At 38.3% G+C, this 130,675-nt stretch overlaps 2 protein-coding genes across 4 annotated transcripts; one reads left to right on the top strand and one right to left on the bottom strand.

Moving 5' to 3' along the window:
• The first annotated feature begins 11,161 nt into the window (after positions 1-11,161).
• LOC100377713 (peroxisomal sarcosine oxidase-like) lies at positions 11,162-34,946 on the top strand. Of its 2 annotated transcripts, none has more exons than XM_085491406.1 (8): positions 11,162-12,217; positions 23,301-23,449; positions 23,814-24,027; positions 24,201-24,383; positions 29,799-29,927; positions 32,726-32,875; positions 33,053-33,128; positions 34,202-34,946. In XM_085491406.1, exons 1-8 carry the CDS (start codon positions 12,161-12,163, stop codon positions 34,330-34,332), a joined length of 1,089 nt encoding a protein of 362 aa, XP_085347532.1. In that variant the 5' UTR covers positions 11,162-12,160; the 3' UTR covers positions 34,333-34,946. The 2 variants fall into 2 exon arrangements, with proteins under 2 accessions (XP_085347532.1, XP_085347531.1); XM_085491405.1 differs by lacking the exon at positions 11,162-12,217 and adding an exon at positions 20,595-20,788.
• Positions 34,947-47,910: 12,964 nt separating this feature from the next.
• LOC146733843 (uncharacterized) lies at positions 47,911-130,384 on the bottom strand. 2 transcript variants are annotated; one of them, XM_085491690.1, is made up of 2 exons: positions 130,299-130,384; positions 47,911-48,475 (listed from the first exon to the last, which is right to left on the bottom strand). In XM_085491690.1, the coding sequence occupies exon 2, from the start codon at positions 48,467-48,469 to the stop codon at positions 48,071-48,073; it is 399 nt and encodes a 132-aa protein (XP_085347816.1). In that variant the 5' UTR covers positions 48,470-48,475; positions 130,299-130,384; the 3' UTR covers positions 47,911-48,070. The 2 variants fall into 2 exon arrangements, with proteins under 2 accessions (XP_085347816.1, XP_085347815.1); XM_085491689.1 differs by lacking the exon at positions 130,299-130,384 and adding an exon at positions 112,497-112,565.
• Between the last annotated feature and the right edge of the window lie 291 nt (positions 130,385-130,675).

The following is a 130,675-nucleotide window of genomic DNA, read 5'->3' as shown; positions in this document are numbered from 1 at the left end:
ACTTATCCAGAGTGTTGTCAAAATTTATGTAATACTTATCTAGAGTGTTATCAGAATTTATGTAATACTTATCCAGAGTGTTATCAGAATTTATGTAATACTTATCTAGAGTGTTATCAAAATTTATGTAATACTTATCCAGAGTGTTATCAGAATTTATGTAATACTTATCTAGAGTGTAATCAAAATGTATGTAATACTTATCCAGAGTGTTGTCAAAATTTATGTAATACTTATCTAGAGTGTTATCAAAATTTATGTAATACTTATCCAGAGTGTTATCAGAATTTATGTAATACTTATCTAGAGTGTTATCAAAATTTATGGAATACTTATCCAGAGTGTTGTCAAAATTTATGGAATACTTATCCAGAGTGTTGTCAAAATTTATGTAATACTTATCTAGAGTGTTATCAAAATTTATGGAATACTTATCCAGAGTGTTGTCAAAATTTATGTAATACTTATCTAGAGTGTTATCAAAATTTATGTAATACTTATCTAGAGTGTTATCAAAATTTATGGAATACTTATCCAGAGTGTTGTCAAAATTTATGTAATACTTATCTAGAGTGTTATCAAAATTTATGTAATACTTATCCAGAGTATTATCAAAATTTATGTGATACTTATCTAGAGTGTTATCAGAATTTATGTAATACATAACCAGAGTGTTGTCAAAATGTATGAAATACTTATCCAGAGTGTTATCAAAATTTATGTAATACTTATCCAGAGTGTTATCAAAATTTATGTAATACTTATCCAGAGTGTTATCATAATTTATGTAATACTTATCTAGAGTGTTATCAAAATTTATGTAATACTTATCCAGAGTGTTGTCAAAATTTACGTAATACTTATCCAGAGTGTTATCAGAATTTATGTAACACTTATCCAGAGTGTTATCAAAATTTATGTAATACTTATCTAGAGTGTTATCAAAATTTATGTAATACTTATCCAGAGTGTTATCAGAATTTATGTAATACTTATCTAGAGTGTTATCAAAATTTATGTAATACTTATCCAGAGTGTTATCAAAATTTATGTAATACTTATCCAGAGTGTTGTCAAAATTTATGTAATACTTATCTAGAGTGTTATCAGAATTTATGTAATACTTATCCAGAGTGTTATCAGAATTTATGTAATACTTATCTAGAGTGTTATCAAAATTTATGTAATACTTATCTAGAGTGTTATCAAAATTTATGTAATACTTATCCAGAGTGTTGTCAAAATTTATGTAATACTTATCTACAGTGTTATCAAAATTTATGTAATACTTATCTAGAGTGTTGTCAAAATTTATGTAATACTTATCTAGAGTGTTATCAAAATGTATGTAATACTTATCCAGAGTGTTGTCAAAATTTATGTAATACGTATCTAGAGTGTTATCAAAATTTATGTAATACTTATATAGAGTGTTGTCAAAATTTAAGTAATACTTATCCAGAGTGTAATCAAAATGTATGTAATACTTATCCAGAGTGTTGTCAAAATTTATGTAATACTTATCGAGAGTGTTATCAAAATTTATGTAATACTTATCCAGAGTGTTATCAGAATTTATGTAATACTTATCTAGAGTGTTATCAAAATTTATGGAATACTTATCCAGAGTGTTGTCAAAATTTATGTAATACTTATCTAGAGTGTTATCAAAATTTATGTAATACTTATCCAGAGTATTATCAAAATGTATGTGATACTTATCTAGAGTGTTATCAGAATTTATGTAATACTTATCTAGAGTGTTATCAAAATTTATGTAATACTTATCCAGAGTGTTGTCAAAATTTACGTAATACTTATCCAGAGTGTTATCAGAATTTATGTAACACTTATCCAGAGTGTTATCAAAATTTATGTAATACTTATCCAGAGTGTTATCAAAATTTATGTAATACTTATCCAGAGTGTTATCATAATTTATGTAATACTTATCTAGAGTGTTATCAAAATTTATGTAATACTTATCCAGAGTGTTGTCAAAATTTACGTAATACTTATCCAGAGTGTTATCAGAATTTATGTAACACTTATCCAGAGTGTTATCAAAATTTATGTAATACTTATCCAGAGTGTTGTCAAAATTTATGTAATACTTATCTAGAGTGTTATCAGAATTTATGTAATACTTATCCAGAGTGTTATCAGAATTTATGTAATACTTATCCAGAGTGTTGTCAAAATTTATGTAATACTTATCCAGAGTGTTATCAGAATTTATGTAATACTTATCCAGAGTGTTATCAAAATTTATGTAATTTTTATCCAGAGTGTTGTCAAAATTTATGTAATACTTATCTAGAGTGTTATCAAAATTTATGTAATACTTATCCAGAGTGTTATCAGAATTTATGTAATACTTATCCAGAGTGTTATCAGAATTTATGTAATACTTATCTAGAGTGTTATCAAAATTTATGTAATACTTATCCAGAGTGTTATCAAAATTTATGTAATACTTATCCAGAGTGTTGTCAAAATTTATGTAATACTTATCTAGAGTGTTATCAGAATTTATGTAATACTTATCCAGAGTGTTATCAGAATTTATGTAATACTTATCTAGAGTGTTATCAAAATTTATGTAATACTTATCTAGAGTGTTATCAAAATTTATGTAATACTTATCCAGAGTGTTGTCAAAATTTATGTAATACTTATCTACAGTGTTATCAAAATTTATGTAATACTTATCTAGAGTGTTGTCAAAATTTATGTAATACTTATCTAGAGTGTTATCAAAATGTATGTAATACTTATCCAGAGTGTTGTCAAAATTTATGTAATACGTATCTAGAGTGTTATCAAAATTTATGTAATACTTATATAGAGTGTTGTCAAAATTTAAGTAATACTTATCCAGAGTGTAATCAAAATGTATGTAATACTTATCCAGAGTGTTGTCAAAATTTATGTAATACTTATCGAGAGTGTTATCAAAATTTATGTAATACTTATCCAGAGTGTTATCAGAATTTATGTAATACTTATCTAGAGTGTTATCAAAATTTATGGAATACTTATCCAGAGTGTTGTCAAAATTTATGTAATACTTATCTAGAGTGTTATCAAAATTTATGTAATACTTATCCAGAGTATTATCAAAATGTATGTGATACTTATCTAGAGTGTTATCAGAATTTATGTAATACTTATCTAGAGTGTTATCAAAATTTATGTAATACTTATCCAGAGTGTTGTCAAAATTTACGTAATACTTATCCAGAGTGTTATCAGAATTTATGTAACACTTATCCAGAGTGTTATCAAAATTTATGTAATACTTATCCAGAGTGTTATCAAAATTTATGTAATACTTATCCAGAGTGTTATCATAATTTATGTAATACTTATCTAGAGTGTTATCAAAATTTATGTAATACTTATCCAGAGTGTTGTCAAAATTTACGTAATACTTATCCAGAGTGTTATCAGAATTTATGTAACACTTATCCAGAGTGTTATCAAAATTTATGTAATACTTATCCAGAGTGTTGTCAAAATTTATGTAATACTTATCTAGAGTGTTATCAGAATTTATGTAATACTTATCCAGAGTGTTATCAGAATTTATGTAATACTTATCCAGAGTGTTGTCAAAATTTATGTAATACTTATCCAGAGTGTTATCAGAATTTATGTAATACTTATCCAGAGTGTTATCAAAATTTATGTAATTTTTATCCAGAGTGTTGTCAAAATTTATGTAATACTTATCTAGAGTGTTATCAAAATTTATGTAATACTTATCCAGAGTGTTATCAGAATTTATGTAATACTTATCCAGAGTATTATCAGAATTTATGTAATACTTATCTAGAGTGTTATCAAAATTTATGTAATACTTATCCAGAGTGTTATCAAAATTTATGTAATACTTATCCAGAGTGTTGTCAAAATTTATGTAATACTTATCTAGAGTGTTATCAGAATTTATGTAATACTTATCCAGAGTGTTATCAGAATTTATGTAATACTTATCTAGAGTGTTATCAAAATTTATGTAATACTTATCCAGAGTGTTATCAGAATTTATGTAATACTTATCTAGAGTGTTGTCAAAATTTATGTAATACTTATCCAGAGTGTTGTCAAAATTTATGTAATACTTATCTAGAGTGTTATCAAAATTTATGTAATACTTATCCAGAGTGTTGTCAAAATTTATGTAATACTTATCTAGAGTGTTATCAAAATTTATGTAATACTTATCTAGAGTGTTGTCAAAATTTATGTAATACTTATCTAGAGTGTTATCAAAATCTATGTAATACTTATCCAGAGTGTTGTCAAAATTTATGTAATACGTATCTAGAGTGTTATCAAAATTTATGTAATACTTATCCAGAGTGTTGTCAAAATTTAAGTAATACTTATCCAGAGTGTAATCAAAATGTATGTAATACTTATCCAGAGTGTTGTCAAAATTTATGTAATACTTATCTAGAGTGTTATCAAAATTTATGTAATACTTATCCAGAGTGTTATCAGAATTTATGTAATACTTATCTAGAGTGTTGTCAAAATTTATATAATACTTATCCAGAGTGTTGTCAAAATTTATGTAATACTTATCTAAAGTGTTGTCAAAATTTATGTAATACTTATCTAGAGTGTTATCAAAATCTATGTAATACTTATCCAGAGTGTTATCAAAATTTATGTAATACTTATCTAGAGTGTTATCAAAATGTATGTAATACTTATCAAAGTGAATTACTAAAACCACTGAAATACACTACAACATCTTGGCAGAAAAGATAGTGATTTATTAGTGAACAGCAAAAATAGCAAAAAAGCACCCGGGCTTAACTAAATACACGTATAAAGGTGTAAGAGAAACACCTTTAAGGGTTGAAGGAAAATAAACTAAAAACAAAAATTGGGTCTGTGGTAGGGCTGGGTGAAAATGTGTAATTTCTGTGGTTACAACGTATAAACAGAAATTAATGTTTTGCTGGCCTGTAGAGGGCGCTAGTACTGTTGCATAGCGATGGGGGAACAGTCTACGCGCTGCTACAGCAAGGGCAACATCAAATTTGTGTCGCTCCTTACTGTTCGCTATTTGTCGTCGTATTTTAGCAGGACGTTCGAAATTATGGCTCAACCCCAAGATTCGGACTTTTAAAAAGCTATGGAGGCCTACAACGCACAGATTTTGGCTTCCATAAACCAGCTTATCACAAGAAAATGAACGTCATGAAGGAGGAGGTGCGGAGCGCGCAGGACAGTGCGAATTCATGGGGGGAATCAAGCGTCTAAAATTCAAAGAGGCCCATTCTCTGAAGAAGAAATCGAAGGAAGACCAGTTCAAGTACAACAAAAGGGTGTTAGACATTTTGGAAGACACAAAAACGGAGCTCGAAGCAATGAAATTCGAGGTGGCAAAGACGACATTGGACGAAGGTATTTCCGAAATTAATCAAAGGAAGAAGTTAATTTTGCTGGTGGATTCCTCCGAGCCCGGATGGGCAACCGCACAAGAGTATCGATCCCACAAGCTGGCGGCAGACAGCGATGACGAAAAACGAATTTGGAAGGCGGAATTGATGGCCGGTCGACCGTGACGCACCAAAGAGCAGGGACTGAAAAAGATCGAAGCTCGCCAGTACCCCGAGGGCGCTGGAAGCAGTTTGGGGGCTCTTCGTGACAGCAAGGATGGTTCTTCTATCCCAAAAAGGCGAAGGAATGGTACTTGATTTGCTTGCGGCTGTCGCATACGACTTGTTTATCACTTCCGTGTGACTGAGAATGTTTTAGAACCGTACTGTGTCTGGGTGGAATTTTTAGAAACTGGTTGAATAGGTAATAGAACACTGTAGGAGGCAATAGAAGGTAATGGAACATTCTAGAAATTTGTAGTAAGTTCCAGACTCATTATGTATGCTGATGTAATGGTCTATTTATAGACAGTGTGGGTATATATATAGGGGAGTTGTTCAGCACTGAGATCAGATCGGAGATCTCGTTGAATTGTATTGGAGTTTAAGTATCTAGTCATTGGAGTAGTGGAGTTTTACCGTGTTATTGTACTTGATATTTGCAGAGTATAATAATACCAGTACCAGTTGAAACCTCATCTGTAGGCTCCGTGTGCGTATTTTATCATCGCCGCCAGGGAAGTCTTCTGTTACTGTTGCCATTTTGGTATTTGAACCATCACACCTGTACTATACCAATTACGGTAATATTACGTTGTGTGTGACATCTGGGGGCTCGTCCGGGAACAGTGAAGACATATAGAAGACAACATGGCCAGCGGGATGAAAGATATGTCGAAACAAGAGTTGATGGAATGGGCGGATGAACTGGGAATGACTGGAGAAGACAAAAGGGAATTTATTTTGGAGCAACTGAGTTCTCAGCGGGCTGACAGACAAGCCGCGAGGGAAAAGAGAAGGGCAAAAATGGAAATAGAAGCAGAGGTGAGGAAAATGGAGATTGAGGAAAGAAAGGAAAAGTTACGGCTGGAAGCGGAATGGGAGATTGAGGAAAGAAAGGAAAAGTTACGACTGGAAGCGGAAGCAGGCGAAAGAGAGAAATTGCGAATGGAAGCAGAACAGCAAGAAAAGGAAAGAGAATTTGGGTTGAGGAAATTAGAGCTGCAAGCAGCAATGCCGGGGGCTCCAACAGGCTGATTTTGGCGGTCAACGAAATGTGGTCAGTGATGCACAGTCACCAAAGTTGCCTGCATTTGTTGATGGTAAGGACGAACTTGATAGTTATTTATTGCGGTTTGAGAGGTTTGCAACGAATGCGAGTTGGCATAGAAATGGATGGGCCACAAAATTGAGTGCGCTGTTGACTGGTAGAGCACTGGAAGTATATTTCAGGATGTCCGACACTGATGCAGTTGACTATGATCGTGTGAAGGTGGCGCTATTGACAAGATACGATTTCACAGAGGATGGGTACAGGAAGTGATTCCGTGAAATTAAACCTGAAAGTTCCGAGAGTCCTGACCAGTTAATTGTGTGGCTTAAGAATTATTTTGCTAAATGGGTTGAGTTGTCAGGCACTGCAGCAACATATGATGGTGGAGTTTATTGGTGCCTGTACAAAAGATCTTGCAGTTTGTCTTAACGAAAGAGCACCCAAAGATTTAGATGAGTTGGCAGTAATAGCAAAGCAGTACCTAGTGGCACATGGTCGACAGTTATCCACAAAGGACCAGGTGAGGCGTAACGATAATAAGACTGCCATTAGAAATACTGATGTGGGACAGGGTAGTAGTATCCGGTGTTATGTATGTCAGGGTGTTGGTCATCGAGCAGCACAATGTCCATCCCGCGTTACTGATGTCAACCATGACAAAGGTGAACAGTGCCTTCAGTGTGGTGCCGTAGGACATGTGGCTAAGTTCTGCCGTAGTGGACAACACAAGGGTCAAGAAAGAAAGAGTGTCAAACCCAGCACTACTACTGGTGCAGCTGCAGTGGTTAAAGAGGAGTCTAATATCAGTGCTAGCTGTGCTGTTCAAATTACCAGTGATGTGCCTAAAATGATTGAGAAGGACCATTTGTTAAGCAGTTAAAGGTTGTGAATGGTGCATGTATGGAACGGAGTGGCGTTGTGGAGGTCAGGACTTTGTCTGTGGGTCAAGGGAAGGTTGGTGACACAGTTGTGACCATGTTGAGAGACACTGGGTGTAATGGTATTATAGTCAAGAAGAGCTTGGTACCAGATGACCAGTATACAAAAAAGATGGGTCATATATTGATGTTTGATCGTACTGTAAGAAGGGTTCCAGTCGCCATTGTGGAAATTGATACGCCATATTTGAGAGGCATGGTTGAAGCATTATGTGTGCAGAACCCAATCTATGAGTTAATTGTTGGGAATGTGCCCGGAGCAAGACCACCAGATGACCCGGATCCAGCGTGGAATGTGAGTGGAGCAGTAACAACCAGAGCGCAAGCGAAGAAATCTGGTAAGGTGAAGCTGCTCAAAGTGTGTGATGTAAAGATTGGAGCACATGTAACAAAAGACAAATTAACCGAGATGCAGCAAGCAGACACATCGTTGAAGATATATTATAATAAGAGAGAACCAGAAGTGAGAGGGCACCATACAACCGAGTTCCAGGTATATGGAGGCTTGCTATATCGTGTGTTTCGGGATCGTTCAGTTCCAGGAGGCAAGACGGTACGTCAAGTGGTTGTGCCGAAACTGTTGAGGACTCGTGTTATGGAGATTGCCCATGATTCAATATTTGGTGGACACATGGGGATAAAAAAGACAGAAGACCAGATTGTGACTAGCTTTTATTGGCCTGGGCTACATCAAGATGTTACCAGTTTTTGTAGATCGTGTGATGTGTGCCAGAAGACTGTTTCAAAGGGATCAGTTGTGAAGGCCCCGTTAGGTAAGATGCCTTTAATTGATATGCCATTCAAGCGTGTAGCTATAGATTTGGTTGGACCAATTAGACCAGCCAGTGACGGGGGTCATCGATACATCTTAACTATGGTGGACTATGCTACACGGTATCCAGAGGCCGTTCCACTTAAAAATATAGATACAGAGACAGTAGCTAAGGCGTTGATTGACTTTTATAGCCGATTGGGGGTTCCAGAAGAAGTACTAAGTGACATGGGGACTCAGTTTGTGTCAGAATGCATGCAAGAAGTATCAAGATTGCTCAGCATTAAAAGACTGACGTCTTCGCCCTATCACCCCATTTGTAATGGACTGGTGGAAAAGTTTAATGGTACTTTGAAGAAGATGTTAAAGCGGTTGTGCCATGAACAACCAAGGCATTGGCATCGGTATATTAGTGCTTTACTCTTCGCATATAGAGAGGTACCACAGGAGTCAACTGGTTTTTCCCCATTTGAGCTGTTATATGGTCGAACGGTTAGAGGCCCAATGAAGATCCTTAAAACATTATGGACCGAAGAGAGTGATACTCCTGAGATAGTTAATAGTTACCAGTATGTGTTTGAGTTGAGAGATCGGTTAGAACAGACTTTAGAGATTGCTCGAGAGGAGAACTGATACAAGTGTTACTGTGATCGTAAAACGAAGAAGTGAGTGCTTAAGGAAGGAGATAAGGTGTTAATTTTGCTGCCAACTGACAACAACAAGCTATTGATGCAGTGGAAGGGTCCTTATGTGGTGGAGCAGGTAATAGGCGAAAACGATTATCGAGTGAGGGTAGGTGACAAAGTGAAGACGTATCATGTAAATATGTAAAAGTTGTATGTTGAGCGGGAGACGTCACCTCAACCAGATGGAAGTGGGACAAGTTACTCACCAAATACGGCCATAGGCTTGATGAATGCTGTGCGCGCAGCTACAGCGTGGTGCAATGAGTCAGATGAAGAGAATGCTGTAGACGAAGATGATCTTCTAGAGTTAGGAACTTGTAAACCTAAGGAGTCAGGTAAAGATGTTCAAATTGGTACAGACCTGACAGAACACCAGAGGAAAGAACTGGTGGGTTTAGTCAATACCTGTGATAAGGTGTTTACTGACTTGCCAGGAAAGACCAAGATAATCAGTCATGAGATTGACTTGACAAATGATTCACCAATACGATCTAAGACATACTCACTACCATATGCAATAAAGGAGAACCTTAGGCAAGATATTGAAGATATGTTAAAAATGGGAGTAATCAGGAAGTCCACATCATCCTATGCATCACCAGTGGTGATTGTAAAGAAGAAGGATGGATCGAATCGCATATGTGTAGACTATAGAAAATTAAATAAGGTCACTGTAACCGACCCTGATTTAAGTAAGGGTTATTGGCAGATACCAGTAGCTGAAGAAGATATACCAAAGACAGCATTTGTTACTCCCGATGGAACTTATGAATTTTTAAGGATGCCATTTGGAATGAAGAATTCGGGAGCTACTCTGGTGCGGGGAATCAGGAAACTATTGTCAGGTATGGAGGGGGTTGGAAGCTATATAGATGACCTGATAGTTTATTCAAGCTGCTGGGATGAGCATGTTCAAGTATTATCTGAGTTGTTACGAAGACTGAGGGCAGCAGACATAACAGCTAGACCATCCAAGTGTGTTCTGGGTGCAATATCAGTAGAATTCCTGGGTCATGAAATTGGACACAATTGGGTGAGTCCGAGTCACGACAACATGGAAAAAATTCGAGAAGCGCAAAGACCAGTGACCAAGAAATGTGTCCGATCATTCTTTGGGCTGGTCAATTACTACAGAGACCACATCCCCTTATTCGCAACTATTGCAGCACCCCTGAGTGATCTACTAAGGAAAGGACAACCCAACAAAGTTGTATGGGGAGAGGTCCAGGAGAAAGCATATAACACTTTGCGGGAATACTTATTGGGCAAACCAATTTTGAAGTTGCCAGATCCACAGAAACCATTTGTGTTGCGGACGGACGGGTCTCAGGTAGGAATTGGGGCAGTACTTATGCAGAATCATGGTGAGAAGCTTCATCCAGTTGTGTATGCAAGTAAGAAGTTATCCGATGCAGAAAAGAAATATTCAACTGTAGAAAGAGAATGTTTAGCCATTGTATGGGGCGTGAATAAATTTCGCCTATATTTAGCCGGTGTGGAGTTCATTTTGCAGACGGATCATAAACCATTGTCTTACCTGGATAAAGCCAAGTTTGCAAATGACCGAGTGATGAGATGGGCGATGACTCTGCAAGGATATAATTATCGTGTTGAAGATATTTCTGGACGGGACAATGTGGTAGCTGACTACCTGAGTAGATTGATGGACTGAGGAACTTTGAACAGTATAGTAGAATGTTATTCGTTTATGACTGTATTTCATATTTTATTATATTCTACTGTATGTGATTTTCGAATTTATGTACTCAGTTCGTTTTGATATATTGTATTGTTGTTTTATTTGAAATTGTTATCGTATTCGTATTATTGACGTCGTTGCTAGTCATGTAATATTATATGTTATAATATTCTTGAGAGGGGAGGCATGTCGCATACGACTTGTTTACCACTTCCGTGTGACTGAGAATGTTCTAGAACCGTACTGTGTCTGGGTGGAATTTTTGGAAACTGGTTGAATAGGTAATAGAACACTGTAGGAGGCAATAGAAGGTAATGGAACATTCTAGAAATTTGTAGTAAGTTCCAGACTCATTATGTATACTGATGTAATGGTCTATTTATAGACAGTGTGGGTATATATAGGGGAGTTGTTCAGCACTGAGATCAGATCGGAGATCTCGTTGAATTGTATTGGAGTTTAAGTATCTAGTCATTGGAGTAGTGGAGTTTTACCGCGTTATTGTACTTGATGTTTGCAGAGTATAATAATACCAGTACCAGTTGAAACCTCATCTGTTGGCTCCGTGTGCGTATTTTATCATCGCCGCCAGGGAAGTCTTCTGTTACTGTTGCCATTTTGGTATTTGAACCATCACACCTGTACTATACCAATTACGGTAATATTACGTTGCGGGTGACAGTGGCAAACCTGGTCACAACAGGCATGAATGTCGATTGGCGGGAGCAGTTCAAAAGTGGATTTGGCGGGCCAAACTTGGCGGGAAACAGTGGTGCTGGCGCTTCCAGTGGAATGTGACTGGAGGCGACAAGAAGCCAACCTGATATGAAAAAAATAAGTAAACTTTTGTGACTGAGATTTGTTGTATTTAAATGTGGGAATACACGGATATTTAACTTGCGGCACTGACTTTGCCGAATCTGGTATTTTTTCTGCCGAAAATGTCCTGTCCCTGGATGGGGTCAATTATTCTGAGCGGGAAGATAACAAAAGTCAGAGGCGGGCTTAACAATTGCTACAACGTTTGGCAACAAATTGGCGCACCAGATTTTACTCTTGACGTCATAAATTACGGCTATAAATTACCGTTGTTTTCTATTCCCCCGCCTTCATTTGCTTGTAATAATCGATCCGATCCATTCTGCATGGGAAATTTGTGGAGTCGGAAATTGACAAGCTATTGTTATCGGTGGCAATCGAGGAGGTCCACAGTGCTCCCTATTTTATTAACCCTCTTTCAGTTGCACTTAATCATGAATCATGAAGATTTTAAATCTTTGTAAAGTAAATTTGCATTTGTTTAAGCAGAGTTTCCATTGTGAATATGTTGCCAAAGAGATGCTTCATATGGGTGATTTTATGTTTAAGTTTGATCTGAAGTCAGGCTACCACCATGTTAAGATTTCTCCAGACCACCACAAATACCTTGGTTTTTCCTGGATTTTCAGAGGTAGCAGTACGTTTTTTATTTTTTTGCGTTTTGCCTTTTGGTCTGTTCTCGGGCCCATACTTATTTACTAAGCTGTTACGCCCTCTAGTAGGTAAATGGAGAAGAGAAGGTAAGTGTGTTGTAGTTTACCCTGACGACGGGTTAGGGACAGGTGGCTCCCAGCATTCTGCCAGGTAGGTGGCAAGGGAGATTAAGCAAAACATAATTAAGGTGTGGCTTTAGAATTAATCATAATAATTTGTATTTGGGAACCTGTTCAAGTTATTACATAGCTAGGAGCTCAGATCGATTTGAATTTAGGGAGGATCTCTATTCCTGAATACAGGTTACAGAGAGTGCGATTCGCGCTGGATAGACTGCTGTCTATGTGTAAACTTTCAACAGTCACTAACGTTCAACAGTCACTACCACCGCGGTCATGGCAAAGCAAATGGCTTATGTCGTGGGTCAGATTATTTCGATGAGAATAGGCATAGGTAATGTTGTATTGCTGATGATAAGACATTTATACTTTGCGTTAAATGCGCATACTTTTTGGGTAAGTAAGGTTTGGTTGACTGCTGAGGCAATTAGTGAGTTACAGTTTTGGCAAGAAAACGTGATAGCATTGAATGGGATTCCCATGTGGTTTACCTCCAAAATAACCAAGGTAATTTATTCTGACGCTTCTTGCAAGGGGTACGGTGGTTATATCATCGACTTTGACAGTGGCATTGCGCAGGGCAATTTTGAGGCGCAGCAGAGTTCAATTTGGCGGGAACTAGAAGCAGTTTACAGAATTTTATTAAGTGTTTCACATGCCATTCAGGGGTGCACCGTGAAATGGTTTACCGATAATCAAAATGTGGCAATAATCATTGGCAAAGGTAGTAGAAAACCGGATTTGCAGGTGATTGCATTAACAATGTTCAGCTTTTGTGCATGCAACTGTTCTTCAAGTGTCCAATTCCCTGGGAATTTGAGTCCCCCCCCCCCTCAGTTCCCCTTCTTTTTTTGGTCTAGTGTTTTGTAATAAATGTGGCAGCATACCACACACAGTATTACAGTGTATTGTAATCTTTTAAGAGGGGCCATTTAGGGGGAGATAAAACGTAGCCAACTAAAAGATGGCGGGCCGCAAATGACGATGGAAAATGCATTACCCAAACTATTAACATAGGAGGCGCTCTCTCTACCCATAAACTGAGTTATCCTAAATTAACCAAGTTTTTCACAATACTGAAAGAAATTTTACTAAATTACTGAAACAAAATACACTACAACATCTTTGCAAAAAAGGTGGTGCTTTATTAGTGAATAGCACAAAAGTACCAAGGCCAAGGCGAAGCAACTGCCAAAAAAGATGTAAAGTAATGTGTTGTATGAATGTGTGTGTATGTTGTACAGAACAAAGAAAAAAATACAATTTAAAAGCTAGGCAACAAGGGATTGAAAATACAAGCTTAAAATTGCTAATCAAAGCTCAAATAGATACAATGCATCTGCCTAAAAGTTGAAAGTACTGGGCATAGCCTAGGTGATTGAAAAACGAAAAGAGGGTGGAAGGGCTATGTAGCCTCTGTAGGCCAAAGACTTCCAGTCACCATGTGCCTTTATAAGGTGATCTGAGACGCCTGCAGCTGCTGCTAAAGTAGCTCCTCCCCTACGCAGGCTATGGACAGTATAGTTTAAAGGGTCAAGCCCAATGTCAATGACCAAAAACCTACATTTTCGGGTGAGTGCATGACTAGTAAGAGTAGTGAGAGATCCTAAATATACAGAGGCAGGTAAGGCCACTGAGGCAGGGATGTGAATTAACATGTTACAATATGCAGTGACCAGGCAAATGACCGAGTTAGATAGTTTAGCTACAGGAATAACATGCCAAAAGTCATATTTCTGACGTGTTTTTTGACCACTAGGTGTGTAACATTAGACTTTGCACTGCAAATGAGATGTCCATGCGACGGAGTTGCTCTTGCAGTAAAAAATTGTGGCGTGACGTAGGTACTATGTTTGACTTTCGAAAAAAATGAAAAAAGGCTAACAAAATACAAGCCCATACATAGCTAATACATAATAATATTGGTAATATTGGAAGTTTCTGATGCGGCATAGATGACATAGTTTTCTCTAGTCCCCGTAGGGTAAGTTTGACGTCGATGCTGTGAAAACTGTCATTACAAAAACCTAAAAGCTTGTGCCAGGTATTGATACCAGATACATAGTTCTGGTTGATTTAGTGCTTTTGAATGAATGCGAAAGCACACATGAATATATACATAATGTTAATTCTGCAGCTGGGAATGGTCCTAGATTGGTGCAGCAAGCAGGGTATGAATTTAAGTTCCTGGGCGGAATGCTGATTTTTGAATAGTTTTAACTTCAGCTTTTATTTCCTCTATTGTACTACCTGAAAAAAAACAAATGTTATGGTTAATTATAAAATCTTGTTCTTGCACATGTTGTTTTACCAGTTTAAATTGATGAAATTGACTGCATGGGATTGGTGCTGGTGTCACCGTGAAAGTAGATCGGCTGCTCTGTTGTCCACCTCAGACAGATGAGTTGGCCTTAGCCGTATATTGTATGTTGCCAGATATTTGAAGTAACTGCTCCTCTCTACCAACCCCAGAGTTAATGGTGTAAACAGAGACTGGGTTATCACAGTATATAATGAGTGATTTTCCTGATAACTGCATTGTCTGTCAGCTCCAGTGTGGCTATTAGCATGTTAAGCATTGTGGTAGGAAATTAAGTATGAAAGTACCCAATGACACTTATGTGTTTTTGAAGCCAGTCACCACAGCCAGTAAGGCACCCGTAGCTAGTCGTATATCTGGTGCTGGGAACAGAATTTCTGGAATTGTGCTGACACCGTTGTAACAACGCATGAATGCGATCCACCATGATACATTCCTACGGAAGTAGGCATTGAGTTTAATATGATGATGTTTCTTGTTGGTCTTACGAGGAAGTGCCAACATGCGACTATAGTCGAGCAGGATGTATACAGTCTGCTATAAATGCTAGCTTGTCAATGAGTGAATGAAGCTCTCGTTTGGTGCATTTTTTCCTGAGTGAAAACTTTGATAATATCTCTTCTCTTCTTTTGCTCTGGGATACTAATTTGCATTTTTATTGTGTCAAAGTCAAATTGTTTTCCCAAAAATGTTAGACAGTTGGTTGGTGGGCAGCATTTTTTATTTGACAGCTCAAACCCGTACTTAGTAATTGTGTCTTTGAGCGAGGCGTAGGCTTTCTGTGCATTCTCTGGAGCCTCCCGCAGAGCCATTAATGTACTTGGTGGACTGGTATCCCAATTTGCGATGAATGTGCATGAGCCCATTTGCTGTTCTTTGACATGCCATCGCGGCTGACCAAAGACCGAATAGAAGTTTGGTATCGAAGAACTGTAATCCCCTCCATGCCAAACCAAACAGATGATAGTCATGAAGATCGACTGGAATCCATCTGTAGCAACGTCGTATGTCGGCTTTGAACAATAAGCAATCTTGACAATATTGATTTATTATTTGAATCAGGTTGTATGTCCAAAAAATCTGCCTGCTGGAAAAGATAGATCCATAACAGTTCGCCTTTCAAAGAACCTTTTTTGGTACAGATGATAGTGGAGAGAATGCCAATGGTAGTGATAGTGATAGTGGATTGCCTGAAAATGGACTGGCGATTGCTCTAAGCATGGTTTCCTTGGCAATATATGAATCAGTATGAGATGCAAAATTGACTGCAGAATTGTGAATATGCTTGACTGTGTGGGGTAGCACGCTATCTGTGTAGTTGATTGGCCAACCAAATCGTAGAATGATAATGTTATCAAAATAATCGTGTAGCGATGTACGCCACAGTTCCACATTGAATGTTGATGGCACGGTAATTTGCTGATTCTGGTAGTTTGGCTTGTCTGATTGCACGATAACTGTGTGTGCTTCGATAGTTGGTGGTTCGATAATGCTGGTGTTGGTCAAATAAAGCTGTTTTTTCTTAATGTTTTGTACAGTGCATAATGGGTTGTTAAAACGATTTGGCGTAACCTTGTTAGACCCTACAACATCATCACCTGTATCCTTGTGGGTATTTTGGTTGTAGTGCGCAATAGATTGGTCTGGTGTTTTACTGCTATGTGAGACAACGGTGTTGGTATCCATCGAGGAGATACATGTTCCATGCGAGGTAACTATGGTTTTCTCTTTGGTGGTGCTGTCCAACACGGAACACGTTTGTGAAGTGATGCATTTGTGTGGTCCTGGGAGACCGAGTCCAACGAGGGGACAAAATGTTCGTGAGGGGTAAAACAATTGAGGTATCAGTGATTGTACTGCTGGGATCGTGATTAATGTAACTGTCACTATTATTTTGTATATTGGTATGTGGTTGTCATTCCTTTGGTTTGTGTGGGCAGTCGTTGGCTGAATGTGTGGCCTTGATTTTGCGCATGAACAAACACGGGCGGCAAATATGGTACTCTGTATCTTATGCTGATAGTTTGCCTAGTAAAGAGACATATTGTCTTAATATGTGAAAAGTCGCCGTTCCATCCTTGTGAACCCCTCTCTATTTCCTTCAGTACTTCGGCATGGTAACTGCAGACTTCGCTCCAAGTATGCAACTCACAAATGTGCAGTAAGTCAGTAAGGTGGATGGTACGTAGCTGCTTGTATTGTTCAGGCTCTTTGTGAAAAATGATGTAAATTTCGCCCCTTGTCAATGCTGCTGGGAGGGTCAGTTGGTTGTATAGCAACTCATCTGTATTTGAACCATGTGTAGCCAGTTAACTTGTAAACTCATGGGGCCATGGAACTATGTACAACACTTGCAGCACCTGATGTTGGCTTATTTTCCTTTATTTTAGGGTGAAATACATCATAAGTTAGTTTCCTACCATTCGTTGGAATCTGAAGATGATGTTGTAGACTGCTCAGATTCAGAATCTGATTCAGGCTGAGCTATGGGTTTCTACTATTTGCAACTTTTTCTTCGCTTTATGCACTTTTTTCACTACTGACTTTTTGATATCAGCGATGTCACTTTGGATTTAGAACTGTGTGTTTTCTTGGCTTTGCTTTTGAGAGCTTCGTGTTTGGCCTTTCTGCCCCTATTTGTATTTCAATTTGCAGTTGTATGTTTTTTTGACGAAGAGCCTCCAGCACATTTTTATTTCCTGAGAAGTTGTAAAACTCCAAATGGATCAGTTTGCGAGTTTCAGTTAACTTAGCTAGTAGTGATGGCGATGTGATGCATGTTACGTCGTCCTGCTGTGTAGGAGTTGAAGTAGCCAGTTGCTGGTGTTATTCCTGCAAAGTCGCCCTGATTGTCCTCAATGATTGCGTAAGGATACTTGACAAGTAGAACAATGTCGATGTGGACGTTGATTCATTAGGATTAGGCGGATTGTGACTGTAAATACATATGAAAAAGTAACCAACTCAAAGATGGCGAGCCACAAATGACGATGGGAAATACATTACTACTAAATAGAAGGCGCTCTCTCTAACCAGAAACAGAGTTATCTTTAATTAATCAAATTTTTCACAATACTGATAAAAATTTCACTAAATGAAATACTTATCCACAATGTTATCAAAGTTCATGTAACACTTACCCAGAGTGATACAGTTATAGACGTGCTTTGCCACATCATTTATAATGTTTTCATCTTTATTGCTTAATATTAATTAATAACTTGAATAATGTTGTGTTTTCTGACCAGACTTTCTCTTGCTACATTATTGTACCTTCTCTTTTCAATCTGTAAGAGATGTGAAAAATCTGTTTTTAATTTTCTGTGAGTTCTCAGTTTGTCGTTATGGCTTGTGCCTTTGTTGTCATTGTGCATAAATTCTTTACATCTTTTCTGGCATTGAGCTTCAAGTTTTTGACAAATTTCCTTTATTAAGGCTAGACACTAGATACTCAATTTTGTGTATCTAAATGTTGCATTTTCAAACCAAGCTTATACGCTTCGCTCATTAATGTATTTTCTGGCATATCCCTTTACAGTATAATTGCATGGCGTTTTGAAGTCGAACGTCAACACTTCCCACAACACCACTGGTCGCTTATTCTGTTCCCATAGTCCATTTTTTATTTTATTTTTGACACAGGAATTATAGAAGTAAGCGGCTTTTCATAAACGATTTCGGGCAGTGGCTGGTAAATGTCACGTGTAAGAAAGGTAAATGATCGCAATGACAATTGTATAAAGACCTAAGAATACCCAGGGGATCTCATATCAATTATATTACAATTAATTATGACTTAAATGATGTACAGATAATATTGTCATTTGTCTCTGAACCCATCGATGAATCTTTCAATTTACATATAACTTTTAAAAAAATAATAGCCATTATTATTATTATTATTCCTAGGCAATTATTCACAACAACACAAAATACGGTTCTTTGTATTGAATAGACAAACACTAAATGGCACCAGTCATTTAGACTAGATGGAATTGTGGTATATAAGTATATAAATGTAATCGAACAGTAAGTTTATTCTCCTAGTAAATGCGATTTCTGTTCAACGGGAACGTTCCGAACAGTGAGCTTAAATAATTCAGGTGAATTTCTAATATTTCCTGGAATCTAATTTTGTTTTTTTAACGCGAGTTCAATTAATGAATTGGCGGTAAGTAAACACAATTTAGAATTCTCAGTCATGCTTTTGGTAGCGACATTTAGTTTTCAACAATTATTTTTTAAAATGAGTGGTAAATCGTATTTTCAATAGCCACGTTAATAGTGTATGTTTTCTGGATGCTTCAAAAAGCCTTTGAGATGGTCTACAAGAGATTTCAATATACCACACAACAATAATCATTCTTTTTTGACTTCATACAGCTTCATGTATCAAAGATTCTACCCACCTTTTAAAAATATGCCACGCCCAATTATTTATCCCACAATCCTTTGCAAAATCCAATATGGTAGAAACACATTTCTGCCCTATAATGTACATTGCACGTCATCCCCGAGGTCATCATGTAAACGAAGCGTGGGAGCATAACTGACTATAACATTGTTCATTCTATTTGTCTTCGGTCTATCATTATTTGCGTTGGGTCCATAGCCGCCTACTCGATGTGCAAATAACTAAAAAATATCCCCTGGCGCGTCAATAAAATGAAAAGACTCTAATTAAAAATAAGATTTTGATTTTTGTTGTTTATTTCAAAAACCTATTATTGAAAGGGGGTGTCTGCATGGAAGCATAACTACGAGAATCACAGCTATTTTTTATTGATATTGCTTATCCCTAAATCATCAACTGAACTCCGTCAAAAATAAAAAAAACATGTTAGCTTGTAGAAAATGTCAGAAATTCACCTTGCCGTCATTAGCGACGGACCAAAATTAACTATTGGTTAGCAATTTTCTAGAAATCAGTTTATCTGAAATCCGCTAGACAAAAAAATCAAATAAACACTTGATGAAAATTACAGTAAAATATCCAAATTGCTTGGATTTAGGCGGAATAAACGTCGATCACGCTGGACGGTAGTGATAAATTGGGAATAATGTAATGTCTAATAAATTGTTAAACGATTTTTATACAGATCACTTGACATCAAAGATGAACCACTTGTCAGCTTTTCTTGTAAAACAAGAAATTAAAATGACTGGATTGGAATTCAGAACCCACACGATGCCCATTGAGATATTCGAAAACCAATAAGTCATTAGCTTTTGAGCTATGTGAATCACTGATTTTTAAATTCATGAATATTTATAAGTTGAATATGATGTAGATCCACCTGCTACAATTTCACTATGCATATTTTTTGAGAACTATGACTACAAATGTAGAAAGGCCAAAGTGCACGTGCACTTGCAACTACCACCAACACAAGAAACGTTAGGAGAGACAGTAGTAACCCATTGTTCATAACATTAACAATAACCAAAGATGCGGCCCAACTAACACCAATAAAATAATCATTCGAAATATACTGTGTGATCGTCCACATTTTCATGCCGGTATAAATACTGATATGACATAATAACATAAAAATTAAATTGAATTATTTCTTATTAAAAAGGCGCTACCTTTCAGCAGCGTAAACTTGGCTCAATAAAATCTCATTAAACTCTTCCATGTTTTTGTTATACATTTGCGAACAAAATAGGCAGAATAATATTTGTCAACCATTAAAGATCCATGTCCGAATTCCACCGGCGCCGTCGTCAACTTGAATTTGAACAAGCGTCCATTCAAGATGTTAACGTATGTTTAAAATATACGTAAACAATCGTCTCAAAGTTGTTAGATCGTTCAAAGTAATGCGCCACCGGTTTGACTGAGGTAATATGAACACGACCAATGGCTGACAGTTTCTTTGTTCACGAAGTGTCATAAATTATCGATAACATCTCGGGTCACATGGTCAATAAAACACCAGATTTCATTCAGCTACGAAGTTTGCTTTTGCCGCCCAGCTTGTAGAATTGTGTCGATATGAACCAAGACTATATTTGGGATGCTGTTGTAGTTGGGGCTGGAGTTGAAGGCTCGTCGACAGCGTACAACCTATCAAAGAACAACCAGAAGACATTGTTGTTGGAACAAGTCAGTATTTCAACCAATTTGTATATTTATTACGCACAATATCAATGACCCATCGTGTGATCTGTAACACCTTGGGTCCAATAAATAATAGATAATATGAACAATCCACGATGAATTCATTGAATGTAATACATGTCCTTGCGATCAAGTGACCTCATTTATTGGGAATTGTGTATTTGGTTCTATCATGGATGTACATGGTTCTATACAATGACACGTTCTATGTGTTATCAACTGTGCTCCTAGACACTGTGACAACAACTTTTGAACCGCTGATATATGTTAAACGGTAGTGGCCAATTCTCTTGAAAATATCCTGATACGACAAAGATTTTCAATTTTCACCAATCGACAACATACATCACCAAACCACACCATATCATATACCACCATACCGTTTTGCTGGTGTGTCAATCATGTTGAGTGACCTTCGAATGCCAGTGCACGGTTGACCTCTACAAAGGTCAGAACCGGATAACAATCTTTACAGAACAAGATTATCTATAAACATAGTTGAACGCTGGTGACCTTGCCCTTTGGTATATAATATTATTCCCTTTATCATAGTTTGTTTCAATATGAATATGCATTTCATAAATAATTTTGAATACAAACAAGTTTTGGGGTTGAAACAACAGTAGGAAAGCAGTTTACCGAATGTCCCCGATAGATGTAAATATCTTATAAAATCATTGCTGCCTAATTTGTTTAATTATTTTAAGGCACATAATTTCAAGCTTTATTCAAAGTAATTTAGACGTGAATAGATTCATAAATCATACAAGATAACAGAAAATCTTAGCTGGCTTTTGTCCAAGTATTTTGTACAGGTATGACTACTGTATTATTTGAAAAGTAAAAGAAAAAAAACCTCTATGAATAGCTATCATGCTGCAAGCTCTGCTTTTTATGCAAATCAACTTAAATAGTTAGTTGGTGTCCAGTAGAAAGAGAAGTAAACAGTACTGTTGCCTCCTGAGAATCTACATCTTCAAACACTGAAATCTTATTGAATTTTTAAATTATTATTATTATAAAAGCTCTATCATTCTGTCCTAATAGATGAAACAAAGTCCTGTGAATTTTCATTTGTCGAATGAACTGTTTGTCAAATACAGAATACCTATTTTTGAGTACAATTTTCTTTTCAAAATGTGGATGCAACGTTTTGCTTTTTATGTATTTTGTATGTATTGTTTTTGGTTTGATAACTTTGGACTAAACAGATTTTCTATTAGCTTCAGATCTTGATCACATTTTGGCACCCAATTCATAAGAGCGCTTATATTGATTTTCTGAAATCTTGTTTTCTGTAAAGATTTTAGGTTTGCAAATGTGTATCAGACTGTGCAAAACTCTCTCCATGAGTTGGTTTTGATACCCAGTCTAGTATTGTCCAATCATAGTCATGTCCCATAGTCCAGTCTATGGGTTTTGGGAGATACATTACCAAGGATATTATTACAAGATAAATGATTTGCTTTATTGAACACGTACAACAATGCATATTTCTACTGAAATCAGTGACCTTTGAATGTGTACCACCAATGATCAGACAAGTAGAAACAGTCAAAATATTTTATCAGATTTTCTCAATTTTTGCATGATATTTTCATACAGGACAACTGTTGTTCAAACTCAGGGATGACTGGAATAGTTTGGAATAGAATTAGTATTTTGCACACAATAACAATTGATAACGACGACAACGACAACACCGGACAAAAATGTTTCCCTTAGTATATATCTTTGATGTTACGAGGATAGAAAATACACATCTAATTAGCATATTAATACTCAACCTTTCTAAAGCAATATACATTTGTATTCGTTGTAAAGACGATGCAGTGTCATGCGACCGATCTCTGTTTTTTATCAGGACTGCCGGGCAGCATTTTTTAAAAGTTACATATTTGTTGTGAACAGAACGTCGAAGTAGGGGAACTCAGAGAGCTTGCAGTTAACCCTTACTCGGATAGGCACCGGTTTCGTACCCAAAAGTATACACACCTTAGTTAGTTACGGATGTTCAGCTTTATTCATTCAAATGGTCAGCTGAGGTAACCCCTCGCAATCATCTGCTCCCTTTCTCTCTTTTACAAAGCATTACAAACTTTACCTTAAAAAGACGGGGCAGAGTAAACTTGCGATCAGCCAATCGCTGCAGTCGTTCGCACGATCACGTGATTACAATGGATGTGTGTCACGGTTAATACCTTGCAAAAGTTGCGACTACTAAATACAATTAGCAACAATCTATTTATCAAATTTCTGTAATATATGATTATAATGTTTACCCCCTAAACATGTAAGTTATTGATTATAAACAACACTACCAAAGCGTGTGAACCAAATGTGCGTAAGTGACGTCATTGATAACACATTTATCCCACATATCATATCATACCATTTCCATACTATAACATTCCCAGAAATATTTGACATTTTCATAATTTATGATCATATTTGAACACATAGCTGTTTGTTATACTTGTTTCCTGGCATTTTACAGTTTGGTCTACCCCACTCTCGAGGCAGCTCCCATGGACAGACGAGAATTATTCGCTATGGGTATTCAGAACCATACTACAGTGCTATGATGCCAGAATGTTTCAGGATATGGCACGATGTTGAGAAGCAGACTGGTGTTACTCTCATAACGTAAGATATAATAAATATTTAAGTGCATATACAAATAACCAATAATCTGACGGTGTTTTCTGGGGGGGGGGGCAATGAAATGTTTCGTATTCATGACATATTCCCCGATCCATATTGTTTTCTATGTTTTCTTTAAATTGAACATGAGATTTGTCTCAAAATGTACTTTGTCATATGAGCCATTTTTTAACATTCTTTTCCAAAGCTGTCACCATGTTTTTGGCAGTTTGATTGTGATTGTATTGGTGTTGTGTGGTTGGGTTTAGAGGACAGGTTTATTTTTATTTTTTGGACTAATATTTTTTCTTGATGAACACAATCAACACGTCAATACAAACAAATAATCAATTTGTCCATTTCACAGAGAGACCAAGCTGTTAACTCTTGATATTCCCCCATACACGGGACTTAAAAATAAAAAGGAAGTTCTAACAAACCTTGGAATTGGCTTAGAGTCATTTAATGGTCGTCAACTTAAAGAGAAATATCCTATGATAGAGTGCGGGCCACAATATAAAGCAATACTTGAAAATGGTGCTGGGGTCATCAGAGCAGACAAGTCACTGAAAGCTTTACAGGTATATTATAAATAAATAAAATATGTTTATCTCTGTTTTATCGTTTATTGCTTTATCTTATATTATCTTCTACTTTTGTCAGGACAAATAATCATTATGAAATATCATAAAATACAATTCGTGTTATGCATTTATTGACATTCAGTCAAAAGCAATATATCTCTATAATACAGGAACTTTTTGTGAGAAATGGTGGAGTAATACATGATGAGGAAAAGTATATTGATGTCTTCCCTGGTGATGTTTTAACAATACGTACAAATAAAGGAAGTTACAAAGCAAAATGTTTAATACTAACAGTAGGACCCTGGGCAGGAAAATTGTTAAACCCCCTTGGAGTTCATGTACCATTAAAGGCAAGTTCTTATTTTTCAATCAGTAATGTCGAAGAAGGGTAAGGTTTATATTACAGTTTTGAGTGGATGGGGTAAATATTCCACAACTTGAAGGATTCAATCCGCTAAGATTGCTGTTATTGGAATTTTAAATTGATCATCGACAACTTTTCGATTACGTTATAATAATATGTTTTACGTGTCATGAGTGTGATAACTTTCAATAAAAGAAACTATTTCGTTAAAGTAAAAGCAGATGCGGTGTCACACACGACCGTACCAAGTAGTAATTTATTAGAATTAATGAGTTTTTGCTACAATGATTTTATTATGATATGAAATGATTTGTACCATACATTTCTATATAGAAGTGCTACATTCCTACATTGACGTGCCATATTCCTACACTGACGTGCCACATTGCTACCTTGACGTGTCACATTCCCACATTGCTACATTGACGTGCCACATTGCTAGTATTGACGTGCCACATTGCTACATCGACGTGCAACATCCCTAAATTGACGTGTCACATTCCAGCATTGACGTACCACATTGATACACTGACGTGCCACATTGTTACATTGACGTGTCGCATTGCTACATTGATGTGCCACATTCCAACATTGACGTGTCACATCCATACATTGACGTGTCGCATTCCTACATTGACGTGCCACATTCCTACATTGCTACCTTAACATGTCACATTCCCAGATTGCTACATTGACGTGCCACATTGCTTATATTGACGTGCCACATTGCTACATCGACGTGCAACATTCCAGCATTGACGTACCACATTGCTACACTGACGTGTCACATTGTTACATTGACGTGCCACATTCCTACATTGACGTGCCACATTGCACCACTGACGTGCCACATTGCTACCTTGACGTGTCACATTCCCACATTGCTACATTGACGTGCCACATTGCTAATATTGACGTGCCACATTGCTAATATTGACGTGTCACATTGCTACATCGACGTGCAACATCCCTACATTGACGTGTCACATTCCAGCATTGACGTACCACATTGATACACTGACGTGCCACATTGTTACATTGACGTGTCGCATTGCTACATTTACGTGCCACATTCCAACATTGACGTGTCACATCCATACATTGACGTGTCGCATTCCTACATTGACGTGCCACATTCCTACATTGCTACCTTAACATGTCACATTTCCAGATTGCTACATTGACGTGCCACATTGCTAATATTGACGTGCCACATTGCTACATCGACGTGCAACATCCCTACATTGACGTGTCGCATTCCAGCATTGACGTACCACATTGATACACTGACGTGCCACATTGATACATTGACGTGTCGCAATGCTACATTGATGTGCCACATTCCAACATTGACGTGCCACATCCATACGTTGAAGTGTCGCATTCCTACATTGACGTGCCACATTCCTACATTGCTACCTTGACATGTCACATTCCTACATTGCTACATTGACGTGCAACACCCCTACATTGACGTATCACATTCCAGCATTGACGTACCACATTGCTACACTGATGTGCCACATTGTTACATTGACGTGTCGCATTGTTACATTGATGTGCCACATTCCTACATTGACGTGCCACATCCGTAGATTCACGTGTCACATTCCTACATTGACGTGTCGCATTGCTACACCGATGTGCAACATCCCTACATTAATGTGTCACATTCCTACATTGACGTGTCGCATTGCTACATTGACGTGCAACATCCCTTCATCGATGTGTCACATTCCAACATTTACGTACCACATTGCTACATTGATGTGTCACATTGCTACACCGACGTGCAACATCCCTACATTGACGTGTCACATTCCAACATTGACATACCACATTGCTACATTGACGTGCCACATTCCTACATTGACGTGTCACATTCCTACATTGACGTGTCGCATTGCTACACCGACGTGTAACTTCCCTACATTGACGTGTCACATTCCAACATTGGCGTACCACATTGCTACACTGACGTGCCACATTCCTATATTGACGTGCCACATCCCTACATTGACGTGCCACATTCCTACATTGACTTTTGGCATTGCTACATTGACATGCCATATTCCAACATTGATTCGCCACATTCCTACATTGACGTGTCACATTCCTACATTGACGTGTCATATTCCTACATTGACGTGCAACATTCTTAAATTGACGTGTCACATTCCAACATTGACGTGTCGCAATCCTACGATGACTCGCCACATTCCTACATTGACGTGCCACATTCCTACATTTATGTGTCGTATTGCTAATATTTACGTGCCACATTCCTACATTGACGTACCACATTGCTACATTGATGTACCACATCCCTACATTGACGTGTCGTATTGCTAAAATTGAAGCGCCACATCCCTACATTGACTCGCCACATTGCTACATTGACCTGCCACATTCCTATATTTACGTGTGGCATTGCTACATTGACATGCCATATTCCTACATTGACGTGTCACATTGCTACATTGACGTGTCATATTCCTACATTGAAGTGCAACATTCTTAAATTGACGTGTCACATTCCAACATTGACGTGTCGCAATCCTACGATGACGTGCCATATTCTTACGATGACATGCCATATTCCTACATTGACTCGCCACATTCCTACATTGACGTGTCGCATTGCTAATATTGACGTGCCACATCCCTACATTTACTCGTCACATTGCTACATTGACGTGTCATATTCCTACATTGAAGTGCAACATTCTTAAATTGACGTGTCACATTCCAACGTTGACGTGTCGCAATCCTACGATGACGTGCCATATTCTTACGATGACATGCCATATTCCTACATTGTCTCGCCACATTCCTACATTGACGTGTCACATTCCTACATTAACTTGTCATATTCCCACATTGACGTGCAACATTCTTAAATTGACGTGTCACATTCCTACAATGACGTGTCATATTCCTACATTAACGTGCCATATTCCTACATTGACGTGTCGCAATCCTACGATGACGTGCTATATTCCTACATTGACTCGCCACATTGTTACATTGACGTACCACATTGCTACATTAACGTACCACATTGCTACATTGACGTACCACCTCCCTACATTGATGTGCCACATTCCTACATTGACGTGCCACATTCCTACATTGACGTGCCACATTTCTACATTGACGTGTCGCATTGCTAATATTGACGTGCCACATCCCTACATTGACTCGCCATATTGCTACATTGACGTACCACATTGTTACATCGACGTAGACCATTGCTACGTAAGCAAATAACACCGAATAAACGGCAAGGTAAATACTACATCTAATTATAGTAAACACGTACTTAATCGGTATGTCACAAAATGTATCCAAAGAATGATGCTTTATTGCTTTAATGTTGTTTTTAAAAATAAGTCCAGTGACTTAGGAAGAATGCAATGCACTGTTAACTTCAGAGAAATATTCATAAAATGATACAAATGCATGATTTGTCAGAACATGGTCGATTACCTTGAAAAAAATTGAATTCAGTTTGTGCATATAATCGTTTCAAAGGAAAACTTAACGAAATGTCACAAACTCCCATATGTGAATAAACATGTGGCGTGTCTTTTAAACCCGAACTTAAAGCGGGGTGTCGTCACCTGTGCATGCATCAGATGGCCATAGCGTGTCATTGTTTAGAAACAAGCGTCTACCCATGACCCTTTGCGTTATTAGCGCGTGTTGTTATCGTCGCTTGTGACTCAATTCCTGCGCGTGCGCAGGTGACGACCCCCTCTTTAAACCAATTTTTTTTCTCATCAACACTAACAAAATGTAGGACATTTAAATATATAAATCGTTTTTTTTCTCTCCCAGAATTAATTGATATATAAAATACTTTGAGGTTCTATATTGATAAATTGGGGTGCTACATTCATATATTGAGGTGTCATATTGTTATCATATGGTGCTACATTGCTACCTTATGGTACTACATTGCTACCTTATGGTGCTACATTGTTACTTTATGGTGCTACATTGCTACTTTATGGTGCTACATTGTTACCTTATGGTGCTACATTGCTACATTATGGTGCTACATTGTTACTTTACGGTGCTACATTGCTACCTTATGGTGCTACATTGTTACTTTATGGTGCTACATTGCAACCTTATGGTGCTACATTGTTACTTTATGGTGCTACATTGCTACCTTATGGTGCTACATTGCTACTTCATGGTGCTACATTGCAATCTCATGGTGCCACATTGCTACCTTATGGTACTACATTGTTACTTTATGGTGCTACATTGTTACTTTATGGTCCTACATTGCTACCTTGTGGTGCTACATTGCTACCTTATGGTGCTACATTGCTACCTTATGTTGCTACATTGCTACCTTATGGTGCTACATTGCTACTTTATGGTGCTACATTGCTACAGTGTGCTACATTGCTTACTACAGGGTGCTACACAGCTACCTTATGGTGCTACATTGCTACCATAGGGAGTTACATTGCTACGTTATGGTGCTACATTGCTACGTTATGGTGCTACATTGCTACCTTATGGTGCTACATTGCTACCTTATGATGCTACATTGCTACCTTATGGTGCTACATTGCTATCTTATGGTGCTACATTGTTACCTTATGGTGATACATTGCTACCTTATGGTGCTACATTGTTACATTATGGTACTACTTTGCTACAGGGTGCTACATTGCTACAGCGTGCTACATTGCTTACCACAGGGTGCTACACAGCTACCTTATGGTGCTACATTGCTACCATATAGGGAGTTACATTGCTACGTTATGGTGCTACATTGCTACCTTATGGTGCTACATTGCTACCTTATGGTGCTACATTGCTACCTTATGGGGCTACATTGCTACCTTATGGTGCTACATTGCTATCTTAAGGTGCTACATTGCTACATTATGGTGCTACACAGCTACCTTATGGTGCTACACTGCTACCATAGGGAGTTACATTGCTACCTTAATGGGCTGCATTGCTACCATAGGGTGCTACATTGCTAGCTTATGGTGCTACACAGCTACCTTATGGTGCCACACTGCTACCATAGGGAGTTACATTGCTACCTTAATGGGCTGCATTGCTACCACAGGGTGCTACTAACATTGCTAGCTTATGGTGCTACATTGCTAGCTTATGGTGCTACATTGCTATCTTAAGGTGCTACACTGCTACCATAATGGGCTACATTGATACTTTGAGGTGTTACACCGCTACTTAGCTACATCTTAATACCAGAGTACCACTTGACTACATTGCTGCATTGAAAAGCTTTATTGAAGTACTATATTGTTACATTGCTACCTCGTCACCATTTACAGCAGATAATGTCATATGTCAAAATATGCAGAAAGTTCCGTTTTAACAATTTCACTTCCGTTTCAATTCATAGGCTCAACGTATTAATGCATGTTACTGGAGAGAAAAAAGTCCTGGTAATTGTGCTGGTTTCCCAAATTTTATTGATAACTCGCACCGTACATATGGGATACAAATCACCGAATACCCTAACACCATGAAGGTAAAGCAGTACATATTTGTTTATATCTTTATTGTTAATAGGTTATAAAGACAAAACTGTGTTATTGGAAAGAGAAATCCAGTGGTTCATTCTCTAATTTCCCGTGTTTTGTGGATTACACGGGTAGTTTGGTGTATGGTGCATGTCCATTGGAATATCCTAATGCCATGAAGGTCTGTTCATATCGGCTCATTGTTTCATTATTCAGACATTCCGACAGTACATTGTTTTTACCTGACACTGGAAACAGTGGAGCTCACTCGTCCGTAAAACGATGTGTTTCAATCGAATGTTTTTGTTATTTGTAATATGTTCGTCATGTTGACATCACAATCGACAATATAGCATGCGACTGTAATAAAATCAAACGATGTCACAGGCACAAATAATTGAGCTATTTGTCTAACTGAAACATCACTAAACACAGGGAAATATGTATAAAAATAAGATTTTCAAAAGAACACCCGCTACGAGACATTCGATAAATTCACCGGGATAACACATTTCACTTTATATGATCACATTTCACGTTCCATGGTCATATTTCACTTTATATGATCACATTTCACGTTCCATGGTCATGTTTTACGTCCTATGGTCATATTTCACCTTATATGATCACATTTCACATTCCATGGTCATATTTTACGTTCTATGGTCATATTTCACCTTCTATGATCACATTTCACATTCCATGGTCATATTTTACGTTCTATGGTCATATTTCACTTTATATGATCACATTTCACATTCCATGGTCATATTTTACGTTCTATGGTCATATTTCACCTTCTATGATCACATTTCACATTCCATGGTCATATTTTACGTTCTATGGTCATATTTCACTTTATATGATCACATTTCACATTCCATGGTCATATTTTACGTTCTATGGGCATATTTCACTTTATATGATCACATTTCACATTCCATGGTCATATTTTACGTTCTATGGCCATATTCACCTTCTATGATCACATTTCACGTTCCATGGTCATGTTTTACGTTCTATGGTCATATTTCACCTTCTATGATCACATTTCACATTCCATGGTCATATTTTACGTTCTATGGTCATATTCACCTTCTATGATCACATTTCACATTCCATGGTCATATTTTACGTTCTATGGTCATATTTCACCTTCTATGATCACATTTCACATTCCATGGTCATATTTTACGTTCTATGGTCATATTTCACTTTATATGATCACATTTCACATTCCATGGTCATATTTTACGTTCTATGGTCATGTTTCACCTTCTATGATCACATTTCACGTTCAATGGTCATGTTTTACGTCCTATGGTCATATTTCACCTTCTATGATCACATTTCACGTTCCATGGTCATGTTTTACGTTCTATGGTCATATTTCACTTTATATGATCACATTTCACATTCCATGGTCATATTTTACGTTCTATGGTCATATTTCACTTTATATGATCACATTTCACATTCCATGGTCATATTTTACGTTCTATGGTTATATTTCACCTTCTATGATCACATTTCACGTTCCATGGTCATATTTTACGTTCTATGGTCATATTTCACCTTCTATGATCACATTTCACATTCCATGGTCATATTTTACGTTCTATGGTCATATTTCATTTTATATGATCACATTTCACATTCCATGGTCATATTTTACGTTCTATGGCCATGTTTCACCTTCTATGATCACATTTCACATTCCATGGTCATGTTTTACGTCCTATGGTCATATTTCACCTTCCATGATCACATTTCACGTTCCATGGTCATATTTTACGTTCTATGGTCATGTTTCACGTTCCATGGTCATGTTTTACGTCCTATGGTCATATTTCACCTTCTATGATCACATTTCACGTTCCATGGTCATGTTTTACGTTCTATGGTCATATTTCACCTTCTATGATCACATTTCACGTTCCATGGTCATGTTTTACGTCCTATGGTCATATTTCACTTTATATGATCACATTTCACATTCCATGGTCATGTTTTACGTTCTATGGTCATGTTTCACCTTCTATGATCACATTTCACGTTCCATGGTCATATTTTACGTTCTATGGTCATATTTCACTTCATATGATCACATTTCACATTCCATGGTCATATTTTACGTTCTATGGTCATATTTCACCTTCTATGATCACATTTCACATTCCATGGTCATATTTTACATTCTATGGTCATATTTCACCTTCTATGATCACATTTCACGTTCCATGGTCATATTTTACGTTCTATGGTCATATTTCACCTTCTATGATCACATTTCACATTCCATGGTCATATTATACGTTCTATGGTCATATTTCACTTTATATGATCACATTTCACGTTCCATGATCATATTTTACGTTCTATGGTCATATTTCACCTTCTATGATCACATTTTACATTTCATGGTCATATTTTACGTTCCATGGTCGTATTCCACATTTCATGTTCCATGGTTATATTTTACGTTCTATGGCCGGATTTTACACCCTATAGTCACAGTAGTATATTATAACATTACACAATAATGTCAGGAAACTGGTTTATGTAATTTGTAAATGAGACGGCATACCTGTGAATTACGTAACCGTTCGTCAACTATGCTACAATCTGTTATAGACGTTAATGTATATTTCTATATGTCTTTGTTCATTTCAGTTAGAACAATTAGAAATAATTTTTGTTTTGATCAACCTATGCAAAAAGGGCACAAAGGTCATAGGGCGTTCAAACAAATATAATGTCACTAACTGCATTATGTGTCACAATGCATTATATTCTCATCACGTAGGTGTGTGCACATGGTGGTCCAGAAATTGATCCAGACCATCGTGACGTCACCAGTAATCGAGATGACATTGATTTTCTGGAAGATTATGTTACCAAACGTTTTCCTACTTTAGAAAACAAGCCATGTGTGGTGGAAACATGCATGTATACGGTGAGTTGAATGAATAGCATTAGCAATTACTTTGACAACTGTAGAAATGTGGAATACACTACTGTACTTAAATAAAAGAAAAAAAACACATTTTATTAGCTGTGGACTGTTTTCTGATTCGGAATTATTATTCATTCTATCATCATAATGGTTCATGACTTAATTTTGTCGTACTAGATGACACCAGATTCTGATTTCATACTGGATACCCATCCACATTTCAAGAATATTGTTATAGGTGCTGGTTTCTCAGGTTAGTATCCGATTGTTACTTCAATAAGTATTCCAAATAGATTCTTTAGATTATAATTCCCAATGTATAATATGCAAAATCGTTATATGAGCTGATTATCCTATAATCTATGGGGTAGTGAATATACTCCACTAAAAGCTATACCAAACATAATTGTATTACAATGAATGGTCTGATGAATCGCTGTGTAATTACGTAGTCGGCACAGAATCTGGGCCTTTATTGTCTCAATGACATTACCAAACTTTCATGTGCAGACTGACCCGTCTGTAAGTTTATTATTCGTAGATTTTTCAAAGTCTTACAATGGTAGACATCATTTAGTCTTTGAATTGACTGATAAGCCGTATATATTACAATGGTAGACATCATTTAGTCTTTGAATTGACTGATAAGCCGTATATATTACAATGGTAGACATCATTTAGTCTTTGAATTGACTGATAAGCCGTATATATTACAATGGTAGACATCATTTAGTCTTTGAATTGACTGATAAGCCGTATATATTACAATGGTAGACATCATTTAGTCTTTGAATTGACTGATAAGCCGTATATATTACAATGGTAGACATCATTTAGTCTTTGAATTGACTGATAAGTCGTATATTACAATGGTAGACATCATTTAGTCTTTGAATTGACTGATAAGTCGTATATATTACAATGGTAGACATCATTTAGTCTTTGAATTGACTGATAAGTCGTATATATTACAATGGTAGACATCATTTAGTCTTTGAATTGACTGATAAGTCGTATATATTACAATGGTAGACATCATTTAGTCTTTGAATTGACTGATAAGCCGTATATATTACAATGGTAGACATCATTTAGTCTTTGAATTGACTGATAAGCCGTATATATTACAATGGTAGACATCATTTAGTCTTTGAATTGACTGATAAGCCGTATATACTGTTTACTAGGAGTTGATTTAGCATTAGTACTAACATGCTAAGCACTATTAATAGGCAATCTGTCAGAAAGGTTCAATAATCTGTTTCTGTGTTCGGCAATCATAACCTTATTTCTAAAATTTTCCAAATGTTATAATCTTCTTCACAGGTCATGGTTTCAAATTGGCACCAGTGGTGGGTAAAGTTTTGTCTGAACTCGCCATGAAAAAGACACCATCATATGATCTTTCGCACTTCACTATTGAGAGATTTTTCAAATCCCAAAAATCAAAGTTATAATGGTATAATCATTAATAACATTATACATGTTAATATTATAAAGTAGTATGTCAAATCGGTAAGATATATATATATGGACGCCATGGTATACATGAAGTCATAATAGAGTCATAAGATACTTTTTGATGCCGATGCTTGGTTAAATGTTTCTGTTTTAAAGTAAAAAAGAAAATATCAATGAAATAATAAAGTTATAAACATTTATGTTGTGAATTGCATTTTCGTTTACGATAATAAGTAATTAAAAATTATTTATGATTAATTTATCCCAGTATTTGCAACAATTCTTCTATTTTGACGCTTGTTTGTCTTCCTTTTGGTCGTGTTTACGAGTCGACACGGTTAACATCGTAAATCAACTAATTAAAGTGATTGCATCATATGTTCCTATTTTTATACCAAATGATACTATTATACAGATGCTAGCTGCTAATGGAGGCGTCATGATTGTGGATCGTTCGATACCACTTTGGTTTAATACAATGCAATACAAATGGTTTATTGCCAGTTCACGAATACACTATCACATCTGATGAAGGTTTTGTCAAGTGAAAAACCCATACATTGTGTCCAATGGAACGTACATACATATAATAAACACTATATAATTACAATTATCAGCTTTTTGAATTATTTATTAATATTTGTGTTTTCCTTTGATGCTTTAGTTTTGTTTTTCATTTTTCACCATTCATCAATGATTCGTTTGATTACACTACTTTTCATTCCCGTCGATTACGCCTAAAGTAGGCATATTGGACTGAATGTAGTCTTTCTCTGCTGCCATTTTCCTAGCTCTGTATTGCTGCAATATAAGTTATTGTAGGTCAGATGTCACCGTATGGCACTGGGGAATGTTCGGTCTTAATGTCATCCCATGGATCTTTCAAAAGTTTGAATCTCTTCTCTCCAAGATACAACATTTGAAAGTAGAAACTAGAGAAACTGTATCTGTAATGATAATTTGGATACACATTTACGAATAATCAAACACCTAACGCATTAGGTAGTCGTCGATATAATTAAGAGATGAAATTGTCCCGAAAAAACTCAGTTGTGAGAGGAATTTACCAAATACATTACTTATTTACACGTGGATAAGCTAACACGTGACTCATTGGACTCTAGTGTGTTTGTGTTTTGCAAACAATGAATAGTGTGATTAAATAAGGTATCCATTTAAACACAAATAGCTCCGAAATCCGTTACTTAGCGGAGAACTATTCAGTGACATACATCAAGTTTAATGTCATGACAACAAATATCTCTATATGTAGATGTACTATTAGACATGCATTTACACTCACATTGTGTTTCTCACCAAAATTGGAAATTGTTAATTTTGAACTATACAGACAACTTTGATGAAAAAGAACATGTAGTGAAAAGACAATGATTCCCTACCTCATTCCAGCTGTCATTGACATGCAGATGAACTCAAAATACCACAGTAGTCTGCTTTTGGTTGATGTAGATACTGTCGCAAATGAGCCTGTCACGTACACAGTGTATATCAGAAATTCCGTAAAATTTGTAATTCCTGCAAGTGCCAAAACGCTTTTATAGAGTTTTGATAAACCTGGAAATATCGTATTTTTGTTGATTGGCGGCGAAGTATCGTCCATCATCCTAAGCTCGTACTGGCGATTACGACTTGTAGAAACGACTGTCAAGGCACCTCGCTCATTTAGCGTCACCATCCAAATGAACCACGCTGTTAGTCCGAATGGAAGTGTTAAATAGCGAAGTGCGCCCTCCCATTTTATATGCACATTCAATGCGAACACCGAAATATGGTAGACGAAGGCAACGAATAGCATGCCAACGTAGATTCCAAGCCAATAGTGTTTGATGACCATTTTAGTTTTACTGAATTGCTGCCTCGAGAAAACCGCACATAGACACCTCCCTAATCTGAGCGACGGGTCGTACATAAAGACTAGGACACAAAACACGATTAGTATAGACATAATAGGTTCGATAGCTTCAACAATACTTCGCAGTTCGTCGGCTTTCGGGAATTCTGTCGACTCAATATCGCAAATGGTGGTGGAGATGCCATATACCTGTAGGCAATACATGGCTACGCCAGTACTAACCGCCAATAAACCAAAAGCCAAGAATGTCAGAATAACGGTCATCACGTACCAACATTTGTAGCGAGTAGTTGCTGTGTTGCTGTTTGAACTATCGACCACTTCCGCTGTAACGAACGTCACGTCATTGTCCATTTCCGCTGTAACGAACGCCACGTCATTGTCCATTTCCGTTGTAACGAACGCCACGTCATTATCCACAAGTGTGGTCTCGTCACCTTTTGTAACAAATATACAGAACAAAACTGTTAACATATTGCAACATGTGCCGATTTGTTTTCATATTCACCCCCCCCCCGCGAACATACATGACGAAAGATATACAAAAAAATACAATTAACAAAACCCATGGACAATGTGAAATGCAAAACACTTCTCAGATTACTTATACCTGAGATATTTATAGTTAGGTGGTACATTTATAATGACCTGACATATTTATAGTTAGGTGGTACATTTATAATGACCTGACATATTTATAGTTAGGTGGTACATTTATAATGACCTGACAAATTTATAGTTAGGTGGTACATTTATAATGACCTGACAAATTTATAGTTAGGTGGTACATTTATAATGACCTGACAAATTTATAGTTAGGTGGTACATTTATAATGACCTGACATATTTATAGTTAGGTGGTACATTTATAATGACCTGACAAATTTATAGTTAGGTGGTACATTTATAATGACCTGGCACATTTATAGTTAGGTGGTACATTTATAATGACCTGAGATATTTATAGTTAGGTGGTACATTTATAATGACCTGACATATTTATAGATAGGTAGTACATTTATAATGACCTGACAAATTTATAGTTAGGTGGTACATTTATAATGACCCGGCACATTTATAGTTAGGTGGTACATTTATAATGACCTGAGATATTTATAGTTAGGTGGTACATTTATAATGACCTGGCACATTTATAGTTAGGTGGTACATTTATAATGACCTGAGATATTTATAGTTAGGTGGTACATTTGTAATGACCTGAGATATTTATAGTTAGGTGGTACATTTATAATGACCTGGCACATTTATAGTTAGGTGGTACATTTATAATGACCTGAGATATTTATAGTTAGGTGGTACATTTATAATGACCTGACAAATTTATAGTTATGTGGTACATTTATAATGACCTGGCACATTTATAGTTAGGTGGTACATTTATAATGACCTGACATATTTATAATGACCTGACAAAGACAAGACTCTTTACGATGAATTTAACAAAATATTTACTAATTTACATGAGATGGACATAACAGAAAAATTCAAGACAATCATCAACACATCAGATATACATTTACTGAAAACACTAATCCAATATATTGATAATGCAAACTTGAAAAGAAGCATTTAGTAACTTTCTTTGTTTTTTTGATACTATAATTAATTTGTGTTCATGTTTATTAATTTAACTTTATTATTAAGAGCCCAAAAAAGATTGTAATTTCTTTATGGTGATAATAAAGTATTATTGTATTTATAGTTAGGTGGTACATTTATAATGACCTGAGGTATTTATAGTTAGGTGGTACATTTATAATGACCTGACACATTTATTGTTAGGTGGTACATTTATAATGACCTGACATATTTATAGTTAGGTGGTACATTTATAATGACCTGACATATTTATAGTTAGGTGATACATTTATAATGACCTGGCATATTTATAATAACATAGTACACTAATACCCGCCATCGATCGATTGATTAATTAATCGCAACTTTTTTAAAGAGCCGAGGTCATCATCTGCGCATGCGCGGGGATGAGTTCTAAGCGACGATAACAACACATAGTCACGCTGTCTGTCGCATGCTCAGGTTATGACTCCCTGCTTTAAATATCTCCAATCAATGCACTATCATGAAGTCAGTTTACAAAATTCTTCTTCACAAATTGAGCAGCTCACAGCAAAATTTGTACATATTATGGCAGTATACAAACATGGCCAGAAGCGTGGGTTTAAACAGCTCCCTGGTTTAAAGTCATAATCGAGTGACCTGCACAGCGTAAGCATAAATATGCAAACACGTACGTATTACTGGTTTCCCTCTCTTGACCTTCTTGCTTTGAAAGCAATAATTTGTGTAGAATGAGACACTTTTTTAGTGAAATAAAACGGCGTGTTTGCAGTTCTGGCCGAGTTTGTGACAGGGCTCTAGAAGGAGTACCTACACTTTATGCATTTTTTTTTTAATTATGCTAATTTATTCATGACGTAGCAGTTTCTGTGCTCATGAATATTCATTATTTTGTGGGTCAATACATTTTAAAAGGGGCGATATATTATTTTGGGGGGAAAAGTTAGAAAGGGGGATTAGTAATCCTTAGGGGGTCAATACAAAAGAAGGGACCCATTTCTTCGACGACTTCGACTGGCTTCCATGAGGGGTAGTATTCTTGTGTTCTGTTTTCCTGACTTGAGTTTTTGAATCCGCTGTTTATGATTTTAACATCTTTTAACGTCATGTCTTTTGTAGGAGTGTCCAATCCGTGATTCGAACTTACGATCTTTGAGTTCCCAGAACACTGTCTTGTCCAGTGTCTTCACACTTTAAGTCCTATTCATAGGAGCACTGTCTACACTAGCATTCAAAAATCTAGCTAAACATATTGGATTCAAACCAGCGATTGCTCACATTGCTGACATAGTACAAATCAACTGAGCTATGTGGGTAGTCATTCAAGTTGAATAATTTGTTGTCATACTAGTATTTAACTTTATTGCCAAATAGTGTTTGCGAGAAAAAGTTGGGCAGGCATGGGAATTGAACCAAGGTACTCCTGATCACTGTGTAGACAACTGAACCACAAGACCACAATTGTTTGACTGGATGTGTTTGCATTTGATGAGACTATATAGTGTGTGTATATATATATATATATAGAAATACAACATATTTCTATTATTGAGTTACAATTGTCCAAAAAATTGCCAATTTTGTGTTTTTACTTGTGTAAACTATATGCATGCCATAACCCGTTAGTGTACATTTTGCCAATTGGGTGTTTGCCATTTGCGTTGCCCATACCTGACCCGACCCTAACCCTAATGCCAAGACACGTTCCTGTTTATAATTGCTCAATAATAATACTCTGTTGTGCACTGTCTGCGGGTAAGTTACATTGATGTCAACTGATTAAACAAGTCGCGTTTAAGTAATTTCCACTATTAACAAGTGGTTAAATTGTGACAATAAATGTGTGGACAAATATTTGAGATTAATTTTAGTGTAGACATCTCTCGTTTAATTAATTCCCACAATTACAAGTTGTTAAATTGAGAGAATAAATGTGCAGACAAATATTTTAGACTTATTTTGGTGTAGACAACTCTCATTTAATTATTTTACGCTATTACAAGTTGTTAAACTGAGAGAATAAATGTGCAGACAAATATTTGAGATTAATTTTGGTGTAGACAACTCTCGTTTAATTAATTCCCACAATTACAAGTTGTTAAATTGAGAGACTAAATGTGCGGACAAATATTTTAGACTTATTTTGGTGTAGACAGCTCTCGTTTAATTATTTTACTCCATTACAAGTTGTTAAATTGAGAGAATAAATGTGCGGACAAATATTTTAGACTTATTTTGGTGTAGACAGCTCTCGTTTAATTATTTTACACCATTACAAGTTGTTAAATTGAGAGAATAAATGTGCGGACAAATATTTTAGATTTATTTTGGTGTAGACAGCTCTCGTTTAATTATTTTACACCATTACAAGTTGTTAAATTGTGAAAATAAATGTGCGGACAAATATTTTAGACTTATTTTGGTGTAGACAGCTCTCATTTAATTATTTTACTCCATTACAAGTTGTTAAATTGAGAGAATAAATGTGCGGACAAATATTTTAGACTTATTTTGGTGAAGACAGCTCTCATTTAATTATTTTACACCATTACAAGTTGTTAAATTGAGAGAATAAATGTGCGAACAAATATTTTAGATTTATTTTGGTGTAGACAGCTCTCGTTTAATTATTTTACACCATTACAAGTTGTTAAATTGTGAAAATAAATGTGCGGACAAATATTTTAGACTTATTTTGGTGTAGACAGCTCTCGTTTAATTATTTTACACCATTACAAGTTGTTAAATTGGGAGAATAAATGTGCGGACAAATATTTTAGACTTATTTTGGTTTAGAAAAGTCGCATTTAATTAATTCTCAAAATTACAAGTTGTTAAATTGAGAGACTAAATGTGTGGACAAATATTTTAGACTTATTTTGGTTTAGAAAAGTCACATTTAATTTACTTCCACAAATTACAAATTGTTAAAGTGAGAGAATAAATGTGTGGACAAGTATTTGAAACTTAATTTGGTGTAGACAACTCTCATTTGATTAATTCCAACAATTACAAGTTCTTAAATTGGACAAATATTGACCATTATATTTGTGAGTAAATACCTGTTTCATTAATTTCCACCTCTACAAGGTTGTTAAATTGAGAGCATAAATGTGTGGACAAATATTTGATACTTATTTAGGTGTAAGAACTCGTGTTTGACCAACTTCCACTATTGCAAGATGTTAAAATAATGAAATAAATATACTGGTATCATTGGATATTTGATTTAATTGTGAAACTTTCTAACAAATTGTTAACTGCTGGCTTCGAACCCTCAATCAACAATTCCGCAGACACAGTATAAATTCCACCAAACCACAGAAGATATCCGTCTGTTGCCTGAATTGTTTTCGTAATATAGGGAACGCGGCCATCGACACTTTAACAAAACTTACCTTGACTTGGGACTTGTTTATATCTTGTCACAATCTGGAAACTGTTGAACAAATTGCGCGTCGTCCAGTTTAAGACGTTAGTTATTTTATTATTTATTCATTCAGTTTTGTATGGTGGAGTTTTGTAAGGTTTTTTTTTTTTTTTTTTTTGCGACGTTCTTTGTTTACTTGTTTACGGTTTAAGAGATTTCAGTTCATTTGATTTTTGTTTTTACGGTAGCTCTGAGCGGGACTCGAACCCACTGTTTTTTCAAGCTAATTTTGTTTTATTTTGATGGCACGCTTGTGTACCACGCCACGACGTTGGTCGTTAAGTGGTGTTCATTTTTCTAACTACTCCAGTGTTCCGATAAGTTGAACGGAAAAGCCAAAACGATTGCTGGTTTCTGATTGCTTCGGTTCTGGTGAGTGTGTATCTAGTGTGATTCGAACCCATGTCGTTTGTATTGGGCGTTTTTTTATTTCCCCATGTTGGCTACGCCGTAATATGCAACCACTTCCTCGTTTTATTGTGATTTTGAGAGTGTTTAATGATGTCTTCCTCACTCGTCACGCCTAGCTCTGTGTACAGGTCTGTGAATGTGGAGGCGCTCCTATTCATCGGGACCTTATCTGCGCCCCAATACACAGCCCTGTGAACGACCATAGGCATTTTCAAAAACACTACACATGTCATACAAAATGTCTCATTTCGGGACGAATTCGTACCTCATTGCACCAAAAGCAGCGTCGATCACCTTAACATACTGTAATGAACACTCGGTTGTTGAATTGATGTACTGTAGGGGAGTTTTGGATGTTAAAACAGACTATTTATTGCCCAAAATGCGTATACACGGTACTTAAGTATATAAACAGAGACGCCATTTTGGTCACGCGAGATTGACCACGTGATAAAACTTTTTACTATGACGTCAGAGCTGAATGACGAAAACGTGTTTTCTATGAGGAAAATCAATATAAAACTTGTTTTACAAATAATTGTTGTGGTTTTTGACTAAAATGTTTAAATTGTCAGTTATTTTCAAGAAAAAATACTTTAATTTTAAAAAGTAATATATTATTTTGTTATCCATCATGCTTGGCAGAAAAAGTATACTAAGTCTTAATGATGGAGGTTATAGCTGCTACAGATGTGTCTCAAATATATACAGCTCAACACAACATCTGTGATCAAAGATGGGTGGAGACTGCTCAGCATGATGGGTTTTTAAAATTAAAAATAAATTAAATTTTAGTTATAATACATCATTTATTTATGTTAATTTTCAAAACAAATACACAATAAATGAATAATAAATTCATGAAATATTTATTGAACAGTTGTATTCATGTTTCTTTATAGTGTTCGTTGAACGGGATTCGTTGAAAGTACATGCAGATTTCTTTTTCGCGGCTGTGACGTCAAGAAAAAGTTGTATCACGTGATCACCGTTAATCAATTAAGTCACGCGTGATTCAAGATTGCTGCCACAGTTTGTTGACAAATGCGAGTTTGACGACAAAACGTGAATTTTTCCACTTTATAATTGTCAAGACATGCGTATGGTTCAAACCGAGTGTTCATTAAATGTTATTGAAACGATCGGTGCCATTTACTGATGGAGGATGGTTAAGTTTCTGAAAAAAAATGTAATTTTCCATGCCACGTCCGCTGGGGATGTGGGGTTTTAGAAAATCATAGTGACCGTTCACATGACTGTGTGGGGGTGGCGTAAGAAGCCCAATGTAAATATCACCCCTACACAGCCATGTACGCAGAGCTACCGTCACGCCATAACCCAGATTCAACCACACGGCCATTTTGGAACACAGTGCGTGACCCTTGGCGTGACCCGACTGACTATATGAGCTTTCTGTTCAACTGTTAAGCTAGAATTTAAAACCGTTATTATAATTATATTGTCACGTGATTTGTTTTACTTTATGTGTAATGTCTTAAGTATCTTTATTGTAATTTGTATATACAAATTCGTATATACCGAGGAAACGCCGCCGATTGAAGGTCATGTATTTTGTGACGTCACCAATTCGTGTGTAGGTAGGGCTTCTAGATCCGTGCCCTACCTCCATACGGTGCGATTAACGTCGTCTCACAATTCCACAAGGGCTCAACAATTCCAGTTGGTGCGATACACAGGCCGAATACTATACCACTGTAGATAGGATAGCCTCGTTAACACCATAACTCTAAACAAAGTTGACAAACTCACCTCGATGTGTTTGCATGTCCGATTAACGAACCCAAATTACCTGCTTCGATGTTATGGCTTTATACGACAGTATATTGTGTCGCCTCGCTACATCTGCAACGACCACTGTCTGTACAGCGTGAACGTTGGCCCGGGGGTCATAAGACGTTCACGTGAAGGACACTCATAATCAGCCATGAAAATGTAAACACCGCTGTGTAAACACGTTCATAGTGATAGATTTCATATAATTTCAGCACTTAACTTTATTGTCACGAACAATATATCAATTAAGGATACGTTTATCAATAATTATTATTATAACCCAGCATAACAATAAAAATTAAATCGTTTGTAAGCGTCATTAGATATAGGAAATAGGAATTAGTCGTTTGGTTACGAAGCCGGTGAAACAGTTACGTTATTGTTTATGGAAAACATATATTCATGGCAGAGGGTGTTCAAGCAACTTTAAGGTCGAAATCAATCATAGAATTTTGCCAGCATTGCTTGAAGCTCTAAAGTCTAGACGATCCGTTAGCGAATATAAATCGTACCGGAAGAGTTCAACAAGGCACTCTGCAATCCTAACCTAAATCCTATCCTTAACACTCCAGCTCCCCCAATGTAATTATAAATGCCCCTCCTGATAACTACGACACCCAGAAGAAGGGCATATACAATATAATTGTGGAGGGGCAGGGTTAGTATTAGAGTTATGCGTTAGAGTTGAGGGCCTTAAGAAACTCTTACCATAAGGAATAAAAAAAAATTAGTAAGTATACCCGTCTTATTTTTAAACAAAGGTCTTAAAATTGCCAACACTTGAGGGAGATATACACAGACATTGTCGACAACAACGTTCATTTGATATTCACCCCATGTACCTAATTTGCTCAAACGCTGTGTTATATAATTCCCATCATTTTTAACAAATTCATCGGAGTAATTACATTTTGATTCAATATCTTGATTTTGACGTATTTTGAAACGGTTCAAAACTCAACATTAGTAGTGCACGGTTGACAGTGTCGCCCGTGATTTATCAGGCGTTATTATATTGAATTCTACGGATCGTCATTTCTTGGGTCGCAAATTGTTAAATATTTACGCATGCGTAGCACTTGTAAACAAATATGGTGGCTCCCGGCTTTGCAGACTATACGTTCCCTATTCAAATGCTCCAGTAATGCTGCTTGGTGGAGTAAAGCCACCAAAACCGCGCTTTGACAACTTGCAGGAGTACTCGAAGAAAGACCTGTCGTCAATGCTCGTAAATGAAATGGCCACAGTTTGTACTAAAAAAAATTGTGGCATATATAAAAAAGGCATAGCGAGGTACATGTCATAACAATACTCTGTTGAAATATTTAGTGATCTAGAATTTGCAACTGCAAATACTTAAGGAACAGAATATCTATCTAAAGATAGTTGATAAGGCAAAGGAGAATTATTATAGAGAAATCGAGCATGAAAAGATTATACGTAAGACAGACGTATTTAATGTAACCTTTTCAAGTTGTTTTCAAAAGAAAGTTTTCTTCAGGATCATGCTGTATCGAAGTGTATATACTTTGTATAAATATATACAAACAATAGTACTAGAATTATCGTTGTTGCCACCTTAGATGGCACACATGAAGTGCGAAACATAGTTCGATTAACTGACACAATACGTGTCCTACTACAGTATTCATTCGAACACATGATTATCAACATAATTTATTATTAGCAGTTATCTTCCAAATCTCGCTGCCACCAACTTTTGGCCGTGTCCACACTGGGCGAGTTTATATTGCTGTAGGAAATTAGAATGCTTTTACGTAGACTGGCATATAACATCGGTAAATTGGGCTTTTAATGTAAAAATGTTGCTATTTCGTTTTGGATTCGGCCATGTAAGGCTGAACCAAGATGTTGGGTCAATAGGTATGTTTCTTTCACAGTTCACACAGAGAATTACAGATTGTGCACAACAAGTATGGCACGACGACACTGTTTCTTCCCCCAAACACCGTTTCCATCTCGATTTTAAGTCGTCACTTGATCAAGAAAAATATTTGTCTTGCATCCATGTTTTCAAATTCAGAGCTGCACTGTCGAGGTTACGTTGTTCTTCTCACAATTTGCATGTTGAAAAGGGAAGACATGAAAATGTTCCCCTCGATAATAGATTTTGTGCATACTGTGTTGAACACAATCAACTTTATATTGAAGATGAATATCATTTTATAGCTATTTGCCATCGTTAACAACGTATTAGAGCAGAATTGTTGCCTGTATGGTTTTGCACTAACCCCACTTACAACAAATTTATCTCGCTCATGAATTCAAGAAATTATGTCTATTTAAACCAGTTATGTTTATATGTTTATACTTATGTTTATTTTGCCATGAAAAACAGAACTTGAATGGTTTTTATTATTACCAGTGTTAGGTGAAACTGTATTTGCTCTATGGGCCAATGGCCTTTTGCTTTACAATAAATAAACAACAAACAACAAGCATATGTCTGGGATTCCCAATTTCGTAGGTGATTCGCTGTGTTCATGATTCGCGTTAAGGTAAATGTAGTTTACAATTAGCTATCTGTCAACCAAATACGAGTATTTTACAAAAAAAAGTCTGCTCTCCCTATTTTTTTCAATAAAATGCGATCTTATCAAACAATGAGGGTTCTGTCATAATCATTCTTTTCTCAGATGGCGTGGTCAGAACCGCAGTCAGATGGCGTGGTCAGAACCACAGTCAGATGGCGTGGTCAGAACCACAGTCAGATGGCGTGGTCAGAACCACAGTCAGATGGCGTACAAGTGATAATAAGATGAACGAGGGTAGCTATCTTGAATATGGCTTGAAACTAAATATAGAGACAAGTTGAAAAACGTTTTTTTTTTGTTTCCCACAAATAAGGGAGAAAAGTTTCACAGCCAAACGATCTGTTGAAGGTGACATTATATACTAACACCTCATTACATGAAGAACATAGAACTGTTATCATAACAACATTGGTTCATATGTTGCAGTATTTTTTAAGATTAACATCTTGGATGTTTAAAGTAGACATTATAAATTTAAATTACAGGAATTTTATAAATAGATTGTTTACTAATTGTATTCAGTAGTGGCAACTTTCCAATGCTTTAACCGTGAAACATATCCCAGGTAATCACATGATCGGCTGCAGCGATTGGCTGATCGCATGTTTACTCGCCGCGCCTTGAAGTTTTATCGGAGAGTTTGTAAGATTGTGTAGGAGGAGAAAGGGTAAGAGGAAAGCGTGGGAAGGAGACAGTGGAGCGTTACCTCACCTAGTTGACTGGATAAATAAAGCTGGACTATCTGTGATGAACTAATGTGTATTCTTTTGTATTCCTGGTATCTATACGTGTGTTATTAATTAACCAAGCGAGTCCAAAATAATACTGATTTTTCTGATGAAATTATAATCCACTCAGAGCGTATTCTTTACGATTCCATCCCCACTAAATGGAAAGACAAAATCAACACATATTTCAAAGGTATGAGAAAATGCAACCAATCTATTCACACAACAGCTCTTAACTCAAATTTTCTGACGAATACATTTAATATATGATAGATAATATCTATATATCTAATGATCCACAAAAAATAGACACTGTTTAGCTTGAAAAACGGTAACACAACTTCCATGATCGTTATAAAGTACCAGTTACTGGCAAAAAAACGGGAACTTGCAGTATCGTATTTCTGATGGTGCCTTTCCATCTGTTAGATTTCTGTTCGAAGCTCGTCTGAACAGTTCTGATATGTGTCCTTTCTGTTGCGAGGTCAATACACTTTAAGATATCTTTTTTGATTGCTCATCAAATGGTAACAATTCACAAAACAAAGATTCTAGTAACCCTATTATAATCGAAATGTTGAGTCACGGCTTAAAACTGATTATGTATATGCTTATATAAATCTATTAACTAATACGTGGATGGCAGAGAATGCGCTGTATCACACCAAGAATAATGCGCTTCCCATTTTCCATGTGGCACAGAATCATATAAACGAAACATGCTTGAGTTACAAATATTGTCAAATATTGCAATTACTGATATTCACGTACATAAATACACAACTAAGTTTAGAACACACACAGGAGTTGTGTTCTCTTGGTGGGTTATCTTTGCACACACGTATTCGATTTTTTGTTTCTCGTTCTGCGTTTTAAATGTTCCGATTTTCCCTCGGAATTTGGCAAGGGAGTGCTACCCCTCTAAGTGCAAACCGATGTCACCTGCCTGCCAATGGATTTTTAAGATGTTTTGTACTGTTATGTGATTGTTTTTTATTTTATTTTACCCGTAGTACAATTCATTACAGTCTTCCATTTTCAAAAATCATCATTTCATCATTTCAAATGTGATCGCTTATAGATAAATTTTGTATTGACCTCCCATTATTCATTCGTTTATTATCCAATTAATTTATTACCCATGTCTAACACATATGTCTGTGACATAAATAACAAATACATTATATCAATGATAACAAACAGAAGATACGTTTTATTTTTAATCCTAATGATTTCAATACAATAGAATGTCGTATACACAACTAGATGTTCAATACATATAATGTATTGTTATTATCGACCACAAGTTAAGAAAGAAAGCATTGAACTAAATCAAGACTTCTATCCTCTTAGCTTCTTCCAGTATTTCCTTGGCCATTCGCTCGGCGGACAGTCAGCAAGACAAATAATGTCACAACATTGGCATGGCCCCTTGCATATGTAGGCCCTCTTTGGCATGTTGTTTTGAAAAGCTGCCCCTTTCGTTCCGGTAAGCATATATTTGGCTTCCGTTGCCTTGTCATAACACTGGTTTAGACATCTCTCAGTGCAGCATCCGCATGGTTGGTTGCACATTCTGTCATCGTCAATGGATACCTTCTCCCAGTTGACGATAGAAGCATCATTCTGTAAATCTTCTTCTTTCGACCAAGATCCTACTGCGTCGTCACTTCCGTGAACACATACCAAGTGCAAAGCCACAGAGAGATAACACACAGATATGTAGAAGAGCGCCCCCATTTTGACCTGAAACATATGATACGATTAAAATTTATGTAAAATAAAAGAATAGAATACAATTATATGGGAACACCGTTACAAGTGTTTATATTTCAAGCTTATTTACATTGACAATAACAAAATAATTCGAGACCATTTCACAGCACGTGTTTATAATGCTTAACTGGAAAAGTGTCACATTGGTTACAGCAACTGTGACGTGACATAACGTGACGTGATGTGGTGTGACGTGACGAGATGTGATATGACGTGACATGACGTGACGTGAGTGATGTGACGTGACATGACATGACGTGGCGTGAGTGATGTGACGTGACATGACGTGACGTGACATGACATGACGTGACGTGGTGTGATGTGACGTGACGTGACGTGAGTGATGTGATGAATATAAAGACAATTCAAATGCCATACAATATCTTCAATCTTGTTGTCATTTAATAATTGTATATTTTATCAGTAAACAGTTCACAATCCCAGGGCATTTTGTGCACGTGTATGAAAAGCCTGAAGCATACGAGAAGTCGTCTTCAATTATGCAGTTGATTCCTAGTGCTATAACATGCGTACATATTCCAATGCTGTGGAGGGCTGTTGTAAAATTAGAGACCAATTTGAGCTTCCAGTATCACGTGATATTTAGCTATTTAGGAACGCAATAGATTCCAGGCCCGCCTCTTTTTAAATAGTGGGGTCGAAAACAACAATAATATATTTGATGTGAAACGTGCTTTTTTTAATTTTTAAAAAGAAACAGAGCGAATCCTTTGGTATCTTAGGGCTCTATTACAGACATTTTTATATCCTGGGTTTTAAATTCAACTGGCTACTTTGTGTTACGTTGTTAAGTTATTCACATATCCTAACATCTTGTGCCTATCTTAGCATTATTGTTTAAGCATTTAAATTCAAAGGTAGAATGCTCTTCGCTGATGTTAGCGTACATAGCAGTGACACAATTTCGTGACTGTCAGTATTATTTGCATAATTGCATAGTGGTATTGACAAAAGATCTGTGCTTAGAGGAAATATAAAAAAAAGTGAATTTCATTTTCTACCAATCTAAATTCAAACGTATTACTGCAAAAACTACAATTTTTTTTCTAGCGGTATTTTTGTGTGTCTGCCTCAATATTAAGTTTATATCCTAAACAGCGAAAACTTGCCAGTATATATTTTATATTTATCTTCAGGTTCTAATACTTCTTTAATTTCCAAGTACATAGTCTGTGGAATTGTGGCATGCCATTCTTGCTGACAACAATATTATTTCTTTGAGTAAATACCTCTAAGAAATTTGCAGTATCCCCAACTTGTTGTTTAAACCAGACAATGTGAAAACCATATTTAAGCAGGAAATTTATTTCACGTGGGTTTCCCAAGTAAGTCTGCCGATCTCGTCTACTCGTTTAAGCATCATATAACATGTGTTCTGGTACCAGCTAGTTTTTTAGTAATTTCAACCAATACGAGATACTACGCTTGAAATAAACACAGCCTTCCACATCCATCCAACATCGCTACATTGTTTGTATAACTATTAACACCAAGTAGATATCCGCACAATGTTGTCTTTACCCTCTCGATGATCTCCGAATATTCGTACCCCCATATCTTGCTACCATAATAGCACAATGATTGCATCAAACAACATAAATGCACTATCCAATGGAATACCACCAAGTTTTCTTACAGTATGTAAATGCTTTGGTTCCGACTGTAAATCTGTTTGTTAGGGGGGGGGGGTAAAATAATATGCATTCAATTTTGTTTTAGCAGTGGTCTCCATAGACAACAATGACTACATTTCTTTTTTAAGAACCCACTAAAAATATTGTCAATTTTCCAAGACATCAAAAAAGAAACGTGCCAGGCACTATATACATATATATCTTTTTCACCATATGTTACCGAGAAAAATTGTGAGATAATGTCATATATGCTTCCTATAAAAACAATAATAATATGACAAAACATTTAGCTTCATTGTATTCTTTTGATCGAGTATGGTGATGCCAACCCCTTTAGCCCCACATGTATATTCATTTTTCTCAATGTGGAGACACTGAGCTAACACATACAGCTTGTCATTGGAATGGTCGCAGTTTTTTAGTAAAACAAATGTGTTTGAAAAGTATGATTCATTGCATACTTTCAATGCTAAAGCAACACACCGGAAAACAAATGTTGACTGCAAGAGGCTCTTCGACCTATACAACTAGTGATCGAACAATTTTGCTTCGGCATTTTTCTCAATAATCTTTTTAACTCGTAGCTGAACACTATTGTCCAATAACACAGGCTACAATAAGTTGATTACATTTGGCTGATTTATAACAGATTGCCTATTTATAACAACTTTTTTGGATTGGCTGCTTTTTAGCAACTCAACACATGTAACATTTAAAGCTCGTTGCCACCAAAATGCTCATTACTATGCAATTTCGTCAGTTACCACACTGAGTCAAGTGATTTAAACGATGATAATTATTTTAATTATTACTGTTTGTTTTAATATGTACTAATCTACTATCATAATTATATTCACTTCCGAAAATTTAGGGGGTTCGAATAAACCCTTGACCCCCCCCCCCCAAAAAAAAAAACAAAAAAAAAACTACGGGCCTGGATTCAGTATTTTTAGGTCATCTCGTTCGAAGCTAGTTCTGTAACTTTAATCATCAAATATGTGCAACAAAGTGGAAATAACCCACCCAACCGTAAATCTTATTACTGACAAAGCAACCCGCAAAAACAACTGGTAAATACACAATACTTTACAGAAAAGAATATAGATATATGGATTGCATGGTATACATGAAGTGATGTCACCCCCTGCCATATATTATTCTGGACGATAATCACGTGGATTCAGAGGCGGTGGCACGAAATTTTGCATGAGGGGTGGGATCGGAAATATATACCCTCGAAACACTAATTTCTGCATTTTGAGGGGCAAATCTTCCTGACACAAAGGGTTTCAGCTTGATTTTGTCGGGTGGGCTACCGCCCCCTCTGCCCCTTCGTGCCGCCACCACTGGGTTTCTTTATGAACCTGCAATCTGAAATCATTCTTGAAACATTGTTACTGTCTTCAACCACAAGCTAACTAACAAGCTAACATAGGGTTGGGCATATCAATCGACGACCCTCTAAATCATCTAATCTACTACAATGATCTAAAGTAAAAACGAACCTATATTTATATGACGTTATCTAACGTACAGTATAAACATAAACATAATGTATTCAGTTATAAAGTTATGTTTAATTACACTTTAATATCCAGATTGCTAGGTTGAATAAATATTATAGCGTGTTAATTTCCCATATTATAGGTGAAGTCTTATACTGATGAAGTGTAAATTTTCTCGGGTTGGTTCAAGACAAATCTTTGTGGATAAATTTAATTCCTATATTTGAGTACTCGTATGACTGTGGTACATAGGCGGCGTTCCCATTGGAAGCTATTGTATGTCACAAGTGACCTGACGATCGAAATAGCTCGGCTATTTCAGAAAAACAGTCTAACAATAATAAGTGCATGCATATAATTACATCGACATCATAGTAGGGAGGAATAAAAACCTTTTGTTTACATGATGTGTGATGATATCACTGATAAAACATAAGTACGGGTTATGCGTGAATTGGTAGATAGAGGTCTACCTAATGTACACGTATATACCAAGTATCCTTTCAAGTAAACTAACAGTCATCACGAAGAGGTAAAAAATAACAATATTTGCTACAATTAGAGAAATCAAAGTATCTTCCCTAAATGTTCAAATCGAATAGAATTCAACCCAGGATGTAGCAAGTATCAAACCAATTAGAGTTGAAGTTTTCAAGTCAAAAATAACATTTTTGAAACAATATATATATATATAACTATTTGCCTAAGGTACAAGCACATCAAGTATCACAACAATTAACCTGGTAGTAGTTATCAAAAATAAAAAAAATATTCGCTAAAAGTATAGAATTACTACACAAACAGGCCTGCTCTGTCATATACAATGACAGCGGGGTTAATAAAACGAATATATCACGATATAGCGATTCTACAAATTAGTGATTAATGTGGCGGTAAAAGTGCACTACACCACTTGGTGTTTTTTACTGTTCTATATGCAATGTGTAAATATACATGGGTTCGCAAGTGGTTTGCTAATTCACAATAGACACTGCCTTAAGTGTTTGGTGTGGAGTTAAGTAATAGTGACTGATATAAACATGGAAGACTGTGATTATGACACGGCTAACTGTGATAGAATAAACGGATTTGACAACTTACACGGAAAGAAATATTATGTCCCGCTGACACGCGCAAAGTATGTAAAGGTTGAAAATACTCTCAGAGTTGTCATTGTGAAGTTTTTCGTCATCTATTTCATCATTCACGGGTCACGAAGGATCGTGAAGGATCATGAAATCTACCTTGTTTAATCTGGCATGTTATCAGTATTATAACTTCAAGGATTATGCTATAGTATGTGATTTACGATTAGCTGAAATGAAACGGAAAGAAACGGCGGAGGTTTATTTTCTATTTATTCGGTTGTTTCAAATCCGAAACTCCGCAACTCTATAAATATACTCTCCGAGACGAGTTTTTATCTGAATGTAATATGTCACATATCATGTTTATCCAGCAGTAATATTCACACCACATGTTAGCTTTTAATCTAAGTACTGTTTTTGGACCTCGTGTTTTTGAGGATACGCACAGCGATATTGCAAATCTGGAGATAACGTATTTTTTCTAAAACCTTGACTGTTGCTATGTAGCATGTATAACATGTGATCATTATCGATATCGACAAAGAAAATAATTTCGCCGAAAAACTGGAAGTGAAGCGAATGAAATGGTCATTCCATTTCTTATTGGTCGATGAATACCGCACACATGTTATCAGAAGATAACTGGGTTTAATGATTACGATCAGTGCGTTTGACGCAATTATGTCCAATGTTCCCTAAATATTTGTAAGGATTGTTTAAATTTGTTAGATGGCATAACTATATGTCTCAATTGAGAAAAATCCCACATCAAACAACAGTGTTTCAGTTTCTAGAAATATTAAATACAAAATAACTGTATTCATTCGTACCTAAATCGTCACGGTATTTTTAATATGACGACACATTGTCTGCAATATGTGATATTGTTGTATTTCCACAAAATGCTCTACAAATGACATACGCGCATTGTGTGATGCATACTCTACTATCACGTGTTCGTACGTGTGATGCATACTCTACTATCACGTGTTCGTACGCAACCCATGATTCCGTATATTTGTGGTGCTAAATACTAATTATTATAATAAATAATTAACATATTATAGTGGAATCATAATAATAGCAATTTTTCATGTGTAATATCACTTCTCCTTCCTTGCACTTTGCATCTTTAGTTGAAACTACAAGTTTTAAAATAGTTACCATATATGGTATTAATGACGAAACAACATCCCAAGTTCGCAATCGATTTGCCTTAATAGCAATGCAAACATCGTTATCGTTCACCCATTAAAGTGGATATCAAAATAAGACGGAGTAATATTAGAGTTAAAGTCGACGAGCAACCACATGACTCGAAAATCTAAATGCCATTAAACGTCAAAGATCAATTAACTATTGAACATTTCAGATATTACTATATTAAATTGTACAAATAGACTATTGATTCCCGTGAAACGAAAAACCATAGGCATTATACTAAAACACACAATTACGCCACTTCATGCAAATATTCGAATAAAATCTCCAGTAAACTAAGTTTTATTTCTGAATGCCTTAATTTTTAGAATACGCGGGGCATATTAGTCCTATATTATTATTTTGATTTTCGTAGCGATTTGACATCGGCAATCTTTAATCTTTAATGATATGTTCAAATTAGTTATGAAACGATAACACTATCAAATATCGGAATTATACTACTAGTCTTAATTTACGACCCTCCATACATAGTGTACTGATTCAGTTCATCCATCTTCTCATTTACTATCCTCCATACATGGTGTACTGATTCAGTACATCCATCTCCTCATTTACTATCCTCCATACATGGTGTACTGATTCAGTACATCCATCTCCTCATTTACTATCCTCCATACATAGTGTACTGATTCAGTTCATCCATCTTCTCATTTACTATCCTCCATACATGGTGTACTGATTCAGTACATCCATCTCCTCATTTACTATCCTCCATACATGGTGTACTGATTCAGTTCATCCATCTCCTCATTTACCATCCTCCATACATGGTGTACTGATTCAGTACATCCATCTCCTCATTTACTATCCTCCATACATGGTGTACTGATTCAGTTCATCCATCTCCTCATTTACTATCCTCCATACATGGTGTACTGATTCAGTTCATCCATCTCCTCATTTACCATCCTCCATACATGGTGTACTGATTCAGTTCATCCATCTCCTCATTTACTATCCTCCATACATGGTGTACTGATTCAGTTCATCCATCTCCTCATTTACCATCCTCCATACATGGTGTACTGATTCAGTACATCCATCTCCTCATTTACTATCCTCCATACATGGTGTACTGATTCAGTTCATCCATCTCCTCATTTACTATCCTCCATACATAGTGTACTGATTCAGTTCATCCATCTCCTCATTTACCATCCTCCATACATAGTGTACTGATTCAGTTCATCCATCTCCTCATTTACCATCCTCCATACATAGTGTACTGATTCAGTTCATCCATCTCCTCATTTACCATCCTCCATACATAGTGTACTGATTCAGTTCATCCATCTCCTCATTTACTATCCTCTATACATGGTGTACTGATTCAGTACATCCATCTCCTCATTTACTATCCTCCATACATGGTGTACTGATTCAGTTCATCCATCTCCTCATTTACTATCCTCCATACATGGTGTACTGATTCAGTTCATCCATCTCCTCATTTACCATCCTCCATACATGGTGTACTGATTCAGTACATCCATCTCCTCATTTACTATCCTCCATACATGGTGTACTGATTCAGTTCATCCATCTCCTCATTTACTATCCTCCATACATAGTGTACTGATTCAGTTCATCCATCTCCTCATTTACTATCCTCCATACATAGTGTACTGATTCAGTACATCCATCTCCTCATTTACTATCCTCCATACATGGTGTACTGATTCAGTTCATCCATCTCCTCATTTACTATCCTCCATACATGATGTACTGATTCAGTACATCCATCTCCTCATTTACTATCCTCCATACATGGTGTACTGATTCAGTTCATCCATCTCCTCATTTACTATCCTCCATACATAGTGTACTGATTCAGTTCATCCATCTCCTCATTTACTATCCTCCATACATAGTGTACTGATTCAGTACATCCATCTCCTCATTTACTATCCTCCATACATGGTGTACTGATTCAGTTCATCCATCTCCTCATTTACTATCCTCCATACATAGTGTACTGATTCAGTACATCCATCTCCTCATTTACTATCCTCCATACATAGTGTACTGATTCAGTACATCCATCTCCTCATTTACTATCCTCCATACATGGTGTACTGATTCAGTTCATCCATCTCCTCATTTACTATCCTCCATACATAGTGTACTGATTCAGTACATCCATCTCCTCATTTACTATCCTCCATACATAGTGTACTGATTCAGTACATCCATCTCCTCATTTACCATCCTCCATACATGGTGTACTGATTCAGTACATCCATCTCCTCATTTACTATCCTCCATACATGGTGTACTGATTCAGTTCATCCATCTCCTCATTTACTATCCTCCATACATGGTGTACTGATTCAGTTCATCCATCTCCTCATTTACTATCCTCCATACATAGTGTACTGATTCAGTACATCCATCTCCTCATTTACCATCCTCCATACATGGTGTACTGATTCAGTACATCCATCTCCTCATTTACCATCCTCCATACATGGTGTACTGATTCAGTACATCCATCTCCTCATTTACTATCCTCCATACATGGTGTACTGATTCAGTTCATCCATCTCCTCATTTACTATCCTCCATACATAGTGTACTGATTCAGTACATCCATCTCCTCATTTACCATCCTCCATACATGGTGTACTGATTCAGTACATCCATCTCCTCATTTACCATCCTCCATACATGGTGTACTGATTCAGTACATCCATCTCCTCATTTACTATCCTCCATACATGGTGTACTGATTCAGTTCATCCATCTCCTCATTTACTATCCTCCATACATGGTGTACTGATTCAGTTCATCCATCTCCTCATTTACTATCCTCCATACATGATGTACTGATTCAGTTCATCCATCTCCTCATTTACTATCCTCCATACATAGTGTACTGATTCAGTACATCCATCTCCTCATTTACTATCCTCCATACATGGTGTACTGATTCAGTTCATCCATCTCCTCATTTACTATCCTCCATACATAGTGTACTGATTCAGTACATCCATCTCCTCATTTACTATCCTCCATACATGGTGTACTGATTCAGTTCATCCATCTCCTCATTTACTATCCTCCATACATGATGTACTGATTCAGTTCATCCATCTCCTCATTTACTATCCTCCATACATAGTGTACTGATTCAGTACATCCATCTCCTCATTTACTATCCTCCATACATGGTGTACTGATTCAGTACATCCATCTCCTCATTTACTATCCTCTATACATGGTGTACTGATTCAGTACATCCATCTCCTCATTTACCATCCTCCATACATGGTGTACTGATTCAGTACATCCATCTCCTCATTTACTATCCTCCATACATAGTGTACTGATTCAGTACATCCATCTCCTCATTTACCATCCTCCATACATAGTGTACTGATTCAGTACATCCATCTCCTCATTTACTATCCTCCATACATGGTGTACTGATTCAGTACATCCATCTCCTCATTTACTATCCTCTATACATGGTGTACTGATTCAGTACATCCATCTCCTCATTTACCATCCTCCATACATGGTGTACTGATTCAGTACATCCATCTCCTCATTTACCATCCTCCATACATGGTGTACTGATTCAGTACATCCATCTCCTCATTTACTATCCTCCATACATAGTGTACTGATTCAGTACATCCATCTCCTCATTTACTATCCTCCATACATAGTGTACTGATTCAGTTCATCCATCTCCTCATTTACTATCCTCCATACATGGTGTACTGATTCAGTACATCCATCTCCTCATTTACTATCCTCCATACATGGTGTACTGATTCAGTACATCCATCTCCTCATTTACTATCCTCCATACATAGTGTACTGATTCAGTTCATCCATCTCCTCATTTACTATCCTCCATACATAGTGTACTGATTCAGTTCATCCATCTCCTCATTTACTATCCTCTATACATGGTGTACTGATTCAGTTCATCCATCTCCTCATTTACTATCCTCCATACATAGTGTACTGATTCAGTACATCCATCTCCTCATTTACCATCCTCCATACATGGTGTACTGATTCAGTACATCCATCTCCTCATTTACCATCCTCCATACATGGTGTACTGATTCAGTACATCCATCTCCTCATTTACTATCCTCCATACATGGTGTACTGATTCAGTTCATCCATCTCCTCATTTACTATCCTCCATACATGGTGTACTGATTCAGTTCATCCATCTCCTCATTTACTATCCTCCATACATGATGTACTGATTCAGTTCATCCATCTCCTCATTTACTATCCTCCATACATAGTGTACAGATTCAGTACATACATCTCCTCATTTACTATCCTCCATACATGGTGTACTGATTCAGTACATCCATCTCCTCATTTACTATCCTCTATACATGGTGTACTGATTCAGTTCATCCATCTCCTCATTTACTATCCTCCATACCTAGTGTACTGATTCAGTTCATCCATCTCCTCATTTACTATCCTCCATACATAGTGTACTGATTCAGTTCATCCATCTCCTCATTTACCATCCTCCATACATGGTGTACTGATTCAGTACATCCATCTCCTCATTTACTATCCTCCATACATGGTGTACTGATTCAGTACATCCATCTCCTCATTTACTATCCTCTATACATGGTGTACTGATTCAGTTCATCCATCTCCTCATTTACTATCCTCCATACCTAGTGTACTGATTCAGTTCATCCATCTCCTCATTTACTATCCTCCATACCTAGTGTACTGATTCAGTTCATCCATCTCCTCATTTACTATCCTCCATACATGGTGTACTGATTCAGTTCATCCATCTCCTCATTTACTATCCTCCATACATAGTGTACTGATTCAGTTCATCCATCTCATCATTTACCATCCTCTATACATGGTGTACTGATTCAGTACATCCATCTCCTCATTTACCATCCTCTATACATGGTGTACTGATTCAGTTCATCCATCTCCTCATTTACTATCCTCCATATATAGTGTACTGATTCAGTACTTCCATCTCCTCATTTACCATCCTCCATACATGGTGTACTGATTCAGTACATCCATCTCCTCATTTACTATCCTCCATACATAGTGTACTGATTCAGTTCATCCATCTCCTCATTTACCATCCTCCATATATAGTGTACTGATTCAGTACATCCATCTCCTCATTTACTATCCTCCATACATGGTGTACTGATTCAGTACATCCATCTCCTCATTTACTATCCTCCATACATGGTGTACTGATTCAGTACATCCATCTCCTCATTTACTATCCTCCATACATGGTGTACTGATTCAGTTCATCCATCTTCTCATTTACTATCCTCCATATATGGTGTACTGATTCAGTACATCCATCTCCTCATTTACTATCCTCCATACATAGTGTACTGATTCAGTACATCCATCTCTTCATTTACTATCCTCTATACATAGTGTACTGATTCAGTTCATCCATCTCCTCATTTACCATCCTCCATACATGGTGTACTGATTCAGTACATCCATCTCCTCATTTACTATCCTCTATACATAGTGTACTGATTCAGTTCATCCATCTCCTCATTTACTATCCTCCATACATGGTGTACTGATTCAGTACATCCATCTCCTCATTTACTATCCCCTATACATAGTGTACTGATTCAGTTCATCCATCTCCTCATTTACTATCCTCCATACATGGTGTACTGATTCAGTTCATCCATCTCCTCATTTACCATCCTCCATACATTGTGTACTGATTCAGTTCATCCATCTCCTCATTTACTATCCTCTATACATGGTGTACTGATTCAGTACATCCATCTCCTCATTTACTATCCTCCATACATAGTGTACTGATTCAGTTCATCCATCTCCTCATTTACTATCCTCCATACATAGTGTACTGATTCAGTTCATCCATCTCCTCATTTACTATCCTCTATACATGGTGTACTGATTCAGTTCATCCATCTCCTCATTTACTATCCTCCATACATGGTGTACTGATTCAGTTCATCCATCTCCTCATTTACTATCCTCCATACATAGTGTACTGATTCAGTACATCCATCTCCTCATTTACCATCCTCCATACATAGTGTACTGATTCAGTACATCCATCTCCTCATTTACTATCCTCCATACATAGTGTACTGATTCAGTTCATCCATCTCCTCATTTACCATCCTCCATACATGGTGTACTGATTCAGTACATCCATCTCCTCATTTACTATCCTCTATACATGGTGTACTGATTCAGTACATCCATCTCCTCATTTACCATCCTCCATACATAGTGTACTGATTCAGTACATCCATCTCCTCATTTACTATCCTCTATACATGGTGTACTGATTCAGTTCATCCATCTCCTCATTTACTATCCTCCATACATAGTGTACTGATTCAGTTCATCCATCTCCTCATTTACTATCCTCTATACATGGTGTACTGATTCAGTACATCCATCTCCTCATTTACCATCCTCCATACATAGTGTACTGATTCAGTACATCCATCTCCTCATTTACTATCCTCTATACATGGTGTACTGATTCAGTTCATCCATCTCCTCATTTACTATCCTCCATACATGGTGTACTGATTCAGTTCATCCATCTCCTCATTTACTATCCTCTATACATGGTGTACTGATTCAGTTCATCCATCTCCTCATTTACTATCCTCCATACATGGTGTACTGATTCAGTTCATCCATCTCCTCATTTACTATCCTCCATACATGGTGTACTGATTCAGTACATCCATCTCCTCAGTTACTATCCTCCATACATGGTGTACTGATTCAGTTCATCCATCTCCTCATTTACCATCCTCCATACATGGTGTACTGATTCAGTTCATCCATCTGCTCATTTACTATCCTCCATACATGGTGTACTGATTCAGTACATCCATCTCCTCAGTTACTATCCTCCATACATGGTGTACTGATTCAGTTCATCCATCTCCTCATTTACTATCCTCCATACATAGTGTACTGATTCAGTACATCCATCTCCTCATTTACTATCCTCTATACATGGTGTACTGATTCAGTTCATCCATCTCCTCATTTACTATCCTCCATACATAGTGTACTGATTCAGTTCATCCATCTCCTCATTTACCATCCTCCATACATAGTGTACTGATTCAGTACATCCATCTCCTCATTTACTATCCTCTATACATGGTGTACTGATTCAGTTCATCCATCTCCTCATTTACTATCCTCCATACATGGTGTACTGATTCAGTTCATCCATCTCCTCATTTACTATCCTCTATACATGGTGTACTGATTCAGTTCATCCATCTCCTCATTTACTATCCTCCATACATAGTGTACTGATTCAGTTCATCCATCTCCTCATTTACCATCCTCCATACATAGTGTACTGATTCAGTACATCCATCTCCTCATTTACTATCCTCTATACATGGTGTACTGATTCAGTTCATCCATCTCCTCATTTACTATCCTCTATACATGGTGTACTGATTCAGTTCATCCATCTCCTCATTTACTATCCTCCATACATGGTGTACTGATTCAGTTCATCCATCTCCTCATTTACTATCCTCTATACATGGTGTACTGATTCAGTACATCCATCTCCTCATTTACTATCTTCTATACATGGTGTACTGATTCAGTACATCCATCTCCTCAGTTACTATCCTCCATACATGGTGTACTGATTCAGTTCATCCATCTCCTCATTTACTATCCTCCATACATGATGTACTGATTCAGTTCATCCATCTCCTCATTTACTATCCTCCATACATAGTGTACTGATTCAGTACATCCATCTCCTCATTTACTATCCTCCATACATGGTGTACTGATTCAGTTCATCCATCTCCTCATTTACTATCCTCCATACATAGTGTACTGATTCAGTACTTCCATCTCCTCATTTACTATCCTCCATACATAGTGTACTGATTCAGTTCATCCATCTTCTCATTTACTATCCTCCATACATGATGTACTGATTCAGTACATCCAACTCCTCATTTACTATCCTCCATACATAGTGTACTGATTCAGTTCATCCATCTCCTCATTTACTATCCTCCATACATGGTGTACTGATTCAGTTCATCCATCTCCTCATTTACTATCCTCCATACATAGTGTACTGATTCAGTACATCCATCTCCTCATTTACTATCCTCCATACATGGTGTACTGATTCAGTTCATCCATCTCCTCATTTACTATCCTCTATACATAGTGTACTGATTCAGTTCATCCATCTCCTCATTTACCATCCTCCATACATGGTGTACTGATTCAGTTCATCCATCTCCTCATTTACTATCCTCCATACATGGTGTACTGATTCAGTTCATCCATCTTCTCATTTACTATCCTCCATACATGGTGTACTGATTCAGTTCATCCATCTCCTCATTTACTATCCTCCATACATAGTGTACTGATTCAGTTCATCCATCTCCTCATTTACTATCCTCTATACATAGTGTACTGATTCAGTTCATCCATCTCCTCATTTACCATCCTCCATACATAGTGTACTGATTCAGTACATCCATCTCCTCATTTACTATCCTCTATACATAGTGTACTGATTCAGTTCATCCATCTCCTCATTTACTATCCTCCATACATGGTGTACTGATTCAGTACATCCATCTCCTCATTTACTATCCTCCATACATGGTGTACTGATTCAGTTCATCCATCTCCTCATTTACTATCCTCCATACATGGTGTACTGATTCAGTTCATCCATCTCCTCATTTACCATCCTCCATACATAGTGTACTGATTCAGTTCATCCATCTCCTCATTTACTATCCTCCATACATGGTGTACTGATTCAGTTCATCCATCTTCTCATTTACTATCCTCCATACATGGTGTACTGATTCAGTTCATCCATCTCCTCATTTACTATCCTCCATACATAGTGTACTGATTCAGTTCATCCATCTTCTCATTTACTATCCTCCATACATAGTGTACTGATTCAGTACATCCATCTCCTCATTTACCATCCTCCATACATTGTGTACTGATTCAGTTCATCCATCTCCTCATTTACTATCCTCCATACATGGTGTACTGATTCAGTTCATCCATCTTCTCATTTACTATCCTCCATACATGGTGTACTGATTCAGTTCATCCATCTCCTCATTTACTATCCTCCATACATAGTGTACTGATTCAGTACATCCATCTCCTCATTTACTATCCTCCATACATAGTGTACTGATTCAGTTCATCCATCTCCTCATTTACTATCCTCCATACATGGTGTACTGATTCAGTTCATCCATCTCCTCATTTACTATCCTCTATACATAGTGTACTGATTCAGTTCATCCATCTCCTCATTTACCATCCTCCATACATGGTGTACTGATTCAGTACATCCATCTCCTCATTTACCATCCTCCATACATAGTGTACTGATTCAGTACATCCATCTCCTCATTTACTATCCTCCATACATAGTGTACTGATTCAGTACATCCATCTCCTCATTTACTATCCTCCATACATAGTGTACTGATTCAGTACATCCATCTCCTCATTTACTATCCTCCATACATAGTGTACTGATTCAGTTCATCCATCTCCTCATTTACTATCCTCTATACATAGTGTACTGATTCAGTTCATCCATCTCCTCATTTACCATGCTCCATACATAGTGTACTGATTCAGTTCATCCATCTTCTCATTTACTATCCTCCATACATGGTGTACTGATTCAGTTCATCCATCTCCTCATTTACTATCCTCCATACATAGTGTACTGATTCAGTTCATCCATCTCCTCATTTACTATCCTCTATACATAGTGTACTGATTCAGTTCATCCATCTCCTCATTTACCATCCTCCATACATAGTGTACTGATTCAGTACATCCATCTCCTCATTTACTATCCTCTATACATAGTGTACTGATTCAGTTCATCCATCTCCTCATTTACTATCCTCCATACATGGTGTACTGATTCAGTACATCCATCTCCTCATTTACTATCCTCCATACATGGTGTACTGATTCAGTTCATCCATCTCCTCATTTACTATCCTCCATACATGGTGTACTGATTCAGTTCATCCATCTCCTCATTTACCATCCTCCATACATAGTGTACTGATTCAGTTCATCCATCTCCTCATTTACTATCCTCCATACATGGTGTACTGATTCAGTTCATCCATCTTCTCATTTACTATCCTCCATACATGGTGTACTGATTCAGTTCATCCATCTCCTCATTTACTATCCTCCATACATAGTGTACTGATTCAGTACATCCATCTCCTCATTTACTATCCTCCATACATGGTGTACTGATTCAGTACATCCATCTCCTCATTTACTATCCTCTATACATGGTGTACTGATTCAGTACATCCATCTCCTCATTTACTATCCTCTATACATAGTGTACTGATTCAGTTCATCCATCTTCTCATTTACTATCCTCCATACATAGTGTACTGATTCAGTACATCCATCTCCTCATTTACCATCCTCCATACATTGTGTACTGATTCAGTTCATCCATCTCCTCATTTACTATCCTCCATACATGGTGTACTGATTCAGTTCATCCATCTTCTCATTTACTATCCTCCATACATGGTGTACTGATTCAGTTCATCCATCTCCTCATTTACTATCCTCCATACATAGTGTACTGATTCAGTACATCCATCTCCTCATTTACTATCCTCCATACATAGTGTACTGATTCAGTTCATCCATCTCCTCATTTACTATCCTCCATACATGGTGTACTGATTCAGTTCATCCATCTCCTCATTTACTATCCTCTATACATAGTGTACTGATTCAGTTCATCCATCTCCTCATTTACCATCCTCCATACATGGTGTACTGATTCAGTACATCCATCTCCTCATTTACCATCCTCCATACATAGTGTACTGATTCAGTACATCCATCTCCTCATTTACTATCCTCCATACATAGTGTACTGATTCAGTACATCCATCTCCTCATTTACTATCCTCCATACATAGTGTACTGATTCAGTACATCCATCTCCTCATTTACTATCCTCTATACATAGTGTACTGATTCAGTTCATCCATCTCCTCATTTACCATCCTCCATACATGGTGTACTGATTCAGTACATCCATCTCCTCATTAACCATCCTCCATACATAGTGTACTGATTCAGTACATCCATCTCCTCATTTACTATCCTCCATACATAGTGTACTGATTCAGTACATCCATCTCCTCATTTACTATCCTCCATACATAGTGTACTGATTCAGTTCATCCATCTCCTCATTTACTATCCTCCATACATGGTGTACTGATTCAGTTCATCCATCTCCTCATTTACTATCCTCTATACATAGTGTACTGATTCAGTTCATCCATCTCCTCATTTACCATCCTCCATACATGGTGTACTGATTCAGTTCATCCATCTCCTCATTTACCATCCTCCATACATAGTGTACTGATTCAGTACATCCATCTCCTCATTTACTATCCTCCATACATAGTGTACTGATTCAGTACATCCATCTCCTCATTTACCATCCTCCATACATTGTGTACTGATTCAGTTCATCCATCTCCTCATTTACTATCCTCCATACATGGTGTACTGATTCAGTTCATCCATCTTCTCATTTACTATCCTCCATACATGGTGTACTGATTCAGTTCATCCATCTCCTCATTTACTATCCTCCATACATAGTGTACTGATTCAGTACATCCATCTCCTCATTTACTATCCTCCATACATAGTGTACTGATTCAGTTCATCCATCTCCTCATTTACTATCCTCCATACATGGTGTACTGATTCAATTCATCCATCTCCTCATTTACCATCCTCTATACATAGTGTACTGATTCAGTACATCCATCTCCTCATTTACCATCCTCTATACATAGTGTACTGATTCAGTACATCCATCTCCTCATTTACCATCCTCTATACATGGTGTACTGATTCAGTACATCCATCTCCTCATTTACCATCCTCCATACATAGTGTACTGATTCAGTACATCCATCTCCTCATTTACCATCCTCCATACATGATGTACTGATTCAGTACATCCATCTCCTCATTTACTATCCTCTATACATGGTGTACTGATTCAGTTCATCCATCTCCTCATTTACTATCCTCCATACATGGTGTACTGATTCAGTTCATCCATCTCCTCATTTACTATCCTCCATACATAGTGTACTGATTCAGTACATCCATCTCCTCATTTACCATCCTCCATACATGATGTACTGATTCAGTACATCCATCTCCTCATTTACTATCCTCTATACATGGTGTACTGATTCAGTACATCCATCTCCTCATTTACTATCCTCCATACATGGTGTACTGATTCAGTTCATCCATCTCCTCATTTACCATCCTCCATACATGGTGTACTGATTCAGTACATCCATCTCCTCATTTACTATCCTCCATACATGGTGTACTGATTCAGTACATCCATCTCCTCATTTACTATCCTCTATACATGGTGTACTGATTCAGTTCATCCATCTCCTCATTTACTATCCTCCATACCTAGTGTACTGATTCAGTTCATCCATCTCCTCATTTACTATCCTCCATACCTAGTGTACTGATTCAGTTCATCCATCTCCTCATTTACTATCCTCCATACATGGTGTACTGATTCAGTTCATCCATCTCCTCATTTACTATCCTCCATACATAGTGTACTGATTCAGTTCATCCATCTCCTCCTTTACTATCCTCTATACATGGTGTACTGATTCAGTACATCCATCTCCTCATTTACCATCCTCCATACATAGTGTACTGATTCAGTTCATCCATCTCATCATTTACCATCCTCTATACATGGTGTACTGATTCAGTACATCCATCTCCTCATTTACCATCCTCCATACATAGTGTACTGATTCAGTTCATCCATCTCCTCATTTACCATCCTCCATACATAGTGTACTGATTCAATTCATCCATCTCCTCATTTACTATCCTCCATACATGGTGTACTGATTCAGTTCATCCATCTTCTCATTTACTATCCTCCATACATGGTGTACTGATTCAGTTCATCCATCTTCTCATTTACTATCCTCCATATATGGTGTACTGATTCAGTACATCCATCTCCTCATTTACCATCCTCCATACATAGTGTACTGATTCAGTTCATCCATCTCCTCATTTACCATCCTCCATACATGGTGTACTGATTCAGTACATCCATCTCCTCATTTACTATCCTCCATACATAGTGTACTGATTCAGTACATCCATCTCTTCATTTACTATCCTCTATACATAGTGTACTGATTCAGTTCATCCATCTCCTCATTTACCATCCTCCATACATGGTGTACTGATTCAGTACATCCATCTCCTCATTTACTATCCTCTATACATAGTGTACTGATTCAGTTCATCCATCTCCTCATTTACTATCCTCCATACATGGTGTACTGATTCAGTACATCCATCTTCTCATTTACCATCCTCCATACATAGTGTACTGATTCAGTTCATCCATCTCCTCATTTACCATCCTCCATACATGGTGTACTGATTCAGTACTTCCATCTTCTCATTTACCATCCTCCATACATTGTGTACTGATTCAGTACATCCATCTCCTCATTTACCATCCTCTATACATGGTGTACTGATTCAGTACATCCATCTCCTCATTTACTATCCTCCATACATGGTGTACTGATTCAGTACATCCATCTCCTCATTTACTATCCTCCATACATGGTGTACTGATTCAGTTCATCCATCTCCTCATTTACCATCCTCTATACATGGTGTACTGATTCAGTTCATCCATCTCCTCATTTACTATCCTCCATACATGGTGTACTGATTCAGTACATCCATCTCCTCATTTACTATCCTCCATACATGGTGTACTGATTCAGTACATTCATCTCCTCATTTACTATCCTCCATACATAGAGTACTGATTCAGTACATCCATCTCCTCATTTAACATCCTCCATACATAGTGTACTGATTCAGTACATCCATCTCCTCATTTACCATCCTCCATACATGGTGTACTGATTCAGTTCATCCATCTCCTCATTTACTATCCTCCATACATAGTGTACTGATTCAGTACATCCATCTCCTCATTTACCATCCTCCATACATGGTGTACTGATTCAGTTCATCCATCTCCTCATTTACTATCCTCCATACATAGTGTACTGATTCAGTTCATCCATCTCCTCATTTACTATCCTCCATACATAGTGTACTGATTCAGTACATCCATCTCCTCATTTACTATCCTCCATACATAGTGTACTGATTCAGTTCATCCATCTCCTCATTTACTATCCTCCATACATAGTGTACTGATTCAGTACATCCATCTCCTCATTTACTATCCTCCATACATAGTGTACTGATTCAGTACATCCATCTCCTCATTTACCATCCTCCATACATGGTGTACTGATTCAGTTCATCCATCTCCTCATTTACTATCCTCCATACATAGTGTACTGATTCAGTTCATCCATCTCCTCATTTACTATCCTCCATACATGGTGTACTGATTCAGTACATCCATCTTCTCATTTACTATCCTCCATACATAGTGTACTGATTCAGTTCATCCATCTCCTCATTTACTATCCTCCATACATAGTGTACTGATTCAGTACATCCATCTCCTCATTTACTATCCTCTATACATGGTGTACTGATTCAGTTCATCCATCTCCTCATTTACTATCCTCTATACATGGTGTACTGATTCAGTTCATCCATCTCCTCATTTACCATCCTCCATACATAGTGTACTGATTCAGTACATCCATCTCCTCATTTACTATCCTCTATACATGGTGTACTGATTCAGTTCATCCATCTCCTCATTTACTATCCTCTATACATGGTGTACTGATTCAGTACATCCATATCCTCATTTACTATCCTCTATACATGGTGTACTGATTCAGTTCATCCATCTCCTCATTTACTATCCTCTATACATGGTGTACTGATTCAATTCATCCATCTCCTCATTTACCATCCTCCATACATAGTGTACTGATTCAGTACATCCATCTCCTCATTTACTATCCTCCATACATGGTGTACTGATTCAGTTCATCCATCTCCTCATTTACTATCCTCCATACATGATGTACTGATTCAGTTCATCCATCTCCTCATTTACTATCCTCCATACATAGTGTACTGATTCAGTTCATCCATCTCCTCATTTACTATCCTCCATACATAGTGTACTGATTCAGTTCATCCATCTCCTCATTTACCATCCTCTATACATGGTGTACTGATTCAGTTCATCCATCTCCTCATTTACTATCCTCCATACATGATGTACTGATTCAGTACATCCATCTCCTCATTTACTATCCTCCATACATGGTGTACTGATTCAGTACATCCATCTCCTCATTTACCATCCTCCATACATAGTGTACTGATTCAGTTCATCCATCTCCTCATTTACTATCCTCCATACATAGTGTACTGATTCAGTTCATCCATCTCCTCATTTACTATCCTCTATACATAGTGTACTGATTCAGTTCATCCATCTCCTCATTTACTATCCTCCATACATAGTGTACTGATTCAGTTCATCCATCTCCTCATTTACCATCCTCCATACATGGTGTACTGATTCAGTTCATCCATCTCCTCATTTACTATCCTCCATACATGATGTACTGATTCAGTACATCCATCTCCTCATTTACTATCCTCCATACATGGTGTACTGATTCAGTACATCCATCTCCTCATTTACCATCCTCCATACATAGTGTACTGATTCAGTTCATCCATCTCCTCATTTACTATCCTCCATACATAGTGTACTGATTCAGTACATCCATCTCCTCATTTACTATCCTCTATACATGGTGTACTGATTCAGTTCATCCATCTCCTCATTTACTATCCTCTATACATGGTGTACTGATTCAGTTCATCCATCTCCTCATTTACCATCCTCCATATATGGTGTACTGATTCAGTACATCCATCTCCTCATTTACCATCCTCCAGACATAGTGTACTGATTCAGTTCATCCATCTCCTCATTTACTATCCTCCATACATGGTGTACTGATTCAGTTCATCCATCTCCTCATTTACTATCCTCTATACATGGTGTACTGATTCAGTACATCCATCTCCTCATTTACCATCCTCCATACATGGTGTACTGATTCAGTACATCCATCTCCTCATTTACTATCCTCTATACATGGTGTACTGATTCAGTTCATCCATCTCCTCATTTACCATCCTCCATATATGGTGTACTGATTCAGTACATCCATCTCCTCATTTACCATCCTCCAGACATAGTGTACTGATTCAGTTCATCCATCTCCTCATTTACTATCCTCCATACATGGTGTACTGATTCAGTTCATCCATCTCCTCATTTACTATCCTCCATACAGAGTGTACTGATTCAGTACATCCATCTCCTCATTTACTATCCTCCATACATTGTGTACTGATTCAGTACTTCCATCTCCTCATTTACCATCCTCCATACATGGTGTACTGATTCAGTTCATCCATCTCCTCATTTACCATCCTCCATACATGGTGTACTGATTCAGTACATCCATCTCCTCATTTACTATCCTCTATACATTGTGTACTGATTCAGTACTTCCATCTCCTCATTTACCATCCTCCATACATGGTGTACTGATTCAGTTCATCCATCTCCTCATTTACCATCCTCCATACATGGTGTACTGATTCAGTACATCCATCTCCTCATTTACTATCCTCTATACATGGTGTACTGATTCAGTTCATCCATCTCCTCATTTACCATCCTCCATATATGGTGTACTGATTCAGTACATCCATCTCCTCATTTACTATCCTCCATACAGAGTGTACTGATTCAGTTCATCCATCTCCTCATTTACCATCCTCCATACATGGTGTACTGATTCAGTTCATCCATCTCCTCATTTACTATCCTCCATACATAGTGTACTGATTCAGTACATCCATCTCCTCATTTACTATCCTCTATACATGGTGTACTGATTCAGTACATCCATCTCCTCATTTACTATCCTCCATACAGAGTGTACTGATTCAGTTCATCCATCTCCTCATTTACTATCCTCTATACATGGTGTACTGATTCAGTTCATCCATCTCCTCATTTACCATCCTCCATATATGGTGTACTGATTCAGTACATCCATCTCCTCATTTACTATCCTCCATACAGAGTGTACTGATTCAGTTCATCCATCTCCTCATTTACCATCTTCTATACATGGTGTACTGATTCCGTACTTCCATCTCCTCATTTACCATCCTCCATACATAGTGTACTGATTCAGTACATCCATCTCCTCATTTACCGTCCTCCATACATAGTGTACTGATTCAGTTCATCCATCTCCTCATTTACCATCTTCTATACATGGTGTACTGATTCCGTACTTCCATCTCCTCATTTACCATCCTCCATACATAGTGTACTGATTCAGTACATCCATCTCCTCATTTACCATCCTCCATACATAGTGTACTGATTCAGTACATCCATCTCCTCATTTACCATCCTCCATACATAGTGTACTGATTCAGTTCATCCATCTCCTCATTTACCATCTTCTATACATGGTGTACTGATTCCGTACTTCCATCTCCTCATTTACCATCCTCCATACATAGTGTACTGATTCAGTACATCCATCTCCTCATTTACCATCCTCCATACATAGTGTACTGATTCAGTACATCCATCTCCTCATTTACCATCCTCCATACATAGTGTACTGATTCAGTACATCCATCTCCTCATTTACTATCCTCCATACATGGTGTACTGATTCAGTTCATCCATCTTCTCATTTACTATCCTCCATACATAGCGTACTGATTCAGTACATCCATCTCCTCATTTACTATCCTCCATACATAGTGTACTGATTCAGTACATCCATCTCCTCATTTACCATCCTCCATACATAGTGTACTGATTCAGTACATCCATCTCCTCATTTACTATCCTCCATACATGGTGTACTGATTCAGTACATCCATCTCCTCATTTACCATCCTCCATACATAGTGTACTGATTCAGTTCATCCATCTCCTCATTTACCATCTTCTATACATGGTGTACTGATTCCGTACTTCCATCTCCTCATTTACCATCCTCCATACATAGTGTACTGATTCAGTACATCCATCTCCTCATTTACCATCCTCCATACATAGTGTACTGATTCAGTACATCCATCTCCTCATTTACTATCCTCCATACATAGTGTACTGATTCAGCACATCCATCTCCTCATTTACTATCCTCCATACATAGTGTACTGATTCAGTTCATCCATCTCCTCATTTACTATCCTCCATACATAGCGTACTGATTCAGTACATCCATCTCCTCATTTACTATCCTCCATACATAGTGTACTGATTCAGTTCATCCATCTCCTCATTTACTATCCTCCTTACATAGTGTACTGATTCAGTTCATCCATCTCCTCATTTACTATCCTCCATACATAGTGTACTGATTCAGTACATCCATCTCCTCATTTACTATCCTCCATACATAGTGTACTGATTCAGTTCATCCATCTCCTCATTTACTATCCTCCTTACATAGTGTACTGATTCAGTTCATCCATCTCCTCATTTACTATCCTCCATACATAGTGTACTGATTCAGTACATCCATCTCCTCATTTACTATCCTCCATACATAGTGTACTGATTCAGTACATCCATCTCCTCATTTACCATCCTCCATACATGGTGTACTGATTCAGTTCATCCATCTCCTCATTTACTATCCTCCATACATGATGTACTGATTCAGTACATCCATCTCCTCATTTACTATCCTCCATACATAGTGTACTGATTCAGTTCATCCATCTCCTCATTTACTATCCTCCATACATAGTGTAGTGATTCAGTTCATCCATCTCCTCATTTACCATCCTCCATACATAGTGTACTGATTCAGTACATCCATCTCCTCATTTACCATCCTCCATACATGGTGTACTGATTCAGTTCATCCATCTCCTCATTTACTATCCTCCATACATAGTGTACTGATTCAGTTCATCCATCTCCTCATTTACTATCCTCCATACAGAGTGTACTGATTCAGTACATCCATCTCCTCATTTACTATCCTCCATACATAGTGTACTGATTCAGTTCATCCATCTCCTCATTTACTATCCTCTATACATGGTGTACTGATTCAGTTCATCCATCTCCTCATTTACTATCCTCCATACATAGTGTACTGATTCAGTTCATCCATCTCCTCATTTACCATCCTCCATACATAGTGTACTGATTCAGTACATCCATCTCCTCATTTACTATCCTCCATACATGATGTACTGATTCAGTACATCCATCTCCTCATTTACCATCCTCCATATATGGTGTATTGATTCAGTTCATCCATCTCCTCATTTACCATCCTCCATACATAGTGTACTGATTCAGTACATCCATCTCCTCATTTACCATCCTCCATACATAGTGTACTGATTCAGTTCATCCATCTCCTCATTTACTATCCTCTATACATGGTGTACTGATTCAGTTCATCCATCTCCTCATTTACCATCCTCCATACCTAGTGTACTGATTCAGTACATCCATCTGCTCATTTACTATCCTCCATACATAGTGTACTGATTCAGTTCATCCATCTCCTCATTTACTATCCTCTATACATGGTGTACTGATTCAGTTCATCCATCTCCTCATTTACTATCCTCCATACATAGTGTACTGATTCAGTTCATCCATCTCCTCATTTACCATCCTCCATACATAGTGTACTGATTCAGTTCATCCATCTCCTCATTTACTATCCTCCATACATGGTGTACTGATTCAGTTCATCCATCTCCTCATTTACTATCCTCCATACATGATGTACTGATTCAGTTCATCCATCTCCTCATTTACCATCCTCCATATATGGTGTACTGATTCAGTACATCCATCTCCTCATTTACTATCCTCCATACAGAGTGTACTGATTCAGTTCATCCATCTCCTCATTTACCATCCTCCATACATGGTGTACTGATTCAGTACATCCATCTCCTCATTTACTATCCTCTATACATGGTGTACTGATTCAGTTCATCCATCTCCTCATTTACTATCCTCTATACATGGTGTACTGATTCAGTTCATCCATCTCCTCATTTACTATCCTCCATACAGAGTGTACTGATTCAGTTCATCCATCTCCTCATTTACTATCCTCTATACATGGTGTACTGATTCAGTTCATCCATCTCCTCATTTACCATCCTCCATATATGGTGTACTGATTCAGTACATCCATCTCCTCATTTACTATCCTCCATACAGAGTGTACTGATTCAGTTCATCCATCTCCTCATTTACCATCTTCTATACATGGTGTACTGATTCCGTACTTCCATCTCCTCATTTACCATCCTCCATACATAGTGTACTGATTCAGTACATCCATCTCCTCATTTACCATCCTCCATACATAGTGTACTGATTCAGTTCATCCATCTCCTCATTTACCATCTTCTATACATGGTGTACTGATTCCGTACTTCCATCTCCTCATTTACCATCCTCCATACATAGTGTACTGATTCAGTACATCCATCTCCTCATTTACCATCCTCCATACATAGTGTACTGATTCAGTACATCCATCTCCTCATTTACCATCCTCCATACATAGTGTACTGATTCAGTTCATCCATCTCCTCATTTACTATCCTCCATACATGATGTACTGATTCAGTTCATCCATCTCCTCATTTACCATCCTCCATATATGGTGTACTGATTCAGTACATCCATCTCCTCATTTACTATCCTCCATACAGAGTGTACTGATTCAGTTCATCCATCTCCTCATTTACCATCCTCCATACATGGTGTACTGATTCAGTACATCCATCTCCTCATTTACTATCCTCTATACATGGTGTACTGATTCAGTTCATCCATCTCCTCATTTACTATCCTCTATACATGGTGTACTGATTCAGTTCATCCATCTCCTCATTTACTATCCTCCATACAGAGTGTACTGATTCAGTTCATCCATCTCCTCATTTACTATCCTCCATACATGGTGTACTGATTCAGTTCATCCATCTCCTCATTTACTATCCTCTATACATGGTGTACTGATTCAGTTCATCCATCTCCTCATTTACCATCCTCCATATATGGTGTACTGATTCAGTACATCCATCTCCTCATTTACTATCCTCCATACAGAGTGTACTGATTCAGTTCATCCATCTCCTCATTTACCATCTTCTATACATGGTGTACTGATTCCGTACTTCCATCTCCTCATTTACCATCCTCCATACATAGTGTACTGATTCAGTACATCCATCTCCTCATTTACCATCCTCCATACATAGTGTACTGATTCAGTTCATCCATCTCCTCATTTACCATCTTCTATACATGGTGTACTGATTCCGTACTTCCATCTCCTCATTTACCATCCTCCATACATAGTGTACTGATTCAGTACATCCATCTCCTCATTTACCATCCTCCATACATAGTGTACTGATTCAGTACATCCATCTCCTCATTTACCATCCTCCATACATAGTGTACTGATTCAGTTCATCCATCTCCTCATTTACTATCCTCCATACATGGTGTACTGATTCAGTACATCCATCTCCTCATTTACTATCCTCCATACATAGTGTACTGATTCAGTACATCCATCTCCTCATTTACCATCCTCCATACATGGTGTACTGATTCAGTTCATCCATCTCCTCATTTACTATCCTCCATACATGATGTACTGATTCAGTACATCCATCTCCTCATTTACTATCCTCCATACATAGTGTACTGATTCAGTTCATCCATCTCCTCATTTACTATCCTCCATACATAGTGTACTGATTCAGTTCATCCATCTCCTCATTTACCATCCTCCATACTTAGTGTACTGATTCAGTACATCCATCTCCTCATTTACCATCCTCCATACATGGTGTACTGATTCAGTTCATCCATCTCCTCATTTACTATCCTCCATACATAGTGTACTGATTCAGTTCATCCATCTCCTCATTTACTATCCTCCATACATGATGTACTGATTCAGTACATCCATCTCCTCATTTACCATCCTCCATACATAGTGTACTGATTCAGTTCATCCATCTCCTCATTTACTATCCTCTATACATGGTGTACTGATTCAGTACATCCATCTCCTCATTTACCATCCTCCATACATAGTGTACTGATTCAGTTCATCCATCTCCTCATTTACTATCCTCTATACATGGTGTACTGATTCAGTTCATCCATCTCCTCATTTACCATCCTCCATACATGGTGTACTGATTCAGTTCATCCATCTCCTCATTTACTATCCTCCATACATAGTGTACTGATTCAGTTCATCCATCTCCTCATTTACTATCCTCCATACATGATGTACTGATTCAGTACATCCATCTCCTCATTTACCATCCTCCATACATAGTGTACTGATTCAGTTCATCCATCTCCTCATTTACTATCCTCCATACATAGTGTACTGATTCAGTTCATCCATCTCCTCATTTACCATCCTCCATACTTAGTGTACTGATTCAGTACATCCATCTCCTCATTTACCATCCTCCATACATGGTGTACTGATTCAGTTCATCCATCTCCTCATTTACTATCCTCCATACATAGTGTACTGATTCAGTTCATCCATCTCCTCATTTACTATCCTCCATACATGATGTACTGATTCAGTACATCCATCTCCTCATTTACCATCCTCCATACATAGTGTACTGATTCAGTTCATCCATCTCCTCATTTACTATCCTCTATACATGGTGTACTGATTCAGTTCATCCATCTCCTCATTTACTATCCTCCATACATGGTGTACTGATTCAGTTCATCCATCTCCTCATTTACTATCCTCCATACATAGTGTACTGATTCAGTTCATCCATCTCCTCATTTACTATCCTCCATACATGATGTACTGATTCAGTACATCCATCTCCTCATTTACCATCCTCCATACATAGTGTACTGATTCAGTTCATCCATCTCCTCATTTACTATCCTCTATACATGGTGTACTGATTCAGTACATCCATCTCCTCATTTACCATCCTCCATACATGGTGTACTGATTCAGTTCATCCATCTCCTCATTTACTATCCTCCATACATAGTGTACTGATTCAGTTCATCCATCTCCTCATTTACTATCCTCCATACATAGTGTACTGATTCAGTACATCCATCTCCTCATTTACTATCCTCCATACATAGTGTACTGATTCAGTTCATCCATCTCCTCATTTACCATCCTCCATACATAGTGTACTGATTCAGTACATCCATCTCCTCATTTACTATCCTCCATACATGATGTACTGATTCAGTACATCCATCTCCTCATTTACCATCCTCCATATATGGTGTACTGATTCAGTTCATCCATCTCCTCATTTACCATCCTCCATACATAGTGTACTGATTCAGTACATCCATCTCCTCATTTACCATCCTCCATACATGGTGTACTGATTCAGTTCATCCATCTCCTCATTTACTATCCTCCATACATAGTGTACTGATTCAGTACATCCATCTCCTCATTTACTATCCTCCATATATGGTGTACTGATTCAGTACATCCATCTCCTCATTTACTATCCTCCATACATGGTGTACTGATTCAGTTCATCCATCTCCTCATTTACTATCCTCCATACATGGTGTACTGATTCAGTTCATCCATCTCCTCATTTACTATCCTCCATACATAGTGTACTGATTCAGTTCATCCATCTCCTCATTTACTATCCTCCATACATGATGTACTGATTCAGTACATCCATCTCCTCATTTACTATCCTCCATACATGGTGTACTGATTCAGTACATCCATCTCCTCATTTACCATCCTCCATACCTAGTGTACTGATTCAGTTCATCCATCTCCTCATTTACTATCCTCCATACATAGTGTACTGATTCAGTTCATCCATCTCCTCATTTACTATCCTCTATACATGGTGTACTGATTCAGTTCATCCATCTCCTCATTTACTATCCTCCATACATAGTGTACTGATTCAGTACATCCATCTCCTCATTTACCATCCTCCATACATAGTGTACTGATTCAGTTCATCCATCTCCTCATTTACTATCCTCCATACATGATGTACTGATTCAGTACATCCATCTCCTCATTTACTATCCTCCATACATAGTGTACTGATTCAGTTCATCCATCTCCTCATTTACTATCCTCCATACATAGTGTACTGATTCAGTTCATCCATCTCCTCATTTACCATCCTCCATACTTAGTGTACTGATTCAGTACATCCATCTCCTCATTTACCATCCTCCATACATGGTGTACTGATTCAGTTCATCCATCTCCTCATTTACTATCCTCCATACATAGTGTACTGATTCAGTTCATCCATCTCCTCATTTACTATCCTCCATACATGATGTACTGATTCAGTACATCCATCTCCTCATTTACCATCCTCCATACATAGTGTACTGATTCAGTTCATCCATCTCCTCATTTACTATCCTCTATACATGGTGTACTGATTCAGTTCATCCATCTCCTCATTTACTATCCTCCATACATAGTGTACTGATTCAGTTCATCCATCTCCTCATTTACCATCCTCCATACATAGTGTACTGATTCAGTACATCCATCTCCTCATTTACTATCCTCCATACATGATGTACTGATTCAGTACATCCATCTCCTCATTTACCATCCTCCATATATGGTGTACTGATTCAGTTCATCCATCTCCTCATTTACCATCCTCCATACATAGTGTACTGATTCAGTACATCCATCTCCTCATTTACCATCCTCCATACATGGTGTACTGATTCAGTTCATCCATCTCCTCATTTACTATCCTCCATACATAGTGTACTGATTCAGTTCATCCATCTCCTCATTTACTATCCTCCATACATGATGTACTGATTCAGTACATCCATCTCCTCATTTACTATCCTCCATACATGGTGTACTGATTCAGTTCATCCATCTCCTCATTTACTATCCTCCATACATAGTGTACTGATTCAGTTCATCCATCTCCTCATTTACTATCCTCCATACATGATGTACTGATTCAGTACATCCATCTCCTCATTTACCATCCTCCATACATGGTGTACTGATTCAGTTCATCCATCTCCTCATTTACTATCCTCCATACATGATGTACTGATTCAGTACATCCATCTCCTCATTTACCATCCTCCATACATGGTGTACTGATTCAGTTCATCCATCTCCTCATTTACTATCCTCCATACATAGTGTACTGATTCAGTTCATCCATCTCCTCATTTACTATCCTCCATACATGATGTACTGATTCAGTACATCCATCTCCTCATTTACTATCCTCCATACATGGTGTACTGATTCAGTTCATCCATCTCCTCATTTACTATCCTCCATACATAGTGTACTGATTCAGTTCATCCATCTCCTCATTTACTATCCTCCATACATGATGTACTGATTCAGTACATCCATCTCCTCATTTACCATCCTCCATACATGGTGTACTGATTCAGTTCATCCATCTCCTCATTTACTATCCTCCATACATGATGTACTGATTCAGTACATCCATCTCCTCATTTACCATCCTCCATACATGGTGTACTGATTCAGTACTTCCATCTCCTCATTTACTATCCTCCATACATAGTGTACTGATTCAGTTCATCCATCTCCTCATTTACTATCCTCCATACATAGTGTACTGATTCAGTTCATCCATCTCCTCATTTACTATCCTCCATACATAGTGTACTGATTCAGTACATCCATCTCCTCATTTACTATCCTCTATACATGGTGTACTGATTCAGTTCATCCATCTCCTCATTTACTATCCTCCATACATGGTGTACTGATTCAGTTCATCCATCTCCTCATTTACTATCCTCCATACATAGTGTACTGATTCAGTACATCCATCTCCTCATTTACTATCCTCTATACATGGTGTACTGATTCAGTTCATCCATCTCCTCATTTACTATCCTCCATACATGGTGTACTGATTCAGTACTTCCATCTCCTCATTTACTATCCTCCATACATGGTGTACTGATTCAGTACTTCCATCTCCTCATTTACTATCCTCTATACATGGTGTACTGATTCAGTTCATCCATCTCCTCATTTACTATCCTCCATACATGGTGTACTGATTCAGTTCATCCATCTCCTCATTTACTATCCTCCATACATAGTGTACTGATTCAGTTCATCCATCTTCTCATTTACTATCCTCCATACATGGTGTACTGATTCAGTTCATCCATCTCCTCATTTACTATCCTCCATACATAGTGTACTGATTCAGTTCATCCATCTCCTCATTTACTATCCTCCATACATGATGTACTGATTCAGTTCATCCATCTCCTCATTTACTATCCTCCATACATAGTGTACTGATTCAGTTCATCCATCTCCTCATTTACCATCCTCCATACATGGTGTACTGATTCAGTTCATCCATCTCCTCATTTACTATCCTCCATACATAGTGTACTGATTCAGTTCATTCATCTCCCCATTTACCATCCTCCATACATAGTGTACTGATTCAGTACATCCATCTCCTCATTTACTATCCTCCATACATAGTGTACTGATTCAGTACATCCATCTCCTCATTTACCATCCTCCATACATAGTGTACTGATTCAGTTCGTCCATCTCCTCATTTACTATCCTCTATACATAGTGTACTGATTCAGTACATCCATCTCCTCATTTACCATCCTCCATACATAGTGTACTGATTCAGTACATCCATCTCCTCATTTACCATCCTCCATACATAGTGTACTGATTCAGTACATCCATCTCCTCATTTACTATCCTCCATACATAGTGTAATGATTCAGTACATCCATCTCCCCATTTACTATCCTCCATACATAGTGTACTGATTCAGTTCGTCCATCTCCTCATTTACTATCCTCCATACATGGTGTACTGATTCAGTACATCCATCTCCCCATTTACCATCCTCCATACATAGTGTACTGATTCAGTTCATCCATCTCCTCATTTACTATCCTCCATACATGGTGTACTGATTCAGTTCATCCATCTCCTCATTTACTATCCTCCATACATGGTGTACTGATTCAGTTCATCCATCTCCTCATTTACTATCCTCTATACATGGTGTACTGATTCAGTTCATCCATCTCCTCATTTACTATCTTCCATACATGGTGTACTGATTCAGTTCATCCATCTCCTCATTTACTATCCTCCATACATGGTGTACTGATTCAGTACATCCATCTCCTCATTTACTATCTTCCATACATGGTGTACTGATTCAGTTCATCCATCTCCTCATTTACTATCCTCCATACATGGTGTACTGATTCAGTACATCCATCTCCTCATTTACTATCCTCTATACATAGTGTACTGATTCAGTACATCCATCTCCTCATTTACCATCCTCCATACATGGTGTACTGATTCAGTACATCCATCTCCTCATTTACCATCCTCCATACATGGTGTACTGATTCAGTACATCCATCTCCTCATTTACTATCCTCCTTACATAGTGTACTGATTCAATTCATCCATCTCCTCATTTACTATCCTCCATACATGGTGTACTGATTCAGTTCATCCATCTCCTCATTTACTATCCTCCATACATAGTGTACTGATTCAGTTCATCCATCTCCTCCTTTACCATCCTCCATACATGGTGTACTGATTCAGTACATCCATCTCCTCATTTACCATCCTCCATACATGGTGTACTGATTCAGTACATCCATCTCCTCATTTACCATCCTCCATACATGGTGTACTGATTCAGTACATCCATCTCCTCATTTACTATCCTCCTTACATAGTGTACTGATTCAATTCATCCATCTCCTCATTTACTATCCTCCATACATGGTGTACTGATTCAGTACATCCATCTCCTCATTTACCATCCTCCATACATGGTGTACTGATTCAGTACATCCATCTCCTCATTTACTATCCTCCTTACATAGTGTACTGATTCAATTCATCCATCTCCTCATTTACTATCCTCCATACATGGTGTACTGATTCAATTCATCCATCTCCTCATTTACTATCCTCCATACATAGTGTACTGATTCAGTTCATCCATCTCCTCATTTACTATCCTCCATACATGGTGTACTGATTCAGTTCATCCATCTCCTCATTTACCATCCTCCATACATGGTGTACTGATTCAGTACATCCATCTCCTCATTTACTATCCTCCATACATAGTGTACTGATTCAGTTCATCCATCTCCTCCTTTACCATCCTCCATACATAGTGTACTGATTCAGTACATCTATCTCCTCATTTAATCCTCCATACATAGTGTACTGATTCAGTACATCCATCTCCTCATTTACTATCTTTTATACATGGTGTACTGATTCAGTACATCCATCTCCTCATTTACGATCTTCTATACATAGTGTACTGATTCAGTACATCCATCTCCTCATTTGCTATCTTCTATACATGGTGTACTGGTTCAGTACATCTCTCTCCTCATTTACTATCTTTTATACATGGTGTACTGATTCAGTACATCCATCTCCTCATTTACTATCTTCTATACATGGTGTACTGATTCAGTACATCCATCTCCTCATATGCTATCTACTATACATAGTGTACTGATTCAGTACATCCATCTCCTCATTTACTATCTTCTATACATGGTGTACTGATTCAGTACATCCATCTCCTCATATACTATCTTCTATACATGGTGTACTGGTTCAGTACATCTCTCTCCTCATTTACTATCTTTTATACATGGTGTACTGATTCAGTACATCCATCTCCTCATTTACTATCCTCCATACATGGTGTACTGATTCAGTACATCCATCTCCTCATTTACCATCCTCCATACATGGTGTACTGATTCAGTTCATCCATCTCCTCATTTACCATCCTCCATACATAGTGTACTGATTCAGTACATCCATCTCCTCATTTACCATCCTCCATACATAGTGTACTGATTCAGTACATCCATCTCCTCATTTACCATCCTCCATACATAGTGTACTGATTCAGTACATCCATCTCCTCATTTACTATCTTCTATACATGGTGTACTGATTCAGTTCATCCATCTCCTCATTTACAATCCTCCATACATAGTGTACTGATTCAGTTCATCCATCTCCTCATTTACTATCTTCTATACATGGTGTACTGATTCAGTTCATCCATCTCCTCATTTACAATCCTCCATACATAGTGTACTGATTCAGTACATCCATCTCCTCATTTACCATCCTCCATACATAGTGTACTGATTCAGTACATCCATCTCCTCATTTACTATCTTCTATACATGGTGTACTGATTCAGTTCATCCATCTCCTCATTTACAATCCTCCATACATAGTGTACTGATTCAGTACATCCATCTCCTCATTTACCATCCTCCATACATGGTGTACTGATTCAGTACATCCATCTCCTCATTTACCATCCTCCATACATGGTGTACTGATTCAGTTCATCCATCTCCTCATTTACAATCCTCCATACATAGTGTACTGATTCAGTACATCCATCTCCTCATTTACCATCCTCCATACATAGTGTACTGATTCAGTACATCCATCTCCTCATTTACCATCCTCCATACATAGTGTACTGATTCAGTACATCCATCTCCTCATTTACTATCTTCTATACATGGTGTACTGATTCAGTTCATATATCTCCTCATTTACTATCCTCCATACATAGTGTACTGATTCAGTTCATATATCTCCTCATTTACTATCCTCCATACATAGTGTACTGATTCAGTTCATCCATCTCCTCATTTACCATCCTCCATACATAGTGTACTGATTCAGTTCATATATCTCCTCATTTACTATCCTCCATACATAGTGTACTGATTCAGTTCATCCATCTCCTCATTTACCATCCTCCATACATAGTGTACTGATTCAGTTCATATATCTCCTCATTTACTATCCTCCATACATAGTGTACTGATTCAGTTCATCCATCTCCTCATTTACCATCCTCCATACATAGTGTACTGATTCAGTACATCTATCTCCTCATTTACTATCTTTTATACATGGTGTACTGATTCAGTACATCCATCTCCTCATTTACGATCTTCTATACATAGTGTACTGATTCAGTACATCCATCTCCTCATTTACTATCTTCTATACATGGTGTACTGGTTCAGTACATCTCTCTCCTCATTTACTATCTTTTATACATGGTGTACTGATTCAGTACATCCATCTCCTCATTTACTATCTTCTATACATGGTGTACTGATTCAGTACATCCATCTCCTCGTATACTATCTACTATACATAGTGTACTGATTCAGTACATCCATCTCCTCATTTACTATCTTCTATACATGGTGTACTGATTCAGTACATCCATCTCCTCATATACTATCTTCTATACATGGTGTACTGGTTCAGTACATCTCTCTCCTCATTTACTATCTTTTATACATGGTGTACTGATTCAGTACATCCATCTCCTCATTTACCATCCTCCATACATTGTGTACTGATTCAGTACATCCATCTCCTCATTTACCATCCTCCATACATGGTGTACTGATTCAGTTCAACCATCTCCTCATTTACCATCCTCCATACATAGTGTACTGATTCAGTTCATCCATCTCCTCATTTACTATCTTCTATACATAGTGTAATGATTCAGTTCATCCATCTCCTCATTTACGATCCTCCATACATAGTGTACTGATTCAGTACATCCATCTCCTCATTTACCATCCTCCATACATGGTGTACTGATTCAGTTCAACCATCTCCTCATTTACCATCCTCCATACATAGTGTACTGATTCAGTTCATCCATCTCCTCATTTACCATCCTCCATACATAGTGTACTGATTCAGTTCATCCATCTCCTCATTTACCATCCTCCATACATGGCGAACTGATTCAGTTCATCCATCTCCTCATTACCATCCTCCATACATAGTGTACTGATTCAGTTCATCCATCTCCTCATTTACTATCCTCCATACATAGTGTACTGATTCAGTTCATCCATCTCCTCATTTACCATCCTCCATACATAGTGTACTGATTCAGTACATCCATCTCCTCATTTACCATCCTCCATACATAGTGTACTGATTCAGTTCATCCATCTCCTCATTTACTATCCTCCATATATGGTGTACTGATTCAGTACATCCATCTCCTCATTTACTATCCTCCATACATAGTGTACTGATTCAGTTCATCCATCTCCTCATTTACTATCCTCCATACATAGTGTACTGATTCAGTACTTCCATCTCCTCATTTACTATCCTCCATACATAGTGTACTGATTCAGTTCATCCATCTCCTCATTTACTATCCTCCATACATAGTGTACTGATTCAGTACATCCATCTCCTCATTTACTATCCTCCATACATAGTGTACTGATTCAGTTCATCCATCTCCTCATTTACTATCCTCCATACATGGTGTACTGATTCAGTTCATCCATCTCCTCATTTACCATCCTCCATACATAGTGTACTGATTCAGTACATCCATCTCCTCATTTACTATCCTCTATACATAGTGTACTGATTCAGTACATCCATCTCCTCATTTACTATCCTCCATACATAGTGTACTGATTCAGTTCATCCATCTCCTCATTTACTATCCTCCATACATAGTGTAATGATTCAGTACATCCATCTCCTCATTTACTATCCTCCATACATAGTGTACTGATTCAGTTCATCCATCTCCTCATTTACCATCCTCCATACATGGTGTACTGATTCAGTACATCCATCTCCTCATTTACCATCCTCCATACATGGTGTACTGATTCAGTACATCCATCTCCTCATTTACCATCCTCCATACATAGTGTACTGATTCAGTACATCCATCTCCTCATTTACCATCCTCCATACATAGTGTACTGATTCAGTTCATCCATCTCCTCATTTACCATCCTCCATACATAGTGTACTGATTCAGTTCATCCATCTCCTCATTTATCATTCTCCATACATGACTAACTGATTCAGTTCATATATCTCCTAATTTACCATCCTCCATACATAGTGTACTGATTCAGTTCATCCATCTACTCATTTACTATCCTCCATACATAGTGTACTGATTCAGTTCAACCATCTCCTCATTTACCATCCTCCATACATGGTGTACTGATTCAGTACATCCATCTCCTCATTTACCATCCTCCATACATAGTGTACTGATTCAGTACATCCATCTCCTCATTTACTATCCTCCATACATAGTGTACTGATTCAGTTCATCCATCTCCTCATTTACTATCCTCCATACATAGTGTACTGATTCAGTACATCCATCTCCTCATTTACCATCCTCCATACATAGTGTACTGATTCAGTTCATCCATCTCCTCATTTACCATCCTCCATACATAGTGTACTGATTCAGTTCATCCATCTCCTCATTTACTATCCTCCATACATGGTGTACTGATTCAGTACATCCATCTCCTCATTTACTATCCTCCATACATAGTGTACTGATTCAGTACATCCATCTCCTCATTTACTATCCTCCATACATGGTGTACTGATTCAGTACATCCATCTCCTCATTTACTATCCTCTATACATAGTGTACTGATTCAGTACATCCATCTGCTCATTTACTATCCTCCATACATGGTGTACTGATTCAGTTCATCCATCTCCTCATTTACTATCCTCTATACATGGTGTACTGATTCAGTTCATCCATCTCCTCATTTACTATCCTCCATACATAGTGTACTGATTCAGTTCATCCATCTCCTCATTTACTATCCTCCATATATGGTGTACTGATTCAGTTCATCCATCTCCTCATTTACTATCCTCCATACATGGTGTACTGATTCAGTACATCCATCTCCTCATTTACTATCTTCCATACATGGTGTACTGATTCAGTTCATCCATCTCCTCATTTACTATCCTCCATACATGGTGTACTGATTCAGTTCATCCATCTCCTCATTTACTATCTTCTATACATAGTGTACTGATTCAGTACATCCATCTGCTCATTTACTATCCTCCATACATGGTGTACTGATTCAGTTCATCCATCTCCTCATTTACTATCCTCTATACATAGTGTACTGATTCAGTACATCCATCTGCTCATTTACTATCCTCCATACATGGTGTACTGATTCAGTTCATCCATCTCCTCATTTACTATCCTCCATACATGGTGTACTGATTCAGTTCATCCATCTCCTCATTTACTATCCTCCATACATAGTGTACTGATTCAGTTCATCCATCTCCTCATTTACTATCCTCCATACATAGTGTACTGATTCAGTTCATCCATCTCCTCATGTACCATCCTCCATACATAGTGTACTGATTCAGTACATCCATCTCCTCATTTACTATCCTCCATACATAGTGTACTGATCCAGTACATCCATCTCCTCATTTACTATCCTCCATACATGGTGTACTGATTCAGTACATCCATCTCCTCATTTACTATCTTCTATACATGGTGTACTGATTCAGTACTTCCATCTCTTCATTTACCATCCTCCATTCATGGTGTACTGATCCAGTACATCCATTTCCTCATTTACTATCTTCTATACATGGTGTACTGATTCATTACTTATATCTCCTCATTTACCATCCTCTATACATGGTGAACTGATTCAGTACATCCATCTCCTCATTTACTATCTTCTATACATAGTGTAATGATTCAGTTCATGCATCTCCTCATTTACGATCCTCCATACATAGTGTACTGATTCAGTACATCCATCTCCTCATTTACCATCCTCCATACATGGTGTACTGATTCAGTTCAACCATCTCCTCATTTACCATCCTCCATACATAGTGTACTGATTCAGTTCATCCATCTCCTCATTTACCATCCTCCATACATAGTGTACTGATTCAGTTCATCCATCTCCTCATTTACCATCCTCCATACATAGTGTACTGATTCAGTTCATCCATCTCCTCATTTACGATCCTCCATACATAGTGTACTGATTCAGTACATCCATCTCCTCATTTACCATCCTCCATACATAGTGTACTGATTCAGTTCATCCATCTCCTCATTTACCATCCTCCATACATAGTGTACTGATTCAGTTCATCCATCTCCTCATTTACCATCCTCCATACATAGTGTACTGATTCAGTTCATCCATCTCCTCATTACCATCCTCCATACATAGTGTACTGATTCAGTTCATCCATCTCCTCATTTACTATCCTCCATACATAGTGTACTGATTCAGTTCATCCATCTCCTCATTTACTATCCTCCATACATAGTGTACTGATTCAGTTCATCCATCTCCTCATTTACCATCCTCCATACATAGTGTACTGATTCAGTTCATCCATCTCCTCATTTACTATCCTCCATACATAGTGTACTGATTCAGTTCATCCATCTCCTCATTTACTATCCTCCATACATAGTGTACTGATTCAGTTCATCCATCTCCTCATTTACTATCCTCCATACATAGTGTACTGATTCAGTACTTCCATCTCCTCATTTACTATCCTCCATACATAGTGTACTGATTCAGTTCATCCATCTCCTCATTTACTATCCTCCATACATAGTGTACTGATTCAGTACATCCATCTCCTCATTTACTATCCTCCATACATAGTGTACTGATTCAGTTCAACCATCTCCTCATTTACTATCCTCCATACATGGTGTACTGATTCAGTTCATCCATCTCCTCATTTACCATCCTCCATACATAGTGTACTGATTCAGTACATCCATCTCCTCATTTACTATCCTCTATACATAGTGTACTGATTCAGTACATCCATCTCCTCATTTACTATCCTCCATACATAGTGTACTGATTCAGTTCATCCATCTCCTCATTTACTATCCTCCATACATAGTGTAATGATTCAGTACATCCATCTCCTCATTTACTATCCTCCATACATAGTGTACTGATTCAGTTCATCCATCTCCTCATTTACCATCCTCCATACATGGTGTACTGATTCAGTACATCCATCTCCTCATTTACCATCCTCCATACATGGTGTACTGATTCAGTACATCCATCTCCTCATTTACCATCCTCCATACATAGTGTTCTGATTCAGTACATCCATCTCCTCATTTACCATCCTCCATACATAGTGTACTGATTCAGTTCATCCATCTCCTCATTTACCATCCTCCATACATAGTGTACTGATTCAGTTCATCCATCTCCTCATTTATCATTCTCCATACATGACGAACTGATTCAGTTCATATATCTCCTAATTTACCATCCTCCATACATAGTGTACTGATTCAGTTCATCCATCTACTCATTTACTATCCTCCATACATAGTGTACTGATTCAGTTCAACCATCTCCTCATTTACCATCCTCCATACATGGTGTACTGATTCAGTACATCCATCTCCTCATTTACCATCCTCCATACATAGTGTACTGATTCAGTACATCCATCTCCTCATTTACTATCCTCCATACATAGTGTACTGATTCAGTTCATCCATCTCCTCATTTACTATCCTCCATACATAGTGTACTGATTCAGTACATCCATCTCCTCATTTACCATCCTCCATACATAGTGTACTGATTCAGTTCATCCATCTCCTCATTTACCATCCTCCATACATAGTGTACTGATTCAGTTCATCCATCTCCTCATTTACTATCCTCCATACATGGTGTACTGATTCAGTACATCCATCTCCTCATTTACTATCCTCCATACATAGTGTACTGATTCAGTACATCCATCTCCTCATTTACTATCCTCCATACATGGTGTACTGATTCAGTACATCCATCTCCTCATTTACTATCCTCTATACATAGTGTACTGATTCAGTACATCCATCTGCTCATTTACTATCCTCCATACATGGTGTACTGATTCAGTTCATCCATCTCCTCATTTACTATCCTCTATACATGGTGTACTGATTCAGTTCATCCATCTCCTCATTTACTATCCTCCATACATAGTGTACTGATTCAGTTCATCCATCTCCTCATTTACTATCCTCCATATATGGTGTACTGATTCAGTACATCCATCTCCTCATTTACTATCCTCCATACATGGTGTACTGATTCAGTACATCCATCTGCTCATTTACTATCCTCCATACATGGTGTACTGATTCAGTTCATCCATCTCCTCATTTACTATCCTCTATACATAGTGTACTGATTCAGTACATCCATCTGCTCATTTACTATCCTCCATACATGGTGTACTGATTCAGTTCATCCATCTCCTCATTTACTATCCTCCATACATGGTGTACTGATTCAGTTCATCCATCTCCTCATTTACTATCCTCCATACATAGTGTACTGATTCAGTTCATCCATCTCCTCATTTACTATCCTCCATACATAGTGTACTGATTCAGTTCATCCATCTCCTCATGTACCATCCTCCATACATAGTGTACTGATTCAGTACATCCATCTCCTCATTTACTATCCTCCATACATAGTGTACTGATCCAGTACATCCATCTCCTCATTTACTATCCTCCATACATGGTGTACTGATTCAGTACATCCATCTCCTCATTTACTATCTTCTATACATGGTGTACTGATTCAGTACTTCCATCTCTTCATTTACCATCCTCCATTCATGGTGTACTGATCCAGTACATCCATTTCCTCATTTACTATCTTCTATACATGGTGTACTGATTCATTACTTATATCTCCTCATTTACCATCCTCTATACATGGTGAACTGATTCAGTACATCCATCTCCTCATTTACTATCCTCTATACATGGTGTACTGATTCAGTTCATACATCTCCTCATTTTCCATCCTCCATACACAGTGTACTGATTCAGTACATCCATCTCCTCATTTACTATCCTCTATACATGGTGTACTGATTCAGTTCATCCATCTCCTCATTTACTATCCTCCATACATAGTGAACTGATTCAGTACATCCATCTCCTCATTTACTATCCTCTATACATGGTGTACTGATTCAGTTCATACATCTCCTCATTTTCCATCCTCCATACACAGTGTACTGATTCAGTACATCCATCTCCTCATTTACTATCCTCTATACATGGTGTACTGATTCAGTACATCCATCTCCTCATTTACCATCCTCCATACATAGTGTACTGATTCAGTTCATCCATCTCCTCATTTACTATCCTCCATACATAGTGTACTGATTCAGTTCATCCATCTCCTCATTTACCATCCTCCATACATGGTGTACTGATTCAGTACATCCATCTCCTCATTTACCATCCTCCATACATAGTGTACTGATTCAGTACATCCATCTCCTCATTTACCATCCTCCATACATGGTGTACTGATTCAGTACATCCATCTCCTCATTTACCATCCTCCATACATAGTGTACTGATTCAGTTCATCCATCTCCTCATTTACCATCCTCCATACATAGAGTACTGATTCAGTTCATCCATCTCCTCAGTTACTATCCTCCATACATAGTGTACTGATTCAGTTCATCCATCTCCTCATTTACCATCCTCCATACATAGTGTACTGATTCAGTTCATCCATCTCCTCATTTACTATCCTCCATACATAGTGTACTGATTCAGTACATCCATCTCCTCATTTACTATCCTCCATACATGGTGTACTGATTCAGTACATCCATCTCCTCATTTACTATCCTCCATACATAGTGTACTGATTCAGTACATCCATCTCCTCATTTACTATCCTCCATACATAGTGTACTGATTCAGTACATCCATCTCCTCATTTACTATCCTCCATACATGGTGTACTGATTCAGTTCATCCATCTCCTCATTTACCATCCTCCATACATGGTGTACTGATTCAGTTCATCCATCTTCTCATTTACTATCCTCCATACATGGTGTACTGATTCAGTACATCCATCTCCTCAGTTACTATCCTCCATACATAGTGTACTGATTCAGTTCATCCATCTCCTCATTTACTATCCTCCATACATGGTGTACTGATTCAGTACATCCATCTCCTCATTTACTATCCTCCATACATGGTGTACTGATTCAGTACATCCATCTCCTCATTTACCATCCTCCATACATAGAGTACTGATTCAGTTCATCCATCTCCTCAGTTACTATCCTCCATACATAGTGTACTGATTCAGTACATCCATCTCCTCATTTACTATCCTCCATACATGGTGTACTGATTCAGTACATCCATCTCCTCATTTACCATCCTCCATACATGGTGTACTGATTCAGTTCATCCATCTCCTCATTTACTATCCTCTATACATGGTGTACTGATTCAGTTCATCCATCTCCTCATTTACTATCCTCTATACATAGTGTACTGATTCAGTTCATCCATATCCTCATTTACTATCCTCTATACATAGTGTACTGATTCAGTACATCCATCTCCTCATTTACTATCCTCTATACATAGTGTACTGATTCAGTTCATCCATCTCCTCATTTACTATCCTCTATACATAGTGTACTGATTCAGTACATCCATCTCCTCATTTACTATCCTCCATACATGGTGTACTGATTCAGTACATCCATCTCCTCATTTACCATCCTCTGTACATGGTGTACTGATTCAGTACATCCATCTCCTCATTTACTATCCTCCATACATAGTGTACTGATTCAGTACATCCATCTCCTCATTTACTATCTTCTATACATGGTGTACTGATTCAGTACATCCATCTCCTCATTTACTATCCTCCATACATAGTGTACTGATTCAGTACTTCCATCTCCTCATTTACTATCCTCCATACATGGTGTACTGATTCAGTTCATCCATCTCCTCATTTACTATCCTCCATACATAGTGTACTGATTCAGTACATCCATCTCCTCATTTACTATCTTCTATACATGGTGTACTGATTCAGTACATCCATCTCCTCATTTACTATCCTCCATACATGGTGTACTGATTCAGTTCATCCATCTCCTCATTTACTATCCTCCATACATAGTGTACTGATTCAGTTCATCCATCTCCTCATTTACTATCTTCTATACATAGTGTACTGATTCAGTTCATCCATCTCCTCATTTACTATCTTCTATACATGGTGTACTGATTCAGTACATCCATCTCCTCATTTACTATCCTCCATATATGGTGTACTGATTCAGTACATCCATCTCCTCATTTACTATCCTCCATACATAGTGTACTGATTCAGTACATCCATCTCCTCATTTACTATCCTCCATACATAGTGTACTGATTCAGTACATCCATCTCCTCATTTACTATCCTCTATACATAGTGTACTGATTCAGTACATCCATCTCCTCATTTACTATCCTCTATACATAGTGTACTGATTCAGTTCATCCATCTCCTCATTTACTATCCTCTATACATAGTGTACTGATTCAGTACATCCATCTCCTCATTTACTATCCTCCATACATGGTGTACTGATTCAGTACATCCATCTCCTCATTTACCATCCTCTGTACATGGTGTACTGATTCAGTACATCCATCTCCTCATTTACTATCCTCCATACATAGTGTACTGATTCAGTACATCCATCTCCTCATTTACTATCTTCTATACATGGTGTACTGATTCAGTACATCCATCTCCTCATTTACTATCCTCCATACATAGTGTACTGATTCAGTACTTCCATCTCCTCATTTACTATCCTCCATACATGGTGTACTGATTCAGTTCATCCATCTCCTCATTTACTATCCTCCATACATAGTGTACTGATTCAGTACATCCATCTCCTCATTTACTATCTTCTATACATGGTGTACTGATTCAGTACATCCATCTCCTCATTTACTATCCTCCATACATGGTGTACTGATTCAGTTCATCCATCTCCTCATTTACTATCCTCCATACATAGTGTACTGATTCAGTTCATCCATCTCCTCATTTACTATCTTCTATACATAGTGTACTGATTCAGTTCATCCATCTCCTCATTTACTATCTTCTATACATGGTGTACTGATTCAGTACATCCATCTCCTCATTTACTATCCTCCATATATGGTGTACTGATTCAGTACATCCATCTCCTCATTTACTATCCTCCATACATAGTGTACTGATTCAGTACATCCATCTCCTCATTTACTATCCTCCATACATAGTGTACTGATTCAGTACATCCATCTCCTCATTTACTATCCTCCATACATAGTGTACTGATTCAGTACATCCATCTCCTCATTTACTATCCTCCATACATAGTGTACTGATTCAGTACATCCATCTCCTCATTTACAATCCTCTATACATGGTGTACTGATTCAGTTCGTCCATCTCCTCATTTACTATCCTCCATACATAGTGTACTGATTTAGTTCGTCCATCTCCTCATTTACTATCCTCCATACATAGTGTACTGATTCAGTACATCCATCTCCTCATTTACCATCCTCCATACATGGTGTACTGATTCAGTTCAACCATCTCCTCATTTACTATCCTCTATACATAGTGTACTGATTCAGTACATCCATCTCCTCATTTACCATCCTCCATACATGGTGTACTGATTCAGTTCATCCATCTCCTCATTTACTATCTTCTATACATGGTGTACTGATTCAGTACATCCATCTCCTCATTTACTATCTTCTATACATGGTGTACTGATTCAGTACATCCATCTCCTCATTTACTATCTTCTATACATGGTGTACTGATTCAGTACATCCATCTCCTCATTTACTATCCTCCATACATAGTGTACTGATTCAGTACTTCCATCTCCTCATTTACTATCCTCTATACATGGTGTACTGATTCAGTACATCCATCTCCTCATTTACTATCTTCTATACATGGTGTACTGATTCAGTTCATCCATCTCCTCATTTACTATCCTCCATACATGGTGTACTGATTCAGTACATCCATCTCCTCATTTACTATCCTCTATACATGGTGTACTGATTCAGTACATCCATCTCCTCATTTACTATCTTCTATACATGGTGTACTGATTCAGTACATCCATCTCCTCATTTACTATCTTCTATACATGGTGTACTGATTCAGTACATCCATCTCCTCATTTACTATCCTCCATACATAGTGTACTGATTCAGTACTTCCATCTCCTCATTTACCATCCTCCATACATGGTGTACTGATTCAGTACATCCATCTCCTCATTTACCATCCTCCATACATAGTGTACTGATTCAGTACATCCATCTCCTCATTTACTATCCTCCATATATAGTGTACTGATTTAGTTCGTCCATCTCCTCATTTACCATCCTCCATACATGGTGTACTGATTCAGTACATCCATCTCCTCATTTACTATCTTCTATACATGGTGTACTGATTCAGTTCATCCATCTCCTCATTTACTATCCTCTATACATAGTGTAATGATTCAGTACATCCATCTCCTCATTTACTATCTTCCATACATAGTGTACTGATTCAGTTCATCCATCTCCTCATTTACTATCCTCTATACATAGTGTACTGATTCAGTACATCCATCTCCTCATTTACTATCCTCCATACATGGTGTACTGATTCAGTTCATCCATCTCCTCATGTACTATCCTCCATACATAGTGTACTGATTCAGTTCATCCATCTGCTCATTTACCATCCTCCATACATGGTGTACTGATTCAGTACATCCATCTCCTCATTTACAATCCTCCATACATAGTGTACTGATTCAGTTCATATATCTCCTCATTTACTATCCTCCATACATAGTGTACTGATTCAGTTCATCCATCTCCTCATTTACTATCCTCTATACATGGTGTACTGATTCAGTTCATCCATCTCCTCATTTACTATCCTCCATACATAGTGTACTGATTCAGTACATCCATCTCCTCATTTACTATCTTCTATACATGGTGTACTGATTCAGTACATCCATCTCCCCATTTACTATCCTCCATACATAGTGTACTGATTCAGTACATCCATCTCCTCATTTACTATCTTCTATACATGGTGTACTGATTCAGTACATCCATCTCCTCATTTACTATCCTCCATACATAGTGTACTGATTCAGTACTTCCATCTCCTCATTTACCATCCTCCATACATAGTGTACTGATTCAGTACATCCATCTCCTCATTTACTATCCTCCATACATAGTGTACTGATTCAGTTCATCCATCTCCTCATTTACTATCCTCCATACATAGTGTACTGATTCAGTACATCCATCTCCTCATTTACCATCCTCCATACATGGTGTACTGATTCAGTTCAACCATCTCCTCATTTACTATCCTCTATACATAGTGTACTGATTCAGTACATCCATCTCCTCATTTACCATCCTCCATACATGGTGTACTGATTCAGTTCATCCATCTCCTCATTTACTATCTTCTATACATGGTGTACTGATTCGGTACATCCATCTCCTCATTTACTATCTTCTATACATGGTGTACTGATTCAGTACATCCATCTCCTCATTTACTATCTTCTATACATGGTGTACTGATTCAGTACATCCATCTCCTCATTTACTATCCTCCATACATAGTGTACTGATTCAGTACTTCCATCTCCTCATTTACTATCCTCTATACATGGTGTACTGATTCAGTACATCCATCTCCTCATTTACTATCTTCTATACATGGTGTACTGATTCAGTTCATCCATCTCCTCATTTACTATCCTCCATACATGGTGTACTGATTCAGTACATCCATCTCCTCATTTACCATCCTCCATACATGGTGTACTGATTCAGTACATCCATCTCCTCATTTACTATCCTCCATACATAGTGTACTGATTTAGTTCGTCCATCTCCTCATTTACCATCCTCCATACATGGTGTACTGATTCAGTACATCCATCTCCTCATTTACTATCTTCTATACATGGTGTACTGATTCAGTTCATCCATCTCCTCATTTACTATCCTCTATACATAGTGTAATGATTCAGTACATCCATCTCCTCATTTACTATCTTCCATACATAGTGTACTGATTCAGTTCATCCATCTCCTCATTTACTATCCTCTATACATAGTGTACTGATTCAGTACATCCATCTCCTCATTTACTATCCTCCATACATAGTGTACTGATTCAGTTCATCCATCTCCTCATTTACTATCCTCCATGCATGGTGTACTAATTCAGTACATCCATCTCCTCATTTACCATCCTCCATACATAGTGTACTGATTCAGTACTTCCATCTCCTCATTTACTATCCTCCATACATAGTGTACTGATTCAGTTCATCCATCTCCTCATTTACTATCCTCTATACATGGTGTACTGATTCAGTTCATCCATCTCCTCATTTACTATCCTCCATACATAGTGTACTGATTCAGTACATCCATCTCCTCATTTACTATCCTCCATACATAGTGTACTGATTCAGTTCATCCATCTCCTCATTTACTATCCTCCATACATAGTGTACTGATTCAGTTCATCCATCTCCTCATTTACTATCCTCCATACATAGTGTACTGATTCAGTACATCCATCTCCTCATTTACCATCCTCCATACATGGTGTACTGATTCAGTACATCCATCTCCTCATTTACTATCCTCTATACATGGTGTACTGATTCAGTTCATCCATCTCCTCATTTACTATCCTCCATACATGGTGTACTGATTCAGTTCATCCATCTCCTCATTTACTATCCTCCATACATAGTGTACTGATTCAGTTCATCCATCTCCTCATTTACTATCCTCCATACATGGTGTACTGATTCAGTTCATCCATCTCCTCATTTACTATCCTCCATACATGGTGTACTGATTCAGTTCATCCATCTCCTCATTTACTATCCTCTATACATGGTGTACTGATTCAGTACATCCATCTCCTCATTTACTATCCTCCATACATAGTGTTCTGATTCAGTTCATCCATCTCATTTACTATCCTCTATACATGGTGTACTGATTCAGTACATCCATCTCCTCATTTACTATCCTCTATACATGGTGTACTGATTCAGTTCATCCATCTCCTCATTTACTATCCTCCATACGTAGTGTACTGATTCAGTACATCCATCTCCTCATTTACTATCCTCCATACATAGTGTACTGATTCAGTTCATCCATCTCCTCATTTACTATCCTCTATACATGGTGTACTGATTCAGTACATCCATCTCCTCATTTACTATCCTCCATACATAGTGTTCTGATTCAGTTCATCCATCTCCTCATTTACTATCCTCTATACATGGTGTACTGATTCAGTACATCCATCTCCTCATTTACTATCCTCTATACATGGTGTACTGATTCAGTTCATCCATCTCCTCATTTACTATCCTCCATACATAGTGTACTGATTCAGTACATCCATCTCCTCATTTACTATCCTCCATACATAGTGTAATGATTCAGTTCAACCATCTCCTCATTTACCATCCTCCATACATGGTGTACTGATTCAGTTCATCCATCTCCTCATTTACTATCCTCCATACATAGTGTACTGATTCAGTACATCCATCTCCTCATTTACTATCCTCCATACATAGTGTAATGATTCAGTTCAACCATCTCCTCATTTACCATCCTCCATACATGGTGTACTGATTCAGTACATCCATCTCCTCATTTACTATCCTCCATACATGGTGTACTGATTCAGTTCATCCATCCCCTCATTTACCATCCTCCATACATAGTGTACTGATTCAGTACATCCATCTCCTCATTTACTATCCTCCATACATGGTGTACTGATTCAGTTCATCCATCTCCTCATTTACTATCCTCCATACATAGTGTACTGATTTAGTTCGTCCATCTCCTCATTTACCATCCTCCATACATGGTGTACTGATTCAGTTCATCCATCTCCTCATTTACCATCCTCTATACATAGTGTAATGATTCAGTACATCCATCTCCTCATTTACTATCCTCCATACATAGTGTAATGATTCAGTACATCCATCTCCTCATTTACTATCCTCCATACATAGTGTACTGATTCAGTACATCCATCTCCTCATTTACTATCCTCCATACATAGTGTACTGATTCAGTACACCCATCTCCTCATTTACCATCCTCCATACATGGTGTACTGATTCAGTACATCCATCTCCTCATTTACCATCCTCCATACATGGTGCACTGATTCAGTTCATCCATCTCCTCATTTACTATCTTCTATACATGGTGTACTGATTCAGTACTTCCATCTCCTCATTTACTATCCTCTATACATGGTGTACTGATTCAGTACATCCATCTCCTCATTTACTATCTTCTATACATGGTGTACTGATTCAGTTCATCCATCTCCTCATTTACTATCCTCTATACATGGTGTACTGATTCAGTACATCCATCTCCTCATATGCTATCTACTATACATGGTGTACTGATTCAGTTCATCCATCTCCTCATTTACCATCCTCCATACATGGTGTACTGATTCAGTACATCCATCTCCTCATTTACCATCCTCTATACATAGTGTACTGATTCAGTACTTCCATCTCCTCATTTACTATTCTCTATACATGGTGTACTGATTCAGTACATCCATCTCCTCATTTACCATCCTCCATACATAGTGTACTGATTTAGTACATCCATCTCCTCATTTACTATCTTCCATACATGGTGTACTGATTTAGTACATCCATCTCCTCATTTACCATCCTCCATACATAGTGTACTGATTCAGTACATCCATCTCCTCATTTACCATCCTCCATACATAGTGTACTGATTCAGTTCATCCATCTCCTCATTTACCATCCTCCATACATAGTGTACTGATTCAGTTCATCCATCTCCTCATTTACTATCCTCCATACATGGTGTACTGATTCAGTACATCCATCTCCTCATTTACCATCCTCCATACATGGTGTACTGATTCAGTACATCCATCTCCTCATTTACCATCCTCCATACATAGTGTACTGATTCAGTACATCCATCTCCTCATTTACTATCCTCCATACATAGTGTACTGATTCAGTTCATCCATCTCCTCATTTACTATCCTCTATACATAGTGTACTGATTCAGTACATCCATCTCCTCATTTACTATCCTCCATACATAGTGTACTGATTCAGTTCATCCATCTCCTCATTTACTATCCTCCATACATGATGTACTGATTCAGTTCATCCATCTCCTCATTTACTATCCTCCATACATAGTGTACTGATTCAGTACATCCATCTCCTCATTTACTATCTTCTATACATGGTGTACTGATTCAGTTCATCCATCTTCTCATTTACCATCCTCCATACATGGTGTACTGATTCAGTTCATCCATCTCCTCATTTACCATCCTCCATACATAGTGTACTGATTCAGTACATCCATCTCCTCATTTACTATCCTCCATAGATAGTGTACTGATTCAGTTCATCCATCTCCTCATTTACTATCTTCTATACATGGTGTACTGATTCAGTTCATCCATCTCCTCATTTACCATTCTCCATACATGGTGTACTGATTCAGTTCAACCATCTCCTCATTTACCATCCTCCATACATAGTGTACTGATTCAGTACATCCATCTCCTCATTTACCATCCTCCATACATAGTGTACTGATTCAGTACATCCATCTCCTCATTTACTATCTTCTATACATGGTGTACTGATTCAGTACATCCATCTCCTCATTTACCATCCTCCATACATAGTGTACTGATTCAGTACATCCATCTCCTCATTTACCATCCTCCATACATAGTGTACTGATTCAGTTCATCCATCTCCTCATTTACTATCTTCTATACATGGTGTACTGATTCAGTACATCCATCTCCTCATTTACCATCCTCCATACATAGTGTACTGATTCAGTACTTCCATCTCCTCATTTACTATCCTCTATACATGGTGTACTGATTCAGTACATCCATCTCCTCATTTACTATCTTCTATACATGGTGTACTGATTCAGTTCATCCATCTCCTCATTTACTATCCTCTATACATGGTGTACTGATTCAGTACATCCATCTCCTCATATGCTATCTACTATACATGGTGTACTGATTCAGTTCATCCATCTCCTCATTTTCCATCCTCCATACATAGTGTACTGATTCAGTACATCCATCTCCTCATTTACTATCCTCTATACATAGTGTACTGATTCAGTACATCCATCTCCTCATTTACCATCCTCCATACATAGTGTACTGATTCAGTACATCCATCTCCTCATTTACTATCCTCTATACATAGTGTACTGATTCAGTTCATCCATCTCCTCATTTACTATCTTCTATACATAGTGTACTGATTCAGTACATCCATCTCCTCATATGCTATCTACTATACATGGTGTACTGATTCAGTACATCCATCTCCTCATATGCTATCTACTATACATGGTGTACTGATTCAGTTCATCCATCTCCTCATTTACCATCCTCCATACATAGTGTACTGATTCAGTACATCCATCTCCTCATTTACTATCCTCCATACATAGTGTTCTGATTCAGTTCATCCATCTCCTCATTTACTATCCTCCATACATGGTGTACTGATTCAGTTCATCCATCTCCTCATTTACTATCCTCCATACAGAGTGTACTGATTCAGTTCATCCATCTCCTCATTTACCATCCTCCATACATGGTGTTCTGATTCAGTTCATCCATCTCCTCATTTACTATCCTCCATACATGGTGTACTGATTCAGTTCAACCATCTCCTCATTTACTATCCTCCATACATAGTGTACTGATTCAGTACTTCCATCTCCTCATTTACTATCCTCCATATATGGTGTACTGATTCAGTTCATCCATCTCCTCATTTACTATCCTCCATACATAGTGTACTGATTCAGTTCATCCATCTCCTCATTTACTATCTTCTATACATAGTGTACTGATTCAGTACATCCATCTCCTCATTTACTATCTTCTATACATAGTGTACTGATTCAGTTCATCCATCTCCTCATTTACTATCTTCTATACATGGTGTACTGATTCAGTACTTCCATCTCCTCATTTACTATCCTCCATACATGGTGTACTGATTCAGTTCATCCATCTCCTCATTTACTATCCTCCATACATGGTGTACTGATTCAGTACATCCATCTCCTCATTTACTATCCTCTATACATGGTGTACTGATTCAGTTCATCCATCTCCTCATTTACTATCCACCATACATAGTGTACTGATTCAGTACTTCCATCTCCTCATTACCATCCTCCATACATAGTGTACTGATTCAGTACATCCATCTCCTCATTTACCATCCTCCATACATGGTGTACTGATTCAGTACATCCATCTCCTCATTTACTATCCTCTATACATGGTGTACTGATTCAGTTCATCCATCTCCTCATTTACCATCCTCCATACATGGTGTACTGATTCAGTACATCCATCTCCTCATTTACTATCCTCCATACATTGTGTACTGATTCAGTACATCCATCTCCTCATTTACTATCCTCCATACATGGTGTACTGATTCAGTTCATCCATCTCCTCATTTACTATCCTCCATACATAGTGTTCTGATTCAGTACTTCCATCTCCTCATTTACTATCCTCCATACATGGTGTACTGATTCAGTACATCCATCTCCTCATTTACTATCCTCCATACATTGTGTACTGATTCAGTACATCCATCTCCTCATTTACTATCCTCCATACATTGTGTACTGATTCAGTACATCCATCTCCTCATTTACTATCCTCCATACATAGTGTACTGATTCAGTACATCCATCTCCTCATTTACCATCCTCCATACATAGTGTACTGATTCAGTACATCCATCTCCTCATTTACTATCCTCCATACATTGTGTACTGATTCAGTACATCCATCTCCTCATTTACTATCCTCCATACATAGTGTACTGATTCAGTACATCCATCTCCTCATTTACCATCCTCCATACATAGTGTACTGATTCAGTACATCCATCTCCTCATTTACTATCCTCCATACATAGTGTACTGATTCAGTACATCCATCTCCTCATTTACTATCCTCCATACATAGTGTACTGATTCAGTACATCCATCTCCTCATTTACCATCCTCCATACATTGTGTACTGATTCAGTACATCCATCTCCTCATTTACTATCCTCCATACATTGTGTACTGATTCAGTACATCCATCTCCTCATTTACTATCCTCCATACATAGTGTACTGATTCAGTACATCCATCTCCTCATTACCATCCTCCATACATAGTGTACTGATTCAGTACATCCATCTCCTCATTTACTATCCTCCATACATAGTGTACTGATTCAGTACATCCATCTCCTCATTTACTATCCTCTATACATGGTGTACTGATTCAGTACATCCATCTCCTCATTTACTATCCTCCATACATGGTGTACTGATTCAGTTCATCCATCTCCTCATTTACAATCCTCCATACATAGTGTACTGATTCAGTACATCCATCTCCTCATTTACTATCCTCCATACATGGTGTACTGATTCAGTACATCCATCTCCTCATTTACTATCCTCCATACATAGTGTACTGATTCAGTACATCCATCTCCTCATTACCATCCTCCATACATAGTGTACTGATTCAGTACATCCATCTCCTCATTTACTATCCTCCATACATAGTGTACTGATTCAGTTCGTCCATCTCCTCATTTACTATCCTCCATACATGGTGTACTGATTCAGTACATCCATCTCCTCATTACCATCCTCCATACATGGTGTACTGATTCAGTACATCCATCTCCTCATTACCATCCTCCATACATAGTGTACTGATTCAGTACATCCATCTCCTCATTTACTATCCTCCATACATGGTGTACTGATTCAGTTCATCCATCTCCTCATTTACTATCCTCCATACATGGTGTACTGATTCAGTTCATCCATCTCCTCATTTACTATCCTCCATACATGGTGTACTGATTCAGTACATCCATCTCCTCATTTACTATCCTCCATACATAGTGTACTGATTCAGTTCATCCATCTCCTCATTTACTATCCTCCATACATAGTGTACTGATTCAGTACTTCCATCTCCTCATTACCATCCTCCATACATAGTGTACTGATTCAGTTCGTCCATCTCCTCATTTACTATCCTCCATACATAGTGTACTGATTCAGTACATCCATCTCCTCATTTACTATCCTCCATACATAGTGTACTGATTCAGTTCATCCATCTCCTCATTTACTATCCTCCATACATAGTGTACTGATTCAGTACATCCATCTCCTCATTACCATCCTCCATACATAGTGTACTGATTCAGTACATCCATCTCCTCATTACCATCCTCCATACATAGTGTACTGATTCAGTTCATCCATCTCCTCATTTACCATCCTCCATACATAGTGTACTGATTCAGTACATCCATCTCCTCATTACCATCCTCCATACATAGTGTACTGATTCAGTTCATCCATCTCCTCATTTACTATCCTCCATACATGGTGTACTGATTCAGTACATCCATCTCCTCATTTACTATCCTCCATACATAGTGTACTGATTCAGTACATCCATCTCCTCATTACCATCCTCCATACATAGTGTACTGATTCAGTTCATCCATCTCCTCATTTACCATCCTCCATACATGGTGTACTGATTCAGTACATCCATCTCCTCATTACCATCCTCCATACATAGTGTACTGATTCAGTACATCCATCTCCTCATTTACTATCCTCCATACATAGTGTACTGATTCAGTACATCCATCTCCTCATTACCATCCTCCATACATGGTGTACTGATTCAGTTCATCCATCTCCTCATTTACCATCCTCCATACATAGTGTACTGATTCAGTACATCCATCTCCTCATTACCATCCTCCATACATGGTGTACTGATTCAGTTCATCCATCTCCTCATTTACTATCCTCCATACATAGTGTACTGATTCAGTACATCCATCTCCTCATTACCATCCTCCATACATGGTGTACTGATTCAGTTCATCCATCTCCTCATTTACCATCCTCCATACATAGTGTACTGATTCAGTTCATCCATCTCCTCATTTACTATCCTCCATACAGAGTGTACTGATTCAGTACTTCCATCTCCTCATTTACTATCCTCTATACATGGTGTACTGATTCAGTACATCCATCTCCTCATTTACTATCCTCCATACATAGTGTACTGATTCAGTACATCCATCTCCTCATTACCATCCTCCATACATAGTGTACTGATTCAGTTCATCCATCTCCTCATTTACCATCCTCTATACATGGTGTACTGATTCAGTACTTCCATCTCCTCATTTACTATCCTCTATACATGGTGTACTGATTCAGTACATCCATCTCCTCATTTACTATCCTCCATACATAGTGTACTGATTCAGTACATCCATCTCCTCATTACTATCCTCTATACATGGTGTACTGATTCAGTACATCCATCTGCTCATTTACTATCCTCTATACATGGTGTACTGATTCAGTACATCCATCTCCTCATTACCATCCTCCATACATAGTGTACTGATTCAGTTCATCCATCTCCTCATTTACTATCCTCTATACATAGTGTACTGATTCAGTTCATCCATCTCCTCATTTACTATCCTCCATACATAGTGTACTGATTCAGTACATCCATCTCCTCATTTACTATCCTCCATACATAGTGTACTGATTCAGTACTTCCATCTCCTCATTTACCATCCTCCATACATGGTGTACTGATTCAGTACATCCATCTGCTCATTTACTATCCTCCATACATGGTGTACTGATTCAGTACATCCATCTCCCCATTTACTATCCTCCATACATAGTGTACTGATTCAGTACTTCCATCTCCTCATTTACCATCCTCCATACATGGTGTACTGATTCAGTACATCCATCTGCTCATTTACTATCCTCCATACATGGTGTACTGATTCAGTACATCCATCTCCTCATTTACTATCCTCCATACATAGTGTACTGATTCAGTACATCCATCTCCTCATTACCATCCTCCATACATAGTGTACTGATTCAGTACATCCATCTCCTCATTACCATCCTCCATACATGGTGTACTGATTCAGTTCATCCATCTCCTCATTTACCATCCTCCATACATGGTGTACTGATTCAGTTCATCCATCTCCTCATTTACTATCCTCCATACATAGTGTACTGATTTAGTTCGTCCATCTCCTCATTTACCATCCTCCATACATGATGTACTGATTCAGTACATCCATCTCCTCATTTACTATCCTCTATACATGGTGTACTGATTCAGTACATCCATCTCCTCATTTACTATCCTCCATACATGGTGTACTGATTCAGTTCATCCATCTCCTCATTTACTATCCTCCATACATAGTGTTCTGATTCAGTACTTCCATCTCCTCATTTACTATCCTCCATACATAGTGTTCTGATTCAGTACATCCATCTCCTCATTTACTATCCTCCATACATAGTGTACTGATTTAGTTCTTCCATCTCCTCATTTACTATCCTCCATACATGGTGTACTGATTCAGTACATCCATCTCCTCATTTACTATCCTCCATACATAGTGTACTGATTCAGTACATCCATCTCCTCATTTACTATCCTCTATACATAGTGTACTGATTCAGTACATCCATCTCCTCATTTACTATCCTCCATACATGGTGTACTGATTCAGTTCATCCATCTCCTCATTTACTATCCTCCATACATAGTGTACTGATTCAGTACATCCATCTCCTCATTTACTATCCTCCATACATGGTGTACTGATTCAGTACATCCATCTCCTCATTTACTATCTTCTATACATAGTGTACTGATTCAGTACATCCATCTCCTCATTTACTATCCTCCATACATAGTGTACTGATTCAGTACATCCATCTCCTCATTTACTATCCTCTATACATAGTGTACTGATTCAGTACATCCATCTCCTCATTTACTATCCTCCATACATGGTGTACTGATTCAGTACATCCATCTCCTCATTTACTATCCTCCATACATGGTGTACTGATTCAGTACATCCATCTCCTCATTTACTATCTTCTATACATAGTGTACTGATTCAGTACATCCATCTCCTCATTTACTATCTTCTATACATAGTGTACTGATTCAGTTCATCCATCTCCTCATTTACTATCTTCTATACATGGTGTACTGATTCAGTTCGTCCATCTCCTCATTTACCATCCTCTATACATGGTGTACTGATTCAGTTCATCCATCTCCTCATTTACCATCCTCCATACATAGTGTACTGATTCAGTACATACATCTCCTCATTTACTATCCTCCATACATGGTGTACTGATTCAGTTCATCCATCTCCTCATTTACTATCCTCCATACATGGTGTACTGATTCAGTTCATCCATCTCCTCATTTACTATCCTCCATACATGGTGTACTGATTCAGTTCATCCATCTCCTCATTTACTATCCTCTATACATGGTGTACTGATTCAGTTCATCCATCTCCTCATTTACCATCCTCCATACGTAGTGTTCTGATTCAGTTCATCCATCTCCTCATTTACTATCCTCCATACATAGTGTTCTGATTCAGTACTTCCATCTCCTCATTTACCATCCTCCATACATGGTGTACTGATTCAGTACATCCATCTCCTCATTTACTATCCTCTATACATGGTGTACTGATTCAGTACATCCATCTCCTCATTTACTATCCTCCATACATAGTGTACTGATTCAGTTCATCCATCTCCTCATTTACCATCCTCCATACATAGTGTACTGATTCAGTTCATCCATCTCCTCATTTACTATCCTCTATACATAGTGTACTGATTCAGTTCATCCATCTCCTCATTTACCATTCTCCATACATAGTGTACTGATTTAGTTCGTCCATCTCCTCATTTACCATCCTCCACACATAGTGTACTGATTCAGTACATCCATCTCCTCGTTTACCATTCTCCATACATAGTGTACTGATTTAGTTCGTCCATCTTCTCATTTACCATCCTCCATACATAGTGTACTGATTCAGTACATCCATCTCCTCATTTACCATCCTCTATACATGGTGTACTGATTCAGTACATCCATCTCCTCATTTCCCATCTTCCATACATAGTGTACTGATTCAGTACTTCCATATCCTCATTTACCATCCTCCATACATAGTGTACTGATTCAGTTCATCCATCTCCTCATTTACTATCCTCCATACATAGTGTACTGATTCAGTACATCCATCTCCTCATTTACCATCCTCTATACATGGTGTACTGATTCAGTACATCCATCTCCTCATTTCCCATCTTCCATACATAGTGTACTGATTCAGTACTTCCATATCCTCATTTACCATCCTCCATACATAGTGTACTGATTCAGTTCATCCATCTCCTCATTTACCATCCTCCATACATGGTGTACTGATTCAGTACTTCCATCTCCTCATTTACTATCCTCCATACATAGTGTACTGATTCAGTACATCCATCTCCTCATTTACTATCCTCCATACATAGTGTACTGATTCAGTACATCCATCTCCTAATTTACTATCCTCCATACATGGTGTACTGATTCAGTTCATCCATCTCCTCATTTACTATCCTCTATACATGGTGTACTGATTCAGTTCATCCATCTCCTCATTTACTATCCTCCATACATAGTGTACTGATTCAGTACATCCATCTCCTCATTTACTATCCTCTATACATAGTGTACTGATTCAGTTCATCCATCTCCTCATTTACCATCCTCCATACATAGTGTACTGATTCAGTTCAACCATCTCCTCATTTACTATCCTCTATACATAGTGTACTGATTCAGTACATCCATCTCCTCATTTACTATCCTCCATACATGGTGTACTGATTCAGTTCATCCATCTCCTCATTTACTATCCTCCATACATAGTGTACTGATTCAGTACATCCATCTCCTCATTTACCATCCTCTATACATGGTGTACTGATTCAGTACATCCATCTCCTCATTTCCCATCTTCCATACATAGTGTACTGATTCAGTACTTCCATATCCTCATTTACCATCCTCCATACATAGTGTACTGATTCAGTTCATCCATCTCCTCATTTACCATCCTCCATACATGGTGTACTGATTCAGTACTTCCATCTCCTCATTTACTATCCTCCATACATGGTGTACTGATTCAGTACATCCATCTCCTCATTTACTATCCTCCATACATGGTGTACTGATTCAGTTCGTCCATCTCCTCATTTACTATCCTCCATACATAGTGTACTGATTCAGTACATCCATCTCCTCATTTACTATCCTCCATACATAGTGTACTGATTCAGTTCATCCATCTCCTCATTTACTATCCTCCATACATAGTGTACTGATTCAGTTCGTCCATCTCCTCATTTACTATCCTCCATACATAGTGTACTGATTCAGTACATCCATCTCCTCATTTACTATCCTCCATACATAGTGTACTGATTCAGTTCATCCATCTCCTCATTTACCATCCTCCATACATGGTGTACTGATTCAGTACATCCATCTCCTCATTTCCCATCCTATATACATAGTGTACTGATTCAGTTCATCCATCTCCTCATTTACCATCCTCCATACATAGTGTACTGATTCAGTTCATCCATCTCCTCATTTACTATCCTCTATACATAGTGTACTGATTCAGTTCATCCATCTCCTCATTTACCATTCTCCATACATAGTGTACTGATTTAGTTCGTCCATCTCCTCATTTACCATCCTCCACACATAGTGTACTGATTCAGTACATCCATCTCCTCGTTTACCATTCTCCATACATAGTGTACTGATTTAGTTCGTCCATCTTCTCATTTACCATCCTCCATACATAGTGTACTGATTCAGTACATCCATCTCCTCATTTACCATCCTCTATACATGGTGTACTGATTCAGTACATCCATCTCCTCATTTCCCATCTTCCATACATAGTGTACTGATTCAGTACTTCCATCTCCTCATTTACTATCCTCCATACATAGTGTACTGATTCAGTTCATCCATCTCCTCATTTACCATTCTCCATACATGGTGTACTGATTCAGTACATCCATCTCCTCATTTACCATCCTCCATACATTGTGTACTGTTTTAACATATATTTCTTCATTTATCCACCATGTGCATGTGTTTGTTGGTATGGCTGTTAGAGTTATGGTTGGATTCAATAATCTTGTAACACACTTTCTTAGAAGTGTTTTTATTCAAATTGAATATGTCACATATAGACACTGTGATAAGAGTGTGTTTATGTTGTTTATCCAGTAGTAATAGTCTGTTATCCATTTACACCACGTGTTAGCTTTTAATCTAAGTATTGTTTTTGAACCCCGTGTTTTTGTCGACGCACAAAGCGATATTGGAAATCTAGAGATAACGTATTTTTTTCTACATTCATTATCATCATCGATATTGACAACGAAAGTAATTTCACCGCACACAGCCAGCCATATCAGAAGATAACTGGGTAGCCTGTGATTGCGGTCAGTACGTTTGAATCAGTCATATCCAAGGTTTCCTTAACATTTGTAAAGATCGTTTAAACATCAATCGTTCATTCACGTTATTTTCATTTCACGTCTTTTTCTCGCGAGACTTCAACACGTAACAAACATATATAAGCGCCCATGACGCATTTACCATATTGTATATTTCTGTATAATCAAATTTTCGACAATTCGGTGTATGACATTGACATTAACAACTTGCAGTCTCGAGGCGCTATCGTCTGGGACGGTGAGTCATTTTAGTGATACCTAACTATACATTGAAACTGAGAATCCCTGGACATACATCACAGTCATTGAAAACCCTATTGTACCTACTACATTCTAGATGAATCTGAAAAATGTGTCGCATTTGAGGACGACATGCCTGATTGAATGTGTTCCTCATATCTCACTGTTGTTACACGTGTTGTGATTGGTTGAAACTCGATCACATGACATTGAATAATTAAATAATAACACATGATTGTGAGGGTAATATCACGATTTGTTGCCTGCCCAAGGTATGGTGGTCATGACCTTAATATAGATGATGCCATAGGCAATTTCAAATGATCTATAAAAAATACTCCAATTATGTGCGACACAAACGTGTTATTATTTAAATAAACGTTCGCAAAGGCCACTGTATGGTAACCGATCTGATCTGATTGAGCTGCAACCTCGTTTTGGACAACACCTACTGTGAATATTATTGTACAGGAACTACTGCCTATATAAATCGTTTCGTGATATTAAAAGTGGTGATATTCCATGTGACTGGGGTGTCACACGTGTTGGTGAAGACATTGATTTATTTTAACGAGCAGTATAAGCAATTTATTTATAATTTAGCGTAACGCTACTTTGTTATATATTTAATACATTACGTTGTTAGCGTATTTATTGTCTTTATGTAATTTAATCGAACGTGTCCTTTGAATTTGTGTATGAACTCGTTTATATAATAACCTCTCTTAACACTCATTTGTGCAATATGAATAACACCTGGATTAATTGAAGTTACTCGTATGTTGTGCACTATGTCACGTGGTTTCCAGAAATTACGCCTTGGTGGCTTTTTATTCAAATCAGTACACAGTTTTGACAAATAAAAAAACGAATTTGAGATGACAAAACAATTAACTTTAAGCTTTAGTGCATATTAAATTTATCTCCTTCATGTGGAAAATAATTATCACATCAGGAAGACAAATCGTCATATATCACTCGGTTACGGTTATTCATTGTTTAATATTTAATGTTGCAGTTTTTTATAGTAACGAGTGAAATGTTGCAAATTTCATTGAGAGCTAGATCCCACAATCTATACATATTTAAAAAGATTGTATATTTTGTGATGTACATCATCATACTACGCTGTAACAAAACATATATCCGATTTCAAAGAACGAATCGCACGCCACTGGACTAAGATAACTCTCACGACCGATTACATTTATAGTATATTGAGAAAAAAGTTTGATAGAAATTATGTACATAACATTATTCCAATCAACTCAGCCATCTATAGTTTACGGTGTAAATTTATTCCCCACGTAAGAGACGATCATTTGAGTACATTTACTACGTGCATGAGCAAACCTAATAAGCTGTGAGCAATTAGAATACTGCTCTAAAGCTGTTGAATTAATACGGTAAGTTTAAATTGTCTCAATCATAAACACCAACCGATAATTTGAGTCAAATCTTGATCATGCGTGTTCGGTGAAATATATCATTGATAAATGGATTACTTAGTTTACTCACACAAATGTCCAATTTTCTGTGCATCGTTGGTTCACAGCTAGCAACTATGCATCATTGTTCTTCGCCGTTAACGACTCGTCACATAAAACTGAATAAATATTACAGATTTAGAACAGCTGAGGATGAAATCGTAAATTTAGACGTAAACTCAAAAACTCTAAGGTGACAGCCGAAATGAAATAGTTAACAAATTAAATTGGTTTCTTCAATATTTGAAGTGAATTATTGATGATGTTCAGGTTGCGCAATTATTTCCCCAACCATAATTCAGGCAGTGATTTATTCGCAATAAATGTACCACAATTGTCCGTTTAATCACCGATTCCGACTGCAATCCTGTTGTTGATTTCACGTAATTGCAATAACTGCGCCGTGTTTTGATTTCACATTTGTTATGAATTAGGAGCAGCATCAATGAATACGCTGGTCACGGCGTTTGTATTTGTGAGTCTCAAATCACACATGAACACACTGGTCACGGCGTTTGTATTTGTGAGTCTCAAATCACACATGAACACGCTGGTCACGGCGTTTGTATTTGTGAGTCTCAAATCACACATGAACACACTGGTCACGGCGTTTGTATTTGTGAGTCTCAAATCACACATGAACACACTGGTCACGGCGTTTGTGTTTGTGAGTCTCAAATCACACATGAACACGCTGGTCACGGCGTTTGTATTTGTGAGTCTCAAATCACACATGAACACGCTGGTCACGGCGTTTGTATTTGTGAGTCTCAAATCACACATGAACACGCTGGTCACGGCGTTTGTATTTGTGAGTCTCAAATCACACATGAACACACTGGTCACGGCGTTTGTATTTGTGAGTCTCAAATCACACATGAACACACTGGTCACGGCGTTTGTATTTGTGAGTCTCAAATCACACATGAACACACTGGTCACGGCGTTTGTATTTGTGAGTCTCAAATCACACATGAACACACTGGTCACGGCGTTTGTATTTGTGAGTCTCAAATCACACATGAACACGCTGGTCACGGCGTTTGTATTTGTGAGTCTCAAATCACACATGAACACACTGGTCACGGCGTTTGTATTTGTGAGTCTCAAATCACACATGAACACGCTGGTCACGGCGTTTGTATTTGTGAGTCTCAAATCACACATGAACACACTGGTCACGGCGTTTGTATTTGTGAGTCTCAAATCACACATGAACACGCTGGTCACGGCGTTTGTATTTGTGAGTCTCAAATCACACATGAACACGCTGGTCACGGCGTTTGTATTTGTGAGTCTCAAATCACACATGAACACACTGGTCACGGCGTTTGTATTTGTGAGTCTCAAATCACACATGAACACACTGGTCACGGCGTTTGTGTTTGTGAGTCTCAAATCACACATGAACACACTGGTCACGGCGTTTGTGTTTGTGAGTCTCAAATCACACATGAACACACTGGTCACGGCGTTTGTGTTTGTGAGTCTCAAATCACACATGAACACGCTGGTCACGGCGTTTGTATTTGTGAGTCTCAAATCATACATGAACACACTGGTCACGGCGTTTGTATTTGTGAGTCTCAAATCACACATGAACACACTGGTCACGGCGTTTGTGTTTGTGAGTCTCAAATCACACATGAACACACTGGTCACGGCGTTTGTATTTGTGAGTCTCAAATCACACATGAACACGCTGGTCACGGCGTTTGTATTTGTGAGTCTCAAATCACACATGAACACGCTGGTCACGGCGTTTGTATTTGTGAGTCTCAAATCACACATGAACACACTGGTCACGGCGTTTGTATTTGTGAGTCTCAAATCACACATGAACACACTGATCACGGCGTTTGTATTTGTGAGTCTCAAATCACACATGAACACACTGGTCACGGCGTTTGTATTTGTGAGTCTCAAATCACACATGAACACACTGGTCACGGCGTTTGTATTTGTGAGTCTCAAATCACACATGAACACACTGGTCACGGCGTTTGTATTTGTGAGTCTCAAATCACACATGAACACACTGGTCACGGCGTTTGTATTTGTGAGTCTCAAATCACACATGAACACGCTGGTCACGGCGTTTGTATTTGTGAGTCTCAAATCACACATGAACACACTGGTCACGGCGTTTGTATTTGTGAGTCTCAAATCACACATGAACACGCTGGTCACGGCGTTTGTGTTTGTGAGTCTCAAATCACACATGAACACGCTGGTCACGGCGTTTGTATTTGTGAGTCTCAAATCACACATGAACACGCTGGTCACGGCGTTTGTATTTGTGAGTCTCAAATCACACATGAACACGCTGGTCACGGCGTTTGTATTTGTGAGTCTCAAATCACACATGAACACGCTGGTCACGGCGTTTGTATTTGTGAGTCTCAAATCACACATGAACACGCTGGTCACGGCGTTTGTATTTGTGAGTCTCAAATCACACATGAACACACTGGTCACGGCGTTTGTATTTGTGAGTCTCAAATCACACATGAACACGCTGGTCACGGCGTTTGTATTTGTGAGTCTCAAATCACACATGAACACGCTGGTCACGGCGTTTGTATTTGTGAGTCTCAAATCACACATGAACACACTGGTCACGGCGTTTGTATTTGTGAGTCTCAAATCACACATGAACACACTGGTCACGGCGTTTGTGTTTGTGAGTCTCAAATCACACATGAACACACTGGTCACGGCGTTTGTGTTTGTGAGTCTCAAATCACACATGAACACACTGGTCACGGCGTTTGTGTTTGTGAGTCTCAAATCACACATGAACACGCTGGTCACGGCGTTTGTATTTGTGAGTCTCAAATCATACATGAACACACTGGTCACGGCGTTTGTATTTGTGAGTCTCAAATCACACATGAACACACTGGTCACGGCGTTTGTATTTGTGAGTCTCAAATCACACATGAACACGCTGGTCACGGCGTTTGTATTTGTGAGTCTCAAATCACACATGAACACACTGGTCACGGCGTTTGTATTTGTGAGTCTCAAATCACACATGAACACACTGGTCACGGCGTTTGTGTTTGTGAGTCTCAAATCACACATGAACACGCTGGTCACGGCGTTTGTGTTTGTGAGTCTCAAATCACACATGAACACGCTGGTCACGGCGTTTGTATTTGTGAGTCTCAAATCACACATGAACACACTGGTCACGGCGTTTGTATTTGTGAGTCTCAAATCACACATGAACACGATGGTCACGGCGTTTGTATTTGTGAGTCTCAAATCACACATGAACACGCTGGTCACGGCGTTTGTGTTTGTGAGTCTCAAATCACACATGAACACACTGGTCACGGCGTTTGTATTTGTGAGTCTCAAATCACACATGAACACGCTGGTCACGGCGTTTGTGTTTGTGAGTCTCAAATCACACATGAACACACTGGTCACGGCGTTTGTATTTGTGAGTCTCAAATCACACATGAACACACTGGTCACGGCGTTTGTATTTGTGAGTCTCAAATCACACATGAACACACTGGTCACGGCGTTTGTATTTGTGAGTCTCAAATCACACATGAACACGCTGGTCACGGCGTTTGTATTTGTGAGTCTCAAATCACACATGAACACACTGGTCACGGCGTTTGTATTTGTGAGTCTCAAATCACACATGAACACACTGGTCACGGCGTTTGTATTTGTGAGTCTCAAATCACACATGAACACACTGGTCACGGCGTTTGTATTTGTGAGTCTCAAATCACACATGAACACGCTGGTCACGGCGTTTGTATTTGTGAGTCTCAAATCACACATGAACACACTGGTCACGGCGTTTGTATTTGTGAGTCTCAAATCACACATGAACACGCTGGTCACGGCGTTTGTGTTTGTGAGTCTCAAATCACACATGAACACACTGGTCACGGCGTTTGTATTTGTGAGTCTCAAATCACACATGAACACACTGGTCACGGCGTTTGTATTTGTGAGTCTCAAATCACACATGAACACACTGGTCACGGCGTTTGTATTTGTGAGTCTCAAATCACACATGAACACACTGGTCACGGCGTTTGTATTTGTGAGTCTCAAATCACACATGAACACGATGGTCACGGCGTTTGTATTTGTGAGTCTCAAATCACACATGAACACGCTGGTCACGGCGTTTGTGTTTGTGAGTCTCAAATCACACATGAACACACTGGTCACGGCGTTTGTATTTGTGAGTCTCAAATCACACATGAACACGCTGGTCACGGCGTTTGTGTTTGTGAGTCTCAAATCACACATGAACACACTGGTCACGGCGTTTGTATTTGTGAGTCTCAAATCACACATGAACACACTGGTCACGGCGTTTGTATTTGTGAGTCTCAAATCACACATGAACACACTGGTCACGGCGTTTGTATTTGTGAGTCTCAAATCACACATGAACACGCTGGTCACGGCGTTTGTATTTGTGAGTCTCAAATCACACATGAACACACTGGTCACGGCGTTTGTATTTGTGAGTCTCAAATCACACATGAACACACTGGTCACGGCGTTTGTATTTGTGAGTCTCAAATCACACATGAACACACTGGTCACGGCGTTTGTATTTGTGAGTCTCAAATCACACATGAACACGCTGGTCACGGCGTTTGTATTTGTGAGTCTCAAATCACACATGAACACACTGGTCACGGCGTTTGTATTTGTGAGTCTCAAATCACACATGAACACGCTGGTCACGGCGTTTGTGTTTGTGAGTCTCAAATCACACATGAACACACTGGTCACGGCGTTTGTATTTGTGAGTCTCAAATCACACATGAACACACTGGTCACGGCGTTTGTATTTGTGAGTCTCAAATCACACATGAACACACTGGTCACGGCGTCTGTATTTGTGAGTCTCAAATCACACATGAACACGCTGGTCACGGCGTTTGTATTTGTGAGTCTCAAATCACACATGAACACGCTGGTCACGGCGTTTGTATTTGTGAGTCTCAAATCACACATGAACACACTGGTCACGGCGTTTGTATTTGTGAGTCTCAAATCACACATGAACACACTGGTCACGGCGTTTGTGTTTGTGAGTCTCAAATCACACATGAACACACTGGTCACGGCGTTTGTGTTTGTGAGTCTCAAATCACACATGAACACACTGGTCACGGCGTTTGTGTTTGTGAGTCTCAAATCACACATGAACACGCTGGTCACGGCGTTTGTATTTGTGAGTCTCAAATCATACATGAACACACTGGTCACGGCGTTTGTATTTGTGAGTCTCAAATCACACATGAACACACTGGTCACGGCGTTTGTATTTGTGAGTCTCAAATCACACATGAACACGCTGGTCACGGCGTTTGTATTTGTGAGTCTCAAATCACACATGAACACACTGGTCACGGCGTTTGTATTTGTGAGTCTCAAATCACACATGAACACACTGGTCACGGCGTTTGTGTTTGTGAGTCTCAAATCACACATGAACACGCTGGTCACGGCGTTTGTGTTTGTGAGTCTCAAATCACACATGAACACGCTGGTCACGGCGTTTGTATTTGTGAGTCTCAAATCACACATGAACACACTGGTCACGGCGTTTGTATTTGTGAGTCTCAAATCACACATGAACACGATGGTCACGGCGTTTGTATTTGTGAGTCTCAAATCACACATGAACACGCTGGTCACGGCGTTTGTGTTTGTGAGTCTCAAATCACACATGAACACACTGGTCACGGCGTTTGTATTTGTGAGTCTCAAATCACACATGAACACGCTGGTCACGGCGTTTGTGTTTGTGAGTCTCAAATCACACATGAACACACTGGTCACGGCGTTTGTATTTGTGAGTCTCAAATCACACATGAACACACTGGTCACGGCGTTTGTATTTGTGAGTCTCAAATCACACATGAACACACTGGTCACGGCGTTTGTATTTGTGAGTCTCAAATCACACATGAACACGCTGGTCACGGCGTTTGTATTTGTGAGTCTCAAATCACACATGAACACACTGGTCACGGCGTTTGTATTTGTGAGTCTCAAATCACACATGAACACACTGGTCACGGCGTTTGTATTTGTGAGTCTCAAATCACACATGAACACACTGGTCACGGCGTTTGTATTTGTGAGTCTCAAATCACACATGAACACGCTGGTCACGGCGTTTGTATTTGTGAGTCTCAAATCACACATGAACACGATGGTCACGGCGTTTGTATTTGTGAGTCTCAAATCACACATGAACACACTGGTCACGGCGTTTGTATTTGTGAGTCTCAAATCACACATGAACACGCTGGTCACGGCGTTTGTGTTTGTGAGTCTCAAATCACACATGAACACACTGTGAGTCTCAAATCACACATGAACACGCTGGTCATGGCGTTTGTATTTGTGAGTCTCAAATCACACATAAACACGATGGTCACGGCGTTTGTATTTGTGAGTCTCAAATCACACATGAACACACTGGTCACGGCGTTTGTATTTGTGAGTCTCAAATCACACATGAACACGCTGGTCACGGCGTTTGTGTTTGTGAGTCTCAAATCACACATGAACACACTGGTCACGGCGTTTGTATTTGTGAGTCTCAAATCACACATGAACACACTGGTCACGGCGTTTGTATTTGTGAGTCTCAAATCACACATGAACACACTGGTCACGGCGTTTGTATTTGTGAGTCTCAAATCACACATGAACACGCTGGTCACGGCGTTTGTGTTTGTGAGTCTCAAATCACACATGAACACACTGGTCACGGCGTTTGTATTTGTGAGTCTCAAATCACACATGAACACGCTGGTCACGGCGTTTGTGTTTGTGAGTCTCAAATCACACATGAACACACTGGTCACGGCGTTTGTATTTGTGAGTCTCAAATCACACATGAACACGCTGGTCACGGCGTTTGTGTTTGTGAGTCTCAAATCACACATGAACACACTGGTCACGGCGTTTGTATTTGTGAGTCTCAAATCACACATGAACACGCTGGTCACGGCGTTTCTATTTGTGAGTCTCAAATCACACATGAACACACTGGTAACGGCGTTTGTATTTGTGAGTCTCAAATCACACATGAACACACTGGTCACGGCGTTTGTATTTGTGAGTCTCAAATCACACATGAACACACTGGTCACGGCGTTTGTATTTGTGAGTCTCAAATCACACATGAACACACTGGTCACGGCGTTTGTATTTGTGAGTCTCAAATCACACATGAACACACTGGTCACGGCGTTTGTATTTGTGAGTCTCAAATCACACATGAACACACTGGTCACGGCGTTTGTATTTGTGAGTCTCAAATCACACATGAACACGCTGGTCACGGCGTTTGTATTTGTGAGTCTCAAATCACACATGAACACACTGGTCACGGCGTTTGTATTTGTGAGTCTCAAATCACACATGAACACGCTGGTCACGGCGTTTGTATTTGTGAGTCTCAAATCACACATGAACACACTGGTCACGGCGTTTGTGTTTGTGAGTCTCAAATCACACATGAACACACTGGTCACGGCGTTTGTGTTTGTGAGTCTCAAATCACACATGAACACGCTGGTCACGGCGTTTGTATTTGTGAGTCTCAAATCATACATGAACACACTGGTCACGGCGTTTGTATTTGTGAGTCTCAAATCACACATGAACACACTGGTCACGGCGTTTGTATTTGTGAGTCTCAAATCACACATGAACACGCTGGTCACGGCGTTTGTGTTTGTGAGTCTCAAATCACACATGAACACGCTGGTCACGGCGTTTGTATTTGTGAGTCTCAAATCACACATGAACACACTGGTCACGGCGTTTGTATTTGTGAGTCTCAAATCACACATGAACACGCTGGTCACGGCGTTTGTGTTTGTGAGTCTCAAATCACACATGAACACACTGGTCACGGCGTTTGTATTTGTGAGTCTCAAATCACACATGAACACACTGGTCACGGCGTTTGTATTTGTGAGTCTCAAATCACACATGAACACACTGGTCACGGCGTTTGTATTTGTGAGTCTCAAATCACACATGAACACGCTGGTCACGGCGTTTGTGTTTGTGAGTCTCAAATCACACATGAACACACTGGTCACGGCGTTTGTATTTGTGAGTCTCAAATCACACATGAACACGCTGGTCACGGCGTTTGTGTTTGTGAGTCTCAAATCACACATGAACACACTGGTCACGGCGTTTGTATTTGTGAGTCTCAAATCACACATGAACACGCTGGTCACGGCGTTTGTGTTTGTGAGTCTCAAATCACACATGAACACACTGGTCACGGCGTTTGTATTTGTGAGTCTCAAATCACACATGAACACGCTGGTCACGGCGTTTCTATTTGTGAGTCTCAAATCACACATGAACACACTGGTAACGGCGTTTGTATTTGTGAGTCTCAAATCACACATGAACACACTGGTCACGGCGTTTGTATTTGTGAGTCTCAAATCACACATGAACACACTGGTCACGGCGTTTGTATTTGTGAGTCTCAAATCACACATGAACACACTGGTCACGGCGTTTGTATTTGTGAGTCTCAAATCACACATGAACACACTGGTCACGGCGTTTGTATTTGTGAGTCTCAAATCACACATGAACACACTGGTCACGGCGTTTGTATTTGTGAGTCTCAAATCACACATGAACACGCTGGTCACGGCGTTTGTATTTGTGAGTCTCAAATCACACATGAACACACTGGTCACGGCGTTTGTATTTGTGAGTCTCAAATCACACATGAACACGCTGGTCACGGCGTTTGTATTTGTGAGTCTCAAATCACACATGAACACACTGGTCACGGCGTTTGTGTTTGTGAGTCTCAAATCACACATGAACACACTGGTCACGGCGTTTGTGTTTGTGAGTCTCAAATCACACATGAACACGCTGGTCACGGCGTTTGTATTTGTGAGTCTCAAATCATACATGAACACACTGGTCACGGCGTTTGTATTTGTGAGTCTCAAATCACACATGAACACACTGGTCACGGCGTTTGTATTTGTGAGTCTCAAATCACACATGAACACGCTGGTCACGGCGTTTGTGTTTGTGAGTCTCAAATCACACATGAACACGCTGGTCACGGCGTTTGTATTTGTGAGTCTCAAATCACACATGAACACACTGGTCACGGCGTTTGTATTTGTGAGTCTCAAATCACACATGAACACGATGGTCACGGCGTTTGTATTTGTGAGTCTCAAATCACACATGAACACGCTGGTCACGGCGTTTGTGTTTGTGAGTCTCAAATCACACATGAACACACTGGTCACGGCGTTTGTATTTGTGAGTCTCAAATCACACATGAACACGCTGGTCACGGCGTTTGTGTTTGTGAGTCTCAAATCACACATGAACACACTGGTCACGGCGTTTGTATTTGTGAGTCTCAAATCACACATGAACACACTGGTCACGGCGTTTGTATTTGTGAGTCTCAAATCACACATGAACACACTGGTCACGGCGTTTGTATTTGTGAGTCTCAAATCACACATGAACACGCTGGTCACGGCGTTTGTATTTGTGAGTCTCAAATCACACATGAACACACTGGTCACGGCGTTTGTATTTGTGAGTCTCAAATCACACATGAACACACTGGTCACGGCGTTTGTATTTGTGAGTCTCAAATCACACATGAACACACTGGTCACGGCGTTTGTATTTGTGAGTCTCAAATCACACATGAACACGCTGGTCACGGCGTTTGTATTTGTGAGTCTCAAATCACACATGAACACACTGGTCATGGCGTTTGTATTTGTGAGTCTCAAATCACACATAAACACGATGGTCACGGCGTTTGTATTTGTGAGTCTCAAATCACACATGAACACACTGGTCACGGCGTTTGTATTTGTGAGTCTCAAATCACACATGAACACGCTGGTCACGGCGTTTGTGTTTGTGAGTCTCAAATCACACATGAACACACTGGTCACGGCGTTTGTATTTGTGAGTCTCAAATCACACATGAACACACTGGTCACGGCGTTTGTATTTGTGAGTCTCAAATCACACATGAACACACTGGTCACGGCGTTTGTATTTGTGAGTCTCAAATCACACATGAACACGCTGGTCACGGCGTTTGTGTTTGTGAGTCTCAAATCACACATGAACACACTGGTCACGGCGTTTGTATTTGTGAGTCTCAAATCACACATGAACACGCTGGTCACGGCGTTTGTGTTTGTGAGTCTCAAATCACACATGAACACACTGGTCACGGCGTTTGTATTTGTGAGTCTCAAATCACACATGAACACGCTGGTCACGGCGTTTGTATTTGTGAGTCTCAAATCACACATGAACACACTGGTCATGGCGTTTGTATTTGTGAGTCTCAAATCACACATAAACACGATGGTCACGGCGTTTGTATTTGTGAGTCTCAAATCACACATGAACACACTGGTCACGGCGTTTGTATTTGTGAGTCTCAAATCACACATGAACACGCTGGTCACGGCGATTGTGTTTGTGAGTCTCAAATCACACATGAACACACTGGTCACGGCGTTTGTATTTGTGAGTCTCAAATCACACATGAACACACTGGTCACGGCGTTTGTATTTGTGAGTCTCAAATCACACATGAACACACTGGTCACGGCGTTTGTATTTGTGAGTCTCAAATCACACATGAACACGCTGGTCACGGCGTTTGTGTTTGTGAGTCTCAAATCACACATGAACACACTGGTCACGGCGTTTGTATTTGTGAGTCTCAAATCACACATGAACACGCTGGTCACGGCGTTTGTGTTTGTGAGTCTCAAATCACACATGAACACACTGGTCACGGCGTTTGTATTTGTGAGTCTCAAATCACACATGAACACGCTGGTCACGGCGTTTGTGTTTGTGAGTCTCAAATCACACATGAACACACTGGTCACGGCGTTTGTATTTGTGAGTCTCAAATCACACATGAACACGCTGGTCACGGCGTTTCTATTTGTGAGTCTCAAATCACACATGAACACACTGGTCACGGCGTTTGTATTTGTGAGTCTCAAATCACACATGAACACACTGGTCACGGCGTTTGTATTTGTGAGTCTCAAATCACACATGAACACACTGGTCACGGCGTTTGTATTTGTGAGTCTCAAATCACACATGAACACACTGGTCACGGCGTTTGTATTTGTGAGTCTCAAATCACACATGAACACACTGGTCACGGCGTTTGTATTTGTGAGTCTCAAATCACACATGAACACACTGGTCACGGCGTTTGTATTTGTGAGTCTCAAATCACACATGAACACGCTGGTCACGGCGTTTGTATTTGTGAGTCTCAAATCACACATGAACACACTGGTCACGGCGTTTGTATTTGTGAGTCTCAAATCACACATGAACACGCTGGTCACGGCGTTTGTGTTTGTGAGTCTCAAATCACACATGAACACGCTGGTCACGGCGTTTGTATTTGTGAGTCTCAAATCACACATGAACACACTGGTCACGGCGTTTGTATTTGTGAGTCTCAAATCACACATGAACACACTGGTCACGGCGTTTGTATTTGTGAGTCTCAAATCACACATGAACACGCTGGTCACGGCGTTTGTATTTGTGAGTCTCAAATCACACATGAACACGCTGGTCACGGCGTTTGTATTTGTGAGTCTCAAATCACACATGAACACACTGGTCACGGCGTTTGTATTTGTGAGTCTCAAATCACACATGAACACACTGGTCACGGCGTTTGTGTTTGTGAGTCTCAAATCACACATGAACACACTGGTCACGGCGTTTGTGTTTGTGAGTCTCAAATCACACATGAACACACTGGTCACGGCGTTTGTGTTTGTGAGTCTCAAATCACACATGAACACGCTGGTCACGGCGTTTGTATTTGTGAGTCTCAAATCATACATGAACACACTGGTCACGGCGTTTGTATTTGTGAGTCTCAAATCACACATGAACACACTGGTCACGGCGTTTGTATTTGTGAGTCTCAAATCACACATGAACACGCTGGTCACGGCGTTTGTATTTGTGAGTCTCAAATCACACATGAACACACTGGTCACGGCGTTTGTATTTGTGAGTCTCAAATCACACATGAACACACTGGTCACGGCGTTTGTGTTTGTGAGTCTCAAATCACACATGAACACGCTGGTCACGGCGTTTGTGTTTGTGAGTCTCAAATCACACATGAACACGCTGGTCACGGCGTTTGTATTTGTGAGTCTCAAATCACACATGAACACACTGGTCACGGCGTTTGTATTTGTGAGTCTCAAATCACACATGAACACGATGGTCACGGCGTTTGTATTTGTGAGTCTCAAATCACACATGAACACGCTGGTCACGGCGTTTGTGTTTGTGAGTCTCAAATCACACATGAACACACTGGTCACGGCGTTTGTATTTGTGAGTCTCAAATCACACATGAACACGCTGGTCACGGCGTTTGTGTTTGTGAGTCTCAAATCACACATGAACACACTGGTCACGGCGTTTGTATTTGTGAGTCTCAAATCACACATGAACACACTGGTCACGGCGTTTGTATTTGTGAGTCTCAAATCACACATGAACACACTGGTCACGGCGTTTGTATTTGTGAGTCTCAAATCACACATGAACACACTGGTCACGGCGTTTGTATTTGTGAGTCTCAAATCACACATGAACACGCTGGTCACGGCGTTTGTGTTTGTGAGTCTCAAATCACACATGAACACGCTGGTCACGGCGTTTGTGTTTGTGAGTCTCAAATCACACATGAACACACTGGTCACGGCGTTTGTATTTGTGAGTCTCAAATCACACATGAACACACTGGTCACGGCGTTTGTATTTGTGAGTCTCAAATCACACATGAACACACTGGTCACGGCGTTTGTATTTGTGAGTCTCAAATCACACATGAACACGCTGGTCACGGCGTTTGTGTTTGTGAGTCTCAAATCACACATGAACACACTGGTCACGGCGTTTGTATTTGTGAGTCTCAAATCACACATGAACACGCTGGTCACGGCGTTTCTATTTGTGAGTCTCAAATCACACATGAACACACTGGTCACGGCGTTTGTATTTGTGAGTCTCAAATCACACATGAACACGCTGGTCACGGCGTTTGTATTTGTGAGTCTCAAATCACACATGAACACACTGGTCACGGCGTTTGTATTTGTGAGTCTCAAATCACACATGAACACGATGGTCACGGCGTTTGTATTTGTGAGTCTCAAATCACACATGAACACGCTGGTCACGGCGTTTGTGTTTGTGAGTCTCAAATCACACATGAACACGCTGGTCACGGCGTTTGTATTTGTGAGTCTCAAATCACACATGAACACACTGGTCACGGCGTTTGTATTTGTGAGTCTCAAATCACACATGAACACGCTGGTCACGGCGTTTGTATTTGTGAGTCTCAAATCACACATGAACACACTGGTCACGGCGTTTGTATTTGTGAGTCTCAAATCACACATGAACACGCTGGTCACGGCGTTTGTATTTGTGAGTCTCAAATCACACATGAACACGCTGGTCACGGCGTTTGTGTTTGTGAGTCTCAAATCACACATGAACACACTGGTCACGGCGTTTGTATTTGTGAGTCTCAAATCACACATGAACACGCTGGTTACGGCGTTTGTATTTGTGAGTCTCAAATCACACATGAACACGCTGGTCACGGCGTTTGTATTTGTGAGTCTCAAATCACACATGAACACACTGGTCACGGCGTTTGTATTTGTGAGTCTCAAATCACACATGAACACGATGGTCACGGCGTTTGTATTTGTGAGTCTCAAATCACACATGAACACACTGGTCACGGCGTTTGTATTTGTGAGTCTCAAATCACACATGAACACGATGGTCACGGCGTTTGTATTTGTGAGTCTCAAATCACACATGAACACGCTGGTCACGGCGTTTGTATTTGTAAGTCTCAAATCACACATGGACACGCTGGTCACGGCGTTTGTATTTGTGAGTCTCAAATCACACATGAACACGCTGGTCACGGCGTTTGTGTTTGTGAGTCTCAAATCACACATGAACACGCTGGTCACGGCGTTTGTATTTGTGAGTCTCAAATCACACATGAACACGCTGGTCACGGCGTTTGTGTTTGTGAGTCTCAAATCACACATGAACACACTGGTCAAGGCGTTTGTATTTGTGAGTCTCAAATCACACATGAACACACTGGTCACGGCGTTTGTATTTGTGAGTCTCAAATCACACATGAACACGCTGGTCACGGCGTTTGTATTTGTGAGTCTCAAATCACACATGAACACGCTGGTCACGGCGTTTGTATTTGTGAGTCTCAAATCACACATGAACACGCTGGTCACGGCGTTTGTATTTGTGAGTCTCAAATCACACATGAACACGCTGGTCACGGCGTTTGTATTTGTGAGTCTCAAATCACACATGAACACACTGGTCACGGCGTTTGTGTTTGTGAGTCTCAAATCACACATGAACACGCTGGTCACGGCGTTTGTATTTGTGAGTCTCAAATCACACATGAACACGCTGGTCACGGCGTTTGTATTTGTGAGTCTCAAATCACACATGAACACGCTGGTCACGGCGTTTGTATTTGTGAGTCTCAAATCACACATGAACACGCTGGTCACGGCGTTTGTATTTGTGAGTCTCAAATCACACATGAACACGCTGGTCAAGGCGTTTGTATTTGTGAGTCTCAAATCACACATGAACACGCTGGTCACGGCGTTTGTATTTGTGAGTCTCAAATCACACATGAACACACTGGTCACGGCGTTTGTATTTGTGAGTCTCAAATCACACATGAACACGCTGGTCACGGCGTTTGTATTTGTGAGTCTCAAATCACACATGAACACACTGGTCAAGGCGTTTGTATTTGTGAGTCTCAAATCACACATGAACACACTGGTCACGGCGTTTGTATTTGTGAGTCTCAAATCACACATGAACACGCTGGTCACGGCGTTTGTATTTGTGAGTCTCAAATCATACATGAACACGCTGGTCACGGCGTTTGTATTTGTGAGTCTCAAATCATACATGAACACGCTGGTCACGGCGTTTGTATTTGTGAGTCTCAAATCACACATGAACACGCTGGTCACGGCGTTTGTATTTGTGAGTCTCAAATCACACATGAACACGCTGGTCACGGCGTTTGTATTTGTGAGTCTCAAATCATACATGAACACGCTGGTCACGGCGTTTGTGTTTGTGAGTTTCAAATCATACTACTCACTCACACATATGTTTAATAAATATACATCTAACAAAGCTGTATGAACAACTGACACTGCATTTAACCGGACTATAGTTGATATTATATTTACAATTTGTCGTGCTTGAGTTTGATCGTACTATATTGAATATAGATTCATTTGTCGTGCTTAAGTTCAATCGTTCTGTATTTGATATAAATCAGTTGTGTGGACAGAAACGAAAGTTGTCGCCACGCCTTTGACGAGGTTGAAAGCTTGAGACAACCTGAACGTTTTGAGAAAATGATACAAACTGGCGTGTTATCTTTATCAGCCGACGTAGGTATTCCAACGCAAATAGTCAAACAAGGTTCACTGAAGTCGCCTGCCCGGCCACGGATTTCCACCAACGGCGAAACATAGATTTCTATAATACTCAACAGTCATCAAAAAACGAAAATGAACTTCCCACCCTGCCAATGTTAAGCTTGCAACTCATTGCTATATTCATGAGAAATATGGAACGCAGAATCAATCGAAGGATTCGATTCGATTATATGACAGGATTTGTCAATAATTTACTAATTAAAAAGTGTCCAACCAACGTGTCCATTTCAGAGCGCAGACGAATAGTATAGCAAATGTAATGGAGTCTATTGTTGGTATCGAAGCGAAGAAACAGATGGGAGATGGTGGGATAAACCGTATTGTATTTGAATGAGAATCATTTGTCGTAATGAATATCCGAAATGTAATAGAAGTAAAATTATATAAAAAGTAACTCTCTTTACCTGGCCAAGAGACCAAAAACAAAAATACTAAATCGACAACATGTTGCTTTAATCTCAAAACCACCATTAAAATTGATACGATAATCGAAATGACACAGTATATGAATAGACAGTCAACTTTACCCCTGGCCATAATATAGTTTGTATTTCTCATCGACATGGCACTATGAAAATAATGAATTAAATAAATGAACATATGCGTAGTCCATTATATGTTGGGCGACTTACATCACTGTGCATCTGGATCTATCGGAGATGTCAAATGCAATTATCGAACAACAAAAAATGAGTTATATGGGAACAAACCATGTTTTAGAATTTAGGAGAAGGCAAGATATTGGTAGTGTCACGTTTTATCCCATGAATTTTGCGTAACACATGTGATCAATATTATTAAACATATAGGAAATTATGACACAATTTTTAAGATTACATTTTTGAAGTTCATAGCAAGAAATAATTCCCATCATTTCACATCGTACACTCCTACTCTATTATAAAGTACAGACGTACATCTGTCAGGTAACTCAGAAACAATACTGAAGTTAAGCTAAACAGCAAATCTAGACCCTGTGTGTAGACATATGATGAAATGTATACTTGACCATTAATAGCACCTGCGATTTGTCTAATTTTGTGAACGTTATATGCACTTTACTATTTAAACAGGGTAAAATATTATGCAAATTTGTCATCCAGTTGTGTTTTGCATAATATAAGTCATGGAATTGATGGTTTGTTTACTATGACACTTTCACACAATGTTTACAAAACAGCATTTAGTGTTTTGTTCCGCGGTATATGTCAAACAATGTGTTTTCACAAGTCTGCTCGAGGATTTATGATTTTTATTATCATCGAAGAAAATACAAACTATTTAAAATTATATAAATCACAGTCTGGTTAAATTGTTGTTGACATTTTGTAACCATGGGTACGTGCGACTGGGAATCTTGTCAACAAAAACAGGAAATATTATTGAGTCTGACTATAATACAAAATCACATGCCGGAATGGATATGGATTTAATCTCAACACTAACCTCCTCTGGCAATTACTGGCATTAATGCTTCCTTAAGTACAACATATTTTTAGAAGTGTGTCTAGAAATAAGGTCATATGATGAAAAATACATTGCTTGGAGCTTTTAATATAATATTGCAATCATGTAACTCTACAATAGTTGGTTTTATGCATACGGAGTAAGAGAACATTTATCTATTTTTGATATCCTGCAGATATCTGATATTTATAATCAGCCAGCAGCCCTACGGACACCGTGTAATAACATGCAAATAACGATCTTAATAGTCGAATTAAACCGAATAACATTGTCACGTGCAACAGAATATGAGCAACTAAACGAAACTTGTTGAGAATTAATTCACCAAATCTAGTAACAAATAACATTCAAAAATAAATTGAGTACACCGTTTCTCAGATAATGTAGTTTAAAACGATTATGAATACATTTTGTATTTTATCAAACAAAATATTTTGACAAAATTGTACAATTGGGTGACTATGTATATATACTTTAAATTGTGTATCATTTATTTTATAATCTGAAAATAGTAAAAGTGTTTACTTTTAATAAATCACAAAGAAAAAAATGCTATATATACCAAATGATTGAAATCTTTACGCATTTGGACAGCGACAATGCGAGATTCAACATATGTTGCCATGGGAACGGATAGACTGATACTTTGGCAGCAACATTGCTTGTTTACATAAATTTAACTCAAATTCAAATTAAATCTCACTCACCTTTCTAATATCAAACAAATGAACTTTGAATAGTCTTGATACCTTTGTCTCAAAGTGACTTCACGTGACTGAGCCGTCTACTTTTGATGATATTATTATCGACGCTTAGGACCGCTTTTTATGTGTTCTCTTGACAAGACGTCATACATTACGTAGTCTGTTAGAACTGATCCGGATTGGCTGTCTAGCTAATTGTCTGATTGATGTATTTTGTCGCTGCGAATCTCAGTTCGATCATGCAATAAGAATCCCGTCATCGCCATGGCAACAATACATGAATCAGCACCTTTTTTCTTCAGTTCGGTTAGGCGATAATATGTGAACGAGGGACGGTAATGAATCATGATTAATGAGAATATTGTATTTAGTGTGTTCTA

The sequence above is a fragment of the Saccoglossus kowalevskii genome, chromosome 16 (assembly GCF_978046115.1).
Source record: "Saccoglossus kowalevskii chromosome 16, keSacKowa6.1, whole genome shotgun sequence".
Taxonomy (NCBI): Eukaryota; Metazoa; Hemichordata; class Enteropneusta; family Harrimaniidae; genus Saccoglossus; species Saccoglossus kowalevskii.
The sequence above is the reverse complement of the archived record's forward strand: the minus strand, read 5'-3'. Positions and strand labels throughout refer to the sequence as shown.

What these genes read in the sequence shown, in the direction of transcription:
- LOC100377713 (XM_085491405.1), top strand. Translation starts at nt 20,678, where the DNA reads ATGAACCAAGACTATATTTGGGATGCTGTTGTAGTTGGGGCTGGAGTT. An exon ending in ACTGGTGTTACTCTCATAAC is followed by an intron (nt 23,450 to 23,813) that starts GTAAGATATAAT and finishes TCCATTTCACAG; the next exon opens with AGAGACCAAGCTGTTAACTC. An exon ending in AATACCCTAACACCATGAAG is followed by an intron (nt 29,928 to 32,725) that starts GTAAAGCAGTAC and finishes CTCATCACGTAG; the next exon opens with GTGTGTGCACATGGTGGTCC.
- LOC146733843 (XM_085491689.1), bottom strand. Translation starts at nt 112,520, where the DNA reads ATGCACAGAAAATTGGACATTTGT. An exon ending in ACAGAAAATTGGACATTTGT is followed by an intron (nt 48,476 to 112,496) that starts GTGAGTAAACTA and finishes CATATGTTTCAG; the next exon opens with GTCAAAATGGGGGCGCTCTT.